The following is a 142455-nucleotide window of genomic DNA, read 5'->3' on the forward strand; positions in this document are numbered from 1 at the left end:
GCCCGGTGAATAGAGGATGTTTAATATTTCTGTGCTGATCAAACGGAACACAGGTGGGGAATACATGGGGGGAGGGGGCAGGGGGCCCCCTGCCACTCAGGAGGGGTGGCTTGTGAAGGGGTGTATGTGGGGGTTTCTTGGGAAATATTCCAAGGAGTCTTCTCAGCAAAGGGGCCCGGCCTGGGGTGTTATTGGGCATCAGACACACCCAGTCCCTGGCCTTATGTTGGGGTCCCCCATAGGGGGTCTGTGGAGGGTCTCTGTTTTTCCAGCTCCCTTGCTGGAATCCACACTCCCAGCGTGATGAGGGACTTGGTCCTTGAGAGGGGTCTGGAAAACCCCCAGAAGCAGCCCAGGGTTGGGGTCTAGGGCTCAGCTGCTGACTGCCTGAGGAGATGGGAGCCCTGCGGGGTGCTGGGCTGCTCCCTCCTGCCCTCTCCCCTTCTCCAGGCAGGCAGGGCTGGGTGGGAGCAGAGAGAAGGAGAGCAGGGCCCCCAGCCCTGTGGAGCCCCAGGGTCCTCGGGGTGGGGTGGGGTGCAGGAGGGGTGGAGGGAGAGAGTCTTGGCCACCAACAGACACTGTAAACTTTGGTTTAAAACAATAACTTAAGTGGAGGGAGGGCTTCCAGCCTAGGGCCAGGGTGGGGAGCAGGGTGTGCAGGAGGCGACAAAGGAAAAGCCAACAAAAAGTTTTGGTTTTTGCTTCCGGCATAAGAAAGGTCTTTGGTCATCCGTTTAACTGGGGGCGCAGGGAAGGAGTGCTGAGGGAGGGTGAGAGAAGGACTGCAACGGGGAAGGGGGGGACCCACAGGCCGAGGGCAGGGGTTACCTGCCTTATAGGCTGGGGTCCTGGCCCCAGCTCCAGCTCAGGGGTGGCTCCCTTGCTTCAGGGGCTCCACCTCCAGAAGTCCACTTGGCACAGACCCCGGGGGCAGTGGGCCCCTCCCTGTGCTCCCGCACGTGGGGGCGGCAGCGGAGCACCCAGCAGGCAGGGGTGGAAGCCCGGTTCAGCCCGGTCCCGGCTCATGGCGCCGGGGGAGGCTGGGCAGTGGGGCCAGGCGGCTCTGCACCCGCGGACCCCCACGGGCCACACGCCTAGTGCCCACCCCAACTGCGGCTGGTGGATGCGCACAGCTGAGGTGGCTGGTTTCTTCTGGGGATGATTCAAAACTCCATCTAGTTACCCCACCTAGGCCAGGGCAGGGATAGGAGTTGGCGGGTGGGGCTGTATTTCTTCACAGTTCGGAAAAGGCGGAAGGGAACACGAATCAGGAGAGTAGGGGCCTCTAGCCAGAAAACACTGCCAGATCCCGGAGCAAGGGGCCCTGGGTTTGGGGGGGGTGACTTAGCCCCGCCTGCGGGTCTCCAGGGCGCTGAGGGGCAGGACAGGGGAGAGCTGGAGAGAGGAGGAGCCCGGCTGCTGCTGGTGGGGGGGAAGGTGTGCCCAGATGCGGGGGTGGGGGGGGAGTCTGGGGAGGGGGCTGGGCCCTCAGCGTCCTCCACTGGTCCCAGATCAGGGCTCCTGTGTCTTCTCAGGGGCATGAGGCCCCTGCCCCGGAGCATCTGGCCTCAGGCCACACTGGGAACTGCTGGCCCAGGGGGCCCCCCCACCTGAGTCCTGGAAGTGCCTTGAGGTTTGGGAGGGGCTGTGGAGTGGGGGGTGTTTGGGGCCTGGGTTCTGGGAGGCAGGGGTCTCACCCCTGCCCTGCCTGCCCCGAGGGTCCCTCAGGACAGCTCCTCTCCCGGCAGCTCCTCCTCCAGGTCCCTGTCTTCCGGGGGCCCCGCGGCGCTGGGGTTGGTGGGGCCCGAAGGGGGCCCTGGTCGCCGGTCCTCCTCTGCCTCGGCCGGCTCCTCTTTCACCTGCACCTGGTGGCTGCAGCGGAAGGGTGATGTGGGCACTCGGGGGTCCTTTCCTTGATCCCCCGGATACCCATCCAGAACTCTGGGTATAGTGGGGTGTCCACAGCCCCCAGAAGTGCTTCCCCCCCTCATGCTACACCCTGAGCCTTGGGGGCCTGACACCTTAGGTCTGATCGCTTCCAGGGGCTTTCCTCAAAAAAAAGGGGAGTTGGGACAGAGGCTGCCTTTGGTTGGGAAGAAGAGGGAAGAGAGAAGGGAGGAGGGGAAGGGGGAAGGGGGGCATGAGATAGCAGAGGAAGAAAAAGAAGGAAAAAGGAGAGAGTAGAAGGGAAAATAAAAAGGGACCACTTCACCCCTGGTAGGATGGGTATTATTTTAAAAACGGAAAATAACAAGTGTTGACGATGATGTAGAGAAACAGAAACCCTTGTGCATTGCTGGTGGGGATGTAAAATGGTGCAGCTGCTGGGGAATACCAGTTTGGCAGTTCCTCCAAAAGTTTAACATAGAATTAACATAATCCAGCCATCCCACTTCTAGGTATGTATCCAAAGAACTGAGAGCAGGGACTTGGACAGCTATTTGTACATCCAAGTTCATGGCAGCATTAGTCACAGTAGCAATGGATGAATAGAAGAATCGTGGCATATCCATACAATGGCATATTATTCCGCCATGAAGAGATGAAGTTCTGATACGTGAACCTTAAAGACATCGTGTTAAGTCAGATACAAAAGGACAAATATGGCATGAAATAACTAGATATGCAAATTCACAGAGACAGTAGATTATGAGTTACCAGGGTGATGTGGGGGTGGGGAACAAGGAATTAACGTTTAATGGGTAGAAGTTTCTATTTAATGGGTAGAGTTTTCTAATGGGAAAAGTTTTGGTAATAGATGGTAGTGATGGTAGCACAACATCGTGAACGTAACTAACACCACTGAATTGTACACTTGAAATTGTCTAAGACGGGAAATATGTTGTATGAATGCTACTACAATTTTTTTTTTTAATTTAAATTTTAAAAAGGGGGAAAAAGGAGAGAATAAGAGATAGGAATAAGAAGAGAGAAAAGAGGAGAGGGGGAAAACAGAGTGAAGAAAGGGAGAGGGGAGGAGGAAGGGGGGAGGGGAGGAGGGGAAAAGATGGAGGAGTTCATCAATTGTCCTGGGAAGAGAGACTGGTGGGGTGATAAGATGGGGGAGTCCCCGGAAGAAGATTCTTCCTTCCCAGTGTTTGAGGGGGCACTGGGGTGGCTGGGGGTCCGTGCTGTGTGCTCACCTGTACTGTGGTGGGGAGAGGCGAGGGGGGCTGCTGCTGCCGTTGCTGGGCATCGGCTCCCCGGGGGCGCCCATGTCGTCGTGGCTGAGGGGCAGGAGGCTGCTGGTGGAGCCGGGGTTCAGCATACCAGGGCTGTTGAGGAGGGGGAAACTGCTCTCGGCCAGGGCAGCCTGCGGGGCACAGATGGGGCCCTGTCAGTGGGCTCCACAGGGCAGGGGCCCACCCAGCCAAGTCCCCGTCCCTTCCCCATCCCCCAGAGAGCCTGGTTGCCTCTGCTTGCCTGTCTGCTGGAAGATCTCTCTCGGCGACCCCCCAAGCCTAGACCCAGCCTGGTGAACACGGCGCCCTGCCCAAGGCCAGAACGCTGGCCCTGACCTGCATCCTGGGAGCCTGGGAGCCTGGGCCCAGCTTATCCCCTGTCCCAAGAGACAGAGGGCCCAGACTGACGTGCCTGGGAAGGCGAGGCCATCGGTTATGCCAGATTCCCTGCTCTCGGCCCCGCCCCCCACCCAACCCACGTGACTCATAGCTGGGCCCCTGGAGGGTGGGGCAGAGGGTCAGCGATGGGGCCACCAGGATGGGCAGCCCCCTCCCTCCTGGCCTACCCTCCTCCAACAGGCCCTCTGCAGGGGAGGGAGGGGAAGGTCTCCAAGAGGCCCTAGGGTGCTGCAGGGAAGGCAAGGAGGCAGGGGTGGTGGGGAGCGGACAGGCTCTGCGACCCAGTCACCTGGTAGCTGGCGTTAAGTGCTCCATAGCTGAGGCCCGAGATCATGTTCTTCACCAGGGTGGGACTCCTGGGAGACAGGGAGGGGGAGAGAAGGCCATTGTCTGTTCACACACTCCCTTCCTCCTCACTTGTCATCTCCCGACCCTAAGTAAGGGCCTACTCAGTGCCAGGTACTGTCCCAGTGACCAGTGAGCAGATCTGGCCACCATCTGCCGAGCTCCTGGGAGGAGCCAGCCTTGTGTGTGCCTGGCACACACGCATCAACAGCTCCCCTTCACAGGTGAGGGTGCTGAGGCTCAGGGGGGCTCTGCAACACTTCCACAGTTGCAGAACTGGTAAGGGGGAGCACCAGGATCCCTCCCTAGCACTGGCTTCACCCCATGCTGCGCCTGGCCTTCTTTCCCCATGTTCAGCAAGGTGTGAGTTCGGCCTCGAGAGTCTCGTATTTGTAAAATCCACACTCTGGTGCCATTCTGTGCGCAGCCTGTCCCCACATGCTCCACACAAAAAGCATCCCTGCATGAGGGTGTTCGGGAGCTGGGTCTGGAAAAGCAATGGCTCAAGGCTTTCCCTCTTCCACAGGGATTCCCATTTCAAAGAGTCTCAGAGAGGTTAAGGAGCTGGCCCATGTCACACAGCTGGTGAGAAGAGGGACAATGCAAACTGAGGTCTCCAGATTCCAAGTTGGCGATGATAGCGTGGTGACTGGTGCTCAGGGTGCTCAGGAGGGGCGGCTTCCTTTCCCTTTCCCACACCCCCACCCTGCCTGGAGGTGGAGAGGCTCTTGCCTGGGGGAAGGAAGCTTTGAGGAGAGCAGGCACCCAAGGACACATCCCTCTCACTTACTTTAGACTTCTCTCCCCTCCACACTAAGAGGCACAAGCAAGAGGGTAGCCGGTGGTGTTGGGGGTGAGTGGGGAGAAGGCAGTGCTGGCACTAAAAGGGAAGCCAAAATAGGATTTAACTCTCTCTGGGCTCCTCTGTTTCCATATAAAATGCTGGATGGTAGAACAAACAGCGAAGGACTAGGAGGTCAGCTCACTCCAGCTGTGCTATGAATCTGCTGTGTAGCCTCCCCCCAGCCCCTCGACCTCTCTGGGCCTCCTCCCCCTGTAAAATGAAGAAGCAGGGCTGGGGGATCTCAAGGTCAGCTCATCCTGTGGTGGCCGTGGGCAGTTCCCTATGAGCTGGGGGAAGCGTGGGCCCCAGGGATGGCAGTTCCCTCGCCAGCATCCCCACTGCCCGGGACCTGCCCATGTCCCAGCTCCTGTCACGGCTACTTTGGGCCTCTGTCTCTCTGGTGCCAGGTGCCCCCGGGTTCCTTCCCTCAGTCAGAAGCGAGGACAAAGCAAGCTCTAAGTAGATGCCTGCCTTCTGATCCTCCCTCACCTCCAGACTTCAGCCGCCCCTCACCCTGTGCTGGGACCCTCCACCCCTTTCCTCCCTGCCATCTGCCCCTGGGGCCAGGCTCATGCCCCAGGTGGGGGCACCGTGCTCACGTCCAGGCCCACATACCCTGTCATCTTTGGTGGTCTCCGCTTCTGATACTCCCGCTCATCCACGGTCCACACAGCACCCTTGACGTTCTCCACGCGGACAAAGCACTTGTGCAGGCTGAGGTTGTGACGCACGGCGTTCTGGGGGTGTGACAGAGGCTCAGAGGTGGCTTCCCCAGCCCCTCCTCTGCTCAGGTGAGTGCACACAGCATGCCCGGGGGAGGAGCGGGTCCAGGGGCCAGGCTGGGAGGGGACCCGGCTGGAGGGGAAGGAGGCCCTTCTCTGCCTTGGAGCCACTGACAGCCCATTTTACTATTGGCCTCCTCCTCTCCTTGCCACATTTTGGAAAACTCTTATCTACCAACTAAGCAAAATCTAGTTAGTAATAATTTGTTTTCCCATCTATTAATCAAAGACACATGGAGCTGATTATCAGGGCATCTGATCAGCAGGAGATAACATACAGCACAAAGCAGGGCTCTGGGGTCTCAGTGAATCTGGGATGCCTTATCTCAGGCACAAGCAGAATTGCCATTAAGCTTCCAAAAGTTTTGGAATAACACATGGAACCTCACTGTACCCTCACAGACCTCTAGGGGTCTCGAAGCCCCAGCTTTGAGCTGTGGTTCAGAACAGGCACAAAGTATACAGCAGAAGCCCAATACATACTTATTGAAATAAACCAACTGGGAGAAGAGAGCGTGGGTTTAGCAGCTGTAAGGCAGGAAGAGGAGAGAAAAGAGAAAAAGTCACCTTGTCACTTCCACCTCCTCCCAGCAGGATAACTTCAGGAATTGAGGTCATCTGGTTTGTAGGACACACTTGGGTGAGGGTAGGGGTGCTTGGTCCAATTCTCCCCCTGGGAGAGTGGGCTAGGGCTCTCATCTGCCCACTACCCACCACGTCCCTCAATCCTGTCCCTGTATGTCCTCTCTCTGCTCTCTCCCAGCCCCCAACCACCACCATCCCTGTCTGCCTGCTTCCCTGTCCCTGTTACCTGTCCTCCCTTAGCCTTCCCCTCCTTGTCTCCATCCTTGTCCCCTCTTTACATTTCTAAACGGGGAAGAAAGCAGGCAGGGCGGGCAGCCCATGCCCCTGGAGATCCCCTCTCCCTCTCTCCCTTCCAACTCTTGCCACTTGCAACTGGCCCGATTTCATTACCAATTTTAATTTGCCTCTAATTAAATCCTGTGTATTTTTCCGACTCGCTTGCTAATCCACGAGGGAGGCGGGCGGCTGGAGTGGAATCTCTTGGAGTGATAATTACAAAGGGCCTAATCACGCCGGGGCTCCTGCCTCGGAATAAATTTGCCCGCATTACGGGGCTCCGATCCTCCGCTTTGCAAATGAGAATGACCCCAATTTCCGAGGATGGCCTCACTGGGGCTTTTTTCCCTCATTTCGAAGCCTGATTCGTGATGAGAGACTAATTCGTTACGCTGAAACATTAACGGCAATTTAAAGGGTCTGGCGGGGGGCTGTGTAACAAAAGGATGGGCCCACAACACGGGCCTTGGGAGGGAATGGACCAGGGGGAGGGAGGGAGGACCATCAGCTTGGAAGATGGCAGCTCTGTCCCTGGATGAACGGCAGCTGGCCTGGCCTAAGCCTGTGCCCTTGTTGAAGTGGACAGCATCTCAGGATGGCACTGGAAGGTATGGAGAAGAAGAAAGAGGGAGGGAAGGGAGCTAAAATGTTCTAGGAGAGAAAGAGGAGGGACCTCAAAGGGCAGATAAATGGGCAGTAAGTAGAAGATGGGAGGGAAACAGAGTTGGGTGTAGACAGGGCACATTTCCCAAGTAACATGAATGACGCTTGGCTGCAAAAAACCTGAAGGTCAAAGTGGACCTCAAGCTGAGATGGATTCTGCACTGCCACAGGGAGGGGACATACCACTCAGATGGCCAAGGCTGGGCAACCAGTGCAAGGTGATATGGAAGGCCAAGGAGCAGGGCTATAGGGGCTGGTAGTAGTAGTTTCATAATAAGCAGCAAGTGGCTTATGGCAGTCACCTAAACCAGCTCTCCCAATCTCAGAAAAGGAAAGAAGTAGAAACTGCAGTGGGTGGTACATGTAAGAGAGAACAGGATGGAGAGTAGGTGCTGAGTAGGACTCTGCCTCCAAGGAGGAGGATGTCTTCTGGAGAGGAGGCCCTATGTAGCTGCTCCTAAAGGCAAAGGATTAATAAGTAATATTAAAATAAAAGTGTTTGAAAAACCTTAAATAATTGTAATGATCCCTTACATTTGTATAGGACGCTGCCATTTACAAAACCCTATCTCCAAACAGGCCTGGAGGTTGGGGACTGGACCAGGTGACCCTAAGGAGGCCTGCTGGCTGGGAAAGAGGACAGGACTGTGATTGGCGGTCAATGACGTCACTCACAGCCAATCACCAGTCTCACAGCCTCTCTCCCAGGCCTTGGGAATTGGGGCCGGGGATGTGGAAAGTCATGGAGCAGTCCCTCCTGCTGGACTCAGTACACTCCCAGGGCAGAGAAGGCTGGGTCCTGTGTAGACCTCACCCTGCTCTGGGCGCCGGTGGGGCAGGGGGCCCTCTTTAACACTTGTTAAACCTTTCCGAAGAGGGAGGCAGCCCGTTTAATTGCAGTTTCTGCGCTGGCCAGCAGGGGGACTCAAGAGCCAGGGATTCAGTTAAGGTTCTGAAATAGGGTCTCTCCCCCAGTCTAACCTTCCCCGCAGCGTCAACACTCCTGTCTTTCCCTTGCACCCTCCCAATTTTAGCTATCCCCTTCCCACCCTGCTGCACAGACCCTAATACTCTCACCCAATAGAAACAGACATACACATACTATTTTGGCTACAGAAAAACAAATGGCTTAGCATTCTGGCCCACATCTCTGTGACCCATTTTCTAGGGTTCCCCCACCCCCACCTTGCCTGTCTCTGGTCCCCCAAGGGAGCTCTTATGGCTGAAGGTGTTGAAATGACTAATTGGATGGAGACAATTATCTTCCTGCCCCCGAGGGCGGAGTGGCGGAGAGTGTGTGAATGCCCGTGCTTGTGCCCGGCGTGTGGGTCCATGGGTTGCGTCCAGCACGAGTCCACACCTGCACACCCTCCCTGCTCCTGGGGCTTCAGAACACGCGCCTCTAGCCAAGGGACCCAGATCCTTGGTCCAGACTCCCTTCCAGGCTTAGCCATTACCAACTCTTGGAGGCCCTACTTCACGGGGCTGGAGCCTTGGGGGCTCAGGAGGCAGCACCCAGAGAAGAGAAGTTTCCCCAGAAAGAAGAGCACAGGGCTGGACGGAGGGGTTCATTAAGACACAGTTAAGAGAACATTCTGCAGTTCCTGCTAAGGTGGGAATGGGTGGACACATGGCCCATTTCTGCAAAACCACCTCTTGGGGAAGAGGCAAATTGTTAGGCAGGCTTGGTCTCAAAGGGATATGGAGACATCTTGGGTGGGCCCCCTGCGGGGGTGGAAGGGGCAAGCCTTACCTTCCAGGTGGCAGTGTTTCTCCGGAAGTAGGCGAACATCCTGGTGAACCAGTTGTAGATCTCATTCAGGGTCAGCTGCCTGTCGGGGGTTTCCAGAATAGCCTGTGGACAAGGAGGAAGCAAAGGGACCCTCAGTCCCAACCTCCGAGGGTGACATCCTGTGCTCTGCCCCCAGGATCTTTCTTCCACCGGAACCCCTAACTCACACCACCCTGTGAGCAGAGGAGGTCTGCTGCTGAAATGTGAGGACGAGGGGACTGGTGGGTGCTTAGGGTCACCTGAGAGGGACCGGCTGGTGACCCCCAGCTAGAGGCCAAAGGGAACATCAGCCTCCAGGGCTGTGCACTCTTGCAAGGAGTACAAGGATTTCTTCTGGAGGGAAAATGACTTCAACTGCTCCTGCCCTGGAGGAGGTAGGAAGGCAGTATTCTTGGGAGAGAGATGGGATGGGGGCTCTTAGGAATTTGTCTTGATGGTGACAAAAGGCACCTCATGCATGAGATGGTATGTGTACATGTGAGAATGTGTGTGAGGTGTGGTGCCAGTGGGGGATATCAGAGAGAGAGGTCCTGTGTGTAAATGTTTATGTGTGAGTGTGAATAGTACATGGGGATTAAGGACACGAGGGAGGGAAGAAAGGTAGATGTGTGTTTGTGTGAGATGGAGGGAGGCAGAAGAAGAGTAACCATAAGGTGAACAGAAAAAGGGGTCTCACAGGAGTGTGTGTACATGGAAATGAGACAATGAATGACACAGTGGGTGTGAGTAGTAAAAAAGAAAGAGTATGTGTGCCCCCAGAGACACGTCCAGAGACATGTCCTCAAGACCAGCAGGCATGCCGAGCCAGATGAAACGGAAGGAAACGTGTGAGAGGGTGCACAGCTGAGAAGGAAAACGCACATGTGAGGGTGGGGAGGATGAGTTCTAGCCTGTGGCCCTGGGGCCCTTGAGGTGGGTGGGGGAGTCAGGGCTGGGGGGTGCAGCCGGGTGCCATTGCCCTGGGGCCCATCTCCTCCCTGCGAGGCTCACCTGGCGGATGAGGGAGGCGTAGGTGAAGGGAGGCCTGACATCAGCATTCTTGTAGAACTCGTGATTCTGGGCCAGCTCTGGGGGAGACAGGCAGAAGGTGAAGGAGCCAGATGGGGGTGCCCAGCTGGGGGAGTAACGCCCCTCCCCCACAGCCCTCCTCACCTGAGGAGATGGGGGAGCAGAACTTATCACTGCTCCTCCGTCGGGCGGGGCCCCCGCTATGCAGGGAGGCAGAACCGAGGCCTGGGGGCCGTAGGGGGGTGACAGGGGCAGCGGCCGAGGTCGGGGGGTGCACGAGACCATCTGGGAAGGAGTCGGCTGCTGAGATGGTCACCTTGGAGAGTGAGGAGAAGTCGGGGACTGGGTTCAGCTGTGATCAACGAGGGGTGCTGAGGCCAGCTCTGAAGGGTGGGGGGCCCCCTGAGGGTGGCCCAGGGGGCTGTGAGGGAGTTCGGGGAGGGTCGTGGGTTGGGAGGGGGGCGTCGCTCACCGGTTGGCTGAAGGGCTTGGGCTCAGAGGGCCGCATGTGCAGATGGGCCATCATGGCCTGCAGCCGCTCGCTCTCCTTGGCAAGCTGTGGAGAGGGGAGGTGAGCCGGGAGGCAAGCAGGGACCTGTCTTCTGAGGCTCTGTCTTCCTCCCCCACATCCCACCTCCCCTGGTCCTCATGGGCCACATCACCAAACTCCTCAGAAAGCCCCTTATCCTCACTGCCACCCACCCCCCAATTCCTAAAATCCAGTTACATTTAGGGCACTTGGTCAGGTGCCAGAGGGAAGCAGAGAAGGGCTGACTTGCCTAACTGATGGATGGTCCCGTGTGTACCTGGGCTTCCTACTACTGAGCTTGGACTCGGGAGCCAGGCTGCCTGGTTCTCATCCCAGCTCAGCCACTCACTAGTTGAGTGACTTTGAGGAAGTTATTTCACCTCCTGTGCCTCAGTTTTCCCCACCTCTAAAACGGGGATAACAACAGCACTCGCCACCTATGGTTGTCTGAAGATGAATGGAGTTCCATAGGTAGAGGATTTAGTCTAGGACATGGTAAGTGCTCCATGCATTAGTTGTTATGTTGTTTTTATGTAGCGAATCTCTTCTGGACCTCCCAGTAGAGATGCCCCCGACTTTTGTTTACCCCTCAGAATCCAGCTGCCCTTATCTTACAACCATGGTAATTAGAACCTAGAAAACCTAAGTTGGTGGCTTTGGTCACATGACCTTCCCTTGAGACCCCAGACCACTCACGCAAGTCAGTGCTTTGGGTTGGGCAGGGGCTGGAGCCCACCGACCCCTCCCCCCACCTCCAGGGCCACACCTGGATCTCCAGCTGCTGGACCACCTGCATCTGTACCCTGCACTGGGCCGTGCTCCGGTCATCCAGGGCATGCTCCGTGTTGAGGTGTCTTCACAGGAAGTGGGGGACAGAGAAGAGAAAGTTGGCCCAGGTTTTCCTGCTGTCACCACCCTCCCATCCTAACCTCTAGTCCTGCCCACAGACTGAAGAGCAGACAGAACACGAGATACCAAGAAGAGAGGTGGAAAAATGGGGCGAAGGAGGAAGCTGCCTTCTCATCAGCCTCTTTTGATGTCTTTGCTAAAATCCCAGCTACAGAGAGATCTAATTGCAAATGAACTAATTAAGTAAACCTCTGACGAGGTCGTGAAAACACTTTGTTTGACCCTGATGCTCCAAGGGTCTGGGAGACAGCGGAGTTTAATCAGTCAGTGACAGAGCCTGGCACTCCGTGGCAGCTGGCCGCCTCCCGCACTGCCTGTCTGAGGCCCCTCAGGCCCCACCTCCCAACCATCAGTCTGGGCCTGAATCGGGGGTCGGGGGGTGGGGGAAGCTGGGAGGGCACGGGGTGGAGAAGTGACCTCTCTGGGCCCCTCCTCACACCCCACTCTATTCTGCTCTGGCAGCCTGGGGATGGGGGTGAGGAGGCTAAAGGCCCCAAATACAGAGTGGGGTGAGGGATAGAGCAGGGTGAGAATGAGTGATGGGGAGTTGACTGGGAGCAGAAGAAGGAGTGAGCATGGTGGGACAGCTGGTAAACCGAAGGCCCCAGAAGGGACAAGCTATGTAACAGGCTGGGGGGGGAGGTAGGGGGCCATGGGGGAAAGGCAGCTGGGGACACGGGGGGGGGGGAGAGGGGTGATACCTACTTGATAAACTGGCCCAGGTCTTCACACAGGTCTCACACCCTGGCCACTTGCACTCTCCATGTCCATAGAGGGGGGTGGGAGCCGGGGGTCTCCTCATGGGAGAGCTGGGAGGACAGGAGGGAGGTGGTGGTCAGGGACCGTGAAGACCCCAGCAGGCCAGGACCAACTCAGCCCTAGGTCCCCTGCTGGTGATGTTTCTGTCCCTCCTACTGGCTCCCCAGAGGCTGAGCACTCATCCTACAAACACTTTTGGTGTGCCTTGGGAAAGGGGGAAAACTTACGGGCCCCTGATCTTCAACCCCTCCCTCCAGGCCCCCACCAGGACCCCCTCCTTCAGGGCCCAGGTATTCCCATGGGCAGGTCTGCAGTGCTCCCTCCCGGCCCAGACCCCCGTACCTGTCTCTCCTAGGTGTGAGCACAGTGGGCTGTCCGTTGGGCAGGGTGTGGTGGGAGAGGGGGGGTGAGACCTTGGGGGGAGCAGCGAACGAGGTAGTGGTGGCAGCCGTGCCGGTGAGGTCCAGCCCCTCCTGCTTGACGCTGTCCTCAGCGGGCTGCCCAGGGGCACCCTCGCCCTTCCACAGCTGGGGTAGGTCCGTCGGGCACACGGCTGCTGCAGGAGAGAGAGGGGAGGCTGGATGGGGTCCCAGGAACACACCCTGGGAGGAGGGGCTCCCACCCTTGGGTACCAGGGAGGGCCGCGGGACTGGGTGCAGAGGGGAGGGGGACGCGGGATGCTCACCTTGTGGGAGGGTCTGGAGGGGCCCCGAGGCCTGGTTGGGCTGCAGGCTGACAAGCCCCTGCCTCTGCAGGTTGAGCAGGTGCTGCTGCTGCAACTGTTGCATTTGCAGGAGCTGCTGCTGGAAGGCCAGCTGCTTGTTCCCCAGTGCCTGGTGGGGGGCCCGAGGGGGTGGGCAGAGAGGGGTGCCATCAGCCTCGGGCATGCCATCTGGCCCCCACCCTGCAGCCACCCCCTCCCAGGGCCTGTCAGCCCCCGGAGCTGCCGTTGTGGCGTCCGCAGCAGCAGCTTCTCTGCTCCCGGCCCAGCTGCCATAGGGCTGCATGCCGCCTCGCAGTAAACACACGCATGCACGCACGCACGCACGCGCGCAAACACACACACAGAGCCAGACACGCAGCACGACGCCCTCCCTCCCCCACTTCCTCCTGCCCGCCCTCCTCCCGCTGCTCCAGCTCCCCGCACCGCAGCTGTGTGAGCGCCTGGCGGGGAGCCCCTCTCATCACAATGATCGATGAGCCTGTCAGACTCTGGGGGCCACTCCCGCCTGGCGGGCACCCTTTCCCACATGCCCGGGGTGCCCCCCTTCCGATCTTGGGAGGGGTCCTTCTCTCCTCTAGCTCCTCTCCTCTCTTGCTTCTTAGATACAGAGAATCAAGGAATCAGACGGGACTTGAAAAGATCAGCTGGTCACCGGAACCCAGGCTCAGGGAACAGTCACACTTCCACTGCCCCTGCGTGCCTGCAACGCCCACTCCCCCACCCCCCTTTACTTCTGCACACAGGCATTGACAAGTCAGGCTGTCAGCAAGTCTTCTGAGCCCCAGGAGCCAAGCATGCCCTAGTGCCTGGGAGTCAGGGACGTCTCTGCCTGCCTGCCCTGGGGGTGGGGTGGGATGCAGGGCTGGCCATTCAATAAGGAGACAAGAGATTTACAGGCAGATAATTCTGCAATTACAAGACTGCTGGGAGGAGGGCTCCCTGAGAGCGGGAGAGAATGACTGGGCTTCATCAGGGCAACCTTCGGGGAAGAGGCAACTTAGAATTGGCCACGGTTTGGACAGCAAGAGGGAGGTGCATGTTCGGGACACAGGGGTGGGGAAGGGGTCTGGACTGCAGGGCCTGGGATGGAAGCTCAGGAGGCTGTGGCCCAGATGGGGCGGGAAGAGTGGCTGGGGGAGTTCTGAGAGCAGACCTGTGGGGTAAGGGAAGGGGTGGCTGGAGAGGGACTGGCAGGACACTGCAAACAGCAGAAGTTGAGGCAGGCTGCGGGTGGGGTTACTGGGGGACAGAAAGATTCTCAGGAAGAAAAGTAGAGGACTGACCCCCCCTACGTGGGATCTGACACCCAGGGGTGTATATACCCCTGCCAACGTGCAATATGACTCCTGAGAAGGAATCGACCCAGCATAGTGGGATAGAGAACATCTTGACCAAAAAGGGGATGTGAAATGAAATGAAATAACTTTCAGTGGCTGAGAGATTCCAAAGGAGCCGAGAGGTCACTCTGGTGGGCAGTCTTACGCACAACATAGATAACCCTTTTTAGGTTCTAACGTATTGGAACAGCTAGCAGTAAATTCCTGAAACTATCAAACTACAACCCAGAGCTCCTGAATCTTGAAGATGATTGTATAAAAATGTAGCTTATGAGGGGTGACAATGGGATTGGGAAAGCCATATGGACCACACTCCCCTTTGTCTAGTGTATGGATGGATGAGTAGAAAAACGGGGTCAAAAAAAAAAAAAGCACCCAGTCTTCTTTTTTACTTTAATTGTTCTTTTTCACTTTAATTTTTATTTTTTACTTTTGTGTGTGTGGTAATGAAAATGTTCAAAAACTAATTTTGGTGATGGACGTGCAATTATATGGTGGTACTGTGAACAACTCATCGTACGCTTTGTATGACTGCATGGTATGTGAATATATCTCAATAAAATTGAATTATTAAAAAAAAAAGTGGACGGCTGAGGTGCTACATCACAAAAAGATGAGTAGGCAAGGCGACTGGGCATGAAAACCAGGCAGCCGGCCATGAGCGGGAAGGGTCCTGTCAGAACTCCAACTGATGACAGCATGCACACACTCGTCTACAAGCGTGTGCACAGAGACACCACAATGCTCAGCCTCCCTGCTCTCATTAATCTAACCACGCAAGGCAACGAGAGAAAGAATGAATGGGGAGAGGGTAGACAGAGGAATTTATGTGGGCTGCTATTCCCATCCCTCTCACTGCTCCCCTGACTCCCCTCCCTCAACTTTTTCCTGATCTCTCTACTGTTCCCCCGAGGTGGCTCTCTTCTGGCCACTACAGGGCAGGGAGCTATTGATGAGGGACAGGCTCTGCCAGAGTCCTTACCTCTTTGGGTTGCTGCTTTCCAGCCTGCTGTTGGGTGAGGAGTTGTAAGTGGAGCTGCTCTTGCTGCTTCTTGTAATATTCCTGCAGCTGGGTGGGTGGAGGTTGGGGTGGGAGGGTTACCAAGGGCAGGGATTACTGGACCCCAGAGCCCCCAATCCTGTCCTCTCTGGGCTCCCAGGGACAGGGGTGGGGGTTTCACTGGGATGGTGACACAGGCCTCCTGGCAGGGAGTTGTTTGTTCTCCCCAGTCTACCCTGGTAGGGGGTCCCTGTGCAGGGCCAGGATGGGGAGGGAGTGGGGGAGGGAGAAGGGACCACTTCCCGCAGCTCAGAACCCTTCCCAGCTCTGGATAGGTCTCTGAACAGGGGTCAGCATGTTCCAGTATTCTGCTCTTCCCTGGAGTTCTGGAGATACAGGCGGGGCCAGCACAGAGGAAGAGTGTTTGTATGGGGGGGGGGCTCCTTGCGGAGAGGCCTGACCTTTGACCTCCCCTGAGCTGCCCTGGAGGAATGCAGACCAGTCCAGCCTGGGCAGTCTCTCTGGGAGCCAAACTGGTTTTTAGTGACAGCTTTGGCCTTCAGTGATGTTGGTTGTAAAAAAGGTGGGAGATGAGAGGCTCGCCCGGAGGAGGGGTAGACAGCACCCAGCCCACCCCTGACTCCTATTCTCAGCTCTTCACTGCCTCAGGGCATACTCACCTGCTGGAGCATGAGTGCTTGTTGCTGCTGGAGCAAGGCCTGCAGCTGTGGGGGCGACAGGATCTGCTGCATCTGCTGCGGGGTGAGCATCTGTGGCGACATCATGGCCACCGACACAGGTACCTGTGGATTTGGCCCATTAGCCTGCCCACCTCAGTTCCACCACGGGACACATGCAGCACCCAGACCCCCATATCATATGGCAGACTAGCTCCAGAGTCAGACAGCCTGGGTTTAAATCCAGGCTCTACCTCTTACTAGCTGTGTGTCTTTGGACAAGTGACTTAACCTCTCTTTTCTCTGTTTTCTTATCTCTAAAATGGGAGTAGCCACTGTGCTAACCTCTTAAGGTTATCATGAGGATTAAGAAGTTAATATTTAGGACAGATCTGGCACACAGTAAGTGCTCAGGGGGTTGGCTGTGATTGTAGGATGCACTGTCTTTGGTGGTGGAAGACAAGACTCTAGTGACAGCAGTCACTAGAGCTCATGCCTTGGAGGGTCTCTCCCCCCAGGAATGGGGAGGGCAACACCAAGCCATTCCAGATTCATGCTCCAGCCATCTTGAGACCACTACCTGCAATGTGGCCCTGCCCAGGAGGACAGTCTGCAGCCACGGGAGGAATTCAAAGTGTGGCCCACACGGCACAAAGACCTTGACCTTGATCCTGCTTACACACACGCCACATACTCCAGCACAACTGTCCAGACTGCACACAGCGGCCCAGAGCTGAAGCCCAGGTGTGTGATATGGGCACACATGTGTAGCTATGTCTACAATGGGGTGGACAGTGCACCAGGCAGGGAGGTAGAAGGGCAGCCTTTCACTCCTAGCTGTGCACTGAACTTGCTATGTAACCTCAAGCAAGTCTCCTTCTTTTCTGGGCTATCAGTTTCCTCAAACATAAAACACAAGGGCTGGACTATAAGAGATGACTTCATCTAGCTGGAATACCCAGATTCTAAAAGTAGAGCAGCTTTCTATCTGCTGCCCTGGGTTAGGCCTCTAGAGGAAGCTCCCAGAATCCAATTATAGGTAAAAGGTTAGGGGAGAAGCAATAATATTCTTTTTCCAGCCTGCCTGCCCTGACACCCCCAGGCTTGTGCAGTCATGGCCAGGGAGGTCAATGCCACTCTGCTGTCCTGTCCCCTTGTGCCCCCATGGACAGGTGTCCCAATGGGGCCATCTGCCATCCCATCACTCTGAGAGCCCCGAATGCTCATCTCTCCCTCACTCCCAAGCCCTTACAGGGAGCATACAGTAGGTGCTCACTAAGTGTTTGCTGCCCTGAGCTGAACTGCCTTTCCTAGCAGACAGAGGCCCCTCTGCCGGCCCTGGGGTGGGGAAGGAGGGTGCAGGGTGGGGCCCAGGCAGGGAGGAGGTCCTGCAGGGACTTGTCCTGGGCAGTACCTGTAACAGCTTAGGTCCCCAGGGGACTCATGGCCCCCATCACCACCCCCCTGCCCCAGCCCCACCTGTGGGCTGGGGGAGGAAGAGTTGTTCCCCCCCACCCCACCCCCGATGATCCCTGGCAGGCTGGACAAAGCCTCAAGCCACTGTTTAGGAAATCCCCAGAGGGAAGGAGCAACCAGGAAAGTACAGTGAATCCAGGTACACTGGGGAAGTCCCAGTGTCCCCAGCTCTTCTCCTCACAGCTAGTCCTGGGTTTTACTCCTTTACCCCAGTCGACTGCTGTGTTTCAGTCATGAACATACTGTATGAATGAAGGCTCCAAAGGGCCCCTAAGCAGGCGAGGGATATGCCCCCTTTGGGGTCTTTTTACCCCCCATCTCTACCCCTGAGGAAATGGGGGCTCAGAGCGATTAAATGGTGTGCCCGTGCTGCGCAGCCTTCAGTGGCAGGGCTGGGAGTGGAGCCCAGGTCTGAGTGCTCCACAGTTCCCAGTGTTCCCAAGTCCCACACTGCCCACCCTCCCATCCCCTCTCCCTCCATTCCCGCACCCCAGACTCAGAGCCGGTCTTGAGAAGGGGTAGGCAGAGTATGTGCAAACTGGAAAATCCATGGGGCTGAAGGGGTAGATGAGGCTGGAGACCCCAAAGGAACACTTTTCCCTCTTTACAATGATATCCTGGAAGGAGTTCTGGGAAAGCAAGGCTGCAGGCGTATTACAGACCCCACTGTCTGAGGGTCCTGGGGTTGGGGGCAGACGAGGGCACAGACCTGCCCCCCTGCAGAGCCAGCCCCTGTGTCTGTTGTTGGGTGCCCCTGAGGCAGCTGGGTTAGCTGCTCCAAGAACTTGGGTTCTGCCGTCCAAAGACTTGGGTGGCAAAACTCTGGCTGGGAGTGCCCAGCACCAACTCCGAGTAGGCATCGCGGGCTCTGCTTTCTTTCCTCTGCATTCTCTTCAACCCAAGGACTCCCAGCAAAGAGGCTGAGCCCAGGGCCCTAGATTTCTGAGTCAAGAAGCTGCAGTTCTTGGCCCTGACATTAACCAGCCTTTTGAAACTGCCAAGCCTTACTTTCCCCATCTGCTAACTGGGGTTTGAACGCCTGCTGACTTTGCAGGATGGCACAGAATGTTGTTGGGTGCTTACTGCATGCCAGGCACTCTACTAAGCCCCTTATGTGTCTCATCTCATTGAATCTTCATAACAACCCTGTGAGGAGGGTATCATCATCATTACCATTTTGCAGATGAGGACACTGAGGCCCAGAGAGGTTAAATAACCTGTCCCCCCCCCCCCCACTCAATGAGACAACGGGAAAAGTGAGTTAAAGTGATCTGTACGCCCTTAAATTCTATGCAAATGTAAAGAAAATTATTTTTTAAAAACCTTCTGGATTTTCTCTTTCACCTTTTCCATTCTCCTCCATTCCTCTCCCTTCTCCCCTACTGCATTTTAGGCATGCCAGAGGCCTTAGAGGGCACTGCATGGCAAGGGTCACAAGGAGCAAAGGGACTGACTGGGTCATTCTCCTCGGCAGCAAGGACTGAACTAGAAGAGCTGGACCTGGCCCACAGCAGGATGACAAAGACCTGATACCTAAAAGATTTTTCCAGGCACTAGAAATGTGAGTCACTGAGAGTGGCATGCAAGACAAGATGTGGCCTTTCTTTCCTTGGGGCTTTCCTATTTGGAGGCAGGGGAATGGAAGAGATGACCTTGGAAGGACTTGCTGGCTCCTGCCATTCCTATCAATTGACCTGGCAGCTGATGAGAGAAGCTGCTGCAGAGAGCTGAATGGATCGCCTTGTATGTACTTGTCTGCTAAGGTGGCCCAAGAAGGGCAAGGGGGTCAGTGAGGTAGCTGATACATGCTGATCTCCTGAACTGGCTGACCCCACTTCCCCTCCCGCACTCCCAACCTCCTTGGGGTTCTGAGAACCGATTTGGAGCTCTCCTTGTGTATCCATGGATCCCTCACCAGGCTGGGATGTGACCGGATGGGCACCCATAAGCTACTAAGCTCAGCAAGGCCCCTGATTCACCATCTGGAGGGTGGCTAGGGCAGCTAAATGCTTACTAAAGCCCTGGCAGCGTGAGCTCCTGGCTAAATGCTGACAGCTGCCTTCAGCTCCACCCTCAGGTCCCCTGCTCAGGTTCCCGAGCCCTCCCCCCACCCTGATTACAGTGTGCTGGGCTGGACAGCCTGAGCAGGAGGAGCAGGGACAGTGCCTGGCACAGAGGAAGCTTATTTGGGAGCTGAGGGTTGGGATGGGTGCAGTTTGATACTGGAGTCAAGGACCCAAACACAACCTCTTATGTATGGGGTCTGGGGTCCCTGGGTGAGTGGGGACCAATGTGGGGAGACCAGGCCAGAGCTTGGTTTAGGTGAACCTCCTTTGTAAATGACCAGAAGAAATTCCTCAGGCTAGTTCTGGGCTGGATGGAGCTGCAGTAAGAGAGTAGTGAACCTCAAGAAGAACTTGCAGAAATGCTAGAAAGGGAAGACTGGGGGGTTGAGAAATGAGATGAAGGCTGGGGTGCAGATGGAGACAGGGGTCTGGCCCTTGCTACCCTCCCACTAAACTCCCAGCTATCTGTACTGTCTTCCATGACTGACCTCTTCCTTCCCTGGGCCCAGTCCTGGGCACAAACCAGGCAATCTTGTTAGACCTAGTAGGGTTTTAGGAATTCCTCTGAAAGCTGGTTCTGGGAGAGAGGAGGTGAGAGCGGCTGGGAGGTGAGCAGGGCAGGCAACACCGCCCTGAGGAGGAAGGGGAGCAGAGCAGCATCCTGTTGGGGCTACTGGGAAAGGGGCTGCTATCTGTCTCCCTTCATTACCCATTTCACCACGTTCCAAATCAACACCTCTTCTGCTTGGGTAAGGAGCCCAGGCCTCACTCTCCCGTATGCTCCCCAAAGTCTTGAGCTCACAGAAAGGCCCTGGATCCCAGTTGGGGACAGAGATTCCCCCTTCCTTGGAGATTGTTGAGTGTGGGGACAGGGAGGCAAAGAAGGGATCCAGGGTTGGAGAAGAGAAGGGATCAACAGATGGGTCTCAGGCTTCCAGGGAAGCTCAGACATAGTCCCAAGACCCCCATCTCCTTGAGACCCAGAGAACCATTGAACTGGGGCTTCTGTGGCAGGTGAACTATTGGTGTGTATAACTCTGCTAAGTCCAAAGACAGCATCACGGTGTAGGGATTAAAAGCATGCCTTCTGGGGCTAGATATGTGGGTTCAAATCCTGACTCGACCCTCTTTTAGCTGTGGACTTTGGACAAGTCATTTAACCTCTCTGGGCCTCAGTTTCCTTGTGCAAGATGAGGTTAACAAGAGCACCCACCCCCTAGGATTGCAGAGTTAAAATGAGATACGTGCAAAGCATTTGGTATCTGCCCATGTAAGCACTCTGTAAACGTTAGTTGTTAGTTTAGGAAGTACTCAAGAAGTATTTGTTGAATGGATGAATGAATCAATTACTGGAAAGTAAGGAGGCAGGGAGAGACAAGGCCTGAGAAAAGGAGTGTTTTATCTGCCCCTCTGACCACAAACCTGTCTCTATTCTAGGCCATAGAGGGACCTCCCTTATTGTGGAGGATCACCTAAGGAAGATTTCATAGCCTCCCTTCCTCTCTCAATGATTTCAGATCTCCTACCCCTCATGCTCAGTCAGAAAGTTCCACTTGATTCCTGACCTTGGTCCCTCCAGCTACTTTTGCCTGAGGTCAGCAGGCCTGTCTGATTTGTGGGAACATTCTGTTCCTTGGCATACTCCTCCAAGTTCGTAGAAGGGGGTGCTAAGGTGGACGGAGGGTGTCCCACTTCAGACCCAAGGAGGCGGGGAGGAACCCCAATTCAAAGACACCCCTGTCCTGACACCACTTGGGTGTGAGAACCTTCTACATCATTCCAGTGTGAGAACTTTCTCTTCCCCTCATCACTGACTTTCCAGATTTTGTCCCCACCCCTCCCACCCCAGGCCACTCCTCCCTTGTTGCCCAACTCCTCCCCGCTGAAGGCTGTCTCATTAGGTTCAACATTTTTTTAGAGTGCTTGCTCCTACTAACGCCCCACATCTGTCCGGCACCTTGAACTTTTTCAACGCACTTTCTGAATACAAGCTCGTTTTACAGAAGACCCAGATACATGGTCAGCACTGGAATCGCTGCCCAGGACAAAGCCCAGTTCTGGGTCCTTCTCCGAGCGCCCCGTATCCCTTCCCCGCCCTCCTCCCACCTCCCCCTTCCCTCGGCCCCCCACCCCTGGGCTCCTGCCCCACCCCCGGACTCCAGAGCGTCTCCTGTTCAGGATCTTGCTCGCCCTTCCTCCCTTAGATAAACTTCCTTTCAAAGCCCCGCTTAATCCTCTCCCCAATTCCGAGCCTCCCCTGCTGCTGTGGGGGCGGGGGTCTCGGGAGAGACCCCAGCAAGGATGCTTGGCTGCTGGGCGGGGGAGGGGAGTCGGTGGCCTGGGTAGTGACCTATCCCCGACTCAGACAGTAATTCTCCCAAGTTCTTTGTGACACAAAAGGTAAACAGAAGGCCTGGCTTCCCCCGCCCCTCCCCCAACCAGCCAGATGGGCCTCCAGGCTGGGGGGAGGGAGAGGGAAGAAAAAGGGCAGATTGTGCAAAGAAAAACAAAAGAGACAGAGAGACACCGAGAGACAGGAAACGCAGTGAGACCCGGAGAGAGCTGAGTCGGTGGGTGAGAGCAGTCGGCAGGCAGAGACGCGGTGACAGCAGCGACCAGGAGGCCTGGGAGGGGCCGAGTCCGGGACTTGGGAAGAGAGAGGGAGGGATGGAGGGAGGGACCCACAGGGACAGAAATAGAAGTGGCTGAAAGAGACCCTGAGGACAAGGGGCAGGGAAGAGGAAACAGTGGAAGAGGTACAGACAGTCAGCGAGAGCAGAAGACTAACTTTCCACGACAGGCGAAGATGTAGTACTGGGTGAGCAGGTGGCAAAAAGGGAGAAAGTGGACGTTTCTTCACCCTACCCCTGCAGTGACGGCATTTCCTTCTGGAAAGCTGCTCATTTTTTGGCATCGGGGCTGGCAACAGCAGTTCTCCCACTGGCCCAATCCCCTCCCTCTGGGCTGAGCCCAGCCCCAGCGGGGTGTGGGGTGCCCCCTCCTCACCTGCACGGCAGAGGCAGACTGTTTGCTGTCATTGTTCCCAGGGGAGCTCAGGCCCGAGGCCTGCTGCAGCAGGAACTGCCGGGCCACCTGGAGAGCCTGCAAGAGAGGGGCTGGGTCTGCATGGCAGCCTGGGCCATCTGGCCGTGGGGCTGGGAGGAGGAGTGGTCCAGAGCCAATGTGGGATCCAGGCTGAGGGAGAGCTAGGGGGTGGGGAGGGGGAGGAGGTCAAGTTAAGGTGGAAGGTCCTGGGGGTGAGTGGGTAAGGATACAGCTAGGAGTCATTAAGAGGAGCTGTTAGGGCTTGGGGATCATGGCCTATAGGGACATACCCTGTGACACACCCCATTGTTGGAACTCCAATGGGGGCAGCAAAAGAAAGGGTCCATGGTCAAAAAAGGACTATAGGAAAAAGTACAAGAGGTGGGTGTTGGGGAAGTCAAAGTCATTAGCCATCTCCCAGCCCTTGCCTACCCCCTCCTTTTCCCCTCTTGTTTGTATGCAGGTGTTTATGTTTCCACTCTTGTTTGTTTGCATGCAGGTGTTTGGTATGTTTCTATTTGTGCTTGTTTGCATGCAGGTGTTTGGTATGCTTCTATTTTGCAAGAGACCACAGGTAGCCAGTGGGGAGTTGGGGGGGTGGGGTGGACTAACACACATTAAATCTTAACTAATCCCAGCTGCTTGCCAGGGCACAAAGGTTGCTCATTGGCGGAGCCCCCCACCCCCCCAGAATGTATAAAAGCGCAGCACTCAGTCAGCACAGGTGTCCCTCATCTCCAATGTAGAGCGAGACATACAGAACTGCTGAGCAGTTGGTCTCCCCAGAAGACTGACCAAGGTGGGATGTCTTCCCCTGCTCTTTTGGACCCTTTGTGTTGTGCAAGCAATAAAGTGGTTATTTGCTGGGAGCCTCTGTTGTGCCTGTGCCTGTGTTCCCACAATGTACCATATAGCAACTCGCTCCACAGGTTTTGACACAGTGAGCAGGGTGCATGGGAAAGTATGGAGTGGGTTGATTTTTTGATGGTTCTTTTTATCAAGCTTGCATTCCTGTGTCTTGAGCAACACAGGACTCATGGCTCTGGGGCTAAACTGAGGAGTTGTCCCCGCTCTATCACTTGGGGTAGAGGTAACAACTTGTGGCTAGGGGACCTTGGGCTTACTGTCTCCATATTTTTGGGAAAGGAAAGTGATAAATAGGATTTTGAGAATTCCCCTGTTAATGCCACAGAGTTGGCTAGCTGGTTCCATGCTGACATCAATGAGTTTGGGGATCCAGGTGCCTGGTGTATACTCCCTTGGCTTGTGGCCTTTTATATCTGTTCCAGAACCAGGCACACCTGCACCCAGGTCACCCAGACTGATCTTGAGGTTGTTGTGAGGATTAGAAAGGGATCCCCTGAATGGAGCAACAAGCTGGTTCTTCTCCTCACCCCAGGCATTCCTCCAAGAGACGTGGTTGAGTGGGTTTACTGTACCCTTCCCGCTCACTGAGCTATGCTCTTGTGGCTACCAGAGCAAGAGGTCCCAAAGGACACCTTAGACAGGGTCTCCACTGGAGAACTTTGGGAAAAATATGAATTAGAAGGAGGGCCATGGGCTTGATAGGGACAATTTGCCTTTCCCAGCCCCTTCTGCACAATCCCCAAATACAGGCAGCATTCTAAAGATCTCCCTCCTCTCCCTTTGTCCCCAACTGAGAAGTTTGGCCCTGGGAAGGCCTCTTTATCCAGACTTGACTAAATTGAAATGGTCTAGGGGTGAGAGCAAGGTACCCCCCATCTCCCAGGGATTGAAGGCCATATGCCCCAGTGTGTGTGCAATTTGGGGGCAGTGAACAAACCTTTATGGCATCTTTGGCTACATATGGTGAGGTCACTAACATTCTGGGAGACACGCAGGGGAGGGGGTGACAAATAGCATTGGGAGGTGTTGGGCATTCCACCTGGGTACGGGGATGGGTGGTTACTGCTACCCTGTGGGATTGGTCCCTTGCGCTGCCCCTGTGATTGTGTTTCCTGCTAGGGAATGCATTATAGGAATTGATCTCCTGCACTGCTGCACATCCCAGTGGCAACTACAAGGATACGCTCCCCCATCCCAACAAATTATGGCCATGATGGTTGGGCGAGTGACAGAGCATGCACCCCTAGTGCTCCCATGTCCTCACTGAATTGTCCAACAGTGGCAATACCGCCTCCTGGTGGGGAAAAGGACATTACTGAACTCGTAAGAGACCTTCTGTCTGCGGGTGTCCACGGCTCCACTATCTCTGCCTATAATAGCCCTACGTGGCCAGTGAAAAAGGTGAGTGGCATGTGGCAGGTAACTATAGACTACTGGCGCCCATGGTCCCAGACGTTGTGACTCTCACGGAAGCCATGCTGGCTCCAACAGCTTTGGGTGAGCTGTCGCTGACCTGGGGAATGGCTTTTCACCACCCCACTCTGCAAGAGGACCAGGGTCAATTTGCTTTCTAGTGGCAAGGCCTACAGTATACCTTCAGTGCACTGCTGCAGGGGTATTTAAACTCCCCCGCCATCTGCCACCATGAGTGAGACAGGATTTGAGTCAGGGATCCCTGCTTGATGGACTCCAGGTGTGCCATTATGTTGATGACATCGTGTTGGTGTGTCAGAGCAAGGAGCAAACCGCCCTGGGATTGTACGTACTGCCAACTGGGCTCTGACAAGGGACATGGCCCAGCCCAGCAGGTCACCTTCTCAAACAGCAAATAGGCTGGAGCCCAGCGCTGGATCCCTCACCTGGTACAGGACAAATTACAGACCCTAAAGTCACCAACCTCCAAAAAGGAGGCCCAGTGTTAATTGGGGTAACTGCATACTGACACCAGCATATTTCTCATCCTGTGTCCTCCTGGCACCCCTATATTGAGTGACTGAGGAATGGAGGAGGAGCAGGCCCTCTTCCTCTAGATATTTAGAGCCTGGGTCTCTTTTTTGAGCCACAGGTTTCTGCCACCTGACCCACACTGAGTGGTTCCTCTGGCAGAAGGAGGGAGCAGCAGGAATTTGCAACAAGGAGTTCCCAAACATAGCCTAGCACTACTGCCCCTTCAAGAAGCACTGGCATGCTACTGGGCCTTGATGGAAATAAAAAGGGTCACTGAGAGCCCCCAGGTCCTCCTGAGGCCAGAAGACCCCATTGTGTGCTGGGTCTTGGGTCATCAGAACACTCACCAGGTAGTGCCCAGCAACAGAGCATTGCCAAACAGAAGTGGGGCTTCAGGACTGTGCCCACCCAGACCCCAGGGAGGTACAAGCCCGCATGAGTGGGTGGTGGAGGCCCCTCTCAACAATGATCCTGTTGCAACACCAGACGAGGGCCCTTCCCTCCCTGCAATGGCATCCTGTGGCCCCTGACTCAAGGGTGCCCCACCAGATGCCCAGCACTGGATCATGGATGGAGAGGCCAAGCTGAAGCCATCTGGAATCCATTGAGCAGCAGCCGTGGTTTCCCGTGCCTCAGGCAGATCACATATCAACACTGGGCACTGGAAAAAGTGGGACCTCCCTTATGTACCCGTGCACTGACTCATGGGCCGTCACCAATGGCTTAGCGGTCTGGTCAGGTTCATGGAGGGAATGTGATTAGAGAATCCAAGGTTCCCCAAGGTGGGGAAGGGACTTTTGGAAATAATCTGCAGAGTGGGAGGTACCATCTATGTTACCCATGTGGATGCACATGGCAAGGACCCCTATCACGATGAACATCACTGGAATGATCCAGATGATAAAGAATGCACCAGTTGCTTTTTGCTCCTGATGGGGCCAGAGATCTTCCTGGGAGAGAGGCTGAGAATGAGCCCTGCCTGGAGGTAGAGGAGAAGGAAGCTACCCAGGTAACATCCATGAAATAACTGAACTTCCCATGGTTGCTTCCACTTTGGGCAGATTCATCACTGAACTGGACACAGAAATTCTGACATCATGAAATGGTGGGCCCAGGAACATGGAGTAACTCTCATTAAAAGAGGCCCGATCTGCCATGTACAGTGTGAGAGATGTCAACTACAAGCCAGAGACTGCAAAGGGCATTTGGGGCTATTCCCAGAGGGGCTGCACCAGGCTACTCATGCAAGCAAACTACATCATCCGTCTCCCAAGGTATGTCCTATGCTTTGGTCGCAGTAGATACCAATCAGACTATGGCCCTACCTTTCCAGTTTGTCATGCGGACACGGTGCCTACATGGGATAACTTGGAGAAGCAGCTTTGCCACCACTTCAGGTACCCAGATGACATCTCCTCGGACCAGGGACCCCACTTGACTGCACAATCCACTCAATGTTGGGCCCTGACTCGGAATCAGGTGGACCTTCCATGTCACCCACCTTTCACAGGCAGCCAGCACTGTGCTGTCAGAGGATCATTCCACACAATTACATGCTCCACACAATTCCCAGGATGATGGGAGATTAGGGCTGCCAGGTGGAAGGGTGGGATGACAGGAGCAGGCCTAGAAGTGCTTAACACACATGTGACAATTGAGTGGGTGACACTTGCATCCTGGAGGTTAGTGTATGATGCTTACCCTTGGTTGGGCCACGGGGCCCCTTGGGAAGAGTCATGGGCCACTTCTGAGGAGCCTTGGCAACTCCCATCTATCAGCAAGGGGTGGAAGTGGGCCAGAAGACACGGGTAAGGCCCCCAGATCAATGGAAAGGAGGTTATAGCTCAAGGCAAGGGACAAGCATATTGTGTGGATTTAGAGGGAAAAGATAAATTACTGCAGATAGACCAAGAAAAGTGTCTCCCACAGGAAGTAGTTGCACGACCACCCTGCTGGGTCTAGTTGCTGCTCCTCCCTCCCGTTTCTGCAGATTTAACTCTGCAGCAACATGGAAGGAAAATACCATCACCAAGCCGACCCGGGCCAGCAGGGCAGGGAACCTGACCGAATGCTGGATCTGCCATCCAACCCCTCGCTCCCTCTCCCCTCTTTGTTGAGTCCAACTGCCCCTCAAGGAGCTGACTTCCCTGATGCACATTTGTACTGACATCAGGAAGCCCTCCATGTACACCTTTTGACAAAGATAACAGCACAGCCATTGGCTGTGCATCCTTCTTCCCCTTTGGACAACCTGTCAGAATGCAACAAAACTAGAAAATGATGCAGCCATTTTTCCCGGAGATAACCAGTGACTCTCTAGGGGTGGGGTGGGCCCCTCCTGGGTTTATCCTCCTTTGTGGAGGAAACAAAACCCCCACCAGTTGGGTCACTTCCTGTATAGGTCATGGGACAAAACGGGGCAGTGCACCCTTGGATTTCTGACTATCCCCTTGAAACAAGCCCATTGACTGCAAAATGTACAAACAGATTCTAATCTGAAACCTCTTCAACTGGCTCCTGAGGGGGTCTCAGGACATGGATGAGGCCATTGCTCCAGATAGGCCTGGTCACCCTAATGGTGTGCATAGGAATTATCAAAGCTCTCCTAATGTGCTACAGCCATTGGTGTTCCCAACTTTTATCATCAAATATTATTGAGCGCTACGGGCCAACAGACACCACCCGTCTCCATCTTCGTGTCCAAGGTGGGAAGTGGGCTTACGTTGTGAAAGCTAATGTGGAGGAGTGGAGACTAGGCCTGGTCGAGAGGCCAAGGGGTGGACTGTTGGGGAAGTCAAGGACACATTCAGCGGACAACTCCCAGCCCTTGCCTACCCCCTCCTTTTCCTCTCTTGCTTGTTTCTGTGCAGGTGTTTCTGTTTCCACTCTTGTTTGTTTGCATGCAAGTGTTTGGTATGTTCCTATTTCACAAGAGACCATAGGCAGCCAGAGAAGATGTTAAATCTTAAAACAGTCCCAGCTGCTTGCCAGGGTGTAAAGTTTCTCATTGGCAGAGCCCCCTCCCCCTACAGTGTATAAAAGCTCAGCACTTAACACAGTTGTCCCTCATCTCTAACGTGAAGATAGGCATACAGAACTGCTGAGCTGTTGGCCTACCCAGGGGACTGACCAAGGGGGGATAGCTTCCCCTACTCTTTTGGCCCCTTTGTGCTGTGCAAACAATAAAGTGGTCATTTGCTGGGAGCCTATGTTGTGCCTGAACCTGTTCCCACAACACACCATATAGCAACTTGCTCCACATGTGTTAGGCACTTTACAGACTTCCCACCTGGCCGTGAGGTAGGGATTATCAGCCCTGTTTTGCAGATGAGGAGGAAAAGTAACTTGCCCACAATCACATGGCTAGGAGGTGACAGAACCAGGAGTCAAACCCAGGGAGCCTGGTTCCAGGGCCATCCGCCTGACTGCGTGGTCAGTCCAGGGGCTAACGGAGTAGCATTCACTGTGGAGTCAGAGCACACAGATGGAGGTAGAGAGGTGGTGTGTAGAGGTCAGTGGCACAGGATCTTAGTAGCAGAGCACTGTGGCATTGGGGGGATTAGATCAAGACCTGCAGGTAGTCTCTGAACTATCAGCAGAATTGCATGGACTGTAGTGATCTGGGCTTAGAAGCCAAGATGGCTGGGCTAGGCTCTGGGTTGTAGAGGTCATGGGGTTGGGAAGTGCATGAAGTTTGCGAAGGAGTAGTTCCTGTCCATTGCTGTGACAGTCAAGGAGTCAGTGGGCTTGGGAGGTGGGCTGATGGGCAGTGAGAGGTCTAGAGGAGAATGAGGGGGTCAGGGAGGTTCAGGAAATTGTAGGTCAGCCAAGCCCTCCATCTCCCCATTCTGGGTCAGTGGGCAGGGGTGGGTTTAGAAACGGGATGTGGACACCTTTCTTGAACCCACATTCCAGCAGCTCAGAACCTCCTGTCTGTCCCCAGGTCCCCAAAGATCCCGGGAGCCAGAGCAGTTGTGTGCAGGCATTCGACATGGGCTCTGGCCTCAGGCAGAACTGGTTTGGATCTCAGCTGTGCCACTTACCAGCTGTGTGACCTCAGGCAAGTTATTCCTCCTTTCTGTGCTCTGGTTTCTTTATCTGCAAAACCAGGACACTACATATCTGTGAGTCACTAGGGGGATTAAAGGACCAATGCCTGGCCCCTGGGTTGGCATTCGGACAGTGTTCACTCCCTTCCCCTTCTCATTAATCTCTCAATAGCTCTCTACTTCACCTCCTCCAGCCTCTCCCCAGCACAGCCTTGTGCCTGGTGCACTTAAATGCCTGCTTGGGGCTTCCTCTCACGTCTGTCCACACACAAACTTGTTTCTTCTCACGTAGACTTCTCCCCTATCCCACCACCTCAAGCACCTTCGAGGCAAACCCTTTTCAGGGGGGACACTCACCTCTCTGCAAACACTTACGGAGCGCCCACTGTGTACCGAGCATATAGACACATCCACCCCCACAGCCCTCTCATCACTGCTATTAAACATCTGAGCCTCCCCCAAGGCTCACATCTACTTCACTTGAGGACGGTGTCTAAATACACACTGGTGCATCTCTGGGAATGTGTCGTACAGGCAGATGGCTGGAGTTAGAGCAACATGCTCCTCACTGCCCTATCAGATCCTAGGCCTTCCCTCATCCCATATGCTCTTCCCTTGGCCTTGTCCCTGGAGAGGTGTCTGGGGCCTCCAGAAGGAGGGAGAATGTTTCTTCTCTCCAAGATTCACTTCAGAAAGTAGATATCTGACCTTTCTGAGTCAAAGGGCTTGGAGAGGCTGTGGAGAGAGGGGCCGGACAGAGAGGGCAAGGAGAGGAGGGGTGGCAGCCAGATGGTCATCAGAATGGGCTGCTGCCACATTGTGCCTTGCTTTTACTGACCCCCTCCAGGTCTAATGACATGAGTTGGACAAATGCTCTTTGTCTTCCAAAGGTGGAGGTGGAGTTGGTGATATGGGGGTCAGAGGTCAGAGGGCAAGTGGGGAGAGGGTGCCCAGAGGAGCCGGGCAGCCTAGGTGGCCCAGATGGGATGCCGGTCAGGGTGGGGAGATGAAGCGTCGCAGACCCCTGAAAGGAGAGGTGCAGCAGAGGAGGGGTTGAGGGAAAGTTGGGGGGAGAGCCCACTCAGTGGCTGGGAGTGGTGGTGGTGGCCAGGGTCCTTGCAGTCACTCCCCACTGACTCTCACTTTGTGGTCCTCTGGAGCATGAAATTACAAGATTTACAGGAAAAAAAGCACAACAACACGGCATTGCAATCACACTCCTGTGAGACCTCTTGTGACAGATCCTTCACCCACCCCCTCCTCTCACTCTGAGCCTCCCCTCCCCTTCTGTCCCCCACCCCCAGCCCGGCTTCCCTCCCCTTCCTCCTAGTCTCACCCATGGCCCTCTCTTTTAGGCCAGGTGAGAAGGAGTCACATTAGACCCTGGGCCTGGCCAAGGCTGCCCCTCTTGTGACTTCCCACTATTTCCTCCACTGTGTGAGCATTCATTCATTCACTCACTCACTCCTTCTGGCATTCACATTTATTGAGAACCTGCTGTGTACTCCAGACCATGCTAGGTCCTAGGGAAGCACGGAGAAACAGAACATGGTCCCTGCTCCCAGGACTCATGGCTCGAGTGCTTTGGTGACAGACTCATCTGCAGACTGACACGGAGGTGGATAGCCTGACTCAAAAGTGGGCCCCTGCAATGAGGAATATGACTCCCAGGGAGGAATCTAGACCCTCCATCGTGGGATGGAGAACATCTTCTTGACCAAAAGGGGGATGTGAAAGGAAATGAAATAAGCTTCAGTGGCAGAGAGATTCCAAAAGGAGCTGAGAGGTCACTCTGGTGGGCACTCTTATGCACAATATAGACAACCTTTTTAGTTCTAATGAATTGGAATAGCTAGCAGTAAATACCTGAAACTATCAAACTACAACCCGGAACCCCTGAATCTTGAAGACGATTGTATAAAAACATAGCTTATGAGGGGTGACAATGTGATTGGGAAAGCCATCTGGACCATACTCCCCTTTGTCCAGTGTATGGATGGATAAGTAGAAAAATGGGAGCCAAAAAAAAAAAAAGCACCCAGAGTTCTTTCTTACTTTGTTCTTTTTCACTTTAATTTTTATTCTTATTATGTTCATGTGTGTGGTAATGAAAATGTTCAAAAATTAATTTTGGTGATGAATGCACAACTATATAACGGTACTATGAACAACTGAATGTACGCTTTGTATGACTGCATGGTATGTGAATATATCTCAATAAAATTGAATTAAAAAAAAAAAAGTGGGCCCTTGGTGTCCCCAGAGAAGGGTCTTCTCTGCCTGGGGAAGTCTGGAAGGGCCTCCCAGAGGAGATGGCAGCACAGTCTCAAGTCCCGAAGGGCGATTTCACCAGGTGGACAAGGAAAGTGAACCCACACACCCCAGAGATGTGAAATGGCCCAGAGGAAGCCATTCCCAGGGGCGGGGAGTTGAGTTGCATTGGGGGCAATAGCAGGAGAGGCCAGAGAAGCCCACAGAGGCCCCCAGGTCATCAGGGTCTGAAATTCTCCAGGCACTTCACTCATTCATTCTTCCCTTCACTCATTCACATTCATGGCCACCTACGTTGAACTGGCCCTGTGCTTGTTCAAGGTAGGTGGCCATGAACAGATGATGGCGAGCAACACTAGGTTGTTTCAGGTAATTTGCTTACAGCCCAGCCCTGACACAATATGCACCCTGGTACTGTGCAGACCCAGGCCTGGGGTCCAAGTTCCCCTTCCCAAATGGCAGGAGCATGTCCCTGACTGTTCAATGTGCCTAAATGCTGCTCCATTCTCCACTTCCCACCACCACCTCAGCATCTTCACATCCAGAATCCCTGCTTGGGGCAGTTCTCCAGGAGCCTGGGGGTCCCAGGGGCCCAGGATGCCCTCCTCCAGAGAGAGGTGGCCCAAGGGATCAGGCAGGTCTGAGACTCTTAAGCTCCACATGAGTCTGTGCATCACTCTGATGCACCAAGAGTGTTTACACTGCCTGTTGGCACTGAGGCCTGACAAACCCCTGGGCCACTCACCTCCAAGACAGTGGCAAACGGCAGCTCCAACCCTGAGAGATCCAGCCCACTTCCTCCTCTGATGAGGTCAACCAGACTGTGACCACTTGAAAGCATAGATGCTATCACTGGTACCTGTGACCCCCTAACCCCAGGCACCAGCACAGATAGATGTGCAACACCTGCTCATGAAATTCCTTTTCCTCTAGGCTGAATACAGGAGGTGGTTACAGGCCAACATAGAGTTTAAGAGCTAACATGTGTACAGTCACTTGCAGTTTTCAAAGCATTTGCACAAACATTTAATTGGAGTTTCATAACACCGAGCTAAACAGGTATCACTGTCTCCATTTTACACAGACAAGGAAACTGAGGCTCAAGACCCCAACTAGGAAGTGGTGGAGTCCAGGCACCTCTGGCTGCCCAGCACCCTTCACGCCGCCAAGGGGCCTCAGGGATCTCACACACGTGCCAGTGAGGCCTGTGAATCTACCATCTCCCTGAATCGTGTGTACATTTCAGCTTTCGGGTGAAGCTGGTTGAGAAGCGGAGAGAAGACCAAGAAAGGAATCTCCAGGAGAAAAGTGGGGCTGGTTTCCCTTCCTTGGTAGCAAGAGTTACATAAACTGAGCCCTGGGTGGGAAAAGGCATTTAGAATCCCACACCAGGGAGAAGCCATCAGAGAAAATCTGAGTAGAAAACTGGGAGGCATTTGGCCTCTTATATCTCATCCCCCACCCCCACTTCACCCCTTGGACTGAAAACCAAAGGCCCAGCTCTGGGTTGGGGAATAAGGTCTATTTTTCCTTTAAGGGAGTGCACAGACCTAGTCTGAGGGGGATGGAGCTAGATTCTGGTTCTGCCATATACTGAGTGACCTTGGGTAAGTCCCTTTCCCTCTCTGAGCCTCCTCTGCAAACTAGGAATAACCCGTACTTAATTCTCAAGGTGGATGTGAGGAGTCCATGGGACAATGTCCGGGATGAACCTTAACTATTATTTATCACTAATCTCCCCTTCTTCTGTGGCTCCCAGTCTTTGGCCCTGGCCCAATGCCACCCAGAAGGCCTTGCTGACCAAATTGTTTTCATACCTAAGCCACACCCCCTCCAGCCTAAGAACTCAGTCCCACTAATGAAGCTGAACTCCCCTCCCCCCAAGCCGCACTGAGAAGTCATTAGCAGGATAGCCACAATTAGGAATAAATGGCTTATAACCGATGGCATCCAGGGAGGGAGGGGAAACCAAGCTGGAGCTTCCAGGGCAATGGGGCGCTGCTAAGAAAATAAAAGCAAGTGGGGTCTTTCACCTTTAAGATGGAACCACACCCCCATTTCTGTCTCTCAGAGTTGGAGGGGTCGGGGGCAGTATCCTCTCTAAGGAAGCCAGGTGCAGGGCTCTTTAGCTGACCTTTCTCCAGGCTGTAGGAGTCCAGATCTGTGTCGGGGTCCCAGCCTTATTCTGTGTGCCAATGGGGGTGAGGGCGATGTGGTGCTCAGGGAGACAAGTTTGATGGGATGAAGTCTGAGTATGGAGAAGCAGAATCACAAACCACAAACCTGGTGAGCTGAAGCATTAGAGTATCTAACTGCTGGTCATGACCCAATGGTGAGACATGATATCAATTTTGTGGATCAAAAAATAGGAAGGGAAAAAAAAAAAATATATATATATATATATATATAAAGATGTGTATATGTATCTATATGAATATATATGAATATATGTGTGTATATATATGTATGAATGTGTGTATATGGATAAGGCTAGGTAAGGGAAAACCTTGTTACATGAAACTGGTTTCAGGTGTGTATGTGTGTGTCTGTGTGCTGGGGCTCCAAGAAATTCCTACCGCAGTTCTCAAGCAAAAGAGTGTGAGAAGCACTGATCTAGTTCACTTTTTAGATGAGGAAAGGGAGCCCCAGAGGGGGACAGTGATTGGCCTAAAGTCGCACAGTGGCAGGAACAGGACCTCAACCCATGGGGCCTGAAATTGGGCCCTGCATAGAGACGCGGAGCTGAGAGCCGGGCAGGTAGATGCAGAACCCATTAACCAATGGTGCGGGGCAGCCAAACTAAACAGAACCCAAACCCCTCTTCTGTCTGTGGGCATCTGGCTAATTTTCAAAACTGGGATTTGGACTTACCTAACTTATCCTGATGATTATATGTGGGGTTTGCCTAGATTTCAGAGAAGGGAGCACCAGGAGGGTGTCTGAGGGTGTGGCTCACCTCACCCTCCCCTCAAACCTGAGAAGCACACTTGGGAAAGCCCATCATCTTTACCCGGTGCCATAATGTGACTTTCAGTTCTTTTATCAATAATTCCACAAGTGTCTGTTAAGCACGCACACTGTCCTGGGCACTGGAGACCTGGTGTATCTGCTTTACAGGAGCCCACATTCTAACTGGGTGAGACAAACACTAAACAAGAAATGAGTGAACCATGAGACAGCCAGCACTAAGCATTTCACAGAGAATGAGTGGCTGGCTACTTAGGTGGAGTGGTTAAGAGGGCCTCTCAGTGGAGATATTTAAGATAAGAAGGAGCCACCTTTTCCAGGAGGGGAGTTTTTAGGGTAGAGGAAACAGAACCAGCTGGTGCAAAGGCCCTGAGGTGCACTGTGAACCACAAAGGCCAGTGTGGCAGGACAGAGCAGCACGAGATGAAGTCCCAGGGTTAAGCTGGGGCCAGACCACAAGGGGCAGTGATTTTTTATTTCATTCTACACTTGAGGGAAAATCGTTGGCAGATAAAACTCAGAGGGTTGATACCTAATACACTGTTAGTAAAGAGTACGTGCCTAATAAGTACCTGTTGATTTGAAGCAAACAGGAAACCTCCCCATCTAACCTGGCAGCTCCGGGACAGAGGGTGGAGGGAAGGGGGGCAGAGAGAAGGGGTCAGACGTCAGGGGCCCAGCCACTGAGGGAACTGACCTGGGGGAGATCCAGCTTCTCCACCAGTCAGGCTTCGTCCTCCGGCAAAGAGACATAAAAATGAAATTACACAGAGAAGGTGGGGTAAAGGGGGAGTGGGGGAAAGGAGACTATAAAACCCCTCAAGTGATTCTACACCTTTTTTCCTCGGGAAAAAAAAAAAAGCTTTTTGGAAAAGGCTGTAAATTTTTTTTACACCAACCTCATAAAAATGACATCGGCGCATTCTCAAATTAGAACCATTAAAATGAAAACCAGCAAAGCACAGACACAGACAGGTCTGGGGGGAGAGGGGGGGTTGCAGCTTATAACCCTGTGTACAGCCCAGTTTCAGGACCCCTTCCCCACCAAAGTCTCCAAAATGCTTCCCATCCTCGAGGAACCCACCCCTAGCCTCAGGCATATGAGAATTAACAAAAGAACCCAACAGTGCCTAAAAAGGAAAGGCGTTCCTTAGAAATGCTCCTTCTCTCCCCCTTCCCCGTGCCCCCAGCGGCCAGCCCTCGGCCCACTGCTAAGCATGCATCCTGCCGCCCACCTCCCCCAGGCCAAAAGTGCACTGTGGGGGAGGCAGTGTGCTTGCGGGAGTGGGAGTCCCGGGTGCAAGCTTTGGGGACTGGTCCTGGAAGGGAGGGATGGTGTCCGGGAAGGAGATGGAATAGAGCAGTGTGGTGGTGGGCCCAGGTGATGGTGCTGAAGTGTGGGTGGGTCTCGTGCTCAGGGTGCGTGCCCAGATGCACTCCAGAGCTGTGTCTGTGGAGTTCTCTGGAAGCAGGTCTTTCCCAGGGCTGGGTTCAGAGCCAGAAGGAGCTTCCTCCTTTCACCCTGGCCCGTACTGCAGGGGCTACAGTGTAGGATTTAGAGTAGGTGTGTTTGGGGGCATGCAATTCCGTTCCAAAGGACTTCCATTGGGGCTTCTCAGGACAAAGGAGCTCCCCCCAGGAGAAAAAGTAGCCACTCATTGAGAACGCACCTCCACTCCCCTGGACATGTTTTTGAGGGTTCAAGACTGAGTTCTGCCTGGTGGAGTGGCTCTGGGATGAGGCCCTCCGCACTTCAAATCCTTCATGCTAAATTCTTCATCATCAGAAGAGGAAACATTCTCTTGCCTTCATCTTCTACCCTCTGTCCCCAAAATCCTAATCAGTAAGGACAAGACATCTGGCATAAAAGGGGGTGAGGGAGCGGGGAGAAAAGGTCTCCAAATCCCATATCAGAAGGGAAGGCAGGAGCCTTTCCTGCTGGTAGAGAGGGCTGGCTCCTTCCTACTCCCAAGAAAGCAGAGGTCCGGGGATCCACCTCCCCACCCAGGCCCTGGACCTTCTCCCCCTCCCCACCTCCTCACACATAGTGCAGCTCCCTCCTAGGGGAGAGACTGAGAAGCAGACACACGAAACAGGGTGGCATTTGGCTAGAGACCAGGGTGGGTACAAGAAGGGATACAAGAATGCCCCCTCCCCTGATACATCCTCCTGCAACCACACCCCAGGTCAACTCTCCAGCCCCACCTCCCCTCTGCCCTCCTCTCACTCTTTCCAGGCTGAGGGAGGGAGGAGCAGTTTCCAAACACTTCCCAGCAGCTGCTGGAGTGAGGGACTTTACCAGCTGGAGGAGTCTCTAAAGCTCCTCTCTGGGGGTTCAGGCCCCAAGGCTCCTCCACAGCCCAGCACCTCCTGGGAGAGGCTCATTCGCCAGAGGAAAAGAAGAGTCCAGAAGGTGTGGGGACCAGAGATGAAAGAGGAAAATCTGGGGCGAGAGGGAGTGAGTCCCAAAGAGAAAGATGCCCAGCCTGGACAAGTAAAGAAGACCGTTGACTGTGTGTGTGAGGAGGTGGGGGGTACTGGCTCACCTCTGGGGCCTCCCCTTCCCACCCCACCCCCCTAAGTAGCTTGGGCAGAGGAGAGCCAGATGGGAGAGGAAAAGGAAAGAAAAGTCTCTTGCATTCTTCTCCTTCCCTTCCCCCAGCTCCCTGATCACCACCCCCATCTCTTTGGAGGGGGTGATTTAAAAGCCCATTAATGTGCAGAGCCCCCCGACCCTTTTGAATCTCCCCACAGGATGTGAACGTGGTGGGATTTGGCCCCGGTTGCCAAGGCAACTGCGGTAGGAGTTCCCAGACGCTAAGCAACCCTCCAGTGACCCTCGCTGACCTGTCACCCCCACAGCCCGTGGACAATGGGAGCGCGCACTCTGGAGGCCCAGGACGCCTTTCAGCGCAGCCGCCAGCAGCTCCACTCGCCCCCACCACCCGGCGATGCCCTCCTGGCCCCAAGTCCAGCTCTCCTCGGCCAGAGCGCCCACTCCTCAAGACCTCCCCAGGCCCTCCAACTCCCAAAAGCCGATACACACTTCTCCCAGTCCTCAGTGCCCCCTTTCAGAGTGCCCAAAGGGTATTTGTGGGTTCCCTGGGGAAGAACTCCACCCTCTCCCCCCCACCCCCCCTCACACTGGAAATACTTTCATACAGGTGATATCAGATTAGGGTACAATGGAAGGGCAGCCTTCAAAGAAAAAAGCCATGTGGAGGGGAAATATGCGGGGGCAACAGGGCAGGGGGTTTGCCTTGGTGATGGGCAGCCAGTACTCTACCCGGTCTAGGGTACACTTATACAGCAGCTGGGGGTCACCTCCTGCAGCTGGCCACACAGTGCCCGGAACAAAATTAGTTTCAATGCACATTTGCTGAATCAATGAGCGCCAAGGCCTACTGCACTCGGGGTAGATTCCGCATGAGGGGATGAGACTGGAGACCTGGTGATAGCCCCAAGGACAGAGTGGAGGTGGTGGCCACTCACCAACAAGGGCATTGGGAGGAGGCAGTGGGAAGCTGGGGCCTTGAACACTGCAATGGGGCAGCCAGCCTGGGACCTTCTCTCTATTCAGATCTTGCATGGCAGCCAAGCCAGGTCACTACTACCCACCCACCAACCTGCGCCACCTCCAGCCTCTGTTTGAACAAGCTCCTGGTCTGCTCGTTGCATGGAAACAAGTGACTGCTCTTCAGCACTGTTTGCTTCAGCCTGAAGTCCTGTCACCAGCCTGACTTCTGACTCGCCCTGTTTATCTCTCTTCTCTGTCAACTCATTACTCCCAAAGGCCAGGATTGTATTTCCGGGCTTGTTTACCCGAGCAGAGGGACAGGGACCTACAGACAGATGGAGGGGGGGGGGCTTGGAGACCCACGGAGAGCCCAGAAGGAGGACAGGGCCAGTGTCTCGCCCATAAACCCACTCCCTACCCCCTTTCCCTAGAGTTCACAGTTGGTGCTAGAATGGCTACTTAAGGTCAGTGGGCTAGTGCTTGTTTTTGTTTAAAGAGCCTGTTTAGGCTGGGAAAGTAGTGCCCTTATTCACTCATCACCAGACATTTATTTTATTTACACCTACCATGTAAAGCCTTGCTCCCTCCATCTCCCGCTGGGGCCTGCATGGGGAAGGAGCAGGGAAAAGGATGCACTGAGCCCCGAATTGGGAATAGGGAGCCCTGAGGTCTAGCTTTTACTGTGTCACCTGGACAAGTCCATGCCCACCTCTGGGCTGCCTCCTCATCTGTGAAATGGGAAGAATAAAATGACCTCCAGGGATGGTGAGACAATTAAGTGACACAGTGCATGTGAAGGACCCAAAGCTCCAAACAGATGCAAGGTATCTGTCCTTAAGGACTGACTCCCTGCTTACGGCTGGGGTTGAGAGGCAGGTTGGAGGAAGCTGAGGGCCAGGCTCTTTTTCCTATAGTTGTTCTACATCATAAATAGGAACATTTATTGTTGGGGCACCAGAAAGTGCTAACCCCGAGGCACCCCCAAAAGCCTCGTTCATATATCAGGGGTAGAGTCCATGGGCCTGTTTCACTTTAATTAAAAATTTTGTAATTTCAATTTTGAAGGGTTCTTTTCATAGTTTGGAGCCAACAAAACCTTTTTAAAGTCTCAAATATTTTCCTTGGCCTGGGCACTACGCCCATAGTGAGCCCAAATGGGTAAAACAGCCCTCTGCCTGCCTCCAAATCCCCACCCCAGTTTATTTGTGAAACAGATATAGGATTTTCCAGGCCTTTGGGATATTCACCAAAACAAACAGAAATAACGGGAACTTGAAATATAGATGGTAAAACACAGCTTTTGTGCAATGGAGAATGAAGAAACCTGATCAGTACAGACAGTTCTGTCTCTCCCCACCCTAAATGTCTCCCCAATTATCCAGTTATCTGTGTTTACTCTTCACTTTAAGTGATTTTTAAAAAGAAACTCTCCAGTTTCGGTATTCCCTCCTGCCACATTCAAAATCTGTCAGAGGTTTCCCTGCAGAGGGTACCAGAGGAGAAAAGCTGGCCATACAAAGTGGGTGGACTTGGGACTTTTGGTGGGGTGTGTTTTGTTATTATTTTGAGAAAGGATGGGATTTTGCCCTTTGATTCTGTCTCCAGCAGACAGCACAGGCTCTGTGGGTTTCTTCCCCAAAGAACCTACTTAGGAAGCCTTGGGAGAGGCCAGCGAATTCCCAAGGACCATTTCCCTGCAGAAAGGAGGCAGACCCCTCCTGCTCCACTCTCCGTGGGTTCCAAAGGGAAGTGATTTTTTAGAGTTCTTAATTCCATTCACATCCACATCAATCAGCCGGTGTGTAGAGGCATTTCACACCCAAATTGCAACCGCAACCGATCCTAACAACCGAGTCCTGTAGGTACCAAGGAGGCCAAGGCTCAGGAAGACCCATAACTTAGCCAGGGTAGCCGGCTGGGATTATCCTGTTTTTTTTCAATTCCAGCTCAGTGCAAGGGTACCGGACTTCTGACGGTGCTGACTCTTCCTTATTTGACCCCTGGTCCAAGGAGTGTGGTGGGAAACGGCCCCTTGGGGCTTATGGAGTGGCAGTGGGGCAGGGAGCAGGGCTGGAGGAACTGGGCAGTGCCACAAGGGCTGGGGAAGGTGTGATGGCAATGTGGGTACACACATCTGTGCACACATGATGCAGGGCTGGGGGCACTGGGCAGGGAGGTGTGTGCAGGACTCTGCTTTTCTGCATTCCCAGCAGAGACCCCAAGGGCCAGCACCACCAGCAGTGATTTGAGGGGCAGAGTCAAATAAGAGAAGGAGAATCCCAAAGCCAGGGCTGGCTGGGCCGGTTTTCCTAAACTTGTCAAGCATGATTCTCCCTTTTTCCCAGGTGGGGCAGGGACCTGGGGCCCTTGCTTTGTCATCACCCAACCAGGCTCCCCACCCTAGTGCCTCTCGATCCTCAGAGAGGCTGGTCCTGAACTCCTGAACTCTGCAGTTCAGGGTGGGGAGAATGGGGGTGGAAGAAGGAAGGGGGCACAGACAGGGATTCCCAGTCTGAGCCCTAAAAATGGAGATCTGCCTTTGCCTTCCTCTCTTGGCCTTTTCCCAGCTGCTTTGGCCCCTGGTGGCTGAAAGTTTAATCTCTTCACAGCTTGGATCAGGGACCCAGGCAGAGATGAACGCAGGGAATGTTTTAAAATAAACAAAGTGAAGATAACACAGAAGGCACAGTGCCCCTCTCCCAGCACTGAATGCACTCACATCTAAAGCCTGGGCCGCCCTCCTGGGCCTCTTTAACTTACCAGCTAGTTTACTAGCTGCTGTGCAGCGGGGAGCCCAGATGCCTACCCACCCAAGATGCATCCCCTTAAGCCTGCAATCCTAGGGAAAGGGCTGCCAGGTGTCTATCCTTGCCAGTGTTTCTGGGGCTGCCCCAAGCTCCAGGATCTCAGGCTTTCCTGAGTCCCACTTCTCTCCCTCTGGAACGCTGTGTGTGCTCCCCCAGCCTCAAGGCGGCTATCAGAATGGCATGCCCAGGGCAGGAGGATCCTTGGAGGCTGGACCTTCTCAAGAACGTCAAAGTGAGGCTGCCTGGTGGGGAGCAGCAGTACCCTGGTCGCCTGGCTGGAGTGGGATGATGCCTGTCAGGATCCTCTTCTCCCCGGAGGCCAGGGAGGGGCGCCGGCTCCTACCTGTTGCTGCTGGAAGTGCAGCAGCTCCGCAGGACTCATCTCGCCGTTGCTGTCTGCGCCTGCCGCAGCTTCCCTGCCCGCACCGCTTCCGGCTGTGCCTGCAGCCCCAGCCCCGCCGCTGCCGCCATCAGCCTGCCCGGAAAGGCTGCCCACGCCGTTCTGACCAGACGGAGCCGACCTGATTGTCTCCGAGGCGGATTCCACCATCATGTCGCTCTAGCGGGACCTGGAGGGGAAAGGAGAGACACGGGGGAGGGGCTGAGGCTCGAGGCTGGCCGGGCAGGGCCGGTTCCACCCCGGGCAGCAACCGATGCCCCTCCACATTCGTGCCCCCCGCCCCCAACAACACAGCAACCACCGAATCCCACCGTTCCTGGGGCTTCTCCTCCTGCTCAACTTCCCGGGGACCACTCCTGGGACCCTTCGTGGGGTGCAGTCCCTCCCAACGTCACCCTTCCCCTAGGCCCGGGTGAGGGGCAGCTCCAGACTGAAGCTGACACCGGTGGCCTGCTCCCACTCCCACCTGCCAACCCATTTCTTCAACTTTCAGGACAGTCCCTGCTGGGAGGGGAGGGGGCCCTGCCCCTGCACCACCCCTGCACCACCCCTCCGGGTCCGAAACCTGTTCTGGCCCCGTCCCCCGGGCCTGGGCTTTGGGGGTGTGGGGAATGGTGGCTTGAGCTTGGGGGGCCGAGCAGGGGCAATGCGGGGGCCTACAGGCAGATGAGCTGTTCCCTGGGGTGCCACCATGTTGCTCCCTCACACCTGTTCTGGCCTTGGTGTTGGTTCCCCTCCGTATAGGGAGCTCCCCCACGGCGAGGTCACTACGCTGCACAGAGAAAGACCCTAGTCAATGTTCCTTCAACAGCAAAAATGGCTGCCACTGACCGAGTACATACGGGGCTCCTGGCACGCAGCTGAGCAGAGAGGTGCAGCCAGGGTGTGCGGCGAAGACAGCCAGGCCCGGCTTCTCTCACCTTCCGTTCTAAATCCCTCAGCCCAGTGCCTATCCCAGAGTAGACCCTCAATAAATATGTATTCACTGTCTTTAGGCACCATAATCCCCAATTCAGTGGTGAGAGATCGTTATCATCATCTCAATTTGACAGGTGGAACAATGGAGGGTCTGGAGAGTCAGGGGATTTATCCAAGGTAAAGATGCAAGTGTTTTTTTTTGGCAGAGGGCGGGGCAGTACTAGTCCCCACAGCCTCTCACAGCACGCCTGGAACATCTCCAGAAAGAGAGAGGATATATTTGGGGTGGTCCAGGGCAGCGAGGAGGAGGAGGACGACACCTGAGCATCCCTCCACAGCCCATGGAAGTTCTGGTGTCTCAGGGGCTTGAACACACAGACTGTGATGAAGATGCGAGGACCTTTAGTTTAGTATGCCAAGCTGTTCTCAAATTCTGGGGTGTCCCCAACTACCCCAGAGCCATGGCTCCTTGAGAGGAACATGGATTTCAGTCAACAGGACATGGTTGGTGTCCACCATTGCCCTTCGGCATGCTTCTTAGACTCCCTGCACTTCAGTTTCCTTGTCTGTAGAACAGAAGCTTCAACAAGTCCTCAGAGTAAATAAAACAGCAAATGCAAAGATGAGCAGAGTAAGCTCCAGTAAGCATCAGCCGCTTTTCCACCTGCCCTAATTGTAGAGAGGGGGACTCTGAGGCTCAGAGAGATCAAAGACTTGGCCCAGATCACACAGGGATCATCGAGGGGCAAAAGCCACACGAGCTGCCAGCAAAGCCCGTGGGAGCCAGCCCAGTGTTCTCTCTTCTCTTCTTGACTGCCTTTTGGCCTAAGCAAAAGCCTTGACCTGAAAGGCTGTGAGGACTGCACAGGTTAAAGACTGATTTGTTATATTCCTAGTTCCTTCCCAGATGGCAGATCCCAAGAGTGTACTCCCCCCCCCCACCCCCGCCCAGTTCCCTCCTCTCACTCAGGAGAACTCTTTCCCTCACTGTACCGGGCTACTTGCCCTGTTTTTATTCCTGTTGAAAGCAGACAGGGGAGGAGTGAGAGGACTGTGAAAGGCAGGAGTGTATGGGGAGCCCACTGGTTCACGCGTGTGCCCCATCACCGCTCCTGTGGCCCTCTCCGCCCATGACTCCGGGTGTCCCTGCTCCCCCCACCCTCTCAACTGCGGCTCCTGCTCCTGGGTTCTGAGAGGAGCTGAGCCAGGGGCAAGGGTGAGGATGGGGGTGATGGTTTGGAAGAGATTGAGCACTCAGTCTAAGGCCTTAATGGCTGTGTCAGCCTAAGGGCCAGTGGCTGCCTCATGATGGATGGGGTGGGCACCATCCTCCACCCGCCAGAGCACAGGGCTCCAGTCCCCTCCCCACAACCACCCACCCACCCTGGGCCTCTCCAGCAGCCTACTGGGCCCGGAGCACCTTCTTTCACTCAGGCCTGGGTCTCAGCCACGTGAGGGGGGCGGGGAGACAGTAGGGACCTACACTGGCCTCCTTCTCCCTCAACTCTGGCCCTACTGGGAGTGGAGAACAGCTGCCCATTCTGATTCCAAGTCTAGCTTCTCTGAGATCTGAGAACTCCGGGGCCCTGGGGGACAAAGACAGAGCCTCCTCCGGGTGGGTGGGGAGGGAGGGGGGTGGTATATACACAGCAGAAAGGAAAGAGAATCCAGCAGAAAGGAGTGTTTCCCCCACCCCCCAAACCTCACATACACGCCATAAAGTTATCGTTTAGACAGCAAGTTTGGAAAAAGGGAGAAAAAAGGAAGGAGGAGGATGCAAACAGAGGTGTCCCTTTCTTTCCCGTCTTTTTATTTGGGGGGGGGGTTACAGAGCGACACCCAGTGAACAACATAATTGCTGCAATGTGGTGTGTAATAATAGCTATTCAAGGGCTGATCATTCATATTAAACAGGGTGAAGCAAGCCTCTCATTTGCATGCTTGAGATTATATGCATTTGAAAAGTCATTTCCGCAGGGTGTATGAATGGCATTAATTCCCATGTGGCATGCTCTGCCCACTCCCGGGGACTTTGCCCTGCTGACACACACCCATATATCTCCTCCAGGCTCCCACCCGCCCACCTACATCTCCCTCCAAACCTGCATGGCAGGTGCTCCTAGGCAATCTCTGCACCCTCACCTCTGCCCTCCAAGGATGAGAAAGAAGCCTCACATGCCTCCTGCCTGCCTCTCCATGGGGTTCCCTGCACTGTGGGCAAGCAAGCCTGGGGTGCCTGAGGCCCAGCCAGCTAGGAATGGGGTGAGCTGAACTGCTGGGGGAAGGCCTGGCTATCAGCACCCTGTAACTAAACTGGCATGGGGAGAGGGAAGGAAGCCAGTGGCCACTGGAGCCTGGATCCTAGCTACGGAAGAAGGCAGTGACCCAGACACCAGGTGGCCTGGACCCCAGCCTTAGCCCAGTCACAATCCAACTGTGAATCTTTTGCTTTCTTTCTCTGGGTCTCAATTTCCCCATCTACATGGAGAGATGGTGTTGAATGTCTCTTCTGGCTTGGGAGCTCCAGAAGTAAAAATCCCTAGACAGGAAGCCACAGTGATCCAGTGGCTGGTGGGAGTCACGGAGTGTACATTTGGGTTACAGCTGTGGCCCCTTTCCCAAAGGGCTCCACCCAACATTGACCTGAGTTGCCTGCGCCGTACTGGGGTGCACCCTCCAGGAGCACCCTCTTCCCTGCACACAGTGGTCCTTCTACTCTCTCCACACACTCCACCCTCCCAATCCAGTCACCCTTTTTCTCAACAAAGCAGTGAGCACCTGCAGAAGAAAAGGGGAAAAACTCTGAGAATCAGGCCATCTGGTTTCAAGGCCCAGCTGTGTGACCTTGGGCAAGTGGCAACCCCTTTTTCTTCTTTACAACACATAAAGACGGGAGATCAGAAGGGTCTTCTAGGATTGCTAAAACTGGCAGCTCTCATCTCCCACCCCAGCCTTCCCAGACCACTTTCCTACAATGTGTTTGGGGGACAGGGGAGGACATGGAGGCTGGGCCATCTTGGGTCGTCCGGGATTTCTGGGTGGCCCTCTGGGCTCGTCCTAGTCTCCTATCCCTCCGGGTTCCCCTTGGAGGAGCCAAAGCACCTCAGAGTCTTCTGCCAGGACCCAAGGCTCTTGCAGACACCATTCGAAGGAAGGAAGCTGGGTCAAAGCCGCAGCCGCCTCTTCCGCTCTAGGGGAGTCTGCGGGCCGCTGGGGGCTCCCACTTCCCCTCCAGGCTCCTGGTCCTTCGAAGAACCCGCGCGGCCGCGCAACGAAGGGCACCCTCGGAGCTAACCCGGGCCCGCCCCGACCACTCCTGACAGGAAGTGACGAGAGCCACTTACCCTGGGGCCAAAGGGGGACCCCACGGGCTGGGGTGCTTGTGGGGGAAGAGAAACGAGACGGGGAGCCCCACACGTGGAGAAACCTTTTGTGCCTTTTCGCGGGCCCAGATGGCGAAGGGAGTATTAATTACCGTAGCTTTTTAATTAACAATCACTTAATCTGAGCCGTAACATTTGCCACGACACCCTGCGCCTCGCCGCGAACCCGCGCCGCCCGCCTTGCCAACTCATCAATTAATTTTTATTGACGTTTTCTTCCCCAAACAGGCACAATACCAGGGTTTTCCAATTAACACCTCCGCGATCTCTAATTAGTGCAATTAACAGACTGATGGCTGCCCGGAGTTTACCCGCGAGGGAGGGAAGGAGGAAGGGAGGGAGAGGCGGAGTAGCCCCCAGCGCGCTCCCGGGGCGCGCGCCCCACAGGGCGCACACGTCCGCGCGCACAGCTAGAGATGGGGCGCCTCCTCACCCCTCCCCAGCTCATAAGGGAGCACGCGGGCGGGAGCGCGACCAAAAGCAACCTGTACCCACAGCAATAGTGGTGCCTGGAGTTGAAATAAGGAGACGCGTTTCCAGTTCTCCGGAAGTCTATAATCTAAAGGGAGAGACAGCACAGGCACAGAACATGCCCTCACTGAGGGCCTGAGACCAGAAGTTGGGAAACCTGGCCTCTTCTATCCCCCACTTGACAAATGGGTAAATTAATTCCCCCTTTTAGCCACCCTTTTCTCATCTGTAAAATGGGGAGAACTGGACTAGATGTGATCTATTTATAGCTTATACCCCTATCAACTTCAAAGAAAGATTAGGAAGCAGATGGTAATAAAATACAGATGTAAACTTAAGATATCATGGGGGAGAGGGGAGAGTAGAAGGAGGGGGAAGAAATGCACCAAAACCTTAAGCCAGGGGATCTCAAACTTGAGCACATCAGACTGACCTGGTGGGCCTGTGAAAATACAGACTGCCGGGTCCCAACCCCTGAGTTTCTGATTCAGTGTGTCTGGAAGGGGCCAGAGGATATGCATTCACAAAAATTCCCAGGTGATGCTGATGCTGCTTGTCCAGGAACACACTTTGAGAGGTAATAGGGCCCCAAAGGACAAACCCTGACTTGACTTTATGGCTGAAACTAGGTGATCAATCTCCAAGGCCATTCATTTATTCAACATGTTAAGTGCCTGATTAAGCTAAGCACGGAGGATCTACAGGAAAATGAAATGAGGTTCCTGCCCTCTGCAGGCTTACAAAACGCAAACAAGCACAAATGCAAACTGTCCTTGATGCTTTGAGGGCCGTGGAGAAAAGACACAGCAAGGGCAACCTGGTAATAATGGAGAGGCTCCCCCAACTCCTTTTTGTTTTTGAAATCAGGCATTTGTCTCTTTGAAAGTTTAGCCATGAATGATTCTTCTCCCTCTTCCAATGGCTGGCAGGAGTTTATTTCACCAGCAATGAAACTTCGTTCATTTATTGGTCCAACAAATATTTATTAAGCACCTACATTGTTCCAGGCTGAGTATGTAGAGCTGAATCGAACAGGGCTCAGGCCCCAATCTCATGAAGCTTACATTCCCACGAGGGGTCAGACAATACATAAATAAATAAGTTCAAATTAGACACATTCTATGGAGGATGAGTACAGGGAACATACAAGGGGATCTAATTCAAGCGCAGGGGAGGGGGCCTTCTTTTTGGGAAAAGGCATTCATGCTTAGATATGAAGGGTATATAGGTACTGACCAGGCAAAGTATACATCGGAGGGAGGGGGAACAGCACAGACAAACGCCCCTAGTCTGCAAACGAGAGGTCACCAGATTCCGACTCTTCCAGAGATAAAAGTCTTTGAAATTACACAATTCCAGATGATATAAAAAGACACAAAAGTGGGGACTCGAGTGTGAGGATGCTGTCTATTTCGTTCTCCCTCTTTTCAGTCACACTGCTTTTGGGTCCGACTTGGGTCAAGGGACATAAAGCAAAGGACCTTTTAGAGCGATGAGCGCTGTCCCTACACCTGCCCAAAGGATGCTTCTCAGTCAGTCAGCACAAGGTTCGGGAACCACCCTCACCATTCAGCTCTGGACCCCAGAGGTCCACTGGCTTCAGGCTGCCAGGTGAGGGGAGGGCTCTAGGGCAGCAGCTTAGCCAACCACTTATTCGCCAACCTACCTGCAGACCCTCCCTGGCTTCTTACTATCTTTGTTACATTGAGCAGTGAGATCACCAGTCTCAGCCTCCGTTTCCTTGTTTCCTTATCTGTAAAGTGGAACTAATACCAGTAAGCCTTTGCTATAGGATTGCTGGGATAGCAAATAAAACACAATGCATGAAGAAGGCCTTCGGAGAAGAGTAGTTACTATAATGATGGGGGCTCAAAAAAGTCCTGCTATAACCCAACTCTGAGTGGGATATGGTGTGAAAATTGATCTCATCTCTCTCAGCCCTTGCTTCAGCACTTGAGGAAACTGAGGTAGGATCTGAGGGTTAGAGTATCCCTGTAGCTCCAAAATAGGTCCTGAAGCCAGGGACCTGGAAGACACATGATTAGCTGGCTCTCTGATCAGGCCAGTAGAGTCTCTCCACAAGCAGATGGGGCTGAGTTCCAGAAGTTTAATCCCTCTCCCACTCCCTGTCCCCTGCACTCTGGGACTCTCCCAGTTTCAGTCAGAGGTTGGCACCCCAGGTTTCCCTCCCCATTTCCAACCCTACCCGGATGCTGGGCCTGAGATTCTTCCCAAGGGACTTCTGACACCCTAGGAGCCAAGTGCCCCAACTCTATAGCCCATTCAAGGCCTCTTCATAGCACAAAAGTTCAGGAATCTGGGCCTAGCACAGAGAGGCAGGGTGAGGACATCCTACATAAAAAGTTGCAGCAAGCCTCTGATTTGGAAGATGAGCCACCCCACCATCCTGTGCTGTCTGTTTCAGGTTCTCTCCCAAGTTTCAATCTTAGCAGAAAATTTTGAAGAAAAAAAAGTATAAAGAAAAAAATAAATAGTATCCATAATTCTACCACCCAGAGATAACTCCCTTGCTAGTCTTTTGGCATCTATCTTTCCCGTCAGTCTCATTTTCACTCTCTGTTGGCATATAAACATTTTAAAAAAGGAAATTGGGGTCATAATCTATACATAGTTTGAATTTTACTATTTTCCCATTCACCATTTACTATCAAACGCATTTCCATGATATTTTCCATAACATTGATTATTTCAGGCAACAATGCCCAAATGGGGTGCACATTCCAGAATTTATTATAGCCAGTCCCCTAGAGGTGGACATACAGGCTGTTATCTATTTTTTACTATAACTCTACAATGAATACCCGTGTACAAACAGGATACTCTGCATTTTTTGATTACTTGCTTAGGGTACATTTCTAGAAGCTAGAATACCCTGGTCAAATGGTAAGCATATTTTTAAGACCCTGATACATACATCCCCTAAGTGATGTCCAGAACACTTGTACCAATGGCGCCCTTCCTTCAGCAGGTCTCAGAAGATCCCCAAGCCCCTCTCCTTTTTGGTGACTTCCCTCCTTTCTCTTCTTCCGTACATTTTCAGATCCCTTTTTATGCACTCAAGACCCAGTACTCCAGAATTTGTCAAGTGTGTGTGTTTACAAGGTAGATAGCTGGGTATGGGGCCTTCCTTGCAACCGACATAGAGCACAGCGGATACCTGGATCTGGGGAGACAGGGTTGCATAAAACACAGCCCCTGCTTTTGGGGAGCTTACAATTTGCTGGAAGAGAAAGGAAGACAGACTGGCAAACACACTGGCTTACTTGCCTATACATCAGAATCACCTGTGAAGTGTTTAAAAAATAAAAAAAATCAGCGCCTGGGCCCCTACCCAAGATCAACTGAATCAGATTCTCAGGCGATTGGGACCCAGGTACATACATTTTTTTCTGTTTTTGTTTTTCAAACTTTTTATGTTGAAATGCTTTCAAGCTTACAGGACAGTTTCAAAAGTAATACGAACCCCATACAGATAGCTCCAATGTACCCCTGTTCCCACAGGTACCCCGATCCACTGATACTGACATTTCACAGATATTTTTTAAAGCTTTCCTGAGTGATTAGAAACTTCAAGTACTGCCAGGGTTGAGAACTTCTGCCCTACCAGCGTACACACACAACTTGACAAATGCTTTGTTAGATACACACTGGAGGCTATGGGAGCCTAGAAGGGAACAATCAAGCTGGAGCTGGGGGTGCTCTGGGAGAACTTCCTGTAGGAGGTGACTTCTGAGTCGAGTCTTAAGGAAGTGAGGCCTCAGCACACAATTTGTGAATGTATTTTATTCTTAATAACCACCAATTCCACTCAGAATCTTTGAAAGTCCTTTCCCATACCCTTTCACCTCCCCTCTCCACACAACCTCAAGCTCACTTCGACAGACGAAGGAATCACACTTCAAAGACGCCAGGTGACTTGATGAGGCCACCTGGCTGCTAAAGTGGCTGAGTCTAACTGACTCACAAACCAGTGCTCCACCCCAATGCCACATCAGAGGTGGCAAGGCCTAGAGGGGGTGGGGGGTCACTCTGGAATTTCCCTGGAATCTAAACCTCTTTTCATGCCCCTCCACCCTACCCCACCCCAGTTCACCGCTCCTTGGCCGCAGCCCCAAAATACTCCCACGGGGCCCTGGCAAGGTGGTCTCCTCAACACCCCTTCCTTGTACCATGACCAAAAGAAAGAATTAACAATAAGGAGGAAAAAAATAGAAAGAAAGAAAAGAAAGAGAACCAAAGATCCCACTCCATCTCATTAAGAAAGTAAACATAAGAGCCATCTAAGTGTCTAATTAAGCTTCTAATTAGTCCCTGCTTGTTACTAATGCAAATTAGATTACTCCGCTTAACTACAGCATGTCCACAACACCCTTGTTAATTGCGGCCTTTTGAAATTAAATTACTCCCTAATTAGCATATCAAAGCCATTGATTCGGAGCTGGGAGAGATGAGGGCAAGAGGAGCCGAATGCCAAGTTTGGTTAATCAGAGACGGCTAATTAAATAGTGACGTCTTACGTGGGGGGCCTGCTGGCTAAGGGATGGAGGCACCTCGCCCAGGGCCTGAGGGACCATCTGGAGCCTGGTTTTGTTGGTGCCCTTGGCACCAGGGGGCTCCCGTGGGCACAGGAAGGGCTCCAGCCAGTCTGGCCCTCCCTGGGGCGTAGGCTGCCCTGCGCAGACGGCCCCTGCCATGCCCTGTCCCCTTTGTCTCCCCTGGTGATTCCTTGGCATGGTATCACAGGGATCTTAGGGACCAATTCAAGGGCATCCAAGACACATCCACAAATATGCAAAGTTATATACTACTCCTGTGACATCTCCGTGTTCCAAGATGAGTTCCAGAGCGTGACTTCTGCCTCCCACTCTGTCATTCGCTAGCCCTCACCTGTGAAAGTTCAGGAGGGTGGGACATGCCCGATATCAGCTCCAACTCTGGCCCCTCATCTGCTCTGAGATGCTCTGCTGGGTCCTGACGTTCAGCTCCACCCTCTGCTAGACCGGCAGCCCCAACTTCTGCCAGTCCCCCAGCGCAGCACTGGGAGGAAAAACTGAGCAGTTCTAGCAGAGGGAATTCGGAGGGCCAGGACTCTTGACAAAACTCCAGCTGAGTGCCTTCTGTGGGCCAAGGGCTTTCCCACTGTATGCCATTTAATTTTCACCAAAACAGCCATGTGAGGTAGGAACAATAATGTCTATTTGCAGATGAAGAAACTAAGGCTTGCAGGAGGGCAGCGGGTCATTGAGCTTCTGCACTTTGGCCACGTCTAGAGCAATCCTAGGTGGAGAGGATGAGGAGAGCTGGCTGAAAACTGAGACCCAGACCAGTGTTTCCTTGCTCCAGGTCACCAGACACCTTCCTGACCTTAAAAGAGAATACGTTTGGGAAGGGGAGGCAGGTAAAGGACGATGACTTTCACAGAGGCACTCATCTGGGCAGGGGTGGGCTAGTTTCAGCTGGAACAGGCCCCTGGAGACACACATCCTATAACTCCCTCCATGGCAAGAAGGAAAAAAATCTCCACCATCATCATCAGTTCTTTAGCAGCTGTGTGGGAATCAGGGTTGGGTCAGGGTGTCCTTCAAGGTCCTCTCTGAGCTCTTGCACAGACCCTGTCGAGTGTCTCAGACAACTCCCACCTCCTAGCTAGATTTTCTCTGAAGAATATTGAGGACAGGGGAAATCACCATGAAGGTGTTGCTAACTCAAATGCCCTCAGGTGCTAAGTAGGCCACCTAGGAGACCAGGTGGGAAGTCCCAGCTGGGCTCAGTCCCAGTCCATCCTTACTCCCCAAGAAATGCAGGCCCAGTGATGAGAGGACTTGGGTTTTTTCAAAAGTAGCCAAAGTGGGGATATTTATGTAAAATTTGCCATTGCAATGAACTTTGACGGGTCAACAAAACTCATTAGGGTGAAGTTAATAAATTTGTGACCTCAGCCTCTATGGCCAGCATTCAGGAGAAGCAGTTTCCAGTTAGCTGTGTGACTCTGAGCAAGTCACATCACCTCTCTGGGCCTGGATCCCTCACCAGTCAAACTACCTGGAGAATCTCTCAGAGCTGTTGTGAGGATCAGAACAAGGAAGTATGTAAGGGAGCGCAGCACAATTCCTCAGGGTCTGCTGACCACCTATTCTCACCTGTACCTGCCACAGTCTCTTCCCAGATTCCCTAACTGGGATGCCCTGTAGAACCTTCCTCCCCATCTTCCAGGAAGGGGGCAAAGCCAGGGCTTCTAAGCATCTAGGAAACACTGAGGTATTATTCCTGCAGACGTCTGAACTGGCTGCTGGGCAGCTGGAAGGTACGATATACCAATGCTCTCTGCCCCTACCTTTAACAGATCTGCTCCTAAATGACTCTAATTTTTTTAAAAAAGGAATTTTTACAAGAACAAAATCCTAATGGCTGATAAGTCCCTAACCTGGGACTCAATGCTGCCCTCCCTCAACTAGGGTGTCTGTGTGTGTGTGTGTGTGTGTGGCGGGGGGTGGGTGAGGGTGTGGGGGTGTGGTGCAGAATGAGGGTGATGAGAGGAGACTCTAAGGATTCTGTCCCCAGCTCTCCCTCCCTCAATCTTCCCCAAGTTTCTCACTTGCAGCCCCTAGAGCACACAAGGTCAGGGTCAGAACCAAATTTCCAACAGGCAAAGTTTTGTTTATTTAAGGAAGGAACAAACAGGGTGGGGGGGGTGGCTCACCACCACCACCCACAGCCCAGGAAGGGGGGATCGCAGTGCCCCCCACAGAGATCCATCCAAAGGGACCCAGTGCAGTGATTTTATTTTAGAAAATGAATGAAATTAAAAGCAAGGCAGAAAAAAGAAATGGTGGGGGGAGGGGAGGCTATCCTGGGGTGGGGTGGGGAGAACTGCAGTGCACTAGGGCCAAGCCACAGTCTGCCGCACTGAGCTCTCTCTCCCAATGAGATTCAATTAATTGATAACAAGAGGCATCAAATTAATTTCTGGAGGATGTGAGATTCCGATGAAGGGAAATCTCTATGATGGGGATCCGGGAGGAGGGGGCCGGTAGCTCCCCTTCTAATCAGGCTCAGCTGCCTAATTGGGAAGGAGGAGACTCTCCTGGGCCCCCGAGGCCCCTACCCAGTGCTCCACAGTGCCCCGGATGGGAAGGGCCCTCACAGGCAACAGGCTCCTGCGGGTGGTTGGAACAAAGTGGGTGTATATTGAGACCTTCTGGTCACTTCTCACGTTGTGCCCAAGCGCAGCTGCAGGGAGGGCAGGAAAAACCAGGGAGAGGGGACGGTGGGTGCTCCCTTACCAACTGGACGGTTAGGAAAGCCGAGGCCCAAAGAGGAGTTACATCTAAAATCACACAGCAATTAGAAAGTTGGCAACAATGCTCCCTCCCAGCCAGGGATGGGGAAGCCGGGGAAGCCAGGGTGTACTCTGTGTGTCCTGACCCTGTATACCACCCAAACCCTGAAGTCATCCCTCAGCAGAGAGAGTGTAGCCCATGGCACGAGAAGCCCTCCCCTGTGGCTAAAAGGCAAAGGCCACACAGCCCCAGCCTACCCCTCTTCCATCTTTCCCTGAACCCGAAGTCCCCCCTGCACCCCCGGCATTTTCTCAGCGCTCTGAAGAGGGCCACAGATACCTGCTCTGCCTCCCGGAGCTCAGGATTCAGAGATCAAGGAGCTTCCCACAACTCACAAACACAGACGCGCTCCCGATGGCTCAGGGAAATGCTGGCCAGGCGGCAAACCCAAGGCGAGCGCGCCCCGTTTAGAAAGGATGGACGGACAGCTCTTGCTCTCCGCGGAAATCCCGGAGGCTTCCTAGAGGAAGGATTCTCCCAGTAGACTAACTCTGCTCCCTCAACACGGCCGGATGGTCAGAAGCGCCCCCAGCTCCCATCCAGAGACGCGGAAGACAGGCGCATCGCCTCCCAAGCGGTTACAGCAGGCGCCCCCCTCCGGGTCTCCGGGAAATCTTGACGTTCCTTCTCTCACCAAAATACTCCTCAGCCGGCGCTCTTTCCTTTTGCCGGTGCCCATCCGAGCAGGGAACCCCTGAAGGAAAGGAGGAGGTACCTACCCTCTTTAGGACCAACTTCCTTAGGCTCAGGTCTCCTCGGAATGTGGGCTTGAGAGATGGGGAACCCAACCCGAGGGAGCCCTCCCAGACCTGCTGGACTGAGAAATAGAGAACCGACGCCCCCTCACCGCACCACCCCCAACTTCCCTTAACACGGCGCGGCTCTCCAGAGGGTCTCCCTCTGATGCCGGCTTGCGAGTCAGAATCCGAGCCTGCCCGGGGTCGCCAGTACCCAATTTTTCTGATCAGCGCACCGGTACCTGCTACATTTCTGATTTTCCAAGTTGAAAGCGGAGCCACCTCTTATTGAACCACTTTACCGCGTCCTCCCGCGAGCCCCTGCCACAGTAGGGGCACCACAACGTTTGTGGAATGGGTACGATGATGGGGGCCCGATGATGAGCCACCCTGCCCTCAACACTTACCCACCTTTTGCTGCCCTTCGGAGTTCTGCGTCACTTTCGGCCCCGCCGACCCTGCTTACACTGACAAATGAGAAGAGGGTCGCTATTCTACACACTCGACTTTATTACTAGCCCTCCTTCCCCTTCCCTTGTACCGTAGCCCCGTCAGGTACCATCAGAACCAACCCAAGTGGGAAGGAAACACCATTTATCCTGTCACACACCACCAACCGCCACGCCCCGGATGCGGGACCTGGAGGCTCCAGTTGGGCAGAAGAGGTGGCCCGGAAATGTGGGCAGAACAGGTGGGATTCGGGGCACGAGCCGCAGTGGTGACACCCGGGATTGGGGAGAAGAAAGGCGCAGGGCTGCGCTGGAACGCATGGGAGAGCCCGCAAAAGACCCGGGTTCGAGGAGCAGTCCTGAGAACAGTAATCGAAGGAATGGAGGGCGTCGGACGGCAGCCAGGCCTGAGATGGCTCCCGCGACGCGCCCTGGACGCCCTGACTGCGGCTGACAACTGTCACCCGGTCCAGACGTGCGCCTCTTGTGTCCTGAGCCCTCCCCTTGCAGCTCAGGCCGCTGCGCCCTGAGTCCAGCCTCCGTGCAGCGTCTGCCCGGCGCCATCTCACAAGGCATCCGCAGCCGCAACGTTCCAAAGAAAAAGGGATCCCGCTGCGATCCCCCCAAAGCCGAACTGGCGGTGGGGTGAAGGTGTGCGTTTCCCGGGAGAATCTGGGAAAGCAACCCCGAAGACAGCCAGCAACTTCAGGCTCAAGGGAAGTTTCTTTTTCCTTCTTCGAGATGAATCCAGTAGTAGGATCCCAAACTGGTCTGAGACTGGCTGCCAAAGTTGTCTTAGGCTGTGTAGGCTAGGGTTTCCAAGCCCTAGAAATCTTTTTTTTTTTTTGCAAAGAGGCAAAGAGGGGATGCCAGCCACTTTTTCTCATCTGCATTCTGGGAAAATTCTCTCTCCCATTTATATTCCTCTCCTTGAGCATCTTAGGTGTGCCTGGGGGGCATGCTTAAAATGTGCAGGAAGGAAATGTCAGGTTTTGAACCCAGAACCCTCCCTTAAAGAGGAGTCAGGAAGGGAAGACACTGGAGGGAAGAGCAGAGGCCCAGGCCCTGTGGAGCTTGTAGAGGAGGAGGGTGCAGGTGGCAGCAACTCCCATCCTTTCTTCCTTTCCCACAGAAGTTCAAGCCCCATCGGTACACTGGGAGTCAGAAGCCCCTCATTTTATCCTCTGCTTCGCCAAGTCCCTTCTCCTCTTTGGGCCCCATTTTCCCAACCCATAAATGGAGGTTAATAATTGAGTATCTCCAGCATTCAGTTCACTACGTGGTGTGGCAGTGTTGGGACTCTAATAATAATAAAGGCCACCCCTTGGTCAGTACTGCCATGCACCAGGCACAGTGCTAGTAACTTACATCTGCTCCACCATTCAGCTCCCAAACTGACTCTAATGTGGGAATTATTGACCTACTTTACACTTAAGAAAACTGAGGTTCCAAGAGCTTAATTAAGTTGCCCCTGTCCTAACATTATTGCCAAGTATGTTCTGTCCTGGAGAGGCCCGATTTCCTTGCCTTCGGTTCCAGAGTTCCAGAACCAAGTCTGACTTCTGGAACTGAGTTCAAGGAAGCCATTTCGGCCAATGGAGCTTCAAGATCCCATCAAAAATAGTACATGCCCTGCTTTGGTTTGGAGAAGCTGGGAGAGTTGTAAGATCGTGAAGGGAAACTGTGAGCAGCTCCTTGGATGGAAGAGATTACTATTCTGTACTGTTTATGCTATTAGTAAAGATATTAGGCCTGTTGGAGAAACAGGAAATCCACCAAGTTAGTGGGGACAGTGAAGGGGTAGGATGTAAGGAAGGAGGATGCAGTCTGGTCAGGAGTGGCAGAGTAGGCAAGGCTTCTTGGGAAGATGACCCTTTCCTCTCCTACCAAGAGGACACCACTCCTTCCAGGCCTCTCCTTGAGCCTTGCACTTCTCCTCTGAAAGACATCCGGCTCCCAACCTTGTTTCTCTGATGTGATATCTTATATCCGTCTCTCCTACCCCAAAAATGTGAAGTCCAGAGAGCAAGTGCCCAGCCTGGGACTTGCCCAGACACAGTAGGGGCTCAGCAAACATTTGGGGAGATTACTGGATCAAAAGAAATCCCCCAATCCCCTCCCCACTACCCTCAGGAAGAGGTGTGTTTAGAGTAGGGGCCTAGCAGGATGTACATATTCTAGGCAAGAAGGAACCTACCTGCCTGCAGGAAAGGAGTTCTTGCAAAGGCAGAGAAGGACAGGTTGGGGTGTCTAGTGTGACTCTTCAAGTGAGGGGGCACCTACACAGAAAGGGATAGGGGCAGTTCGTTTTGCAAGTTGGACCTAGCCTGCTCTGCCCGCAGCATTCTCCAATGCTGGTGTCAAGACATTCCTTCAGGAGGGCTCAGACGTTCCCCAACGCCATACCTTTTGGGAAGCCTGCCCAGGATCAGGAGAGGCATAGAAAACCCCATCCAGGGGCCTAGTTCCTAGTGCCAGGAGAGAAGGTTCCTGTGGTCTCCTTCCACTTAGTGCCAAGGCTGAGGCCAGGGTAAGGTAGGGTCCTGGGGGGTGGGGGGTGGTAAGAAGGATGCCCACATCATTACCTCCTCCTGGTGCCACCATACCCAGCTGACAAGAGTGGGAGAGACCCTGGAGAGTGAGTCCGGCAAGGAAAAGGTCTGCTTTTGGGAGGCTCAGAAGGGTACAATGGGAGTGAACAAGCCATCCAGGTGACCCCAGTGCAATCACCTGCCCCCCATCCTGTCGGGCCTGCAAGGTGACAAAGAGCCCCTGGGCAAGACAGTTTTTCAAGTCAACACATACACACACACACACCTCCCAAGCCTGGAGACTTCCCGGAGCAGTTTTCCACGGGGGCTGTCAGGGGTTGTCTGAGGCCGGTGGTTCCAGGCGCCCCTCAGGACAGCTCAGTGCGGGCTGGGCCCCAGCTTCAGCCCTAAGCCCACCTACTGGCTAACTAGGGGCACTGGGAGCTCAAAATGCCCGGTACTCGCAGAGCCTGGAGGCTAAGGAACTGTTCAGTCGCGGTTATCCGCGGAAAGTGAATTCTGGGTCCGAATTCTTTGCGTCGGGGTTTCCATTACACACTGGGTTCGGCAGTGACATTGGTTAGACCCGTCGGTGGCTACAGGCCGCATAGGCGATGCGCTCGCTGCTCCTCCTTTCTGCGTGGGTGGAGGGGGCACTCCCGCCAGCACCCTGCCACATCTCCAACCCTAGCAACTGCCCCCCACCCCAGGCCGCGCGCTCGCGGCCTCAATCCCACACCCAACAGAGTTCACTCTAGGAGAATCCAGGCGGGATGTTTCAAAACGGGCGTGAAGATGCTGAAATTCAGGCAAAAACCCGCTTGGGCCAAAATGCTCCTGGGTTTTCCCGGGAACTGACGGCATGGCAGCTTCAAATTCGGATCTGCACCTCCTAGACGTTGTCTCCAGCTTTCCCCACTCCTACCCCAATTCCAGGTTCCAGCTCTGGACTGACGGGGAGACCCGGCGCTAGTGCGCGGGACACACTGCGATCTCCAGACACCTCGAACCCCAGGCACGCAGCGATCGAGAAAACCGGTCAGGTAGAGGTTGGCAAGAAAGGCCGGGAGTGCGAGGGGATGAGCAGGGCGGTTCTCCGGACTCAGGGTCTCCCCGTTTCCACACCCTCTTCTCCCCAACCTAGACAGTCCCGGGTGGGACGCTGGTGTGTTCACCACGTCGTCTCAGTTGGGGGAGGGGAGAAGTCCGCCGCTGTTAGGGCCTCTGGCTCAGAATCCGGGTCAGGCGAAATCACACGGTCCTTTGCGGAGAGGGCCGGGACCCCAGGTCCCTCAGGGCGTCCCGCATTCTGGCGCCACAGGCTCTGCCCAGGCACAGCCCCAGAAAATTTGTTTGGCTTTAGTGGGGAGCTCGAAGCCGAAACGCGGCTGGGTGGTCTCCGGTCAGCAAGGAGGTGGAGGGCTATCCAGGGGAGACACTAGGATCGCGCGTCTGGGAGCTGGGGTCCTCCTTGGTTACTCAGATATCCCCTTACATGGTGGCCTTCAGGCCCCTCTCCCCCCTCCCCACATGGTGGGTCAGGGTTTCTCCCCAAATAGGCTGAGTATAGAGATATCCACGGGATAGGTCCCCCACTCTCCAGCTCAAGCGCACAAAATCACAGAGGCCGCTTCCAGACGCTTTCAAGTCCCCAAGAAGTTTTCCCCTCTGTCTCCGAGACGACTGAGGGATGGGGGAAGAGGGTTGCCTGGCTCCAGCACTTCCGAGGTGCGACCCCAGCAGGACGCGTACCCTCCTCACACGAGGCGGCGCGGCTGGTGGGATCGCGCCCCCCCCCCATCTACCTCTGGCGCGTCTTGGGGAGTCCTGTACAAACTGGGGGGAGGGGGTCTTGAGGAGCCCTTCTCACCACCACCCCCACCCCGCCCCACGTCACGAAAGTCCGGGCCGGGAAGCATTCTTTGTCTGACTTGGGGCTGGGGGGGAGGCGCGTCCCCTTACACCCCATCCCCAGCGGCCAAGCCGGGAGGGGATGGGGCCCAGACTCTCGGGGAAGGGAGGGCGTCAATGGCCCCTCCAGACTCCCCCCTCCTCCGGCCGGCCTCGGGTTGCCCCCCTCCCGCTGCCGCGCCCAAACCCCCACCTGTTCCCAGGACAGCTCCCGGCCGCGGGGGCCCGGTCAGAGGCGGGGTGTCGCTGCTGCGCGGGGTCAGTGCGCCGCAGCCGGCCCCCGTCTGGAACAAAGTGTGCCGGCCCGGGCCCGGCTCCTCCCGGCGCCCGGCGCGTCTCCGGCGGGCAGTTTGCAAACACAAAGTGAGCCAGCGAGCGGGCGAAAGAGTGCGCGAGCTTGGGAGTTGGTCTGGTCGCCGGCCCAGCCCCCACCCTCGTTCCCGGGCCTGGCCCGCCACCTACCTGTCCCGCCCGGCCGCTCCGTGCGGGCTCCGGCCCGTCAGCCCGCGCGGGGCATGGGGCTCGCTCGGGTCGCAGCCCGGGCCCGCCGCCGCCAGCCGGGGCGGCCCCTCTGAGCCGCGCAGCTCCCGGGCGTCCTCCCTCCGCGCCGCGCCGGCCGCCGCGCGCCTTAGCCCCGCCGGGGCATCGCACTTTGTGGGCGACTCGGCTCGTTCCGGCTCCGCTCCTCCTCCCAGTCCTCCCGCGACGCTCGCTCGCTCGCTCCGGGTCTCTGGGACCCCGGCGTCCCCGCCCCCGGCCCAGCCCTGGTTCCGGCCCGGGCTCCTCCCCGCCGCGCCGCCGCCGCCTGTGCCGCGCCCTCCTCGCGGGCTTGGGGCTTAGTCCCGGTCGCTGCCGCACTGTCCGGTCCGCAGGGGCGGCCGGCTCCGGACTCCGAGGGGCTGCGACTGAGCTGGGGCTGCGAGTGGCTGCGAGCGGGCGGCGCGCGGGCGGGGCGGGAGGGGCGGGGGAGGAGGAGGGGTGGAGGGGGAAGGAGGGAGCGCGACGAGAGCGAGGGAGGAGGGAGCGAGCGAACGGCGGAGGGAGGGGAGACCAACTTCTAGTGCTACCATAATTCGCCTAAAGCAGGTGCAGCCACTTTCACCCCGCGAGGTTGCCGGCAGAGAGCCAGGGTAGACCACGTGGCCCAAACTTTAGGGGACGATAAGTAGGGGGCCTGGGGAGAAGACGTGGGACTGTAGACCTGAAGAAGGGGGGGTGGAGAGGCCCCTACCCAGGGAGCCACCCTGGCCTCGGGGTACTCCTACGGCGTGCTTTCCAACTTCGGCCTTTCTGCTGGAATCTGGAGGTACGGCGAAGCCCTGCTCCCTTAGGGTTCATTGGCTCCGGGCAGGCTGCGCCCGGCACGGGGTGTGGCCGGGGGCCCGGAGCCGGGAGCCCGCGCCCGTCCCGGCCTTTCCTTGACCCGCTCCCGCCCCCCACTGCATGAGCGTTCGGAGTGGACTTTCTGAAATGGGGGCTCGGGGGAGGCTCCTTCTGGGCTTTGTGAATCCCACCCTCCACCCCCGGGTGCGCTCTGCCTCTCTGTCTCCGGAAAGGCGAATTTCCCGTAAAGGCTCTGCGAACCAATGAAGAAGGGGCCCAAGGCCAGATCCACGGGGGCAAAGTGAAGTGCAAAGTCGAGGCAATTATCTGGACAGATTAGATCGTAAACAAAACTCAGCCTCTCTGAATACCACTTCTGCCCAGGGAGTCTGGAAGGACTGCAGTGGTGGTGGTGGTGCTGTGTGTGTATTTTGGGTTGGGATGGGGAAGTAGGGATGAGGCAAGGCCTAAGGTACAAGGGGGAGGACTGTGTTGGTAGCAGACGCCCCACTCACGAGACCCGTGGAAATCTGAATAAACCCTCCCACCCTCCACCCCTAAAACATCTCCTGGCTGTGTGTGTTGGGGGTGGCAGAGAGAGGAGGGACTCCTCAGGGAGCCCTAGGAGTGCCCCCAAGGAGGACCCTGTGCGGGGCTAGGGCAGCAAGGGAGTGATTCTTGAAGACTCTCCTGGTCCAAATGCTGCTGGTGAAATGTAAGCTGGGGTGCTATGAGGATTGGAAGTTAGGTCAGCCAGTGCCTTGTCTGGGAAGAGAAACTTCCTTGGTGGAGAAGGCCTTTCCAGATGGGACTTGGAAGAAAAGGGGTTTCAGGAGAGGAGCCCCCCTCTTGGGTGTCCTCCATCACTTACTCTCTTCCTTTTCTGTGGGTGTAGTTGTAATGTTATGGTACTTGCCCAGGTCCAGATCCTAAATAGTTGCTTTATTGGGCAGGTGTCAGAGGTATCCTTAGGTCCTCCTAGAGCCTTCAAGATTTCTAGGTGTGAAATTGTTGGGGTAGGGGGAGGACTCTAAATGCCATTTACTTGATACCACAATGTTCTTTCCAATGTAGCAATAGCAGGAGCAAAAAAGAATAAAATACCAGTAGCTAACTAACATTTGAGTCATTCCACATGTCTGACATACGGACTCATTTAATCTTCACAATAGCCTCATGAGGTAGACGGTATGATTATTTCCATTTCACAGAGGAGGAAACTGAGGCATAGAAAGATTAAGTCACATGCCCACAGTTGCTTGGGTAGAAAATGATGGAGCAGAATTCCAACTAGACTCTCTTTGGCAAGGACAAGGAAGAAGCTCTCAGAGGTCTTTCAAACAGGATTGTCAACCTGAGGAGGAGGCTATTTCGGGAGGAAGGAAGCCCCTGGTAGTGTGATCTGATTTATCTTCTGTGGAGAGCCAACTCTGGTAGGAGTCAGGATGTGCACCCCTGGGCTGAGCCTGGAGTGAAGGGTCCTTGGGTAAGGCCAGCTGGGCCAGTGACCATGCCTGTCAGCCCTCCCTCCCATCCTTCCTGCAGCAGAGGCTGGGGTGGGAATTCCTCCAAGGGGGAGGCAGGATAAAGAGCTTTTCCAGCTTTTTTTCTGGCTGACTCTCATACCCTGTGAGTCCTTTTCCCATCACCTTTCTGCAGCAGACCCCATCCACCCACCCACCTCACACATAGGCTCATTTGACCAAAGGGATTTCCCTGGGAAATGTTTTTGCTTTCATTTCAGTCTAAGCCCTCCAGGCCTCTAGTTCTGCTTCCAGTGACTCACAGTGGGAGGCCCAGGGGAGGCAAAAGACCTTGTACTGTCCCCACCTTAAAGGACATTTTAGTGAGGAAAACAAGACCTTACCAAGAAAGATACAGAACACCTCCAAATCAAAGCGGCCAGTCCAAAGCCCTTCCTCCTGGTACATGAGCTCTGAGAGAAGGTTCAAAAGTGTAGCCCTTGGCTCCTGAGGGGGAGTGACTGGGAACAGGCAGGAGAGGGCCCTCTTTCTGTCCTCATTCTGTTGCAGGGTCCTCAGAGTCCAGGGGCAGTGGCTGTGGCAGGAGCCGGGGCTCATGGCCTGGTCTTCCTGGGAAGGTCATGGTTAAGATGCAGGGGCTGGAGTCAGGCAGGCTTGTGTTGAACTTTAGCTTCTGTCACTTCCAGCTACGTGGCCTGGGCAAGTTACATGTCTCTGAGCCTCAGTTTCCTTATTTACAAAATTGAGAGAATACCCCCTCAGGGTGGTTGGGAGGAAAACGTCAAAAAGCATGTGCAAAGGCTCTAACTTAGTGACTTTTTCATGGAGTGCTTTACATAAATGCTCATTTTCCCTTTTGTGAAATGAAGAGTAACTACCTCATGCAAATCACGAGTTGCCACTTATTAATGCTTGCTGTGTGGCAAGCACTTGACTAACCTGCTGTTCACCTTCATCACCTCAGGCATGGTGGTTTTTCTCCCCATTTTACAGTACAGGAACCTGAGGGCTCAGAGAGGTCTGTTAATTTGCCCCATGTCACACAGCTAGAAGGTGATGCAGCAAGGACTTGCACCCAGTCTTCATGTTCCCAAGCAGATGCTGTTTCCTATGGCTAGCTGCCTCCCTGTTGTGGTGATGAAGTAGGCTAATGGACAAGCTTGTTCCTTGTAGCAGGCCTGGCACTCAGACATCCGGGAACATTGGTATCCTATCCCCACAGTCCCCCAACACCAGAGCCCAGATATTTTCTATTTTCATTCATTGGACTGCTTGAGTCTTACTTTTTTTTTTCTTTCTCAAAACCTTTTTTTAGTTAAGTAATAAACCTTTGCCATTATAATACAGTAGCTCCACTGCTAAGTGTATACCAACAGAATTGTGTACATGTATATGTTCACCAAAAGGCATACGCTAGAACATTCTCAGCAGCACTAGTCAAAATAGTCATCAACAGTGGAATAAAGTAAATAAGTCATGGTATTCGCACGAAGGAATAATACTTAGCAATGAGAATGAACAAACCATTGCCATCTACTGTTCACAGCAACATTGATGAATCTCACAAGCATAATGCTGAGCAAAAAAAGAAAAGAAAAGAAAGACGTATACAGAATGATTCCATTTATCTGAAATTCAAAAACAGTTCGAACTGATGGATAGTGTTAGAAGTCAGGAGAGTGGTACTCTAGGTGGGAGAGCAACTGAGAAGGGACATGAAAGGGCTTCTGGGGGGCTGGAAATGTTTTGCCTTTTATTTGTGAGTTGGTTACAGGGGTATGTTTACTTTGTAAAAATTCATTGAGCTATACACTTATGATTTGTGCACCTTCCTATATGCTTAGAAATAAAAAGTTTAAAAATTGCCGCTGATATAGTTGAGGCCCTTTTGCTATCTCTCCATTCCTCCCCCCTCAACCTTCCTTTCCTAGAGGTAACTATTTTTCTGAAGTCAGTGGGTAAAAGTAAGTTTTATATTCTAAATCGTATAGTATTGCTTGAGTATTTTAAAAGTTTAAATAAAAGATATTCTTCAGCAAGTTGCTTTTACTTTTTGTTGCCAGTATTATTTTTTCACTCAAGTCCATTTGGCTGAGATTAATTTGGGTTCGATACCTATATTTCTAGGACATTAATTTAGCAGCCTGTCGGAGAGGATGCCACCGAATCAATGTGTTCTATTTCTTTACCCGGCCTCCCGTGATGGACAGTGAGGTTGTTTGGTATGTGCAGCCATTGTGGTCACACTGAGGTGTGCCTCCTTCTGGGAGCCCCATGCCAGGCTCTGTGTCCCTCTTCTCCTTTGCCTCCTGCCTGGTCAAGTCGTACCCATCCCCTTTCCTCGCTGTGGTTCCTCCACTCTGCAGTCTCTTCTTCCTCTCCCCTCCCCAATGCCCAGCTGTTCCTCCCCACCCGCTTCCCAATCTTCCTGACTCAGAAAGACCCAGGGTCTGTGCTGAGTGGGAGGTGGGGGATGGGGGGCAGCCTTCTCCACAAAGGCCCCTGTTCCCCAAGACAAATGGCGATTTTAACAAAGAAATATTTCATTAAGGGTTGATATCTTAATGAACTGTGCCAGGAGCCTTCAAGGCACTCTCTAGGCTTCCCCCACCTACTTTTAAGGAGGGGGCTCCTACCCCTGGGGAGGCTTATCAGTTTACCATATTGCCCCTAGTAGAGGACCACGGTAGTGTGGGGAGTTGTCCCAAGGAGGCTGTGGAGGAGAGGGCACCCAGAAGTGGGGGGGGGGGGGGGCGGGCTGCCCTTCTTAGTGCTAGACTGGCTGGGTGCCTGGGCCCTGGGAAATATTTGCAGGACCCTCCAAAATCACTTTTAAGGACTCAGAGACTTGGGCCTTGTCCATGTGGTGGTGGAAGTGGGACTTCCTGCTGATTGGTGGAAAAGCAGGAGTCATTAAGGATCAGGAAATGAACAATAACCTAACAGGCAATGAACAATTTTCCATGAATTAGAGCACTGCATCTTTCACATGAGATCCTTCCACTGAGGGATGCCCTTGCAGGGAGAGATCAGGACACACACAGGGATGGGACAAGAGAGCAGACCCAGCATCCTTCCTTCTTCCCCCAGGCTTTGCACCCTACCGTTCACGGAAGGGGAGGAGTATGCATGGGGGTAGGGAAAAGACAGGCCAAAGAGTGGGCACAGAGAAACAAGCCCCTTCTCCCTTCATTTAGTTCTTCCTCATCTTTCAACAGCTATCCCATGTCTTCCTCCTTTGTGAAGACTCTTGGATTTAAATCCCAGTTAGGTCACTTTCTAGCCTGAGATCCTGACACAAGGGGCTTAACCTGATTCTCCAGCTGTAGGATGGGAAGAAAGATGAGGGTCTGGCAGAGAGGTGGTAAGGAACAGGATAACTCAGTAGGGTTCTCCTCAGTGTAGTCGTTGCAGATTGTAACTACTGGTATTATTTCTTGGTCACCTCAGCCCACTGGAGTCTCTTTCCCTCTCCTCTGTAGCACTCATGCCATTAACGTCACAATGTTTTGTTGGCTGACTTTTATTTATCAAATACCTAGTAACTTTTAACACACTGTGTTGTTAACTGATTAGCCATTTATGTCTCATGTCTCCAACTAGGTAATAAACTCTTTGAGTTCAGAAGCCCACGATTTTAGTCATTCTGGGATTTCCCACTACACCGAGTGGTGTTTTTTTGCATAAGTAGGTGCACAGTAAATGCATGTTGATTTGATGTGATTATGATTTGATACTTTAGAGCAAAGTTAAAAAACCAAAATAGGATGATACCCCAGGACAGGTTGGTGCCCTGCAGGTATTAACTGGGAGTTGTAGAATGTATGCGGTGAGGATTGGAGGGAAAGAGCTGGGGGTCAAAGTAGGGGCTTGGATAGAAAATGGGACAAGGCAGCACCCTCACTCCCTCGGGGCCATCTCCTCCTCCCTGAGGTCTATGATTCCCATATCACCCCTACTTGCTCCCTTTCTTCTTGTCTACTAGGGATGTCCTCAGAATTCTGTGCTTCACAAGAAAATCATCCCTTCCCCAATGAACCCCAAAGGTCTGGGATTTGGGGTCATAGCCATTGGGTCAGAAGGAGTCAGAAACCTGGCATTGGAGGGTGAGGTGGGTATGAAGGAGGAATGTCAAAGCAGAAGTAGCCTCACACTGAAAATAGCTACCGTCTATTGAGCACTTACTGGATACCAAACTATATAAGTATCCAAGATCCCCACAATGGCCCTAAATTTTTTTTTTTTTTAAGAGGAAGCAGTGTCCCAAATGGCAGAGGCAATTGGTGTAGTGGAGGTATAAGGGAAGATAAAGACTTAGTCTTTATTGTGCATGGCATCTGGCTGGGCCCATGGAGTGGGGCTCACATATTTTCCTGGGGCTCCCAAAATGGGCCCTTGTCACATTTCATGCCAGGCCTGGCCCCCAGGACTGGCAGAAGAGTTTGGGAAGAGTTGTGGCAAAAGGACTGGGCAGGGATGGCACAGTCCCTTTGCTCCATGGAGCACCATTTGGGACAGCCCTACCTCCTTCCTGGTTTTCCTGCACCCCCTCTTCTTTCTGGCCTTCCCCACATCCTCCAGAGCCTTCTCTCCTCCAGTCCCCTCTGCTTTTGACCCCTGGTCCTCAGGCCTCCAAAACACCCCTCATGGTAGCAAATCCCTGGAGCCAGGCCCCTGAAGCCTGGAGTAAGGCTGGATCTTGATTTGAGAATAGGCACCCACATACCAGGCACTGTGCTAAGTACTCCTCATGTGTGATCTCATTTCACCTCCCATGGTCCTATAAGATTATATAACAGATGCTGTTGGTGCTCTGCTCATACCCCTTCATCTGCAAGGCTCCCAGTTGCCAGCACTTCCCTTTCCTTGCCTGAGGGCTCTCCCTGGTGACTGCAACCCTCTTTGCCACCTGTGTGGAGGCCAGAAGTGCCAGGGAATTAATGCCTTCTGGGAGAGCCCTCCACCCATAACTGATGGGAATTGGTGTATCAATACTCCAGGTCTCCCTTCCCTCTGGTGGGATAACTTTGAGGCATGTGTTATACATGGACCCCCAGGGTTTCCCCAGTAGGATTGAGTCCACCCCAGTAGCTTGCTTGATAGCATACACTTTAGTACTTTCCTTCCTTTCCTTGTCTTCCTTCCCCACTTCTCTTCTGGTGTCTCCTTTATTTCCTAAATCATCCCTTTGCAGGGGAATAGTTGTCTCAAAGGCAGCTTCCAGGAGAACCTAGCCTAAGTTGTTATGTTTGCTTTATCCTTGCTTTACAAATGGCAAGACTAAAGCTCAGAGATGTTGAAATTTGTACACAGTTATATGACTCATTAAATGAAGGGCCTGTGTTCTCCCTCTGGCTTGTTATACCCCAGAGTGTTCGCTTTGCCAGTCTACTGTATGGTTTCCTGAGGGCCCTTCCTCCCAAGAAGTCTGGTTCAAGGCCATTCCCCTTGTTTCTTGCTTTAAGAGGCGAGGTGTGTCAGGTGTTCACTGGATGTGATTCCAGGCCACCAGTGCTCCCTGCCTCCCTCCTAGGCCACTGGCCGTGTTCATAGCCAGTCCCTGGGTCACAGACAGAAAGAGTGAACATCTACAGGGTGGGACATACGATGAATGAAAACAGAGTGAAAGTCACTTAAGTCACCTGGAGTCCTGGGTAAGGAGAGGACTGAGCCAGGGGTTCAAGGAGAGAGTGGGCCCAGGGCTGAGGAATCCTTCCAAGTCTTCATGTTTTACAAAAAGCCTAAGACCTCTATAGAAGCAGGAGGAACTAAGATGAGAGACAGGAAAGGATTTCTTGATCGTGAAGTTTGCTCAGCCTCCGAATAAAGGCAAGTCCCCTATTGAGACTTCTCCCCAGGGAGAAACAGGCCTGCACTGAGGGGCAGGGCAGGGGTGACCAAAAGACCAAAGTTACCCAGAGAGGACAGCTCGACATTTTTTCGCTCTTTGGTTTTCATGACACCTTTGTCTTAGCTTAGGTTCTCCCACAAGCAGACTCGGAGACAAGGATTTGAGCGCAAGCGGTTTCTTTGGGAAGTAGCCCCAGGGAATACCAGCAGGGGAATGAGGAAGTGAGAAGGAAGGAGAGGAAGCATCATCACATGAGTTGCCGCTGTAAGAGGAACGCAGGCCCCGAGGGAACTCCGGATGATGTATAGAACATGCTTCAAGTTATTCATCCCACGGGGCAAAGAAGCTGGGGTAGTTATCCAACAGCTCCCCTTCTGTCAAGGCTGGAGGCCTGCTTCCAGTTGCAATAACTCTCCAGCACTTCCGGCTTGCTCTGAGCTGCAGCAGTGTTTCCATAGCCAGAAAAGGCCCTCAGGCAAAGAGCAGGTGTTTGCAGTAAGCTGCCCTCGGTCTTTAGAGGTGAGGGCCTGCTACACTCTGCTCTCCTGTTTCCCCTCTGGACTTTTCCTTTTCCTTTGGGTCAACTTCCACTGTGTTCTCAAGGTTTACCCTTAACACATTGCGCTCTTTAAACTACTTGTCCTCCTATCCACTCTCATGGTTTCAACTACTACCTGTGGGGCCGGGGCTCCAAGCATTATCCGTATCTTGGACCTTGCTCCCACCTCCAGGTCTGTGGACCTCCAGCCGTGGCACATTTAACCTATCCTGGAAAAAAGTCATCATCTTTATCCAAAAGTCTGCCCCACCTCTGCCTTTTCTGCCCATGGGTGGCACCATGATCCACCCGTCACTCTAGGAACTAGGTTCTAGTTCCTAGATTCTTCCTCTCCCTACCTCTTCACATCCCATCAGTACCAAATCCTGTGGATTTGGCTTCCAAACCCTCCGTCCTCTCCACCCTGACTCCCCGTGCCTTGGTCTGGACCTTCATCAACTTCAGGCTGGAGTATTCCAGGAGCCTCCTGCTCGGCCTCCCCACTTCTGACCTGATCCCCTCCTGATGCCTCCCTCCAGCCCGTCCTCCACAGTGGTCAAAAAAGTTCTATGGAAAGTGCCAACCCCAACTTGTCCTACCCTGCTCTAAACCCATTCCCATGGGCCAAACTCAAGCACTTTGGCCTGGTGCTCAGGTACAGGGTGGTCTTTTTTTTGAGCTTCCAATTCCATCCCTGGCCTCTCCCAGCTCTGCCACCTGGGAGTTGAGGTTTGTGCTTTGCTTGTCCATGCAGCTGTGCTTCTTTGTGTGCCGCACGTTCTGCTTGCAATCCCTTATCTCCCATTTGCTTTCACCACTGACTTCGACTTCAAAACCCAGCTCAGATAGTGTCTCCTCTTGGAAGTCTACCCAGATTCCCTGAGCTGGATGAGGTACTTTTCTTTTGGGCTCTTATATCGGTGCAAGCATCAGGAAATCCACTTCAATAACGAGGGAAATTGATTGGCTTGTGTAACCGAAAAATTAGGGAGTAGGCCTTGCCACAGATGATATGGGATCCAGGGGTTTAAAATTATGCCCTCAGGCTTGGGTTCTTCCCATTGCTCAGCTCTGTCTTTCCCTGGTGGGCTTCATTCTCAGAGTCCTTGGAGGGAGTCCCATCAGCTTCAGGCCCATAGCTGCCAAATTCAGTCCAGTGGATTCTTTAAGCAAATACTGTCTTGATTCGGACCTGACTTCGGAATCACTTGGTCCTCTCCAAACTGATCAAATGGCCAAGAGCTTACAGTGCTCTACTTCAGGCATCAGCAAACCATGACCAAATCCTGCTGACCACTTGTTTCTCTAATAAAGTTTTATTGGCACACAGCCACACCTGTTTGTTTGCATATTGTCTATGTTTGCTTTTGTGCTGCAACAGTAAAACTGAGCAGTCAAGGTGGAGACTGGTAAGCTTTTTCCGAAAAGGAACAGATAGTAAATATTTTAGGTTTTCAGGCCAAGAGGCAAATCAAGGATATTATGTAGGCACCCATATAGCAAGAGGGAAAATATGAGTCTACAAAATTTTTATTGATAAAATTATAAACACACTAATGCTTGAGTACAATTTTTTTGTAATGCAGGTCTACTAAGGAGAAGGGAATTTTTTGAGGGGTGGGGCTGATTAATTAGAGTTCAAAGTTAATTATCCTTATCATCAAATTGATGGTAAATATTCATCTTTAAAAATCATTCTTAGCTCACAGACCATACAAAAGCAGGAGCAGGCTGTAGTTTGCAGAACCCTGAAGTAAATCAAGCCACTATTGGGCTAAGTAATTGTGGGAAGCTGGAAAAGGACATGCCAAACCACTCTTATGTTGGAGAGGATTCCATTACTGCTGGTCTTTGTATGTGTTGCTACTTGTGACGTGCCTTTTGCAGAGTCAGGACTATGGAGGGCATTTTATAAGGCATTTCTTTATAAGGCAAGTTCATGTCCATTGGGCCCCTTAATCCTGACAGCTCTATAAAGTAGGAAAGGAAAGGGTGGTTGCACCTGTTTCATAGAAATGCCTCTCCAGTACAAGTTTGAGGATTCTAAGCCATGGGCCTTGGAACACATGCTTTGTTGAGTAGATAATTAAACAAATATGGTAACCCTTGGTTGGAAGAGTAGAGGTTTAGCTAGCAGGGGGAAGGCTGGTGTGAGTAGGGCTGGAAAGAGGGACACAGAGTGGTTGACTGGGACGGGGCTGGTCAAAACTGATGCTCCAGAACCCAGTTCTGCTTCAGAATTTGCTGGGCATAGGTCTGTCCCTCATATAACTCCCCACAAAGGACAGGAGATTCCGGTCAGTAGTCCAGAGCTAGGAAGAAATCAGTGTTAAAGCAAGAGTGCCCAGGACCATGAACAAGTGGTCTGACCCCTCACTTCACTGCCCCCAGCCTCCAGCCTCCAGGTCTGGCCTCATCTGGGTCTCTGATGAGCACTCCCAGGTCTGGTGGGCCAGGGTGGGGTTTAAACCTTGATGTTGGGATGACTGGGAGAGGGGGCAGGGTCAGGCTATGAGCAGCCCTCAACAGGACCATCCCAGTCCCCCTCCAGAGCTGCCCAAGGGCAGGGAGGGGATCCGGGAGTGGGCAGAGGCAGCTGGTGGTGAAGGATGGATGCTGGATTCCCTTCTAGGATGATAAAATGTAGATGTCAAGCATATGTGTGCTGGTGCCCACATACATACATGCACCTTCAGGCACACACTCCCATGGCCATGCAGTTTCACACACACACATGCACACACCCTGACCCACATTTACTACCAAGGTCACTCAGTCATACATACAATGTGCACACATTAACACACTCCTATACTCTCACAGTGACACATACACACACATATACTGTCAAAGTATCAAAGTCACATAGACACACACACTTATTTACATATTCCATAGTCATATAGTCTCACCCACACCCATGTTCACTTTACCAGGATTTACTTATTTATATACTCCCAAGCTCGCTCAACATGTTCATGTACACTATGGTGGTAAAATCTCCCATATACATACCAGATTCCTATAGTCCCATAGTGACACACATGTATACACTATCAGAACCACACAGCACCCCCATGCTCACACATTCACACTTTTCCTTAGTCACATAATCACACATACCCATATATCCTGTCGAAGTCACACACATGTTCACCCACTCCCAAGGGCTCACACACATATTCATATACTCTCAAGGCTCCACCCACATACCATACGTACACTGTTGTATATACACTCTCCCTCAGTCTTCTGGTCTTACATACAGCCCTACGCACCCCCAGGTCTTATCGCCACACCCCTCCCCCATCCGCATGCCCAGCCCCGCCCCCTTGCCCCTCTCCCATGGTCACGCTCAGAGGCCACCCTGTGGGGATCATGCTCAAAACCAGCACATTCACAGACTCACACTCCCCTCCTAGCTCTCACATCCTCTCCCCACCCACACGGTCTTCCCTTCTGGCTCCTCCTCCATCCCACACACCCGGCTCCCACCGCCCTCAGGGGGTGGAGGTGGCAGAGGGGCCACTCCATCCCACCCTAACCAGGGCACCCACATGGGTACCCCCTTCCCCTCTGGAGTCAGGTGCCCCCCACAAGCCTTCCTCCTTCTCATAATCCCACCTTCCCTCTCAGGGGCAGACAGACAGACAGACACATGCACACACGCCCCTCCAGCAGCCCCACGGCAGCAGTCTGTTCCTCATTATGGGCCAATGCGCCTGTTTACTCACCCAGCTGGAGATGGTTAGAGAGTGATAAATAATGAAAGAGAAAACAGGCTTTTCCCCTCTGCGGCTTCTATTTATGTAACATGTGTCACAGCTCACTCACAGACTTTGTTTCGGAGCTGGTTGCAGGAAATAGTTTATTTTTTCCGGACGGTGGCTTGCGGGGTGGGGTGGGGGGCCAGGTCTGGGTTTCTGGTCTCACGCCCATGAAAGTTTCGGGATCTGGCTCCCAGAGCCCCCTCCCCTGGTCGCTCCTCTCCCTGCCTCCCGCGACTCCATCAAAGGCTGACACCATAGCTTGAGGCTGCCTTAGAATGGGATTCTCCCACTCCACCGATTTGGAAGGAGCTGGGGTGGTTGGGGACCCCTCCCTGCTGCCTCTGCCCTCCCCCCAAACAGATGGGCTGGTTTTAGGAGCCAGACAGCTTGAGGCTAGGACTCACTGAGAGGAGACAGTTGGACAGGGGGCTTCTAGGTAGCCTGCACCTGCTGCAGGGTGGGGTGGGGATGGCGGTGGGAGAGGGAATTGCAAAAGGATTGATTAATTCTATAAAATAAGAATAAAATAATCCATACCTTGTGTTCACTTAGCACTTTTATATCCGCCATCTCTCTGGGGCCTCACAACTGTTAATTGCTGCTTCCCAGGTGAAGCAGAAGAGGATGGGGAGGGGAAGGGATTTGCCCTGATCTGCTAGACTGGTCAATGAAGAAGCAGGAGTTCAAACTCGGGGCTTCTGACTCCAGAACCCTTGCTCACTCTCCCCCATCCCCCCACACCCCTGCGCCCCATTGCCTCCCTTTCTGGCTGCCTTAACTCATGCTAAGGCAGGTGGGAAGAGTTATATGGGTGAGGGGGGTTTCTGTGTGTGGGATGTGATCGATCAGAGATTTGATCTGTGCACCCCTCCCTGTCCTTCCCCAAACACTAAGGCAGGCATCTGTTGGAGATGCATGAGGCAAGGAAGAAATGGCAGAACCCTGCCCCATCTCTAACCCCCAGTGCAGGGAGGTGCTTGGGAAGTTTGAAGGCAACTTAGCCTCCTCCTGTCAAGAGAAAATGCCTGAGGTCAAGGCCCCTACCTGAGCCTGTCTGAATGCCAAGGCCTTCATTCATTTGGAACCCCATTTGTGTCCCAGGCCTGATGGGGCTCCAAGAGGTACTGCCCATTCAGAAAGGTAGAGTCTACCGTGGGATTTGGACTGGGAAGTCCCCAACTCCTGCAGATCCTTGTGGAGGTGTGTGCACAGGTGCAAAGGGATCACAGCTGCCCCATGATCTCAGGGGTTCTCACGGGAAGTGTCCCTCAGGGATCTCCTGACTGATGGGAGAAACAGTCACATTCCCAAGATGAGGACTTTGAACACTGTCTGAACAGAGGAGTGCACAGTGAGAGCCCAATGCAACAGGGAAAATGTGCAAAGGAAGTGGTCCTCAAATCTCAGGGGTGTCAGAATCACAAGGAGGGCTTGTTACATGCTGATTCCCAGGCAGCAGCCCTAGGTGCTGATTCTACTGGGGTGTGTGTATGTGTGTGTGCACGTGCAGGAGTCCACCTGTTTAACAGGTTCCTGGGGATTCTGAGACTGCTGATTCCTCAAGGACTTGGGGACAACAAGTGCCCTCTGTCCCAGCCCCCCACTGCCCACCCCCACCCAAGAGAAGGAAGTATCAAGGTCACGTCAGGAGGAAATTTGACTTTCCTCAGGGTAGGAAGGAATTAATCAGAATTTTTATAAAATTGGTGTAGTTGGAAGGGAGAGAGGGAGGAAGGAGTAGGGTAAGAAGGGACGGAGGGAAGGAAGGAAGGAAGGAATGAAGGAAGGAAGGAAGGAAAGAAAGGAGGGAGGAAGGGAGAGGAGGGAAATTAGCATTTAACAACACCTATTAGGAGCCAGGCAGTTATATGACATTTTGACCTGGCTGCTTTGACTTTTGACATCTATACCCATTTCTGGAGCCTAAAACTGTCTACATTCTGTTTCTTATTACCAAGTGATACTTATATAGACTCACCCACCACACCCTGAGTTTAAACTTTCTGTGTCATCAGGATGTTTTTACGCATTTTTGAGCACTTACTATGTGCCAGGCACTGTTTTCTCTCTTTTAAAAATTGTGGAAACATATACACAACGTAAACTTTCCCATCTCAACCACTCCCAAGCACACCGTTCCAGTGGGAATAATCACATTCACAATGTAGCATCCATTACCAAAAGTTTTTCCTTCATCCACAACAGAAACCCTGAACCTGTTATGCATTAACTCCCCATTGCTCCCTCCCCTCTATCCACTGTAAACTGTACTCTACTTTTTGCCTCTGTAACTTTTCATATTCTAGATATTTCATATAAGCAGAATCATAGACTATCCGTCTTTTTGTGTCTGGCTTATTTCACTCAACATGATGTCTTCAGGGTTCATACATGTTGTTGCATGCATCAGTCCTTCATTCCTTTTTGCAGCTGAATAATATTCCACTGTTTGCATATACCACATTTTGTTTAACCATTCTTCTCTTGATGGACACGGGTTTTTTCTACCTTTTGGCTATTATGAATAATGTGGCTATGAACATCTGTATGCAAATATCTGTTCAAATCCCTGTTTTAATTCTTATGGGTATACGCCTAGAAGCTGTATATCCAGATCATATGGTAATTCTATGTTTAACTTTTGAGGACCACCCAACTGATTTCCCCAGTAGCTTTACCATTTTACCTTCCCACCAACAGTGCTCAGGGTTTCTATTTCTTTGTATCCTCACCAGCCCTTGTTACAGGCACCATTTTAAGTGCCTTACATGTATTGCCTTATTCTTTCCTCATCAGAACACTGAAAGGTAGGCAATAATCTTCCCATTTTACTGATGAGGACACCAAAGCTCAGAGAAGTTAAGTAATTTGTCTAAGGCCACACAGCTATGTAAATCCTGGCAATACAAAGAGCCATTGCTCTTTCTGCTGCTCTAGGGAGGAATCATATTGAGGAGATAGAGAAACCAAATCTAGAACCTGATTTACAGCTCTCTGACCCCCTCTCCCCCATGGAATGGAGAGGCTGGATGGAGAGACAACATCTCTGCCACTTGCCCAATCTCTCTGCCTTTGAGAAGACTCCTTGCTTATAGACTCTCATGTGGCCCACACAACTTGCACCTCCATCTCAGAGCTTTCTATCTGAAGGCAAATGCTCAGGCCAGGAAGCTGAGCACCTGGGGTCTCAGGTACTATCTTCCAATTTAGTCCCCGGAACTCTCGTGACTCTGAGAAGCCAGTGGGTCCAGGAGGGAGGAACTACACAAGAGGGGCTCAAGGAGTATCCCTGTTCCCATGGAAGGTGGTGGAGAGATGGATGGATGAATCACAAGCTGGAGCCAGGAGTGCATGGGAGGAGCAAGGCTGGCCATGGCCCACTGTTCTGGGTGTATGTTTCAGGCTGCTGGTGAGCCTGAAACAGGGATTCATGGGGGCCCTGCCCAGGGATTCATGGGGGCCCTGCCCAGGCCCCTACACAGACACTCACCTGCACACATACATGCTCTCACGTGACTCCCCTGCATGCAGAGGCCCTGTTATGAAAATCCAGACAAATCTCTGGACTCCATAATATCCCCTTAGGACAATGACGTCTACAGTAAAAACCATCCTGAACTCCAGCTGCTGGGTGCTGTCACATGTTGTCTCTAAATTTCATATTGATCTTGCAAGGAAGCTGAGGAAAGTGGGACTCAGAAAAGCCTAGTAACTGGTCCAAGGCCACATGTCTTCTCTGTGCAGAGCCAGTTTGGGATCCAGACCCATCTCATGTCACCCTCACACTTTGTCCCTTTCTCCAGGCTGCTTTGCCTGTTCTCTCCCAGCAACCAGCACATAGTAGGTGTTCAGGAAGCCCTTGCAGACTTAATCAATGGACTCATGTGTATATGTGTGTTTTCTCCCACACACACTCCGACTTGTGTGCATTGGCACAGGCCGCGGCCACCCTCTCTCCAAGCCCACCTTGAGCTATGACCTCCCTGCAGGCTCAGCAAATCTCCAGACCCCCTGCCTCGTCCACAGCCAGAACTAGTGCCAGTCTAAATTCCCTGGGCTCCAGCCTCAGTTTCCCCTCTGTCTCTCAGCCCCGCACACCTGAGCAAGGCCCTCCCTGCTTCGAGGAGTCCAGTAGCACTGGCTGAGCTCCTGCCCCAGGCCTGACCCTCATTCTGGAAGCCTCTGGGGTCCAGCCACCTCCATCCTCCCTTTTCCTCTGAAACTTCAGGGCTGGCACTGCCCCCCTGCAGCCCCCGCTCCCTGCGGCCCCCTGAGAGCCTAGGCTTTGCTTGAGGGCAGCGAGTGAAGCCGGCTGTAACAGAGAAACCTCGGGCTCCTCTTTAGAAGTCCCCAGAGGAGGCAGATCTGAGGAAAGGCTGCCGAGAAGGCGCCTGCAGCAATGTCAGCTTGAGAACAACCTGGCTGACAGGATGCTGAGCGGGGATTAAGGTCGGGATCAGGGAAGCCAGGGAAATGCAGAGAAATGAAGGCAAGTTCACCTGCTCCCCTCACTGCCACCGCCGCTGCCGCCACTGCTGGGTTTGTCTTCTTGTTTGTTCTAGCTCTGGGAGAGTGGGCAGGGAAGGAAACGGGCAGGGTGAGGCAGGAAGGTAGGGGAAAAGACAGGGGAGAGGTGGGGAAGGGTAGGCAGGGGAGTGGCGGGAGGTGGAGAGGAGAGGAAGCCAGGCCTCCTCTGCTTCTCAGAATGTGGGGTGGGGGGTGGAGCCCTCGTCTGGGACCCTGCTCCTATAACTGCCCCATCAGCCAGCCCCTCTGTCAGCCTTCCCCTACGTGCAGAGCCTGTCCTGAGTGTTGGTGGCAGGACCAGTGAGGGCAGAATTGTCCTAAGTCCTGGAGGCTCCCAGGCCAATGTGGAGGGCACCATATACCCCCAAGAAAGGGGACAAGCCTGTCTCCACCTGCCTACAAGTACAAGGGGCTCGGGGACCAGACCCCGTTCTGGGAAAAGGCCATCACCCTGACCTGCCACATCATTGAAACGTCCCTAAGCCCAGCCAAATGAGTGACTGATTTACAGGTCATCCAGTGCAACAGAATTGTAGTGGAACCCCAAACCCTTACATCGTGGTGGTTGAGGATGTGGCTTCTGGTCTCGGGCTACCTGGATTCAAATTCTGATTCTGCCGCTTATTTGCTGTGAGCTTGGGCAAGCCGGCTAACCTTTCTGTGCCTCAGTGGGGAATAAAATCATAGCAGCTCCTCCTAAGGTAGTTTAAAAGATTAAGGGAGTGAACACACGAAAATGGCTTAGAATAGGGCCTGCCACATAGGACATACATAATGAGAGTAGCTTTATTTATTGGGGGCAGAGTGAAGGAATAATTGTGGCAACTCAAAGTTAACCGCCTGAAAGCTTCCTGGAGGAAGTGAGCGTAGAATCTGATTTTGGAGGCCGACACTTGGCATGGGGGGAGGAGTGAATTTGGGGTGAAGGACTGAGCTCCATTTGCCAGGTGAGTGTGGGACCTGAGAAGGGCTGGGATTCAAGAATGTGTCTGGTGAGTGGTGGAAAGGATGTATTTCCCGAGTGGCCCAGTTCCTGCCAGTTTTTATTGAAAGTTCTGCTCTAGCTAGGGGTAATGTTCCCCCCAGCCCTGCCAAGGGCAGGTCAAGAGTGCAAAGGCCATGAAAAGATGCTGTTTACCATGTGACACTCCCAAAATGGGACTTAACTCTAGACATCCTAGCAATCCTGAAAGCTTCCAGTTGCACCTGGGTTCTCTGGACCCTGTGAGGGACAAGGGTAAAAGAGAGGGCGGAGCATAAACCTGGAGGCAGACAGTCCCTGGGGTTGAGTTCCTGCTCTGCCACCTACCAGTTGTGTGACAAGTCATTTAGCCTCTCTGGGCTTCAGTTGCTTCTGACTCTGTTGCTTATTTGTTGTGTGAGCTTGGGCAAGCCAGCTAACCTTTCTGTGCCTCAGTGGGGAATAAAATTATAAAATGTGAAATGTGATAATAATATCTGCCTTAGCAATTGGAATGATGAGTAGTTGCTCAATAAATACCCGCTGTTAATCTTTGACTTGGCAAATAGTTTTTGAGGGCCAATGAGATTCTGGAGTCCCAATGAATGAGACTCTGTCCTGGCCCTTGAGTTTGAATAAGAGACAGAAGGTAGCAGCCTGAAGATTCACCTGGGGGCCCTCAGCCTCTCACCTCATCTCTGGACGCCCTGGCCAGTGGGTAGGGGACAGGAGAGGATCTGGGCTGGGAGCAAGAGCCAGAGATGAGGCACTGGTAATTGGGGAGAGGATCTGATGAGTCTGCTTTCTGGGAGAAAGTGCCTGGGCAAGGTGGCCCAGTCTCTGCAGAAGTGTCTGGAGAGCTCCTCCCCAGGAATTTTATCCCTAGGGGTTTCTGGAGAAGCTAATTAAATTTTTTTCTGTTTATAAGTTATATACATATATACACATACAGACAAATACATATTTATTTATTATAGAAAGTTTGGAAAATACAGAAAAGCACAAAAAAGGAAATAAAGATCAGGCATAATACCACCACCCAGAGATAACCATGGTAGGATTTTACTGTCTAGTTTTTTTTTAAGTGCACACTCACATACATTCACACTTTCATGCACACTCACACAAACACATTTGCACACATATTCACATTCATTCACACACACACATAATCACATCTACACCCATTTATACATGCATTTTTATTGCAGTATAACACAATGCACACATATCTTTAAAAATTTGGAAATGGGGTCATGGGATCATGACTACATTACTGTTCTGTAAATGGATTTCTTTTCATTAACCAACTATTGAGAACCTTTTCCCTCATAACATTAAATATTCTTCTCCAACATAATTTTTAATGCAATTTTATTGAGCTACATTCACACACCATATAATCCATCCAAAGTATACAGTCAATGGCTCACAGTATCATCATATAGTTGTGCATATTGTGTGAATGATTTTACAATACTCCATCATTTGCGTGCACCATATGGCATATTATTTTATCATTCCTCAATTGTTTGTCCTCTGTAATATTTTATCAATCGTCAATTTATTATAAACAACACTGCAATGAACATCCTTGTAGCAACATCTTTGAGGAGTAGCTAACTTTGTAATTGTTTATATGTCTATCTAACCCCACACCCAACTCTGAGTCTTTCTGGGGCAGGGTCTGTGCCTTATTCATTATCTTTGTGATCCCAGAGCCTAGCTTGGCATCTGGTTCACTGTAGGCATCCAGTAGTTGTTGCATTTAATTGCATTTCTGGAGTGTGTGCTCTGGGCTGAGGAACTAGAATGGTGGGCTGCTTGAGAAGGAGCTCCCCTTCCCTGATAGAACACTCAGGGGTGCTCAGTGTCCCAAGGCTGGGTCTACTAGCTTCTAGGAAAAAAAATTTCCTAAGCCCAGAGCTCCTGGCCTTCCTGGATGCTCACTGAACTGCCTCCCCTTTTCTCTTATCTTCTGGGCAATAGTTGCCTCCCCCTGCCAGGGCCCTCCCACTGCATAAACCCCCCAGCTCTGACTCATTTGAGCTCTTTTGTTGTGTCTTCAAGCTGAAGGCCTGGCGGACAGAGACAGAGCCCTTTCACCTGCTCATCAGTGCCGGGCAATGTTGTGGCAGCTCCCTGGGCTCCCCACGAGGTGCCCCTTCTCTGGCTCCCACTCCCGACAGCACAGCCCACTCGGCCCTTGGGAAGTGCCCATGTGGCACACCTCACCCCTGCCCCTCCCATGGCACCAGCAGGCCTTTGTCTCTTCCCCCCGGGGGGCTGTCCACTGAGGCTCCCACTCTTCCTTCCACAGATTTATAGAACCATGGATTTTAGAGCTGAAGAAGTCCAGTTCCAGCTTTCCAATGGCTCTTTTAAAAAATGAGAGGAAGCAGGCAAAAATTGAGAGGTAAACTTTCTAATTTCCCTCTCTCAAGCACCCATACTCCCAGCCTCCTGCAATTTTCTCTCTCCTTTTTGATTTTTGTCTCTTTTCCTCTCCTTTCTCTCCCTCTTCTCCCTTTCTCTCTCTTTTCCCTTGTCTTCTCTCTCTCTCCTCTCAGCTCCAACACACACTCTCCCACCCTCCTGTCCTCATTTCCCCTCCTCTCCTCTTCTTTTTTAAGTTCTTTTTTTTTCTTTTAACTTTCAAGGTCATTCCGGACTCCTGACGCTGCCAGTCCCTCAGTGAGACGTGAGCGCCATTGGCGTCCGTGGCCTCTGTTTCCGTGGCAACCCAGTAACCATTAATTTTCAATTAAAGGAGACAAAAAGCTCGATGACAGCTCCAGGTCTGCTGAAGATGTCAAGAATCTGTATTAATATACAGCAAGAGAGCATAATTGTGTGTCCATCTTCCAGAGCAGCGAAAAATGGAGGGATAATTACCAGCTCGAAAGCCACTCTGTAATTTAGTTCTTACTGTCACCACAGCCCTACACATTAGCATAAATTAAAAGCAGAGTTTATTGTTATCAAAGTGCATTGATATCGCCAGGCCCGCTTTCTTCCTTTTAACTGTTTGTTGTGGGTGAGTGACTCCCCAACTGTCGCCCGGGTTTCCCTGGGGTGGGGAGAAGTAGGAGTGCAGGGCAGGTGGGATGGGGATGCTGGACCTGGGAGGTCTTGGACATTCTTGCCGTCCTCCCTAGTGGCAGATGGGGGCACGGGTCAGGGGGTCGCCCCCCTCTGAAGGGCTCTGGGGATGGTGGGCTGGTTTGGATACTAATTCACCTTTCCTGCGTGAGTGCTTTGTTTCTGCCCAAGAGCTCTCCTGCTCTCTCCAGAGCAGGCTGTACTGCCCCATCTTGGGTGGTGCTCAGGGCACAGGACACAACAGGTGATTGGCGCTCAAAGCCAACCTGTTAAACAGAGGCGTGCATGAAAGCCGAGGGGTCTTCTCGCCTGGGGTGGGCGTTAGTGGGCCTTCTGGCTCTTCCAGTGCAGGGCGTGGCCAGCTCAGCCCAGAAATGCTCCCAGTTCTGGCCCAGTTCCTGCTCGGTCCCCTGGGACCTCAGCGACTCAAGGTGGCCCCGCTGGGCTCCCTCCAACCCTAACTGCTTGGCCATCCACCCCCACAGCCGGGGACCCACCATGGCCACCTCCCCATGGACTCACCTCAGAGTAGATGGAGCACCTGAAAGTGTCTCGCTGCTGGGGTGCCGGTGACAGCGGCAGAAAGCATGAATTTCCGTGAATGGGGATGCAGGGTTTTCTTGTATTCTATCCAGAGAGAGCTGTCCTTCAGAGGGGAATTTAGTGTAATTATCCTTAAGGGAGCGATCCTTACACAGTCAGTCACAACACTGACCTCCTGGCTGAGATCTGACAGCAAAATTACAGGCTGTGTACTCAACAGAAGGGGCATCCTCCTTTTGGGGGTGGGGGGAGGCGGGAAGGAAGGAGGAGGAGGGGAAAGAGATGCAGAGGCTTTGAAAAGAAAAGTGCTGGCTTACAGCTGCCAGATGAGCAGGCTCTCTTTGGCAGGGCGTCGATGGAGCAGGGAGAAGGTGCCCGGAGATTCCCAGGTTTGTGAGGAGGAGCCAAGGCGGGGACTCGGGCCCTTTAAATCTTTGGAGCCGTGGTCCGTGATCCTAGCAGAAGTTGATCTTAGTCTAGGTAGGGTTTGGAGGGTCCTAAGAACTATTTGATAAACCACTCAGACACATTTCACTAAACATATCTGTCCCTCTGTCTCTCCCACAGTGCTGGAGGCTACACCAGTCCTTACACTTCTGGGTTAAAGTGTCCCAGGTCTTTAATTTACCTAGGTTACCTGACAGGGCTAATGTGCTAATCTGTGAGCATTCCAAATTTAGCATGGGTTTATCCATCAGGCTTTCTAGCTTGTCTCATAGCAGAATCCTAAGGGAGTGGGATACAGGTCAGACAAGTTTTAATGAGGTAATGCAGAAAAATCCAGGGTAGTGTGCAGCTTGATGGATGACAGAGCCTGGAAGGAATAGAGGTAAATCCCCAAATCTCAGAGCTGGAAGGCACCCCAGAAACCAACTGGTCCAAACTCCTGCTCTGCCTCTATCTAAAAATCAGCTGCTGCTGTTCACACAATTCCTGAGAGCAGGAGCTCACTGCCTCTAAAGAAGCCCATGCCACTGTAAAAAAGCTCTGACTACTAGAAAATTCTTCCTGAGAATGAGCGAAAATCTGTTTCCCTGAATTTTCTACTGTCCCCATTGGAGAAAAGGGAAACATTTTCCCATGCACAGCCCTTCAGCAACATGAAGACAATGTTCAGTTGTCCAACATCTCTTCCTCCAATTCTGGGACCTGGTGGGACCTCTGCCACCCAGCTTATCTTTCCATGGAAGAGCTGGAAAGACTCTGAAGGATGAGGGAAGGCAAAAAAAAAAAAAAAAAAAAGCAAAGCCAACATTTATTCAGCATCGGCCATATCCACACCATATCTCCTGTTATCCTCCCAACCATCCAATGAAGAAAGTATATATTAATTTCTTTTCTCTGTGGAGGAAGGAACACTCCAGGAAGCTTCAGGTGACTTGTCCCAGATCACCTGGCTGGTGAGGGGCAGAGCCGGGCTCAGTGCCCAGACCCCTGGTCCAAGCTGAGGTCTTTCCCTGAGACTCTATCTCCTTTGTCCCTAGACCCTAAGTGCATCATCTGGGTTCAGAGAACAAGCTCTGTGATTCCCTCTCTCTACCCCCAAGACACCTTTTCTCCAGAGTCTTTCTCTCCTCTCTCCTTGGCAGGGAGAAGGATTCCAGGGGAAACCCAACATGTGTCCTTCTTCCTCCCTGAAGGCTCTCCTGCCCACTCCAGACCCCAGTAATCCTTCAAGGACAACAACGACAACCTCACCAGGGATGTGCTCACCACCAGACCATGCTCCAGAGCTTGTCCTGAGTGCTTAATGTGTGATATTTGATTTAATCTCCAGGGCCTTTGCCTTGGCAGAGCCTTCTGCCTAATATCTGCCTCTCCTTCAAAGATCACCTCCCAGCAAGTCCTGACCATCCTTTCCCAATTCCTGGTACCCAGCTTTATTCCTTTCTGTAACTCATGTCACCTTCTAATGTCCTCTATAACTTACTTTTTATTATGCTCAGCTTCTATCTCCCTTTGTTTTAAGCTCTGAAAGTGCAGAGACTTTTGCTTATCTTACTTGCCGTTGTATCCTCAGCTCCTAAAACAGCACCTGACATGAAGTAGGTGCTTGATAAATATTTGTCAGATGAAAGAAGAAATACTCAAAACCCTGGGAGGCAGGCGTTGTTATTTCCACAGAGAGGAACTGGGGCTCCAGTTCCGGGTTAAGTGGGGCTCACCCAAGGCCAGAGAGCTGCTTCTACCCAGATTTGAGCCCTCATTTATGTTGAGCTGCCTATGAGGCTGTTTGGGGTGGGCCCTGAGCCTGGTCTGCTCTGAACTTCGGGGGGCTGGCTTCCTGACGGATTGCTGCTCACCCCAACCAGCAGGTCCTTCTGGGTACCCCTCCCCTCTCTTGCAGGGTGAGGAGGGCTCCTTCCTCTCCCTGTGGCTCCTCTCTGCCCCCTGCCACCCCTCTCCCCAGGCCTGGGAGGGGCTGCAGGTACAGTCCAGCTCACCTCCCTTCTCTGAGGACCCCTTCCCTGCTGGGGCTGAAGTCCACACCCAGGGCCCCTGGGCACCCCTGGGAAGCCCTCACCCTGGTGTCTGAATGGCTTCTCTCTCCCTAGATGTAAATCCCAGCCCCAGAGTGGCCACACAGAACATACATCTTAAACAAACACTTCTCCTTGCTGTTTATCTCTCTGGCCTTTAAACAAACTCTTTCAAAGGTTTCTGCTGATAGGAGAGATTTACTGAAAACCAGTCCTTGCTTAAAAGCCCCAGGTTTATGCTGCTCGAGTGGGGGCAGTGGGGCCTTCAAGCCTGGGGTTTCTGTCTCCGGACCACATGTTTATCCTCTAGGCCTTGATAGAGGAGCAACACAGACTAATCTTTATGGAAAAGAAAATAATAAGAGCAGGAAAGAGGAGGGGTGGAGGCCAGGAGAGAAGTTTGGTTCTTGTCACTGGCTCCGGGAAGCCATGGTAGGTCGGGGTGCGGCAGCCCCCACTGCCTGGAGCCCCGCCGTGGGGGGCGGGGTGCAGTGCCCAGGAGGGGTGGGGCTCCCTTGAACTTTGGACCGAAGGCCCTTGGCCAAGTGAGCCTCTTCTTGGGCCTCCGCTGCCAGACAGAAACCAGAACAGGCCTCTCCTGGCTGGACGGCTGTGTGTGTGTGTGTGTGTGTGTGTGTAGCAGCAGTCACATGACAATGCCTACTCCTGCACTCAGCCAACATTTATGAGGCACCTATTGTGTTGCAGGACCTGGGGGTACAGAGATGACTGATTGTTAACATTTATTGGAGCATTTCTCTGAGCCTGGCACTGTTCTAAATCGCTTACATGAACTGACTCATTTAATACTCATTACGGTCCCAAGAATAGATGCTAGTTATCCCAGTTTTGCAGATGGGGAAACCAAGGAACAGAGAGATTACTGGGCCACACCCCAGAAGTTTTGCTTTCATTGGGATGTAGTCTGGGCATCGGGATTTTCAAAAGTTCCCCAGGTGATTCTAGAGTGCTTTCTTGGGAGAGCAATCCAGGCTCTCTTTTTTTCACATTCTTGCTTCTTCTCTCCTCATCCTCCATAATAATCCAGTATTTCCATTATTTCATCAGTTCTAAAGTACACACTTCCCTGAAATCAGAGGTATGTCTCAGAATTAATGGTCAGCAGGTTTTCTTTCCTGGTGGAACATAAAATAATAGCACATCTTACAATCTTAGGGAACTAATCTCTACCACCTGTTGGGGCCTCGGCTGGGTGCTGTGCATACATTATCCCACTTATTCTACCTCCCAGCTTGGCGATATGTCACAGAGCACCTCTGATGAGGAAATTGAGGCACCAGAAATTTAGTAACTTGCCTAAGACCGCCCAGCTAGTGAGAGGCAGAGCTAGGATTTGAACCCACAATTAAGCAGTCTAGTATTTATTCTTGACCCTGCTTTATTCCTGCTTTATAGTTTTCAAACTGTTTGCACTTATTTTGTCCACTGAGGACTGTAAGACTGGACTATTATTCCTATTTTATAGATAAAGACCCTGAAATTCAGAAAAGTTAAGTGACCTGTTCTAAGATGCACAGCTCATTGGCCTGACTGCTCAACCTATGAATGTGGGAGACTGATGGGGGATTTTTGTTTGTTTTCTTAATCCTCCCTGGGCTTTTGTAGATGGGAGCTGCTTCTAAGAGGGGTACAGGGAGAGGGAAGTGCCTGTGCCTCCTCTGTGTTTATGCTCAGTAGACCACTCCTCCGGGGATGGCCCAGACTGACCCCCCGCCCTGTCCCCCTGCGGCGGGGCCAGATACCTTCCCCTCACCCTGAAAGAACCTTTCAGAACCTGGACCCTGAGCTGGGCTGGGCTTCCAGTGAGGAAAGAAGGGGGAGCGTGAGGGGAAGAGCCTGGGGGTGGGAGGAGGTAAGGTGGGGAGGTGGGGGGAAGTCCAGGCCAGGGTGGGCAATTGTCTTGTACCTTTTTCACCTTTCCTTTGTGCCATTTTTTTCCTTAACTAGTGGCACCCAGTTTCCAAGACCTTTCTCTTCTCCTGTCAACTCTTGCTCTAAAATACTCCATTCACACTGAGGTAAACATGACTGATAACAGCTTCTAAAGTGACCCTTTCAAGGGCATTTTGGCAGTGGCCTCTTTGTTTGCTCATTCATTCTTTCATTTACTCAACAATTTCCTTTGGAATCCTGGAGACCCTTCACCCCATCTCAGAGCCTTAGCTGGGACATCTCTAAGCTGTTGGGTCGGCTGCTGTCCAAGCTTTGGGCTGTGCTGGTAATATACCCCCACCCTCTGACAGCACATAGGTATATTGGCAGCAATCCAGGCTCTCTTTTTTTCACAGCTTCAGAGAAAGGAAAGGTAATTCGTCTTCATGGAAAAAAGTTTGGGGGACTTTGCCTTAAATGAAAAAAGAGTGGTGTGCTAATGGTGGATTTTCAGCTATTGACCCATCGATATATTCTAGTTTGACTCTGGAGCTGGGTTCCTCAGGGCAGTTGGCAGAAGCCCATCCAGGACACCAGTCCTTGGAGTGGAATTTCCAAAGGGGGCCACAGGGCTCCGGATTTGTCTCTCTCTCTGTCCTTCTCTGTAGGGCAAGGAGCTGACAACAGACTATGAGCTATTAGGAGAACACCTGGAGCTCACAGCTGGAAGGGACCCAAGGAATCATCTCATCCAGTGGTTTACAGAGGGTAGCATAGACCTTTACAAGCAGCACAGACCTTTAATAAACTTGATTTTTACTGAAACCTGAAATGCAAAACAGCTAAGAGTTGTATCTCTGGTTGAAGTGGGGTGGGGATGGGGAGCTGGATCATGACCAGTCTGCTCCCCCATTTGCCCCCTGAAGCAGTCCAAAGCTCCTCTGTGAAACTCCAGAGCATGGAAGAAGACTAATAGAATTCATAGAACTAGTCCAGGGATCCATTTTAGACAAGGAAACTGAATCAGGGCATAATGGGGATGATGGTGGTCTTTAGGATCCTCCACCACCCCCACTGCCCCCGCCATGGTCTGCTGTGGTTCATGTTCATTCCTTGACTCACCATGTGCCCTCCTTTTCAACTTGACCTGCAAAATCCTACCCACCCTTCAGGCACAGCTCAAATGCCACCTCCTCCATGGAGTGTCCCCAGCTTCTCTCACCCATTTATGGCCCCACGCCCATTCTCTTCCGTGTCCCCAGAGCTTGCTGCTTGCATCTCTTCTAGGAAAAACTTCTTTAACGTTTCTGCTTGTCTGGAGCAGGTATTTCCTCCCTCATCAGGCTGTTGGGCTCTCTGAGTTTAGGGGTGCCTTTTTTTTTTTTAAATCTCAAGCACCCAGCTCATTGGTAAGTGTGCCATTACGGTGAGGTTGTTATGTTTGCTGGTGTGACAGCAGGACATTTTGCCCACTAGGGGTGGGGATCTGCTTACTGGACAGCCCCAGTTCTCATCAACTCAGTTGGGAAGGCCACTGAAAAGGATCTCTGGAAGGGGAGTATTGGATTAGACCATTACCAGGAGACTTGATACCCGAAGGGGGAGGAGACACAAAGCCTTCAGAGCCTGGGGCGGGATTGTCCTTTCTGCCCTGAATTGATCCAGCCCCCAGCCCCAATAAGATGGAGAGCTGGAGAGCATAAAGGGGGGGTAGGTAGAGGAAGAGTTAAGCTGGAGCCTCCAAACCTCCCACCATCACTGATTTCCTTCTTCTCTGGCATTTCAAGAGCTCAGACTCAAACCCTTCAACGGCTTTTGAAACAATTAGATTTGCAAGTGCCCAGTGCTCAGTTTAATTGCTTAAAAGCCACTTCAGGCTCCAACTGACCCACAGTAAAGCCTGGGGGGTGGGGTGGGCAGGGGGGAGGGGAGACCCGAGACACTCTGTCGCCCTGTTTACCAGGACTTTCTTGGTGACCAAGGCCTGGGCAGAGCCGATGACAAAAGGGGGCCTTTGATTGTCCCAAGCTGGCCCCTTTCCTGGTTCTCACCCCCAAGGAATCCCTCACATCTAACCCTTCTCTCATAGGTCTTCTCATACATATCCTAGCATCCTCAGGGGTGGTTGGAACAGGTGTGTCCACGACTAGTTTATAGAGTCAGAAAGCAATTAAGCCTTGATGTCTTTGACTCAGACGATGCTTGTCCTCTGGGATCTTCTGCCATGGTTGAATGAGGGGCTTTTGCCTCTCCCTGCCTTCCTGATTACTCTTCCCCCAAATTCTGTTTTCTGCATAAAATTCCTCTCTGGCTCAAGACTTTGTCCCCATGTGAGGACAAATCCTGTTCCCAGCCTTTGAACACCTTAGCAGCTTGGCCCCACCTCATCTTCCCAGTCCATCTGCCCCATGCTGTCTTGGCTCCTGTCCCCCTCAGTGTCTTTTCGTATGCTGTGCCCCTACTTTCCCCTCAGCACCCCCCACTCCTTTACCTTCCAGATGAAGACATTCATTTATGCGTCTGGCACCAGGCTAAGCAGTGGGGACACTAGGATGAATAAGCCACAGTCCCTGCTGTCAGGGTGACACCGTCTAGTTGGGGGAGATAGAAACATAAACAGATTTCCTAATTCCTTCACCAAATATTTGTTGAGAACATACTGTGTGCCAGGCCCTGTTCTAGGTCCTAGGGACACCCAGGCAAACAAAATAAAGTCCTGTGTTGCTTATATGATAGAAGGAGAAACAGACAGCAATACATACACGCACGATAGGTGATATGCCAGATGGAGATGAATGAGTGAAGGAAAGGAAAGAAGATCTTGGAGGTGGGGATATTTGAGCAGAGACCTGATGGACGGGAGGGAACAGCCTGTGCAAAGGGCCTGGGGTGGGTGGGCCTGTGTGTTCAAGGAGGAGCGAGACCCAGGGTGACCAGAGCAGAGTGAGTGAGGGGAGGAGAAGAGGAAATACGGATGTCAGGACCAGGGCTGGAAGGCCACTACAGTCCCGGCAAGGACCTTGGGTTCTGGAGTGAGATGGGAACTACTGCAGAGTTTTGAGCAAGAGGCGACTGGATCAAACATGTTTTAAAAGGTTCACTTTGGCTATCGGTGGAGGGCAAGACTGGAAGTAGAAAGAGCAGTTAGGAGGCTGCTGCAGTAGTTCAAGCAAGAGATGGTGGTGGCTTGGATTGGGGTGGTGCTTGAGGTAGTGGGAAGTGATCAGATTGGAGACAGTTATAATACAGCGTAGACCCTCTGTTGTGAGAGCACAAGTCAGAGGCTCCTCGTCCAAGCTGGAAGCGGGAAGGGGTTGTCGTTGACAAGAAAGGATTGCCAAAGGTTTGACGGCAGCACTGAATCTTAAATGATGAGGAATTATTCCTAATAGGAGATGGGAGAATGGGGCAAAGGGGGCAGCAGGGCTGAGGTGCATGTATGATGGTTTGCAGGGAGCCGGGAATAGCCAGAGGCACTTGGAAGCAGGGAGTGGTGCAGGCAGAGGCTGGAGGGGGTGAGAGAGGCTGGGGACCAAGGGCCCTAAACTGAGTTGAGGAGTTTGGGCTTTCTTCTGAGGGCAGCAGGGAGTCACTGAAGGGTTTTAAGCCAAGCCTTGTCACGATCCAATTCATCTAATTCATGCTGGGAAAGATCACTCCGGCTGTGGAGAAGGGATGGGAGGAGACAGAACTGGAGACCACTTCGAAGGCTGTTATGATGACCTGGTGAGAACCACGGGCGGCCTGGACCACAGGGGCCAGGATGGGGCTTAGAGAACTGTTTAGAAAGGAAAGTCACTGGAAAATACAGCCATTGGCTGGTTGGACAAAAAGGATTAGAGAGCGGAATAAAGAGTGACTTGTGTTGGCTCTAGCGCCCTTAGACGAGTACGAGGGGCCCCACACTTTCCTCTGGCCATAGCCCATCCTTAATGGGTGAGGAATCTGCAGGGCCCCCCAGAGCTACCCCTCCTGCTAGACCACTCTCCAGGCACCCAGGGCCCTAGAATTCCCTGCTCAAAGGGCCTGGAGACCAAGTCAGGCTGTGCAGGTGCCCCATGAAGCCCAACCTCCAGAGGGTGTACCGCGCCACCGCAGGGGGCTGAGTGTGAGTGTGTGTGTGGGGGGTGGGGCGGGCACAGAGCTTGGGTGTGCAGACTTGTGTCCACAGAAGTACACCTAAAGCCCTTCATAGTTTAAGTTGAAGCTGGGGTGGGGGGCTGGGGGTGCACAGGGGCAGTTTCTCCTCTATTGCCGTATACAGGACTCCAAGAAGCCTGAGAATTCTAAATTCAAAACTGGCCTTCCAGATCTTTTGAAGGTAGATGCGTCAGCATAGGAGAATAGAACATATTTTATTTAACAGCTTGTTAACTTGATTTATGACTTTTAAATATTTAGACATATGGAAGGTGGGCCTCCATTTGTACTTTGCCTGGTCCAGGAGAGATGAGTGGAAACTCCCCGAGGGCCAGGCTTATGTCATATTTGCCTTGTTCTCCCCTCCCCCAGCCCCGGGCCCCTGAGCCTTGGTCATTTCCATTGAATCGGAGAGAGAATCAGGTCCTAGCCTGATAGTGAGAAATGGGGACTTAAGGTTAGTCAGGGGGCTGCAGGGCCTCTAAGGGGCAACTGGGCAAGAGGAGTCTGGTAAGGGAGCTTTCAAGGACTGAGGTGTGGCCCGAGCCAGACGTTGAGGAATAAGGCAGAGCCCTGTGCCCAGGGGGCTAAGAGCACAGACCCCAGCCCTAGACTGCCAGGATTCAAATACCAGCTCTGCTCTTTAGGATCCTGCCGCCCTGGGGCGGTTGTTTACTCCTCGGAGTGGAGAATAATAATAATCTGTAATTATCCCTACCTGGTAGGGTATAATGAGGGAAGGAAGTCAAAGTGAGTGTCTGGCATGTAGTAAATGCTATAAAACATTTGTTATCACTGTCACATGAAATGTCTCCTTCGAAGGGAACTTTTTTAAGCCAAACTGAAGGGGACACTCCTGGCAAATCAGAGGAGGTGGGGTTGGTTTTGGTGGCTGAAGTTTCTCCTCCCGGAGTTCTCTATTGGAGCTGGGGGTGGAGAGGAATCCCCCCCAGGCACCCTTTGTCCCTACAAGGACCCCCTCCCCTTTCAGGGTTGTCTGCTGCCTCCAGTAACTCCTTACTGTTTCTCTTTCTCTTCAAGCTCCACCTTCACGCTGTCCTTTTCCCTGCAGGTCTTGCCAAGTACTTAGCTAATTCTTGATGAACTTACTCACCTAAAATGTCAACGGACAACAATGGGCTCAGCCTTGTACTAAGTGCCCTGACCACATTACCTCATTTAATCCTTTTAATAATCCTATGAACACTTCCAGATACTTACCCCTAAATCACAGATGAGGAGACTACAGCACAGAGAGATTAAGTAACTTGCCCAGGATTTCTCTGCAGATAAACCACAGAACTAGGACTAGAACCCAAGAATGTGCAACCTCAGAGTTCACTCTCTTTACAGCAAGGAATCTTGCCTTATTCAGAGTGACTGCAACACTCCTATCTGAAAGAGTTTAGATCTTCCGGAGACAACACCCTTTCCTGAGGGAGGCACTTTGATGGAAGGGTTTTAGGCATTGTGGAAGGCTGCTGGTGGGTTGATGTTCTTATCTGCTGGGGAGAGGAGATCCTTTTGGTTTCCCTCAGATTATAGCCAGGCAACAAACAAACAAACCAAAGACCCTCTTTTCAAGGGACATGAGCTACGGGTGGGTCTGGAGAAGAAGGCACCTTGTGTGTTGGACATTCTGAGGCAGCACTGAGGGTTGGCCATGAAGGTTCCAGACGGAAAAGATTCTAGAGGGACAAAGAGTTGCTCCTTTCTCACCCTAGTCCTGTCACAGCCCCACAGCCTATCTCTATCGAAGACAGAGAAGCAAGTTGTTGACCTGGGCTCCCTGGAAAGCTGCCATACTTGGGAATCTAAAAGCCTGCAAATTAACACTCAGCCATTACTCACTTGTTGAGTGGAGGCAGAGACATTTGATTCTGGTCCCTGCCCTCTGGGAGGTTATAATCTCAAAGGCAGGCAGACGTACACACTGGGGGAATATCATGTGGAAAGAGCACCAGTTGATGCTGGCCCTGACAAGAAGTCACTGTGTGATGGTGGGCAAGTCACTTACCCTCTCTGATCTTGATTGCTCAACCATAAAGTAAGAAAGTCAGAATTGATTGCTAGGTTAGCTATAAAATCCTCAGTGCTAATGAAATCCAGCATGGGATTTTACTACAAAAAACAGAGCTGCTCTGCTTATACATGGGGAGCCAATCTTCTCCAACTTCCCCCTCTCCTTTTCAGCTGATTTCTAAGGGCAGCTCTAAGTGTCTTTGGTTCTCAGGCCTGAACCACACTGACCAAGCTCAGGAATGGCCTCATGGAAGAAATTCAAGGTAGACCTGAAGGCTAGAAGGATTTTGATGAGTGGAGTGTGAGGAGGGCACAGCAGGAGGTACTGCGTGAGACAGGAAAGGGCAAGATCTGTGCTAGTAAAGGGCCAACCTGGCTGCTATTGAGGAGCCCTTACAGAGATGAGGTGGAAAGAGACTAAGAAAGGGGGAGTTCTCAATTGGTATCCCACAGGAACCTTCTCAGCAGCATCATGGTTAAAAATTACATCAGCAACAACTGGGAGCACACACCCAGGCTCCATTCCTACAGAGAGGGGTGGGGTGCACCTTGCTGTGTGGGACGGGAGGTAAAGAACCAGCAACTGGGAAATAATACTAGTATCTACCTCATAAGATTGTTTTCAGGGTTAAATGAGTTAATATATCTACAGCCCCCAGAACAGTGCCTGGCACACAAGAAATGTTATATAAGCATTTGTTAAATACATTCAGACTAGAATGGACCCTGAGGTTGCCAAAGTTCTGCATCCCTCCTTGCCCCTGGCCCAGTGTTGGTGGGGATGGTTTAGAATTTCACCAGCTTCTATGCTCAATAATTGTGGTGGTTATGACGGGTGTGTGTGTGTGTGTCTGTATGTTGGTGTTGGGAGGGGTGGTGTTGCAGGTGCCTGTCAACCACTCCTCAACACACACACACACACACACACACACACACGTGCACACACACACACACACACACACACACCTGCATACACTTCCCTCTCCACTCCCCATCCCCCCATCTCTGGAGCTGGAGCACTCCTGGCTTTACCCCCACCCTCCAGAGCCCTTGATTTCCCTCCCACCCCCTGCTCTAAGCCTACACCTTGCTCACCACCTCCTCCCTCTCCTCTCCCTGAGCCCCTGGCCCTCCCACCCAACATAAATCTGTAACTTGGAAGGAGGGGGCGGGGGACCTGTGGTGGAAACCAGTAAACCAAACCAACCCCAGCTAATGAAAACGGTGATAAATCTCTGTCTATCAGGTTTGTTGTGAGCACAAACATTGCCAAACAAGGGCCCAGATGGCCTGCAGGCCCTCCTCCCTAAGGTCTGCAGAGCTTTAAATGGAAATGGTTGCTTTATACATCTATTTACTGCTTGGACATGGAGGGGGGGGGGTGATTGAGACCAGGGGTGCCTGGGCAGGAAATGGGGGGCAGTGCAGGTGGGAACTCCCTGCCTCCCAGACCTGAGCAGGATGCCTCTGACCAATCCCCACCATCCCCAATCCCTGCTTCTGGAAACAGTTTCTGGTGAGCTTGCTCAGACACAGGCTGATTGGGGGTGGGGTGAGGTAAGGGAAGGAGCTGGTCCCCTGGGATGACATTCTGGCCTCCAAAGCCCGGCCCCAACCTGCTCCAATCCCCAGACACACATCCTCAGCAGCTGGACCCAGTTCTTCACCAGAGTTTCCAAAATGCTTTGCTCCCTGCCTAGAACTTTCCCACCTTTCCATCCAGTTGATGCCTGCCCTGCCTTTCAAGCCCAGGCCAGGCCCCACCTCCTCCAGGAAGTCTCCCCAACCCCCTAGTGCTCAAGAAAACCTCTCTCAGATCCTTTCCCACAGCACTGGCCACCGAGAGCCCAGTGGGGTCCTTATGAGACCTCTGCTTCAGAGGACAGATCTGGGCACTTAGCCAAGGGACTGAGGCAAATTAATCTCTCAGCCTCAGTTTTGTCCTCTGTAAAATAGACATAATTGGGGTGCCTACCTCATGGGATGGTTGTGAGGATTAGATGAAGTGAGGGTAGAATGTACTTGGCAAAGTCAGAGCCACAGTGTAAGAGCTCTGAATGTGTCAGCATTTATTATTGGTGTCACCCAGTCATGACTGGGCAGCATGTGTCTCTGTGTTCTGTCTTTTCACAGAGATGTGTGTGTGTGTGTGTGTGTGTGTGTGTGTGTCCTCATTGAGCTTCCCCTGAAAGCAGACTCTGAGACAAATGCAGGTAGTTTATTTGGGAGATCATCCCAGCAAGCTCAAGTGAGGGAATGGGGAAGTGAGATGGGGGAGGGGAGCAAAGCCAATCAAAGGTAGTTAATAAGCGAGGTACACTGTGGGCAACTGGGGTTCACTGAGAAACTGTGAGACATGCCCCAGAACTGTCCCACAGAGTGCCCAGGCAGCCGAGATATTCATCCATGACTCCTGTCTTTCATTAGCTGAGGTTTCCCCAGAGACATTAAATCCCTGGCTGAGGAAAGCTGCCACAGACCCAGCACTGGAGAAACCCTGCAGGTGAGAAACAGAAAGGCTCTTTGGGGTAAAGAACCCTTTTTCCACTACAGCTGCAGGAGAGCTGAGAGGAGGGCTTAGGGGATATGGGCCAGGCATCAATAGCAGCCTCTGTGGATCCTTCACCTTCCTGATCCCCACAGCCTCCAGCACTTGCACACAGTAGGCACATCATAATTACTCATGGATCAGAAGGAGGCTTGGGCTCAGAGCTGGGAAAATCTGGACTCTCCTCACTGCTCAGCTTCTGAATCATTGTGTGATCCTGAGCAAGACATGTGACCACTGTGGGCCTCAATCTCTCCTTCTGTAATATCATGACTTTCCATCTTCTTTGCTTATATCCAGCCTTGTCTTTTGGGGGTGCTCAGTTAAGAGGTGGCTTGGATGGTAGGGGGGCAGGTTTCCCTATCCAGTATTGCCTTGAGTGAGAGGTGCCTGATAGCGCTTTATTCACAGACATTCTGGTCAAAATACAAAGGTGCACTCCCCAGGCCCTACTGGGGTGCCTCTGGCCTCTTCCTACCCTGTAACAACCTCAAAGACCAAGAAAGAAAGAAAACAGTAAGGGACTTTGGACTGATGACTCCTCAGTGAAAGAATTCCAATGTCCCTACCTACCGGGAATGCCCTGTGGTTCCTGATTTTGAGGTCAGTAGTGGGTTTTGCTGATGACTGGTGAATGTAGAAACAATTTCATTCAGAAATTCTTAATTTGGGGGTCTTGGAATCACTAGGAGCCTCATGGATAAGCTCTAGGAATCCCTAAATCCCTTGGAAATATATGCAAAATTAAGCATTGGAGTATATGTGCACACGTGAACTGCTCCAGGTTGGTGGTCTGGAGCTACCAGCAAATTTTCAAAGAAGTCTGTGACCCAAGGAGAGTAGATTTGCTCTAGTCCAAATCTCCCTTCCCAAAGGGGTGGGCACTGAGGCCCAGAAATGGGAAGTGATCTGCTAGGCCATGCATTAGGAGGAGGATAAAACCCAAGGCCCCTGCTGCCTGGTCCTGTGAACCTGTGAGGTTGTGTGGGTCAGTTAGGCTGCTTGGCTGCACAGCCAGAAGGTCAGGCCTGCTCACCAGGAGGCCACGCTCAGAGCCCCCCACCTGGTAGGGCCCCTCTTTGCTCCTGGGGAAACAACTCAAAGGCATGATGGAGTCATTATTCCCTGGGGATGAGATGGGCACTGAGGTCCTTTTCCATAGAAAACAGAGTAAGAGAAAACCAGACCCAATCTGGAAAGAAAAGGAACTCTCTGTTACTGCATGCTGGGCCAGGGAACTTGAAACTTGAGTTAAAGCTCTGCTTTGCTACTTACTGGCACTGAGACCTTTGGCACGCTGGCAAGCCTCAGTTTCCAGATGTGGAAACAGAGGTGATAACAATGCTTACACATCTAAATTGTGGTGAAGATAAAGGAGACCAAGTGAGTGTGAAAATGGCTTATAAAAAAGAAAGTGTATACAAATGTTACTAATAATTATACAGCAGAGGCCTGGTGAACCCTTGTCTTGCTGCTGGGAGGAAGCTGTGTATCACCTGGATGCCAATTTACCCAATTCTGGGCAACTATGAAATTCTCCTTCAGGCCCTTGCAGCCTGATGTCTTGGCAAGAACCCTGTTTTGGAGTCAAAACAGAATCTGCACCCCTGCTCCCTTGCCTGAGAATGTGTGTGCCCTTTCACAAATCACTTAACATCTCTGCAATGGGGGTATACAACTATTTGATGGAGACATTATGAAGATTTGATGAGTTAGTACAAATGAAATTACCTAGAATGGTGTCTGGGACATAATAAGTGCTCAATAAACATGAGCTATTTTGTTCCTATTCCCTGGATAGTTTATTTGTTCACTTATGAAGTCTCTATCTCCTCCACCTGTCTGTCTTTTCCACTAAAATGAAAGCTCTGCAGGGTAAGGACATGCCTGTCTTGTTTACAGCTGTATTCCCCAGGCCTGGCACACAGCATACAACAGATATTTGTTAAATGAATGAGTAAAAGTGCAAAAGCATGGTTTTAAGGATGGGAAGGAACTCTGACAATGTGAGAATGCTCTTGAGCCTGGACTAGCCTCAAGAGGGACCCAGAGCTGTGCCAAGAGCTCTACTAGGGGTCAAGAGAGTTGGCGTCTGACCCCATTTTTCTGGCTCACTGCTGAGCAATCGCGTGCAAGTTCCTGGCTCTCTCTGGGCCACTGCGTGCCTCCTCCAGAGCGTGGGAGCTCCGAGATTCCAGGGCTTCCCCTTAGAGGCTGGCCTCCAGGGAGCTCCGGTCAGCAGGGGAGTGTGGGATTTCGGGGATAATTCAGCCACTTAATTCATGAAGAGGAAGGAGAAGCTGGAGAGGATAAAGGCGGGGCTGGGGGGTGCGGAGAAGTAATCCTCAAAGAAAAGTCAACACATTTTGTGCCGCGCGGCAGCTGTGGGTGGGGATGGGCTGAGGGAAAGCCGCGCTGGGCCAAAGCGCCGAGGGGGCTGTGCGCACCCCCGGAGCGTGTCTCCGCCGTGGCGTGTGCGCCCGGGCTTCGGCCTGCCCCTCCCTTCCTCGCGCGCCTCGCCAGTTCCCGCCGCCGCTGACTTTCTGACTTCTTAACTTGTCAGCAAATCCCAGAGTTAAAAATGCACACGCACCCCGGCCAGCCGCCAGCAGGGCCGTCTGGCCGCGGCTCCAGATGTGGGGCCACCACGCGGGCCGCCCGCCCCGCCGCGCAGACTAAACAATCGGCCTTGGCCGTGAGCGCAGCGCAATTCCAGATGCCGCGTCCCTCGCGCCGCGCGCTAATTGGGCCGCGGGCGCGAGGCTCTGTCAGCGCGGGCAAGGCCCTCCCGGGGGCGGCCTTGGCTCAGAGCCCGCCTGCTGGGCTACCTAAAGCGGGGGTGGGCTGGGGAGACTGAGGGGATGGGGAGGGAAGAAAGAGAGAGAAAGAGACAAGAATGAGAGAGACAGAGAGAGGAAGACACTCAGAGAGGCAGAAAAAGATGGAAACTTTTCCAAAAAGAGACAGCCACAGAAACAGAGAACCAGAAACAGAGATGTATTCCGATTTAGATGGAGACAGAGATGGGAGAAAAGGGGAAATAGAGACACAGAGAGATGAAAAGAGTAGAGAATAGAGGCCGGGCAGACAAACACATAGAGAGCAGAATCGAGAGACACAAGGACAACGGGAAGGAAACGCAAACCCGGCTGGGGAGAATCCGAGAGGCGGTGTGGGCTCATAAGACCCAGATTATTTATCGCCTCGTCGCTGATGGTGTCACGATGTCCTCCCCTTTTGTTCACAGCACCCCTCTCTCCCTGCATTCTCATTTTTCATAATTCTCCCTAGACTGAGTCTCTCTGCCCGCGCGATAACCTAGTCCTGGCCGAGGGCAACCTGGATGGCTGCGCGGAGGAGGAGCCCTCGCTCCCTGAGGAACCCGAGCCGTGGAAACTTCACCTCCCAAAACTGAGCTTGGAAACAAGTGCTCGCCTTGGACGCTGAGGGAGGGCGCTGGGAGGGACTCTGCCTAGAGGCAGGGGGGTGTCCCGGATGATCCCTGCGGGGCCCCTTTTCTTCCAGGCAGCCACCTCGGCGACACCCTCCTTTCCCATGCGCGGTGGGGCCTTCTCAGCCCCATAGGCAGGGGGATGACCAGTTAGCCAAGGCCCAGGGCAGAGAAGCCCACCGGGGACCACCCGGGTAAGACCCCCACCCCACCCCCCGGCCTCCTGTTCCGCCCCCGCCGGGAGGCCCGGGCGCCCGGAGGGTGAGCGCGGAGGGCAGCGCGGCGGCCCGGCGGCTCTTGGAGGCCCCTCTCTGACAATCTTTCCTTTGTTTGTTTTCTTAAATCTGGGAGGCCCGAATTCCTGCCGGATTCCGTAGGTTTCACTCAGGAAGGAGGCGCCCCCACCCCACCCCCTCTCACTTCGGGCCGGGCTGCGGGGGGAACGGCAGGTTCTTCCCGGAGGCCGGAGGCGCGCAGCCCCGCGGTCCCGGGCACGGCGAGCGGGCGCCGGACGGCGGAGAGACCTGGGCTGCCTGCCCACGCGCGCCACCACGCAGCCGCGCCGGAGGGCCACGCGCAGCCTCCGCGGAGGAAAAAATAAAACCAAACCAGGAATGTTAAAAAAGACACAAAGAGCAGCCTCCAGCCCCCGCCCCCTGCCATCCCAGCCTCATTCCACACCCCGCCACCTCTCACACTCCCCCCCCCCTTTTTTTTTTAAATTTTGGTCTCCAAACTTGAGCCTCATTAATTTCCAAAAAAAATTTCCCCCAATAAAAGGCAAACATGGAAAGAAAAACAAACTATTAGAAAATAGAGGAGGGAGGAAATGTTATTTAAAAGGTTAGCAGACCGCATCATTTTCCAATGATATTATATACTCCCAGCAGTATCCAAAATATATATGGGCTGTGGGCCAAGAATGTTAAAAAAAAATCTTGAAAAAAAACCTTCACTTAGACACAACATCTGGACTGGGGAGCGAACAAACCCCCCATTTATCACACTTAATCCTCCAATGAAGCAATCGACAGTTGACTTCTGTTTTGCTAATTTAGCTGCTTTCAAGCGCCGGCCCAGTCCAGACCGGGAATTAAGTGTCACTTGCGGAGGGGCTGCCCTGCCCCCGCCCGGCCTCCCTCACTCCCGCGCCTGGGCCCTCGGATCGGGAGAAAAGACCATTCAAGAAGAAAGAAACTTTTTACGAATTCCCTTTAACCCGCCCACTCGGGTCTGCGAAAACCTCGACTCTGACCTTCCTTTGCCCCCTCGCCCAGCACCCTGACACCCACTTCCTTGGCGGCCACGCCCCCACCCGTCAGCTGCCTCCGCCCTCAGACTCGGTGGAGCAATGGCATCAGCGGGCACCTAACGGCAGCGGCTCCAGGCCGTCACCCGCTCACCGGCTTCTCCTGGGGTTGACTAGGTGCTGCCCAGCGTCGCGCCTGGCACTGCCTGGGGGGCTGGCAGCTTGACCCGTGGCCCGCCGAGGGTCGTGCGCATGGCTGCGCATGCTCCAGCCAGACATGGATGGGAGGCAGGAGGCCAGAGGTGGAGGCCCCCGGCCGGTAGTGTCCGGAGACAATGGGATCTTGTGAGGGTGCTGAGCAGGAGAGAGAATAAATCAGGGAGAGTGTATCGTTTGAGAATTAGTCAATAAATCCCTGGGACCGTGGCCCAGTGGGGCTGGTGCCAGAGGCAGGGCTGTCCCCAGTGCAGTTTTCCTTCCTCAGCCACCTTCTCTTCTCCTCCCCAGAGGCCTCTGTGTGTCTCCTCATCTCTCTTGGACCATTCTTAGTCTCTATGGCTCCTCTTCTAAACTTTGGGGCTGAAGGCACAGCTTTTTGAAGTTCCCTCCTGGGTGGCTGCAGATGGTTCTACAACCAGCACTGATGGTTGCAAGTTGGTGTAGTGTCCTCAGGCACCTGCAAACAGAAGAGGCTGGAGAATGTGCCCTAACCCCAGCCTGCCTGCTCCTCTTCACTCTGAGCCCACCTGCCCCAGTCCCCAGCTCTAAGGGTCCTTGTAGGGTCCATAGGAATAGTCTATACTCCTCAAAGAGGCTCCCTGAACCCCAGTTCTTTGCAAGTGCTCAAGATGGTCTGGCTGGGTCTCAAACTTTTTGGGGACAGGCCCTGAGCTCTGGCCCCAATCCAGGAGTAGCCTCAAGCCCCCTGACCCCATCCCTCAGGGCCCATGGAAGCCACATATCTGGAGCATCTTTTTTGTAGACTGTGCTCAGTTCAACAGGCATTTAATGAGCACCTATATGCTCCAGAGTGCTTGACTAGTGATATGGAGCCAGATAATACTCTCTCCTTGCCCTTGGGGGCTTGAGCCTCCACTGAGCCTTATTTTCTGTTCATATGGAGGTGTCATATTACTCCAGCCATACTTGTCCAATAAGCAATCATTGAGCACCTGTCATGGGCCAAGCACTGTGCTAGGCACCAGGGGTTCAGAGATGACGAAACTCCATTTCTGCCATCAAACTTGCCAGGGAGGTAGGTGACATCCCAACAATTAATTCTAAGACAAGATAGAAAATAAGGACCTGAAGTGAGGTATTTACAAAAGCTTCACAGTGTGCCTGGAAGAGGAATTGACTTGCCGTGGCTGGGGAGGACCCCAGGGTGGTGGGAGAGGGGCCTCATCAGCATCCAGTTTCTTAAAGCCCATCCTGGGGGCTCTGCAGTCTGGTGGTGGCATGGTTGTCTAACTTCCTGCTCTGCTACCTCAGCGATGGGCTCTGCTCCCTCTTAGCCTGTTGGAGTCTCAGTTTCATCATCTAACAAGTGGGAATAAAAATAGCAACTTCTTTGTGAGGATCTGATGCAGTAACAAGGGGAAAGCAGCTGGCTTATGGCAAGTTCTGAATAAATGTCCACTTTGTCTTTCTTACAAAGCATACGGACAGACCATCCTGTATCTCAGGAGCTGCTACAATACTGGATATGTGGAGTAAGTGGTGGAATAAATGGATAGATAAAATAGAAAGCCCATCAAACCATGGCTCAAGTGACACTAGGTAGACAGTACTGTGCGTGGTGGGTGATGGGCCAGAAGGTGCCGTGTCCTCCCCCTGACACCTGGCCACAGGCTGGGCTGGACTTGATGGCTGATCTCTCCATACCCATGTCTCTGGAAGCCAAGCAGTGTGGGCCCCTCTGAAGCCCCTTTTGCCCTGTTCAGTAGAAATCCAACAGATGTCCTCTGGCCTGGAGCCACCATTCCTTGACCCTGGTTTGGGCTGCGTCCTTACTTGCTGTGTGTCCTTGGGCAAGGCATATCCCCTCTCTGGGCCTTGGACTCCTTGTAGGTAATAAGAGTGGGTTGCACTGCTCTCCAGACTCCCTGGCAGCCTTAGTAGTTTATGTCTGATTCTCCTTTGAGCTGCAGGAACCTCTTCTTCCCTTCTGGAACCTGCTCCTCTGGAGGTGCGATTCTCTGCCTCCTATTTCTTGCTTGCCTCTTGGCTTTTCTCTGTGTTGTCCCCCTCTTTCTCCCTTCTTGCTCCCCTCTGCTCTCCTTCTCTTTTCTCTCCTCCTCCTCCTGCCACAGCCCCAAGGTCTGGAGGGGACATGTGGAAGAACTGATGGTTAAGGCCTTCCCAGGCCACTTCTTCCTCCCACCAGCTCTTGACCCCCAAACACAACCTGGACTGAAGAACCAGGCCTCTCCATCTGTTCTCTTGGCTGAGAGCCCTGACTCGACCTCTGACTTCTGCGAGAGTGGGAGAATGGCATCCCAGCTGGACCAAGAGAGTGCCTAATATGGGTCTTCTGTCCCCGGAGACTGACAGACTCTGTATTCCCACGCTGCCCTCCCCCCAGAATCCCACACTCAGGGAAGGGGGCAGAAAGGAAGCCTTTCTAAGGCTAGCTGACACTCAGCCCCCGAACCCACCTCCTTCACAGGGCCATCTCGTACCTCAGGAGCTGGGAGAATCCCTTTACAGAGCCCCGTATGCCTGGAGGTTATTATTGTCACAAAGGAATCCTTTATTATTGTCAGGAACCATTTCTGGAGAGCCTACTATGTGCCAGGTACTGTGCTCTGAGCCAAAAGGAGGTGTCTGTGTTGGGGTAGAAGGGAGTGGGGGTAGGACAATGGCTGGGGGAGTCCCCAAGGAGGTGCACTGCTGCCAAGCCTAGGGCTCATGGGCAGAGAGTTTGGCAATACCTGTGCGTGGGCCCAGTTGAAGCAGCACCTGAACTGGAGCCAGGTCCTAGAGGCAAGTAAACAGGATGCTGCGTGTTGGGTGTGGTGAGGGGGCATGGGGGACACAAAGGGACATTGTGTGCTCTGGAGTTGCATTCCCCCTGGCCTCTGTGCTCCCCTGCCTCTCCATCGTCCTCTCACTGGGCTGTACAGATATCAAGATATACAGGAGATGCAGTTGTATTCATCTGCATTTGGACCCTTCTGCTCTTGCCAGAACGGACTCAGATGGCAGGGCAGGTGCTGCGGGCCCCTGCCTTCTTATATCCCCCAGACAGGTGGTGTCAACGCGAGAGTGTCTGGTTGCTGGGATATGGTTGTCAAAGCATCCGACTGAGTCTGGTGACTGGATTCTGGCCTCAGCTGGGCCACCAGTGAGCTGTGTCTGTTCTTGGGAAAGCCATGTAACTGTCCTGAATCTCAGTTTACTCACCTGTAAAATGGAATAGCGATGACCCTTGCCCTGCCTACCTCCCAATGTTGTGACAGAGTCTTGGACATGGTTGGCTGGTTTGCTTCTTTTGTGGCTCTGGCTGTAAGATCCCTCTTGTCTGAGAAACCTCCCCATTGGGGGCAGGAGTAGCAGGCAGAATTGATGGCTACTTATGCAGGGCTACCGAGGGATCTAAGGAGAGAATTCAGAGGATTCAAATTCTCAGAATTTTCAGCCAAGCAACATTCATTCATTAACCATTTATTCAGTTAAACATTATTTGAGCTATCACTCTAAGTTAAGGACTTTGCAGCCCTAGACCTTCGAAGATGAACAAGGTACATCTCCTGCTGTCAAGGAACTCATAGTCAAATGGGGGAGGTTGGGCACACACACATACAGCATTAACATAAATTAAAAATAGCTAATACTGATTGAATGCTTACTAGGTTCTAATCACTTTACGTATGAATTTATATTATCATTTTCATTTTGAAGGTATGGAAACTGGAGCACAGAGAAGTTAAGCAACTTGCCCAAAGTCACACAGCTAGTAAGTAACAGAGTCAGGATTTGATCCTTGGCAGTGTCTCTAGAGCCCAAGCTCTTAACCAGTACATAGTACACACAGCACACATGGTCCTCCACAAACAAGGACAAAGGGAGGGCAAAAAGGGCTGGTATTCAGCTTTCTCTAAGGCAGGACAAGGGAAACAAGCTTGACTTGCAGCTGGAACGACTCAGAGCATCTCAGAGCAGGGGGTCCTGGGATGTGTTTCCAAGGCTGGAGGTGCAGTCAGTCTTCCTTGAAGACAGCAGACAGTTCTCTGATTGGGTAGAGTTCCTGTCATCCCTCCTGGAGGTAGGTTTCCGTTTGAGGTCCTTTCCAGCCCGGATCTCTATGAGGGAGAGCCCTCAGGAGGTTCTGGGTTGGAAAAGGTGCATCTGTGCCAAACAGAGCTCTGTGCTTCCCTAATCCCAGAGCCTGTTGGGCACCCTGCTCCTTCTCTTGCCTGCCTGTGCAGATGGGCTGGAAGGCACTGAGTGTGCCAGAAGGTATTGCTGAGGGAGCAAGTGATGGAAAACCACCTCCAAGTCGCTTAAACAGAAAGAAGGGATTTATTGCCTCAAATAATCAGTAAGGATTGTGTGTGCGGTGAGGGGGGCAGTTTAGCGACTGCCTCAAAAGACACTATCAGTTTTCCACCTTGGGCTCTTTCTTGATCTCATCCATTTTTTGGCTGGTTTTTTTTGGTGGGTGATAGGCTCATTTTTTTTCTCCCAAATGCGGCTGCGCTTCCTCTGAACTACGGCGTTGGGGTGGGGAGGGCAAGGGGGGTCAGGGCTTCTTCTCATGGGGGGCGAGGAGAGGGTGGGAAGGGACACACAGCAGCAGACAACTTCATGCTCACATCTCAGGAAAGAGAGCATTTACCACGCCCAGCTCTCTCTGTCTATAAAATCCTACTTGGGTCACGTGCCCACCTCTCGGACCAATCAGGTGGCTAGGAGGATGGTGCGCTCTCATTGGCCAGGCCTGTCTCTTGGGCCCACCCTGAGGCCAGGGGAGCTGGGAACTGTGAACACAGAACCACAAGAATGGGGTGCAGCCGTCGTGTGAAGGAAAGGGGTGCAGTCACCAGGAGTGGACAAGGCTGCTGGGCAGACAACCAGCCAATGCTCACCGCCACAGGGGCAGAGGAGGCAATCGAATAAACTTGGCAGAACTTCTTGGAGCCTAAATTTTAGTCCAGTATTCTTGGGGGGAAATTTATTTTATGACATTTTAAAACATTGTTTTTATTTCATAACACACATGGCTGTATAATGAAGTAAAATTCAAAGTTCTTATGGACTTCTAAGATAAAACACAGGACATCAAAATCATTTTTGGGCTTGCAGCAGGCTGGTTTCCTTATCCGTGCCCCCTCTCCCAGCCCCTGTGTATTTTTTCAAGCTCCTCTGATGTTAAGGACCCTTGGGCTGAGATGGAGGTGGGGTTGGAAAGTTTGAGAAGCACTGGGAATGGAAATAACATGGATTTTTGAGCCAGAGAGATGTGGTTTAAAATCTTGCTCTGCCACTTTCTATTCCCGTCTCTAAACCTGTTTGCTTCTCTGAAGAAGGGGCACAAGGAAGACTCCTTGGCGAGAGGTGGTGACAAGGGGTAGGTGACCTAATACTGAAGGGCCCAGCCCAGTGCCCGGCTCAAGGAAGATACTTTGTAAATGTTGGCTTCTCACTTCCCTTTTTCCTGAGAGCAGAGAACCTCCCCCCGGCATCCCCCGCCCAATACACACCAGGACCTCAGTTAAACCAACCCCCCTCTACTACTCCTGGCAGTAACCTTATGACCCTCTCCTCTTGGGGGCTATAACCATAGACGTGGGCATGGGTCAAAACTGGCTCTGCCACCAATGGACATCGAATAAGCAAATGAATCCTTTACCAGTATAGATACAACATCACCCACCCAGGGGAGAGCATCGTCCATGTTCCCATAGCCCTTTGCACTAAATTCTTCTGTAGTATGTATTCCCAAGCACTGCAATGACACATTTGCCTCCCTGTATAGCTCTTGCTGCCACCAGTTTGTGAGTTCTTGGAGGCAGGAATTGCGTCTTCACCTCTGTACTTCCATTGTTCTACATGAAACATTGAGTAAGACCCCACGGATTGATGGCTGAATGAAGGAATGAGGGCCTAGACCCACAGGTCTGGGTTACTTCTCATAGCCTGTCCAACTAACAAGTTACCACCACTATTTATTGAGTTATTACAATGCATCAAGCATGTACTACGAGCTTTTTCGTTCATTCTTTCCTACAATCATTACAATAACCCTCTGTCATAGCTACTATCATTTGCCCCATTTTTGAGAAAAGAAATTGAGGCCCAGAGATTAAGGAACTCACTCACCACCCACGGTTGCCCAACCCCTCAGCTGCAGCAGTGGAATGCAAATCCAATTCTGTCAGATGTCAGAGTTAGGGGAGTAAACCTCTACACGCATCTGTCTTCCATCCCAGGTTAAACCGAGACGTGGAGAGAGGAGGGCTGGGGTGCGGAGAAAGCCCCAAACATAAAGCTGACATGGGGGGTCCACTAGAGAGAGAAAGGGTTGGTGGTCAGAGCGGCTGCTGGGTGGGGCTTGGCGAGGGGGAAGAGCAGGGGGGCTCTTGGGGACAGAAGGTTGAAGGTCACAGGGAAGTTCAAGGGGACTTGGAGCCTGGGGGGATGGGGAGTGGGGAGGACAGGAGTCAAGTGCTGTAGGAGGAGGTATCAGGGCAGGGTCTGCCCTCAGAACCGGCTGGGCCTGGGATTCAGCCCCTTCGGGTTGTTTTCAAGCTGGATTGGGGGGTGTTTAATATTAATAGTAATGACTGTGGCGGGAAGATAATAGGCCTCAGTCAGATTAGAAGGGGGTAAGCGCTTATCTATGGCTGCTGAAGACACATGTCTTTCACCTGCTCCTTTAATATCCCCCCTTTTTCATTCCACCGCCCACCCCCTCCCACCAGCCTAGAACAAAAGGGGTATTATGGGCCGGGGTGTTTTCAGGCTGCAGCCAAGGAGACCTCCCCTTCCCCCTCTGCCTCCCCCCACCCAGTTTGAATGAGTCTTTTTCCTCCTGCAGGAGATTAGCTCCGTTTGACAAGGCAGTGAACTTTGGGAGGGCTGAGTGGGGGTCTTCTGTGGGAGCCTCCCCAGTGGAGCCCTGACAAACGCCTACTGGAGAGAGACCCCGACAGACAGTCCCAAAGACTGACACATGGAGTCAGCAGCAGACAGACAAACACACATACAGCGGGAAAGGCATGGTGGTAGAGTTAGTCCCTGACACCGGGAGCCTGACACGTGTGTGTGCACACACACACACTTCAATATGTTGGCATGTGGGAGGAGAGACAGGGAGAGATGCACACCCAGAGACAGCCACAAAGAACAAAGAGAGAGAAACATATCCACACTTGCCACCAAACAGATTGACCCAGAGGGACAAAGGCAGATAGAGAGCTGGGGGGTGAGAAGGACATAAAGACGGAGACACCAAAGAGGCAGACCGGGGTGAGGAGAAGAAAGGAAACGGAGGGAGAAAAAGAGGAAGGAGAAAATTATGAAATTGGGTAAAAGCAGGGAGGAAGAAAAGGCGATTTGGAAGGGAAGTTCCTGGGGCTGGCTTTGTTGACCCTGGCCTTGGGCCCCTTGTGAAGTCAGGCAGCTTTGGCATGGGCATTTCCACAGTCTCGAAGGATGCGGGGTGAAGATGGGGCATGGGCAGGGGTAGACATGGCAGAGAGGGAAAGAGTCAGCCTGGGATACCCGCCCCGAAACAAAGGCAGGGAGCGGGAGAAGAGGTGGACAGAAAATGCCAGCAGGAAATGTGAATTTTTTTTGACAAAGCAGCTCTCAGCCTCTGGAAATGAACAGGTGTGGAGGTGAAGTGCTTGGGGATAAGTAGAAAGAGGATCCATCACTCTTGTTGATGGCAGGATGGAGAGAGGAAAGCCAGGGGCCACTTCCACTGTTATGACAATCCTTAATCCCTTCTCCATGCTGGAGAGGTTCAATGGCATGGCAGTGGGAGAACTGGACTGTTAAACTGAGAAGGTCCTGGGTTCAAATCCCAGCTCTGCCACTGTGAGACTTTTAGTAACTGACCTAACACATCTTAGCCTCACTCTTCCCATCTAGGGAATGGGAATAAGATAGTATTGTCTTCAGGGGGATGGTGAGGCTCCAAAAAAGGTAAGATATTTAGGCACCAGTGACTCCGAATGAGGGCTAACATCTACTGGTTACTAACTGTTTACAGGCCTTGTTCTAAGACACTTTTCAGATACTATTTCATTTAAATCTCAGAACAACCGCTCTGAGAACTCACTGAAGAATATTCTAAATCACAAAGGTATCAAGTGGAGCCATGGTTTGATTCTTGACAGTTGAGGCTTAATCACTACAGCGTCTCACACTGGGTCCCGCCCTTATTAACAAGACACACACTAGTCCCAATCTCCACTTTCCAGAAGGAGCTCCCCAGAAAAGCTGCTTTTCTTATACTCGAAGGGGCTTGCTCTTTCTGCTGGTGGAAGAATTGGTGAGCCAGTAGGGATGCTGGTAAATGTTCAGCAGCTGGCTCTTGTTGGAGGGCAGGGGTGCGGTGGGGGGATGGCGGAGAGCAGGAGGAGCCTTGATTGGTAGCCTTTGCCAATTTCCATGGTGTAAATATTCCCACCATGACTGACTTCATGCTACCTACGTGATGTCACTGGCATGGAGTTGGAAAAAGAGCCAGTATGAGCTGGCTCCAGCACAGCTCTGAATAAGTGGGGCTCAAGATATCTGCGCACCACTTTTTTCTGCCGGGAGCTTCCAGCCTTATTTGGGAGAGAAGAAACCCTGGTACCCACAGTCAGTGCCAATGCCAGGCACTGGATGGAAGGATCCAAACCAACAGCATATGCAGTGGAGTCTGCAGAAGTTCAGAAGTGGTGAGGGCTGGCTGGGGAACATCTGTTTTGTAGGCATCCCTGTGTCCTTTGCTGCTGGGAACTCCTAAATGACAGGGACTGCCTCTTCTCCCCCAGATCCATTCCTCCCATCCTCAGACCCTGTACCCCCTTGTCCTCTGCAGTGCCCGGAACACCCCCTTAGGTACTGCGAACTCCCAGTGTGCACTAACAGCCCTGCGGGAGGGGTGACACCAAGTCCTGTGCATGCCCCCTCCTCTGGGTCTCCAAGTGCCTTCTGTGAAACCAAATACTCCCCCCAATCGCCCACCCGGACACCTGACTCCCTCCTGGGGCCCACTCAGGGTGCAAGCCGTTTCCTGTCTGGGTCTTGGTAACCCCCTGAAATCCCAGTCTCCCTCCCCCCTATCCCTTCCAAATGCTTATTAAGCCGTTTGCAAATCCAGGGCTGAACTGAGTGGTGTGAGTTTAATAAAGCAGAAGACAGATGCCATCCATCACAGGGGGGCCCCAGGGTGGGGCGTGGCGAGCTGATGGACTCACACCCTCCTGGCAGCTTCCAGGTCAAGCAGCCACACATCTGAACCGGTCCCTCTCCTGGCCCACCCCTTCAGGACCTCCCTGCTGCGCGTGGCCAGTCTTCAGCTCATAGTGCCACCATGACCCCACCCAGGAGGCCACTGGCTCACTGTGGATGGAGAGAGTGGCTGGGAACTGAGAGAGCATCCCGACCCATGTGGATGTCTGTTACGGGTAGGGTGCAGAATTTAAGGGGGCATCAAAAACTTCAGCAATGAAGATCAACAATATTTTAATGCAATGTTTTTTAAAAAATCAAAATTAGTGCAAAAAATTCATGATGACCAAAATATCAAAATTTTAAATCAGGCAGGTTCAGTCCCACTGATCTTTCCTGTTGCCTCAATCTCCAACAAGACCCATCATGGGACTGAGAACAGTCACCTCCCCTCCGAGTCAGCGGGCTCAAAAGCAGATCCCTGATCAGCCCCCAAACATCTGCGCCTTCTGCCATCTTCCATCTCAGGAAAGGCGACTCCATCCTTCCAGTTGCTCAAGTCAAAAAATTTGGAGTCCCACTTCACTCCTTTCTTTTGTTGACAGCCCACACCCAACTTTCAGGGAGTCATGATGGTTCTACCATCAAAATACATCCAGAATCCAACCACTTCTCACCACCTCCACTGTTGCCACCCTGGTCCCAACTGACTCTCACGTGGATGGAAGCAACAGCCCCCTCCCTGGTCTCCCTGCTTCCCTGTGGGTACCCCTCTGTAGGGTAATCTCCACAGAGTAGCAGAGAGATCCTTTAAAACCTAAGTCAGACCACGTCACTCAGCTCAGACCCCTGCCCCCATCCAATGGCTCCCTACTGCCAGGCTCTTACATAGCTATGGCTACCCATAGGACCTTACATGATCCGGCCTCCACCCCTTCTCTGAATGTCCCCTCTCATTCTCTCCCTTGCTCCCTGTACTCCAGGCTCAGCAGGCTAAGCACACACCTGCCTCAGGGCCTTTGCACTTGCCATTCCCTTGCCTGGGACACTGTACCCCCAGATAGCCACATGGTTTGCTCCCTCCTTCTGGGGTCTGCTTAAACATCATCTTCTGTCACTAGATCTAAAACAGGATACTGCTGCCCCCACCCCCCGTCCATGGTGCTCATACCCCCCTATTCGGTTTCTTTTCTTTTCTCTGTTTGCCCCTCTCCAAGTCCCCTCTGTGATCCCAGTGCCTGGCATGCAGCAGAGACAAGGCCAATGCTATTGCCAGCCCCACCTTGATTTTGCCTTCCACACATGCCAGTTTTGAACAGAAGCCTCCCCCACTGACAGTGCTTCCTCCTGCTTGTCTACTAGGCTGTGATCCTCATCTCATTTCAAGCCCTTGAAAGGCTCTTCCTCCAGGAAGTCCACCTGTTTGACAAGGTGGTGTGGACCAGAGTGCGAACTGAGATATCATAGGAAGGGCTCTGAATGGGGACCAGGGGCTCTGGATGGAGTCCTGCTCTGGGTCCAACTCACTGTGTGTCCTTGGGCAAGTCACCCCTTCCCTCTGGACCTTGGTTCCTCATTTAGAAGAGAAAGGATTTGGATCAGGTTCCTTCCAACTTCAACATTTTAAGATTTTAAAGTCACCTCTGAGGCCTGACATGGTCTCTGGAATCAGACTATCTGGGTTCAAATCTTGGTAACACCACTTTCTAGCTGGGTCAGTCAGATGCACTGGGCCTCTTGTGTTGCATCTGCAAAATGGGGACAATTATAATCCCTACTTGTCAGGATTGTTGTGAAAATCAAATGAGCGAATTCACGAAGGGTGACTCCGAAAGCACCTAAAATACTCCATAAATGCTACCTGGTTTCATTGCCATTCGCAGTAAAATAGGCTTGTAGAATTCCAGACTGTTATAACTGACTTTTTGTATTTTACCAAATACATGTATTTATAAACAACAGCAGCGGCAAACCTTTTATCCTCAGGAATTAAAATGGCTGACAAAGGGACTAGGGAAGGCCTAGCTCACAGCTTTTCGGTTCTGTGCTGTCCTGGCTTTTCTCATCCCAGCCCAACGTCCCAGCCTCCCTGTTGGGTGGCCGTCAGCCTTCCGCCCTCCCCACCCAGGTCCCCTGAGTCAGAGCTCCTGATCCTCCCGAGACCCGGCCTGGGATGCAGCTCGCGTTTCACACCCAGATGCAGGAGCCGGGTGCGGGAGCCCTGCCCGGGGCTGGGCCAGGGCCAGCTCGACATCTGGCATCGATTACCAACGGTGGCTGCAGAATGGTCTCCTCTGCCTGCCACTCACCTATCTGCCGGGGTGACAGAGGAGATGGGAGAAAGGTTTTCACAGCTGGAATAAATTGAGGGGAAGTGGAGGGGGAGGGTTGAAAGAGACAAAAAACAACATTGAACTCAAGATGGAAGAAAGACAGTATTAGAGGAGGTAATGAAGAAAATATGTGTGAGTATGTGCCTGTGTGTGTGCATGTGTGTGTCTGGGGGAAGTGTGTCTGCATTGTGTGCATGTGTGTCGGGTAACAGGGAATCAGTGTGTGCGCCTGTGTGTGCATGTGCACATGTGTGTCTGGGGTGTCTGTGTGTGTGCATATGTGTGTCTCGGGAAACAGGGAAGGTGTGTGCATGCCTGTGTGTGTGTGTGTGCACATGTGTGTCTGGGGTAAGTGTCTGCGTGTGCACATGTGTGTCTGGGGTAGGTGTCTGCATGTGCACGTGTGTCTGGGGTGTGTCTGTGTGCGTGCACATGTGTGTCTGGGGAAACAGGGAAGGTGTGTGCATGCCTGTGTGTGTGTGTGTGCGCATGTGTGTCTGGGGTAAGTGTCTGCGTGTGCACATGTGTGTCTGGGGTAGGTGTCTGCATGTGCACGTGTGTCTGGGGTGTGTCTGTGTGTGTGCATATGTGTGTCTGGGAAAACAGGGAAGGTGTGTGCATGCCTGTGTGTGTGTGTGTGTGCGCATGTGTGTCTGGGGTAAGTGTCTGCGTGTGCACATGTGTGTCTGGGGTAAGTGTCCGTGTGTGTGCATATGTGTGTCTGGGGGTAAATGTGAGTGTGTTGTGAGAATGTGTATGTGTGCATGTCTGTTGCCAAATCGGGCAGGGTATTTCATTTAGTGCTATTTAGTATTTTATTTATTTGGGGAGGACTGCCCACCTCCACTGAAGACTGGGAAGAATCCCTATTCCTGGTTTCCCAGGACATCCCAGACTTGAGAAAAGAGGTGCTGAGAAGGGGAACAGGGGGGAAGACCGGGGAAGCAGGCAGGGCAAGGACAGAAAGGAGACACCAAGAGGGCAAGAAAGGGAAGGAAAGGGGAAGAAGGGGACCAGCAGAAAAATATGGACCTTGGAAGAGGAGAAGAAGAAAAAGCTGTGATGAGAGAGTGGCCCAGAAAACGCCCGGTGGCCTCGCCCCCAGCCCACCACCTGGACCCTTTCCTGCTGTGCCCGTGATCCCCGGCCCGGGCCCCAGAGCCACGCTCATCTGGCAGCAACAGCCCGACAGCCCGGCCGCCCTCCGCTCCCTCCCCTCCCTCCCCCACCTGCTGACCCCACACTGCTTCCCTCCCTGGCTCCCTCCCTCCCACGTTCTCCCTCCCAGCCGCCCACACCTCTGAGGCCAGGCCACAGGAATTCCCCTCCTTCCCCATCTGCTCCCCATTGACACGATGGAGCTTTCAATTGCCCGCTCATTAGTCACCAAGAAATTTCCTCTGGACACCCCCTCCCAATCGTCTTGCTTCAATCGAGCCTGGGCCAGCGGGGTCCCAACCTCCCGCCAGGCCCCTGTTTGCAGCGAACTGTTCAGTAATAACCCGGTTAGAATGCAGAGGGGCCCAGCTGGCTGAGGGGCTTGGAGTGGGGGTGTTGTGGCCCTAAAGTGGAGGCGTCCTTGGAGGCCCCTGAAGTGTGTGAGGGGCTGGGGGTAGGTCCCCCGCAGTGAACAGCCAACTTCAGGCAGCTAACGCCCCTTCATAATATTATCCCAGTTGAGTCCATAAAAGCCCCCTCTAGCGTTACAGCTTTTGAGAGACTATTAAGTTTTAAGGCCTTGGACCTCCAGGGAGGAGGCACGTTGGCATGGGGGTTTTGTGGGCTCTTGGTCTATGTGGCAGTTGTCAGAAGGGAGACTGAGTGGGGCTGAGGATGGGGGCAAAGGCCTTAGAAAGTGGCAGGTGGGGGCTGGGGAGGTGGCATGGGGCCAGCCCAGGGCTCAAGATGTCTCTCTGTGGCCGGATAAGTGGCTCTCAGACTTAGCGGGGATGTGGTGAGCCAGGAGAGGAAAGGCACTTTCCCTTGTGAGGCTGGGAGGCTAATGAATGACACCCTGTCTCCCACAATCCCCTGAGCCAGTGTGTGGCCCCTCAGGACCACCCATTCTTGGGCCTCCTTGGCTGGCAAATACTGGGGGAGGATGGCAAATACTGGGGGAGGCTGGCAAATACTGGGGGCAATGGTCCTCCCCCAGGCTTCACGGCCACCCCCGTTCTAGAGGCATAACCCCCCATCCAAGCACAGGTACACGCACACACACTTTGCTTTGGGGTGGCATGCTCTCCATCTCCCCTGTGGTTCTCCATTCCTTCAGGCCCTTGTATGAGAATGGTAGGAGCCCCCATCAGAGGCAGCCTGGGGAGGTGGGAGCAGAAAATCTGTGCTTGCATTCCAGGCTCTGCTGCTTGAGAACTGTGGGACCTTGAGCAAGCCCTGTTCTTTGAGCCTCACTTTTCTTCCCCATTACTATAGGGGATGGACTAGATAAGTTCCAAACTTGTGCCAATTCTCTGAGTCTAATTTCCTTACTTTGTGAGAAAAGGAGTGAATGTTAGATTCAAGTAAAAACTCAACACATTTACAATAGCTAACCTGTTTGAGTGTTCAGTGTGTACTAAGCATTTTACAGCCATTCTCTCATCACAGCAACTTGCTGATGTAGCAACTATTTATCCCCATTTCACCAGTGAAGAAACCGAGGTATAGGGAGATGAAGTGCCTAGTTCAGGATTTGAACTCAGGGCTGACCGGCTCTCGAGCCTGTCACTCTACACTGCTTGGTCCTTCACTTTGCCCTGACCACCTGTTAACCTATTCTGTGCTAGCATTGTGCGGAAGGACTCAGGATATACAGTCCTCTAGCTGTTCTCAGTACCGATGTAGACACTCTCTTGGATGACTCCCCGGGGCCTCACTTTTCTCCTCTGCAAATTGGGCATAAATAATGGCCCCCAATGGATTGGCCGCTTCGGGAGGAGTGATGGGGAAGAGCCGTGTGGAGTGCTTGGCACAGGGCCAGCCAGCCCTCATAGAGGGCTCCTTACATTTTAGTTACTACTTTTCTTACCACTACCATCCTCAGAGGTTGCAAGATCCCCACTTCAGCCAGCTCAGGAGGCCATGTAAGGAAGTCAGTGTCATGTCTGGAGGTGGACGAAGCCAACCGACCCTGTCACCAACTCTCCACCCACCTGTTTTCTTTGGGCCTGCAATTTGGATAATAGTAATAATGCCACCTCACGTTTTTCAAGCGATCTCTTTAGCATTTCAATTCATTCTACAAATATTTACTGTGTGCCAGCCACATGAGGAGCCTTCACATTGATTATCTTCTCCTAATTGGCAAACACTTCCCCTCTGACCCCAGCAGACATATGCATGCACACAATGTGGACACACACATGCACACCTGCACACGTAAGCATAACCTCCCATCCAAGCACAGGCACACACACACACACACTCATACACACATGCACTCCAGCACACACACGTGTGCACACATGTGGCTGCTGCTGGCCCATCCCACCTCCCTCGGCCTTCTCATGTATTTTGCTGTTGACTTAGGGGGAGCTCATCCTAAACTCTAAGAACCCATGCAGGCATGCAGGCTGGGATCTGGTTCTGACCTCCAAAATCACCCTGCAGAGGCCCATTGGTGATGATGCTTCCCACGGCTTACAGAAGGCAGCAGAGCTGGGTGACCAACACCTGGGCTTGGGAGCCAGTCAGCCCCAGGTCAAATCCCTGCACTGCTACTTAGCAGTTCTGTGAGTCAGGGGAAGTTATTTAACCTTTCGGGACCTTAGTTTCTTTATCTGTAAAATGGGGATGATGATAGTAGCTGCCTCACTGGGTCATTGTGAGGATTAAACAGGACAACACACGTGGCTCAGTGCCCGGGGTGCCATTGGCAACAGTGTTGATGATATAGTGATGGGTGTGGAGGCTGGGTCTTGTGCAGAGACAGTTCCCTAAGCTGCATTTGAGCATCACTGGCAGAGATCCCAGCTAAAATATATTTTTCCTCCTCAGTCCATGATCAATGCCTGATATTTCACCACTTTAGTCCTTTGGGCTAAGATATGTGTCCCCTCTTTAGCTATCCCTGGAAATCAGCAGCTTATCATCTTCATGTAAATGAGTTTAGCAGAACCCTTGCAATTTGTCTCTAGCTAGGGGAAGGTTCCTCTCTACCTTTCTTCAGGAAATATTTATTGGTCACTTCCTATGTGCCAGGTACCAAAGACACAAAGATGAACAAGACACAGAATGTGCTTTCAAGAAGCAACCTGTCTGGAGGGGAAACACACCATGGCAATCAGAAAAAAGAGTGTCATTATGGGGGTAAGCACAGGAGGTGGGGGCAGGGCTGAGAGCCCCGAAGGCCCCTAACTGCAGGTGAAGGGAGAATGGGCCTGGGAAGGGGACTCAGTGCCTGGGCTCCTTGGAAGAAGGTAATGGAGGGCATTCCAGGTTGAAGGACACGGGACAGTTGGGGTCTACAGTCAGAGCAATGCTGGTGGGCAAGGAGGCTGGGCAGTGTGAAGGGTGCCACCATGTAGAGGACAAACTTGACCTACTCCAAGGACCTTCAGGAGGCCTCTCTGCTGCCCTGCATCTGGAATGCAGGGAGTCACTTTGTTGTTGTTGTTGTTGGGTTGGGGATCTAAAGTCATTGTGGAAGATGGGAGAGGAGAATTACCGCTGAACATCCCTAGGAAAGTTCAGTGTTGCAAATGGTCTCTTGTGGTTCCTTCACTGCTAGTGTTCTCTCTGTCCTGGATTAGATAGCCGTGTCTGCCTCCAGACCAGAAGGAGCAGCAGCTAGCTTCCATTTAGGGGCCTCGTTTATTGAAAAGCATGTCTCTTTCAAATGTGAGAATCCCCATTGACGCAGCGAGACGTTCAGGCCAATGGGCTGATGGGGAAGGGCAGACAGACATCAGGTGATGTCCTGCATCCCAGCTCACGGTGGAGGGGGGGGTAGCAGCTGAGATCAACTGGATTATTGGTCCCAATTTTTCACTTCCAGACCTGTTGCCATGTGACTCGACCTCCCACCACAGTGACGCCACACTGATGTTGGGCTTTGGCCGACGAGATGTCAGCACACATGACAAGGGCACAGGCTTTAAAATGTTCATGCTGTTTGGCTTGGTCTCTTGCTCTCCTATGATAGCTGCCCTAGTCCAAGGAGAACACGGAGACATGTGGAGCAGTCCTGAACCCAACCCACAGTCTGCTTTTAGTTGTAAACCCTGGAGTGTTCGTATGTTTTTCTCAGCAGCATTATTGCCGTGATAGCTGACTGATTTAGCTTCAAGGTCGTCTCCAAGCAGCCTCCATCCACCTACCCTCCCAGCCCCACTTCCAACAATTCAGCTCCAGTCAAAACAGCCCACTCAACACCCTACAAAATCTAGCATTCCTTCTTACTCCCACTTTCCCATATTAATGTGCCCATTTTCCCTCTCTCCTGAATGCCCCAAATTTTCTCCTTTCACTCAATCTATTCCAGTCTACCCATCCTTCAAAAGACAATTCAAGCACCACCTCCCCTTGGAGGCCTTCCTTGACTGCCTAACCCAGCCCTATCCCAGCACAAGCTTGCTCTGCTGAGCTTCAACAGCCCTCACGGGGTTCTGAACACACTTTGACCAGCACTGCCATTGGCTTAATCGTTCCAAATGAACAGTGATGTCCTTTACCTGTCTGTGGCTCATGAATCTTCTGTTGAGCTGCAGAATACCCAAATTCCTTGAAATTATGATTTGCAAGGGTAGCTTAAGGCCCAACCTAGAAGTTACAATTGGAGTGCAGAAAAAGGCGGTGGGCATCACCTGGCAATAGAAATGACATATTTGCCCCTTGGGGCCATGGGTAGCAGAAGGATCAGAGCCCTAACTCTCTCATTATCCCTTCTCTACTCCAATCCCATTCCTTAGCCTATCCCTGACTTTATCTTACTAAATGCCTTTAATGACTCCCTAGGTTGTGAACTACAGACCACACAGTTAGAATCTAGATTGTATCTTACTTCTCTTGTATTTCATCTCATTGTGAGTACAGTGCTTTGCATGCCATAAGTGCTCAAGAAATGTTTGATGACTGAAGGAATGAATGAGTGATATACTCTTTTAAGGCTTGAATGGAAAATTATTTTATATTTGGCAGTTTTAGATCCAGTCTCCCTCAGTTTGGAAACATGTAAAAACTCTACCACCAACCATTTTGGGTTTGGGGTGACGATGGCAGAAATTGGAGGGGCCAAGCAGATCTCTGCTGTTTAAAAGGGGCTAGAGTGAGCAAGGGGACATCCATTAGAAAGTCCCTCTGTTCAGAAATTCCCCCCATCTCACACATCTACCAAAAAACTCTTAAAACTCAGACACTCCCTTGGAGAGATAAGATCACACAACCAAACGCCAAGAACTGGGTTGGGTAATGTGACAAACAACAGGCAGAGGGGAAGGCATTTGCTCAAGGTCAAGTTCTCAGAGCTGGGCTGGTGGCAGAGTGGGAGCTCAAATTCAGGTCTAAAGATGGACGAGAGAAGGGCAATTAAAGGGTGTAGGCTTCAAAACAAAGGCCATCCATCTCATGGGACACAGAGAGGCCCAGCTGTGGAAGGGTGGACTGTCCTGAGCTTGACTGTAGATTCCTAAGCCCTCACGGTGGGGAGAAGGGAGTAGGGGCTGGGGTGATCTCAGCCCAAGAAAGACCTGCTTCCATGGCTTGGCCCTATAGGGTGGGGCTGGGAGGTACTGGGAAGGAGGTGCCTGAAAGGGAGATGAGCAGAGGAATGAGGGGTGGGAATGAGGTCTGAGACAGTCGAGGGATCCCTGTGGCCCCTTCCCATTCTGCAGGGAAGGTCTGGGACCCACCTGGGGCACAGAAACAGGGCTCCAGGATTAAGCTTTCCTATATGGGATACAACTGGGTGGGGATAAAGGGGGAGAAGGCAAGTGTTGAATTAAGGAGTTCTAGCTTTCAGGGAGTGACCTGGGTGCTCTGTGGGGCACACCTGAGCCCATCTCTTCAGGATTTATGCAGGTGTGATGCCTCCTTGGGGCCCTGCCTCCTAACTCAAGTTGCAGGATTATTTATTCCTCTGGTGTCAGCTGAGAGGGCTGAAATCGGCTTCACCTCACTCAGAGCCCACGGAGTGCTGGAGACATGGCAACAGCATAATGCATCAGACCGACAGAAACATCCCGGGACTGGCCCATAACCCCATCCCCCTCAGCTATGCTACCATGACAAGTCCACAAGCCCAGAGCTAGGCCCCAGTGCCCAGTCCCCACAGCGCCTGGGGAATTGTGGAGGTTATTTTAAGGTTGTTTCCATGTCCTTATCTCCCCCACCCCCATCCAACAAACAGACAGACAGAAAAACAAACAGGCCAGCTGCGAGCTGTTCTCACAGAAAGGCAGACCCCCGCCTCCCAGCCCTCACTCCCAGGCTCCTCCTAACCCAATTCCTCCAAGCAGGGTCCCTGGGGCCTTGTCCATCTTTTCCAGAGGGGATGACCCTGCCACCCATTTTGAAGAGCTGCATCCCCCCATTGCTTTCTCCTCCCAGTTTTCCAGGAACGCACTAGCAGGGCCTTGGGACAGGGCACTTGTTGGTGAGATGAGCCCTCCATCCCGGCCATTTGAGTTGGAGAGTCCAAGTAGACTGTTTTACTTTTAGTGCAGAGTAGTTTGGTGGCCTCTATATGAGACCCTCTCGAGACACTCAACTCCAGTCTGCAGAGAAAGAAACATTCCAGAAAGTAGGAAAAACCAAGCAGGATATAAGAGGCCCATATAGGGTATCGGGAGGGGACTTCTGTGTGTGCCAGGCCCAGCTGGTGGTAGTCTGGGGGAGAGGAGTTTGCAGAAACACAGGATTGTAGGATGCTCATTTGGTCGACACATGTTTCTGGGTGGCTACCATGGCCATGCACCATTCAAGAAATCGTGAATAACAGGTGAACCGTACAGCCTGGCAGTGCTGAAATTCTAGTTGGGTGAGGGAGGCCACAAACACATAAACTAATAGTCAGGATAATGTCAGGTAGTCTTAAGAGCCATGGCGATGATATAAAAGGGGATTAGGTGGTAAGGGGGCAGGAGAGATGATCACGGAGGGCCTCTTCAGCAAATGTCACCTCCTCAGAAAGGAGGACACTCAACCACAGGCCTTGTTTGGGATTCTCCCAGAGGCTGTCTTCCCCACCCCACCCCCTCCTTTGCTCCCACTCCCCTCCTTCTCAACACTCACCAACTACCCTCCTCCCCAGTCCTTGACCCCCACTGCCCCTTCCCACCTTTTTCCACACTCCCCAGGCACCAAGCAGCCTTTGCCTCCACTTCTGACTCAGGTCAGGGCCTCAGGAGTTCTGGGTGGGCTTTGGGGCCCTCATCACAGCCAAACGCAAAGGCAGCCCAGGGCACAATCAAGAGATGACCCCACACTTCCCAGGCAGCCAGGAGGAGCCCTGGTCTGAAGAGCTGAGCTCCATTCCCCAGCCGGCATCCCCTGCACCTCTCCAAGTCCCACCTCTCACTCTTTCCACAGCTCCAGGCCACAAAGCCTGCTTTACCCCCAGTGTAGACTGGGAGGCCTTAGGGCAGAGTTCTGAGCTGTATATGAGACACCAGAGAGCCTCATCAGATAATCAGTCAGCAATCAATTAACCAACGGGGCAAGGACAAACTTCCAGTTGAGGAGGTTCACTAATTTGGAGAATTTGTGGATGTTTAATCAAAATAGAAACTCTGTCCAGCTCTGGGGGAAAGTGGCCCTACTGCAATCTTTTGGTAGCTTTTGTGTTTTCCCATGTGGGAGGGCAGGAGTCAGGGTCCTGTAGCTTGATCATCTGGGGTTGGTAAGAGTTTGTGAGTGGGAATTGGGGGGGGGGCTGTCTTCCCCCTTGTCCCTGCCTCTCTCTTTCCAACCCAAATTGGGGGGTGGGGGACCCTGAGAGTTGGCAACTTTGGTTCTACAGGACACCCCGAGGACCCGGCCCAGGAGACGAGCCGAGGATAAGGGAAGTCTGGCCCTGACGCCCCCCAGCCCAGCAACTCCATTTCTCCGACTTTCGGTCTCGGTGCTGGGTTCTCCAAGCTTCCCCAAAGGCTTGGACCAGAGCAGGAGGAGAGTGAAGTCATCTCAGTCCCCGGGGATGCAGGAAAAACCCCAACAGTGGCCAGAGACTGAAAGCAGAGCAGGAACCCAGATGTCCAGAGGCTCCCCAGAGCTGTTCTTGATCCTCCTGGCACCTCACCGCCTGCTGGACCAAGCCGGACTCGGCCACCCTCCACCCCCACCCCTGCAACCCTGCACAAGTTGGCCGCGGCGCTTCTATAAAAGCGCTCCCCCAAAGCCCCGCGGGGGTTCCATCCGCCCTCTCTTGCTTCAGTCCGCCCAGCTGCCCTTTCATTCTGACCTCCAGCGGGCCGCCGGCCCCTCCACTCCCCTAAATTTCCCCTTGCTCTTCTGGTCTCTCCTTCTCTCCCCTCTGCGCGCAGGCTCTCGGTATGCGTTTCCCGACGGCCCTGTGTTCCCGCCGAGTGACTAATCCCACAGGTTGAGCAACAAGCTGCGTTGGCGCCCGGGAGACGACGGGTCATTACCCCTCCGCGCGGCGCAGTGCCCCGGCCTTGAACTTCCCCGGCCCCTCACCGGCCTCGCTAGTCCACGGCCCTCCCGCCCGGCTTTGCACCCCGCACCCTCACAGCGGCCCCAGGACGCGCGGCCGGGCTTGGCCGGTTCCCTCAGGACGCAGGCCCCGCGTGGCGCTCGGGAGCCCCTAGCCTCTCCGGGTAGGAAAGGAGGGCATCTAGTGTCGCCCACGCTCAGCCAGGGAGGCAGTGGGGAGAGGGGCGCCCCGGGAAAGCCAGGACGCAGTGAAATGCTTGGTCCTCTCTGCATTCCAGCGCAGAGTCTGCAGGTGCTCCAAGGTGGAGATGTGTTTGTGGAATTCAATTTGCATCGCTTGTTGGGCCCTTACCCCAGAAAGCACGCACCACACACACACACACACATGCACACACACACACACACACACACACACCTCCCCCTGACACCACTAACTCTTGGGGATCTCCACTTTACTCTCCCTGACTTGACTTCGATTTTTGCCCCTCTTGGGTGCGCTTTCCTCTGCATCCTTCTGGCTTCTCCACTTGCCTCGCTGTCAGCGCCTACCACTCTCTTTGTCTGTCTGTCTCTCTGTCACCATCTCTCTCCCTCACTCGAGGTGTTTATTTAATTGTTTCCCAGAGCTCCACAGCAGGTTCTCCTGCCGTTAAACTCTGCCATCCCCACTCTGCTTGTGTAATTTAAAGCTATAGTTAAATTATGACTTCTCTGGACCTGTTGTGGCACCTACGCCTAAGCCTAATTAAATGATCACATCCATTCTGAAGGCAGCTCACTTCTCCCCTCCAACGTTAATTACAACATAAGAGGCTTTAATGGCCTGCCTCACCTCCAGCTCCTGGAAAGAAAGGTCAGGCGATTAATTTTCATCATTAATCTTTTCCCAATGTGGACACTGTGCTGTCACAGGAGCCTATTAAACCCCCTTTGTCCCCCGCTTCCAGCCTCCCTCGCCCCTCACCCCCTCCTCCCTGAGTGACTGCAGAGAAGGAAAATATTTAAGAATCACTTTGTCTCTCTGACTCCCCTCACCCCCTTTCCTGGAGACAGCTTCTCCTTGGGGGTCTTGGGGGTGGGCTGAGTCGGGGAGGCAGCATGAAGTTTGTTTCCCCAAGGCTTCAGACTCCACCTCTGAAGACCCTTTATGTTTGAAATGTTATGAATCCAGGAGTCAGGCTGGGGAGCAGAGGTGCCGGGTCTGTGGCATTCCATCATCCTTGTGTGCAGGGAGAGATGAGGACGGGACTGCCACTTACCCATCCTCCCCCTGGATCCTCATAGGAAAAAAAAATATTAAGGAATGTGTTGGCACCTAGGAGTTTATGCTCTAGGACAGACAGTTTTTTTCCTGCACTATTCTCGGTTACTTTCCCCAGTTCCTTTACGCCATCCTCCCTTACCTTCCATCTGGGGAAGACAATTCCAGCCCCACCCCTTAGGAACTGGGCACCCATAATGGTAATGGTGGTTCTTGGAGCAGCTGAACTCCGAGTGAGTAGAAGTTGGTGGAGAGGGGCAACAGAGTGGGCTGGCAGATAGAAAAGAACTAACGAGGAAGGCCGAGGGGGCATGTGGGGCCTGGGAGGACCTGAGGATGCACTTTCCCAGCGTCCTAAATTCCAGCAGCAGGCCCAGAAAGAGGGAGAAGGAGGAGTGTGAGCAGACCCTCTGCAGACAGCTTTTTTTCCCAATCCCAGAATTTATTTGATTTCAAGTTCTAATCCAAAAAAGAGTTCCTGGGAAGTAGAGGGGGATGAGGCTCAGCCAAGAGGTTCTTAGAAGTGGCAGGAATGTGAGGGGTGCAGGGGTGGGATATGCCAAATGCACGTGGGCAGCTCACAGCCTGGCCCTGCTCTGTCCCATGGGGGAGGGTACAGGAGTCCGGCCAGTGGGTGATGGCTAGAGGGTGACAAGACTAGGGGTGGATGGGGAGTTGCATGGAGGGTGGGATCCCATCCTTCTGAATTCATGTGCCTAGAGAGGCAATACCTCACTCGCTCCTGGGCAGTACCCCCTAACACACATGTCATGTCGTGCCCTGCTCCCTCCAGCACACCTCCGCTCCCCACACACATTCACACACCTGCCAAGGAGACCAAGCCACACCCATTCGCCACGTCTGAGGAGAGTCAAGAAATCCTGGGAGGAGCCCTACATAGGACACAGATCTATCACCCCAATGAAAGCTGGATTAGCAATCCCCCAAACCCCGGAAAGCCAGGGCTGTAGTGATTTCTGGGACTTCTAGCCCTAAGTAGAAAGATGCTAAGGGGGAGGTGGTGGGGGACTCCTTGGGACCCTGAGACTCCCCCAGCCAGGAGGGAAGGGTGACTTCCAACCAAACTTGTGTGAGGTCTTCCAGTTCTGGACTGGGGTAAGCTTGAGGTGGGGGATCCACTTTGCAAAAGGGACGTGGGAGACCCCATCAGTGACCAGAAGTGTCTGGTGTCCAGCAAGGCTGGTTATGTCCAAGTCACTGTTTTTGGAAAGAGGAGACTTCTAGGAAACCCAAGAAAAGCTGGCTAGGACCCAGGAGGCTTGGATTCCTCCCACAGAGGCCTTCTTTCTAGGAAAGCATCCCCTCTCACCTCTCCCTCCCGGGGGGCTGGCTTCTACTGACATCTGCCACAAGGTGGGCAAATGCATCTTCCCGTGGCCCCGGAGCAAACCTCCCCATCCAGAGTCAAGCCCTCCCCTGATGCCCCCCCCCAACTCCACCCCAAGGACATTGGGGACATCACGTCCACAGAGCCCTGCACAGCCAGATAATAATAATTAATAACCATTAGGAACAATAAGGAGAATACCAGTGCCCACTCAGCCCAATGTGCAGCCTCGGCTTTTTTCTTTCTTCTTCTTCTTTTTTTTTTTTCTTTAATGAAAACAATGATTTGACTTTGAAGAAAGTGACTTTTTTAAAGTGAAAGCTGGATTGAGTTCCTCCCCCGCCCCCTCCCCCTTGCTGCCCCCCTTCCCTTCCCCAGCTCCTCCTCCCATCTTGCCCCCCCATTTTTCTCTCTCCCTTTTTTCTTTTTCTTTTAATACTCTGCGTTCTATCATGCAAATCCCCTTTCAAATTATGAGAGTATTAGAGCCATCAACGGTAATGTCACCGCCACAAAATGAGAGTGGGGACTTAAGCACCTAACGAACAATGAAATGTGCGAGCCCTGGGACAGGACAATTAAGAACTGGGCTTAGCCAGCCAGGGAAATTTATTGCTATCAAATCCATATTTCTATTTTCCCCCTGAACAGTAACCTATTTGAATATGATTAAAGGGTTTCATTACGGCAGAGAGAAAGGCCCGTGTCCCGTGGTTCCTTGTGAGCTCACACACAGGCTTGGTGCTGGGGTGCCCCCGTGAGGAAATGGATGGGGGGCAGTGGGGAGGGGAAGATTGTGGGGACCCAGAGGTCCAGAAACAGAACATCCGAGGGTGGGGTCCCTGTATAGATGGGTCTGGTGGAGGATATGTTTGGCTGGAAATGGGGTCTGAAAGTCTCTGGTTTTCTGACTCTTGGCAGAAGGTGCTGGGAGGTTGTTACCGGATGAGGTACTTGGTGCCTCAACTTGGTTAAACAACTTGGTGAAGGCCAAATTAGTGAGAGTGGCAGATCCAGGAATGGATCCAAATCACGTACAAGTTTTCCCCTCCTTTCCTCCCTTCCTCCCTCCCTTCTTTCTTTCCTTCCTCCCCCCCCTTCTTTCTCCCTCCCCATCTCTCTCTCTCCATCCCCACCTTCTTTTTTTCTTTCACACATTGTGTCCCGTCACCCCAACCTCCCTCCTGAGTGCTGAGTGCTATAGGGATACATACGCTAGAAACAGGGAACATTTGCAAGCTGGCTGTGGGGATTAGACATAGACCTTGGAGGCTGAGAAGAGTTTGAGGTGTATGGCCGAGCGTCAAGACGAGTGGGGCTGAGGCTGAGCCCTGAGGGGTTCAGGATGGGTTCAGAGGGGCCAGTGTGGGCTGGAGGAGCTTCAAAGGGCTCTGCTATAACACAAACAGATGGTGAAGAATTTTTCTCCCCTAGATGTCTGCACATTATCACTCTGTTCCTTGGCAGGACTTTAATAAGATCCGGCCCTTGTCCCTTCCTGCTTTCTCAGCTGCACTAAACCCATAATGATGGTGATGATGACGCTAATAATAATAATGATGATGACGATGATGGTGATGTTGAAGCTCCAGTACAATTGTGTATTGTTTTGATTTATAAAGACTTTTCACACCCCTACTCTAATTAAATCCTCAAAACAATCCTTTAAATGGTGGCAGGGCAAACGGTGAGATTCAGAGAGGTTAAATAACTTGTCCAACGTCACACAGGCTATAAATGGCAGGGCTGGAATTTGAACCCAGACCAGTCTGGCTCTAAAATCCATATTCACACACATATGCCTTCTAGTAGGGGGTGCAGAGACTCATACACTCTGGCTCAAGCAAGCTGCCCCCGACTTGCGGCAGCTTTCAGACGGCTTGCTGGAAGCCTGAAAGAATACAGGCCTAGCCAGACAGAGCAGCTGTATCAACGCTGGCAATTGGTGGGTGACAGATGTCGTGAGAGATCTCCCTCACGTGCAGCGCACACTCACAGGAGCAAATGGCGACTCATGCAAGATGGGAAATAATTAAATGCTAAATTGTGTGGTGCTGAGCTGGGAAGAGGCCAACATCATGTGGAAGGAAGCTCTTCTCCAGAGCCCCTTCCAAGTGGGCTCTGGATATGGGGGAGGGGGTAGCTGAGAAAGACCTGGGAAAGGGCGTCCAGCAGGGCAGAGCTGGGTTTGAGGAAGTAAGAAGGGACAGGCTGAATGGCAGGGTGAGGGTGGAGGCACAGGGTTTGAACTCAAGGCCAGAAGTTCTCCTGGGCTCCTCTAGGCTTGGCCATGCCCTCCTTAGCCTCTCTGGCTTCCTGTCTCAGTCCTCTGATGCTTCCTCTTCTCTTCATCCAGAATGCCCCCCTCCCTCCCGCTGTTTCATACCTGGAGCATCCTGAGATTGCAGAGTTTCACCCTGGGAAGTTGGATAAGGTGGCGTTACTGACATTTGGATTTGTCCTGTGGCATCAGAGGCCCATTCTCTGCCAAGAACATATGCTCGCCTGGTGTCCCCGAAGCTTGGACATCACCAGGGCAGGGAGTGTGGCATGCAAGGGGTTGGCCAGGGCTGGGAGACACTCCCTTCTGATCCCCGGCAGTGTCCTTCCCACATCTTCCTCCTCTCCTTCCTAGTCCATCTTATAATAACTTCCCCATCTGCAAGCCCCCTTTATACTCTTCAGAGTCCGTTTCTACTTTCATTCACTCCTCCATTACTCCTGCATCCATCCGTCCAAGAAACACTTAGCAAGCACCCTCTGGGCTATAAAGATGTTTTACACAGCGTCCTTGTTTTCAAGGAGCTCACCAACCATTTGAGAATTGTGCATGCTCAAAGCAAAGAATAATGGCCAGAGGGTCCAGTGATAGGTTTCATTGGGCACAAATGGCCTCCGAGGTAGGCAGGATGGAAAACTGTCTTGGAAAACTCAAGAGGTGAGCAAACTGAGGCTTAGCCGGATCAGCTGAATGGCTCAAGGGGGTAGGGAGTGTAAAAAACCATAACCCAGACTCCTGACAGCTATTTGGCCCTTCTGTCCCTATCTACTTCCTTTCAGTTCTTCCTTCCCTAAAATCACCTAATCTCAATATTCCTTCCCTTCCTCAGTTCTGGCCTGTGTTTCCCTACCCACCCAAGGGTGCTGGTTAAAATAATAAGCTTATATACTGACCAATCAGAGTGGATAATAGCCATAGCAATGAAACAGGGGTCTGAGGCCCCCTGCTGGGCTGGGTGCTAACCCTTTAGTTGTTGGATCATGGGGAGGTCCAGCAAGTCCCATGGCAGTGGCTGGAGACTGGGAAGTGGGCTCTTGGTGGGCAAAGGGCAAGAGCTATTTACTAGCTGGTTCTGGAAATTTTCAATGTTTCATGTTTAGCAACCAGTACAGGCACAGTGGTATATAGTATATGACTATCAGCACTGCATCCATCCATTGGCTGACCCATTGATCCATCCATCTGTCCATTCATCCATGAACCCCATCTATTCATAAATCTATCTTCTCATCCTAGCCCCACCTAGCACAGTTGGAGAGCATCTGTGAAGTACAAGACAAGCTTCCTTCTCTCTAGGAGCTTACACTTGAGTTGGGGAGCCAGGACAAGTCCATTTAAATGTTAAATAAGAGCCCAAGGAGATGTCTCAGGGCAGCACTGGATGGGTTGCCTAGTGCCTGGTACATGGCTAAGGGGTTCAGAGCAGACAAAGATCCTGAATGTGGGGGGCCAGGGAAGCTGCCAGGGCATGATGGATCTTTGAGCTGGAGCTTTGGGCAAATGAGAATAAATCTCCCGGTTTTTCCTGGGCCCAGCCTCCTGGGGGCATCACATATTCATCCTCCACCCCCAATGTCCAGGTTGGAGTATTGGTTTGCCACCTACCTGCCTGCACTCTGCCTCAGAGACTACAGGGCAGGGACCCAGAGATGCTGTGTGCAGGGCTGTATACCACTCTGGGCTCTCTTTCTCTCTTGGGCAGTCACGTTGCCTCCTGCAGGGAAGGAGCCAGTCTATGGTTGGGTTCCCAGCCCTCTCCCCTTTCCTCCTTACCCTCCTCCCTTTCCTTCCTGGGGCTGTCAGTTTAATGGACAGGTGTTTAATTCCAGCCTGTCAGGCGCCTGGAAATGCCATATCACTGCACATCAGTTTGTGGAGTTTGCTCTTGAAAGAGCAGCAAGAAGCTGAACTCTGCTATCTGCAGCTCAGCCCTCGCTCTCTTTGTCTCCATCTCACAGGGCAAGTGTGGTTGTGCCTTCTTCACTGCTGTTTTCCGCTGGGGCAGCTGAGTTCAGGGAGCCTGGCAGAGGAGACGAAGAGCCTCTCCAAGTGCTTTCAATGGAGGTTGGGATCCCGGTTGCTGGGTGTCATTAATTACGTTCCTGGTGCATGCGGGGCCTGCTTTTTAACTATTAAAATCATGTAATAGCTAATGCACAGTGCTCCTGCAGCCTCAGGGCAGAGAGGCAGCTGTCAAGTCCTCTGGCCAGCACAAGCTACTTCTCCTTTCTGTACCAGCCCTGCTCGGGCACAAGCCAGGAACAGCATGCTCATCTCCAGCCTGGCAAACACACTCAGGCAGCCCTAGGAATCTGCCCACAGAGCTCTGGAAGCTTTGGACACGGAGGCCTGCGTAGGGTCTGGAGTTCACAGTGTAATGGTTCCCCCAGCAAGACTGGCCACCCAGCTCCTCCACAAGTCTTTGAGAGAGGGTCTCAGGGCTGGTGGCCAGGGGTAGGCCAGAGATGGGGAAGAGGACCTATCTTTGGAGGTTAGAGATAAAGCTTGAGGAATTGGGTCAGAAGTGGGGTCTCTGGGGATCTCAGCTACAGCCAAAGCACAGGGCTGGGAAAGCCAAGCTCAGATGGTGAAAGCACTTGAGTGGCATCTCGGAAGTGTGTTGGCCTCACCCTGGCACACAGCTTCCACTTCTGCTTCCTTTCCTGCCCATGCATGCCCACCTCCCTCCTGCTCACTCATCTCCCTCTCTCCTTTTGCTTTGACACCCCTTACCCTGTCCCCTACCCCCAAGACCTCCACTACCCATGTATCCCAATGAGGCATCATGGTTTCTAACGAAACAGAACCACTGCCAGATGAAATATATTACTATTAAATACTTAATTCTTCTAGTGAGCAGAGAGCAGGCAGTATGAATACGATTATTAAAGAAAATTACTTTGGCTGATCAGATATTTCTGCATACTAATTTCTGACCCTTCTTCCCTCTCTCCCGCTTCTGGTCCCTTAGAGACCAGGACAGATAAAATTCCATCACAAATAGCTGATCACCGAGGCTTGCGTTAAAAATCACATTTCTCCGTGCTTCTCTCTCCCTGGTGCCTTCTCTGTGCCGATGTCCTTGCCTGGAGAAGGGGTGTTCCCAGACAGGAGGTACCGGACGGCAACATCCAGGGAGACCCTACTCCCTCCTTCTCCACTCCCTCCACATTTTCTATCAGTAGATGTGCTATTCCGACCAGTTCCCTAACGAGCAGAAGACCCTGCAAGCTCGAGGGAACTGGCCCTCAGCTCCTCAAGCACTCATCACAGCCTCTTGTCTGGTCTTCCGTGCCTAAGAACATGGGGAGGCTGCCCACCACCCAAATGGCTGACTCTGTGCCGTGTGGGAAGTCAGGCTCTTGGAAAGGAAGAGGAAGCATGAGCAGTGGTCCCGCCCCAAATGGGAGGGACTTCCTAACTATTCTAACTCTCTGATTGGCCAAGCTTTAGGCCTCTTTGTAAACATTTGGGGAATATAGAGTGAGGGAATTCATTCATTCACTTGTTAAGTCAACCATCTTTTATGTGTGTTTGATGCATATGCGTATCTGCAATGCCTAATTCCAAATTACACTTAAATTTTCTATGCCTTGTTTTTCTCATCTGTAAAATGGGGATTATAGCCATATCTACTTCAATGAGTGTATTATCAGGGTTCTCCAGGGAAAACACAGTTGACAGGATATATGTATGTAAATATTATGAAATTTACAATAGGAATTGGCTCGTGTGACCATGGGTATTGGCAGGTCTGAATTCCATAGGGCAGGCCACAAATTGGGAACTCCAATCAAGATTTTGATGAATTCCCCAGGAGAAGCTGGCTGGCTGAAGTAGAGATGGAAATTCTTCCTTCTGACTGCTGAAATCATCAGTTCTCCTTTAAGGCCTTCAACTGATCGGATGAAATTTCTCTCCTTGCTGAAGGCACTCTCCTTTGTTGATTGTAGATGTAATCAGCCATGGATGCAATCAACTGACTGATGATTTACATCCACGAAATGTCCTCACAGTAACAATTAGGCCAGTGCTTGCTTGTCCAAACAACTGGACACCATAACGGCCAAGTTGACACATGAACTTCACCATCACAATGAGTTAATTTATAAAATGCACTTAGAACAGTGCTGGGCAATTAAGAAGTACCATAAAAGGATTAGCTATCATTACTATTATTACTGTTACTATAGATAATTTTAAAAATGCATTCTCTACCTGCTCATGAATGACTCCTCCCTATAAATCCCCCATCAGAGGGAGTTTCCCAGGCTTCTTTCTGATATTCTTACTGGGCCCAAGTTCTTAGTGTCTCCCAGATCCGCTTGTCAATGACCTTGACACCACCGTGAGTCCCCTGCCTCAGTTCAGGCCACCAGTGCCAGGACAATAACCAGGGTTCTGGCAGTCATGGACAGTGAGGGGAGTGTGCTAAAAATACACTCATTCCCCACAATCCCATAAGCCTTCAATTTACCTGCTTTTATAAAAAGATGCTTCCTTAGGTGTCACCTGCAGAAGGTATAATTACAGCCTGGGAATGTTAATTCCCTTGCTCTGATAGGTGGATCACTGCTTTGTGGGGCTCCCATCCTCCTCAGAGACTTTACTAGGGGAGGTGGGAAGGCAGCCTGGAGGGAGCTGGCATGGGGGGCAGTGCCGGGCTTGGAGGCCAGCAGGGATGCTCCATTAAACTAAGACCCACTGGCAAGACCTGTGGAGCTGGATGGTCCTGGAGGGGGACCCCCTCATACTGGGCTCCCCCCAGGAGAGGCTCTGGGAGAGGACCAGGAAGGAGGTCAGAGGCTCGGCCCCTGGAGGAGGTGGGTCCCCAGAACGGAGACCCTGAGAGTCTCGCAGGGACGTGGGAACCTGAGGAGCCTGTTTCAGATCAGTGCACCAGAGGTCCCTCTCCCCAGGGAAATGGGGAGGAAGTCACAGTGAGGTGACACACCTTTGGGAATGTGGGAAGGACCTCGTGGGTAACCTGAAAGGTCATTCCTAATTCATTCAACCGACAGGTTTGAGTGTTTGTTCTGGGATAGATCCTAGGTCAAGGCGGCAGAGATCACATGCAGAGAGAGAGAAAATGATTCAGACAGACTGTGTGGTAGGGTGTGGCCAGGACTGTCACATAAATGAGCAAAGGGTGTGCCAGGAATCAGGGCAGAGCACCCTCACCCAGACAAGAGGGCCACGACTGAGCTCTGAAGGACAAGCAGAATGTGGTCTGCTGGTCTCCCTGCTTCCACCTGTGTCCCTTCTGTCTAGTCACAATACAGCAGCCAGTGGGATCCTTGTAAAACCTAAGAAAGCTTTTGTTACCCTCTGTTTAACACTGTCCACTGGGTCCCTATCTCCCTCAGAATCATCTGAGTGGCCTCAAGGACTTACCTATTCCCCTTCCCTTCTGTGTTTTCCTCCATGGCACTCAGCACCACCTAATATTGTATGTATTTTATTCTTTGTGGTGCTTTTTGATGATAATCCTCATGAGGATGTTAGCTCCTTGAGGGCAAGGGTCTTTGCCTGTTTTGTTCACAGGGCTCAGAACAATGTCAGGCACATAGTAGGTGCTCATTAAATGTTCGTTCTACCTGCCTGGTATGGAAACGAGGAAGCAGATGAGTCCAAGGCCAGCATGTTTTTGTTTTTGTTATTGTTTTGGCTTTTGTTTGTTTGTTTGTTTGTTTTTTACGGAAAGGGCAAAGAAGAGAGCGGTGACAGGATTAGATGTTGGATGGTCCTGGTGGCTGGTGGACAGTGGATTGGAGCCGGGCAAGACTGGGGGCAGGAAGACCAGGAAGGAGGCTGTGTAGACACGCAGGTGAGAAGATGAGGCTCTGGCCCAAAGCAGGTGCGGATAGAGGTGAGTTTCGTGTGGATAGAGGTGAGTTTCTGGGAGAGGCATAGGGGGTCAGGAGGGAGAAGCAAAGTGTCCTCCTCTCTATTTTCCATAATGTGTCTTACTGCTCCACATCCCTGCTGACCCCAGCCAGGCTGATCCCAACTCCGTCCCTGAGAGACCTCTCCTCTCCTCTGGCCCTTTCTAAAATGCTACCCCTACTTGAAGGCCCAACCCAATCCCTGCCTCCTGGCTCTCATCCCTGAATCACACTGATATCCTCTGAAGGACTACAGGTATTCCTCATAGGCTTTCTGGTCATTGCCTGTCTCTATCTGTCACAGAAACTTTTCATGAGGGTTTTTCTTAAAGAGCATCATGAGCGAAGGTTCTGTGGCTTTTCTGCTGTAAGCCTGGACACAGAAAAAATGAAACCATTACTCAGTACTGAGGAGCCTGAGACTTCTGCCTCGGGCAGTCTTGGGTTTAAATCCTGAACCTCCCACTTGTAGCTAATTGACTAAGTAAGTTATCGCCCCATCTGTAAAATTGGAATAAAAATAGTAACCACCTCACAGCATTGTTCTGAGGATTAACTGAGCTAATGCATGTAATAGATATTAGCAAGTGTAAAGTGCTTTTCTACACCCTCACAGCACCCTGCATGGCTCCCTCGTAAGTCTCACACCTGTGACTGTTTCACTCCCTGTATCACTAGGGCAGACTGTGTTCTCCACTGGACTATAAGCACCGCGAGGGCAGGAGCCAGCAGAGCCCATAACTCCCCCACATAGTGCGAGCTGCTGAATAAATAGGTGCTGAATGAGTGGATTGGGGTACAACTAAACACTAAGCAAATGAATTCAGCTGAAACTAAGCTGCCAAACAGAGCATGCTAAGCAGTCCAGCTTGACCACAGTGCTCCCCGGTGGGGTGACCTTCCCTAGAACACAGCCAGCAGAGGTACCCGGATTGAGGCAGGGAGGGGCTGGTGGGCTTCAGACCCTTCCCTAGAAGGAAGAAGTGGAGGTCTGAGCCTGGGGCAGGTCGGGGTGGGTGCAGCCACAGGGTGACCTGGGTCCCGAGTGAGGTGGCCGCCTCGCCCTTAACCCCCAACTCTGGGATCAGAGGGGGCAGGGCTCAGCCTGCGGGACCCTCTGGGGAGCCGGCTGAGACGCCTGTGCTGCTGAGGACTAGTCCCAAGGCTGTATATACACAGGGACGGGAATGTTTATTTTTCCTTATTGACTTTCTCCAAATAAACCCCTGGCCGGCAGAAAGGGGCTCCCAGCGGCAGCTGTTTACCCAGTGTTTGCGATAAAGAGGCTTCTCCATAGCAACAGGTGGCAATGTGCAGCTCCCCAGGAACATGGTCGGGCCTCGGCAACAGGACCGTGTTTACTCAAAGGGAAAGAAAAAGAGACGGGGAGAGAAAGAGAGGAAGGAGGGAGGGTGGGAGGAGGGTCAGGACACAGGGGCTGGGAAGTGAACAGGAGGGGAGACTGGGGATAAAGCCCCAGAAGGAGTTAGGAGGGTTTTCTGCCCTCTGGGAGGCTTCCCCTGAGGGTTCCTGGTGGGCCCAGAGAGGGGAAAGGCCCATCAGGCGAGGCGCAGGCCAGCGTGCACCCTGCTTGGTGTGGGGTAGCGGTGAGCAGGAGCACACTGCATGGGAGCCAGTGGGCACCCACTCCACGTGGGCTTGTGGGGGTCTGGACCAAACTGTGAGTCTAAGTCATTGTGTACCTAAGTGACTGTGAGTGTGTATGTGTGCGTCCTTTTGCACTGGAAGGAGGGGGTGTCTGCTGAGAGCAGGGAAGCTGTCAGCACAGCTTTGATGAACCTGCATGTGAGACTCTGAGAACACACATGGGGCCTGCATCCCCCCTCCCATCCCCCAGACATTGCTTCTCCTGCGATAGGGCGGTGGTAGGTCAAGGGAAGGGGGGTGACAGGGTGAGGGGAGGGGCCCACTGTCTACTGGATGAAGCCCTCAGGCAGTGGGGAGAGGAGAAGGACTTGGGGCCTAAGGAAGGGTGTGAGGCACACTCTGGGTGCCTGTGCACTTCATCCCCTGGTGCCTCAGTTTCCCATCTGTACCAACAACACCTGCCTCACAGAGTTGAAGAATTGTAAAGCACTTAGGACAACACCCGGCATAGCAGGTACTACTCACAGTATCATCCGTTTTCATTATTTTCCAGGAGCCTTGGCTTTTCCATCAGAAGTGGATGGAAACTCTGCTTGGGAATGCCCCAGCAGAGGTGGTGTCCACTCCTGCGGAGAGCAGCCTCTGTTCCAGAGGTTGTCCCAGCGAACTGGGTGCCGAGGGGGCATGATTTGATGTGAGCAGAGACATGGGGGTGGTGGGTTGAGGGCATGAGCGGGAATCTGCAAGTCAGATTGCAAGCTGGCAGACGCACACCTGCCCCCGTCCTCCCCCCCGGGTGTGTTCACTCAAGGAGAGCCAGGCCAGCATCTGACAGTCCGTGGGACCATCCAGCAGCTGAAGGGTGCGAAGGGAGTTGACCAGGCTGAAAGCACATACACACAACTCACAGACACACACAACTCACAGACACACACACAATTCACAGACACACACGACTCACAGACACATCTTACAGACACAGACACACATGACTCATAGACACACACACAATCCACAGACACACACAACTCACAGACACACATGACTTAGACACAACTCACAGACACACATGACTCACAGACACACACAATTCACAGACACACACGACTCACAGACACAACTCACAGACACACACAACTCACAGACACACACAATTCACAGACACACACGACTCACAGACACAACTCACAGACACACACAACTCACAGACACAACTCACAGACACACAATTCACAGACACACATGACTCACAGACACACAAGATTCACAGACACACACGACTCACAGACACGACTCACAGACATAGAGTTCACAGACATATACAACTCTCACACTCACACACACAATTCACACACATAACCCTCCCACATGACTCACACACACACCAATTCCCACATACTTACCTCATACACACACATTACTCATATACAACTCATGCACCCAAGTCATATACACACACAACTCAAAACCCCCACAACTCACACAACTCACACACACACACACCTCACCAACATCTTCCCACAAATCTACACAGGCACAGACTTCAGCCACATGGAAACGCACCTCCAATCCCATGGGCACTAAGAGTCCACACAGCACACAGAAGCCCTAGTATATTTGTACATGAACAAATCTGTCTTGAACAGCTATTATGCACCAGGCACTGTTGCAGTCATAGGAGATACAGCAGGGGAAAAAACAGCCCCAAAACAAAAAAACAAAAAACAAAAACAAAAACAAACCTCTTGTCCTCATGGAGTTCACATTTTAGTCAGGGAGACGGACAGTAAGAAAATGAAAAAGCAGATACATTGTATATTAAAAGGAATTGAGTGCTATGGAGAAAAAGGAAGCAGAAGCAGGAAATGGGACTGTGGGGAGATTGCAATTTTAAATGCGTCCTCCACTCCTTCCTAAGGTCTCCTGTCCCACCCCTACTCCCCATGCCAGGGGGGTGAGCCAGGCGCCTAGCCACTCTCCTGAGTGGGGTGGGCTGGGGACAGCGACCAGAGTGGGGCACTTTGACGGAGCCTGGATGGGCTAGCAGGGCGTGGCCTCTGTCCCCAGCAGCTGCAGCGCTGTGGCGGGGTGGGCCAGCACTCCTCCCAGATCTGTTGCTCTCTAACTACAGCATGTCATCCTCCTTGTTACTATTCTAATCCTCATTACAGGGAAACGTCCTCGCACTCAAACACAACAACCACGCAGCGCTGTAACACAGCCCCATGGGGAGACAGGGCATTTTTCTGGAGCTGCCGGAGAGAACAGTCAGAGCCACGTGGGGAGGAAGAGTTGATGCCTTCTGGAGTTTCTCCCAGAGGTGGAGGTGGGGGGGGGGGGTGGTACAGCCCCTTCAGGGTGTCAAGTTTTTCTCTCCTCTCTGTCCTTGTATCTCCTGTTATCCTTACCAATGAGAATTCAGCTAATTGTTTACTCTGGGCTCCAGCTTGCCACCCACTAGTCCTCGAAGACTTCAGAGCTGAGACCTGGACTTTGCCTCATTTATCTTTGCAGCCCAGCACCTGCACCAGTGCTGGAAACACAGTAGTTGCTCAATAAATGCTGCTTGAATGGGTAAGGGGAAAGCAAGTCAAGATAGGAACAAGAATAAATGTAGAGTCTGGGGGGGGGAGGGGGTGGGGAAAGCAAGGCCAATGTCCTAGGCTCCTGGGTGGGAAGGCTGGGAGACAAGGAGCCTCTCCATTCCCACCCCCAAAGATCTGTGCTCATCAGGAATCATAGAGCTCGAGGTTCCACCATTCCACATTCATTCCTTTGTGTCAGACATTACCTCTTCGCAGGTTCTGGTTCAAGAGACAACTTTACTCCCTGTAAAAGACAATGGATTTTGTGACACACATTGTGAGGAATGACCCTGGGCAAACCCTTGAACTTTTCTAGGTCTCAGTGGTCCTGGTCTATAAAATGAGGCCATTTGTAGCACCTACCTCGGGGTGGCTGTATTAAATGAGTGACTCGATATAAAGCACTCTGCCCGGTGCCTGGCACATGGGGACTGCTCAGTGGATGTGAGACTGTGTCACTGTGTGAATCCGGCAAGTGTATTCCTCCCTGGTGGGACGCATCGCTTGGGGGAGACAGGCTGAAGGAAAATTTTGCTTAACTGATCATCTTCCCCCAGGGCTGGCTGGCCTTGGCATTGCCACAGAGACTGGGGAGGGATCTGGGGGGCCAGGGAGAAGGAACCCAAGGAATTTAGAAACTCAGGCCAATGGGTGGTCTCAGGCCCCCAGAAAGAGAGTGCTAAGTAGAGTCAGTGTTCAGGCTCCTGAGTTGGGAAAACGAGTGACTGGGAGAGAGAGGCAGGCAGGTGGGAAGCAGGGGACCAGCAGTTTTAGTTCCAGTCCTCAGTGATGAGCACAGGGGAGACAGCCAGAGAACGGAGCCCTCAGAAAGTTTCCAGCACATTCCTGCTAAAATTAGCCCCATCTTGCATGCTTACTCTATATTTAACCAGCGGCCTGTCAGAGTCCCGGCACGGCACCGCCAGCACATGCCAGCAGCTCTGGGGCCCGGAGCTGATGCAGGCCGTGCAGGGGGTATCTCTGGGCATGGGGTGGGGCCCCGACGACCCCAAACCTGCTTGCTCAGAGCCGCACGGGGTGCATGAGTATGTGGTGAGCTTGTTGGTCCCAGACACCTTGTGTGGCCTCCCACCTCCTGTCCCAGATTCGGGGGACAAAACCTCAGCAGGACAGCCAGACATAAACACACCATCACATTTGGGCACATGCAGAAGGGACAGGGGCAGGCAGGTGGAAAGAAAAAGCTGAGATAGAAGAAGGGAGGAGAAAGGAGCAAGGGAGAGAGGGAAGAGTGCGAGGGGGTGGGTGGTGGAGAATGCACAAGCCTCCCTAGAAAAGACAAGAGGCAGGTAGACAGAGCTCCACGACAAATAGAACCAAAAAGACACAATGATGAGCGGGCAATATGCCCCCCAGTCCTGGGGACAGTGCCGGCAGGGGAAGCCACTAAGGGCGCTCAGCCTCTCGGAGGATCTCAGCCTCCTCCGACCACCAAGCCCCAAACCTCCCCCCGTCTGTGGGTGAGGGGAGCCCAAGCTGCCGGCTTCCCTCCCCACCCGCCACCAGCCCTCTCCAGGGAGAGCATCGTTGATAAGAAGCCGGTTTTACCTGCAGCCTGGAACATTAACTTTGACACTGAAAGGGGGATATTTTATTACCCAGGAATATTTCTGCATCTCTTTAGAGATCTTCTTGTTCCACCCCCACCCCCAGCGGCAAGTCTTTTTATGTAATTAAAACATACTCTCTGGTTAACCCTACTGATCCAGCCCTGCTAGGGGCCCCAAAGAGAGGATTTCATACGTAGGCAAGTGTCCTTTGAATGCTGACTCGGCACCCCTTCCCTATCAGGGTGTGCATGCATGTGTTGTCTGTGTGCGTGTGCATGTGTGCATGTGTGTGTATGCATGCTGGGGGGCTGATGGGGTGACCCATGAGGCCCTCCTACCAGGCTCTTCCTGCAGCTCCAAGCTTCCCTGATGGAAGACATAGAAGGGGCCTCAGAGAGCAATCAGTCCAACCCATTAGGCAACAGATGGAGCAACTGAGGCTCAGAGGAGGGGGTGATAGGCTCAGGGTCACACACCGTGTCCACAACTGATAGACCCGGAGGCCCTGGGCTCCATACCTTTCCATGTATTATCTCCCTTCTGCTGAGCTAAGTCCTCGTCATCCCTAGCACATGCCCTGCTGAAATGTCACCTTCTCCGTGAGACCCAGCCCTGACTTTCCAGGTGGGGGACAAGCTATCCCAGTTTTCCTGTGACTGCCCTAGTTTTCACACTGAAGTTCCTGTATCCCAGGAAACCCCTCAGTCCCCTGCAAACCAGGATAGTTGGCTACTTATATCCAGGTCAAAAATAATTCCTCCTCTTTCTGTGCTCCCGGAAATATCCAATGAGATGAGTTAACACTTATTGGTTCTCCATACAGGTCAGGAACTGTCGTCCTAAGCACTTGACATGAGTCACTCATTTAATCTTCATATTAACTCTACATGAGAGGCATGGAGAGGTGGAGTAGAATGCCCAGCTGAGAAGGGCAGAGCCAGGATTTGAACCCAAATCCTCTGGCCCCAGAGCCTGGGCTCTTAGCCCCTCGGCTGCCCAACATCTCTCGGAGGGCTCTAATGCGGTTGGTGTATAAGGCAGTCTCCTGGCTCAGTCAAGTAAGTGTTCAGGAGGGCAAAGCCTGTGTCTCCTTAACCCCAGTGTCTGGCTCAGTGTCAGGCATGTGATATAAACTCAGTAAAAATTTGCTGAAAATCCAGGCCTGAGCTGTCTGCCCCTCAGCTGGTGCTAATTCCTTCCACTTATCCCACCCCATGGGCCTCTCGACTGTAGGGCCAACCAGCCTTTCCGAGCCACTTTCCTTGCTCCCGAGATGGCATCTTCTGGGCTCTTTAGCCCTCTCTTCTAGAATCTTCAAACAAACTACTTTCCTGTGAGCCAGCGAAGGTCAGAAGAAATCTGTGCACATGTTCTGAGAGGCTGCAGACTCAGGCCTGGCCCGAGGCCACCCCAGCCCCACCCTCTGGGTGGTCCGAAGATGAGAGCACCCCAGACTCTGGAACCTGGGCCCTTGGCGGCCTCCGGCTTCCGGGGCCCCTGCTCCAGCTGCCCTGCTCCCATGCGGATGTAATCCCCAAATAGGGGTATGGGTGGTACAATTCTTGTGGTTTACTCTGTTTCCAGAAACCCTTAGTGAAATTACAGCTTTAATTAAATACAGCTGGCTGTATGTTATACTCCATATAATTATCATGTTATTATTATTATCACTTAGACAAAAGTTCAAACAAAGTTTATTGTAAATACTGTTTGACAGAAACAACTGGAAGAGCTGAGGACTGTTGGCCTGCCTGAGTGACAGAGTCCTGGCGGCGGCCGTTCGGTAGGCAAGCGAGAGAGGGGCCTTCAGCAGGCACGCGTGTGCAGGCGGTGGGCACTGGGACAGAGCCAGGCTGTGCAGCTGTGTGACCTTGGGCAAGTCCCTGTCTGTCTCTAGGCCTCAGCTCCCTTCCTTGCGATAATGAGGTTTCCTTTGTTCTACAAATACTTATCGAGACCTACTATGAGCCAGGCATTGTTCTAAGCCCTGGAGCTGCAGTGGTCAACAAAGCAGACAAAACCCTTGCCCTCCTGGAGCTCCCATTCTAGTGAGAGGAAGACAGTCAATAAATGAATGCATAAATAAGTACCTAATCTAGTTTCAGTGAGCCATGAGTCACCTGAAGGAAGACAAAGTGGAGGAAGGGGAGGGGAAGGGATACTGATACTGAAAGGAATGGGATTACTGTTTTGGGAAAGGCCTCTGGGAAAGGGGTGACATTTGAGCAGGGACCTGAATGAAGAGAGGGAGTGAGCCGTGAGATATAAGAAGGAGCGGCAGGAGCAAAGGCCCTGGGGCAGGCGCCTATTTGGCATGTTCAAGGAATGGCAGAGACCAGAGTGGCTGGAGCAGACAAAGGGAAAGAAGGCGTGGTAGGCCTTAGCGCAGATTCTGTCTTGTTCAAGATGTGATGGGAAACCATTGTGGGGTTTAGAGAAGGGAGTGACATCACAACCTGATCTGGATTAGATTCACATTCAGATTGCCACGTTCTTTTCAACTCTGACTCTCAGGTCTACACAGGGCTCTGTCCCGGTTGGAGCAAACCACCTCAAAGCTTGGTTGCTTAAAACAAAAGTGAATTATTATGTCTCGTTGTTCTGGGGATGGACTGGGCTCAGTTGGGTGGCTCTCGCTTGTGTGCTCTCCTATGGTTTGATCAGGCGGCAGCTGGGGCTGGAGGCATCTGAAGGCTGGATTGGGAGACGTCTGGGGGCTTCTTTACCCAGCATCTCAGCAGGGGCGGAAGAAACAGCCAAGCGCTTGAACAAGCATCTCTCTCTCTCTCCAGCATGGTGGGCCACGGGTAGTTGAATTTCTTACACGGTATCTGATTTCTTCTGGAGTGAACCTGGCAAGAGGTGCAGGCAGAAGCTACAAAGCTTTTTCTGACCTAGCCATCAGAAGTCACATAGCATCACCTTTGCCACATTCTGTTGGTTACCCCAGGCCAGCCCAGATTTAACATGAGAGGGGACTATGCAAGAATATGGGTACAGGGAAGCATGGTTAATTGGGAGGCTGTCTTTGGAGACCAGCTACCATGGGTTCCCATTAGAAAAGCCACAGAAAACAAGAATTAGCTAATATCCATTGATGTTTTCTATAGGCCAGGCACTGTTGTAAGCACATTCTATATTGTAACTCTTTGTATCAACCCTCTGAGGTGGGTATGAATGTTAACCCCATTTTACAGATGGGGAATCTGAGGCAGAGAGGTTAAGCATCTTCCCCAATAAGTGGGGAACAGGGACTTGAACTCAGGCTGTCTGGCTCTAGAGTCTTTGTTCCATGAGACAGAAGCATCCTTGGCAGCCCAGAGAGAGACACTCTTTTCTGAAACAGCTGGAGATGGAAGGACCCTTTCCTGGTCCACCCAGAGGATGGTGAGTATTTTCGATTGAATTACTTTGCTGAAACACACAGCACAAAAGCGACTTATCCAAGTGTAGAAGGAGAGGGATTTCTGAGCTGCAGCCCAAACCCACCAACAGACCCCCACTCCGGACACACACTGGCCTTGTGATTCGGTGTGTGCAATCCCAGACCCACAGAATTTTTACTCAGGAAGGAATCTTAAATATCAAGCCCAAATTTGTATGGTATGGGCATGGGAGTGGAGGCCCAGAGAGAGGCAGGGACTTGTCTGAGACACCATAGTTACTCTGTGCACCTTGGGAGATGGGGGAGAGTTGTACCCAGATCGCATTCCATGACCACATGTGGGGTCCTCACTGAAGTCTGGGCAGGGTGGAAACTCCACATACAGGGCAGGGATGGAGTGGGGGCCCCAGCATCCCTGTACTTCGAACTCGGACTGTGGTGGCTGTGCCGTGGGTGCCAGCGCTGAGCCGGACAGGGCGGACGTGAGCTTCAGCTCCATGAAGGAAGGAGAGGGCTCTGTGCGGGGTGGGCAGCACAGTGACCTGGCATCAGAGGACCTTTGCCTTGTGACCTTGAGCATCCCATTCAGTCCCAAGAGTTCCAGAGTAAAACGGAGTGTGTGAAGATGGGCACGTAGGAAATGGTCATGAAAAGGGTTAGGGTCTGGCACTGCAGATTCCTCAGGCTTCTGGAAGGGACTGGAGCCCGTGCTGGCTGAGTTCAGAGTGACTAGGAGCTCGAGGTTGAACCCCACCTTTGAAATGAATGGTGGCCCAGGACCTGCTGTGTTTTCCTCCGGGGTCTCTAAGTTCACAATTGTTGGCATTTGGGGGTAAGGACAGCTTGTTTGTGGCAGCTGGGCCCCCATAGGGGCCTGCTGTTTTCCCTCCTTCCCGGGACTCTCTGGGCCCATCACCTGGCTCAGAGCTGGAGCAGATTGTTAACTTCTGCTGACACTGGCAGGGCAGCCGCTCCCAGCCTGATACCTCGTGGCAGCCACACTTGCACAAATCTTTAATTGTTTAGTTTAAAGAATTGTGTTTTGACCGCGAGGGGATTTTGGCTGGAGCTCAAGAAGTGATAATGATATTTCGCTGCCAAGACGTCTCCTTGGCTCTTTGTGTGTTAATGTGCACTTTCAAGACGCTCCAATTAGCTGCATCAGCTCTCAGGGAGAGAAAGGCAGAGGGGAAGGAAGCAGGCAGGAGAGAGGAGGGAAGATGCTGGCGATCGGAGGAGGAGTGGAGGAGGAAACCAGACAGCCTCCCTCCAAGATCTTTTTATTAGCAAACAAATGGGGGGAGGGGCAGATGACAACGTTCTAGAATAAAAGCTCCAAGGGAAGTGGCGTCTTGTGCTTGGAGGGGGAAACGTGGAATGAGACAGGAAGAGGGCCCTGATTAGATGCCCCAGACCAGCCAGAGGCCTAGAGGGCTGTCCTCACCAGAGGCCAGGATTTTGGAGTTCTCAGGCGGACCTGCTCCATGTCCCTTACCCATTTCCTCCGTGCTGGCGGCCAATGCTTACACGCATCACAGTTTTCCTCTTTTTCCAGTGGGAAGATGCAGCTGCTACAGACCCTGGCTCTGAGTCCAACCCTAACCCCTGCTCGCAGCCTACAAGGCCTGCGTGGTCTGTGTCCCTGTCACCTCCCCGGCCCCCTCTCCCCCTCACCCACTGCAGACACCCTGGTCTCCTTGCTGCTCCTTGAACATGCTGGGCATATTTCCATTTTAGAGATTTTGCATTTGCTGTTCCATCTGTCTAGAATGCCCTTCACCAAGATATCTACTTAGCTCGCTTCCTCACTTCCTTGGGGTTTTTATCCAAAAGTTACCTTTCCAGTGAGGCCATATTTAAAATGGCGGTACATGCCCCCATCATTCCTAACCTCCCTTCCCAACTTCATCTCCCTAGCACTTACCACCTGTCCACTTTAACATACTACCTGTCAACTTATTTATTTTATTATCTGCATCTACCGCTGGAATGTAACCTCCAAAGGGGCAGTTTTTAGGTTTTACTCACTGCTGTAGTTCCATATGCATGGCATATGATGAGTCCTCAGTTAATATTTGTTGATTAACAAATGTATGAATGAATTCTGTAGTTAATATTATGTCTTGTCCCAACAAATTTCCCTACTTTGAATCTGAGCTCTAACTCCAGCTCTAGATCTACCCCTCACTGGGTGCCTGCCACCACCCCAATTCTTCCCTATAACTCTATCTCTCTAGTCTCAGATCTAACTCTTACTCTCTTACCCCACTCAACTGTAGTCCCAGCCCTGCCCCTCACCTCTGCTGTTACCCTCACCCCCACCAACAAAA

At 52.6% G+C, this 142455-nt stretch overlaps 1 protein-coding gene and 1 long non-coding RNA gene across 2 annotated transcripts; one reads left to right on the top strand and one right to left on the bottom strand.

Moving 5' to 3' along the window:
* Positions 1-689: 689 nt before the first annotated feature.
* On the bottom strand, positions 690-59918 carry FOXP4 (forkhead box P4). Its single transcript, XM_037842999.1, is given in 18 exon segments — positions 690-1872; positions 3144-3313; positions 3871-3937; positions 5386-5507; positions 8830-8931; positions 9859-9935; positions 10021-10192; positions 10349-10432; positions 11172-11259; positions 12020-12047; positions 12050-12123; positions 12416-12629; positions 12759-12906; positions 15117-15203; positions 15815-15937; positions 22360-22455; positions 41167-41392; positions 59447-59918. Coding segments are annotated over 17 exon segments (2010 nt in total). The 5' UTR covers positions 41377-41392; positions 59447-59918; the 3' UTR covers positions 690-1724.
* Positions 59919-60157: 239 nt separating this feature from the next.
* LOC119539064 lies at positions 60158-80385 on the top strand. The gene is made up of 3 exons (XR_005217784.1): positions 60158-60290; positions 79759-79854; positions 80099-80385. It is a non-coding gene; the product is annotated as an uncharacterized LOC119539064 (long non-coding RNA).
* Positions 80386-142455: the final 62070 nt, after the last annotated feature.

This window comes from Choloepus didactylus, chromosome 7, assembly GCF_015220235.1.
Source record: "Choloepus didactylus isolate mChoDid1 chromosome 7, mChoDid1.pri, whole genome shotgun sequence".
Lineage (NCBI taxonomy): Eukaryota > Metazoa > Chordata > Mammalia > Pilosa > Megalonychidae > Choloepus > Choloepus didactylus.